The 118,331-nt window shown below is 41.9% G+C and overlaps 1 protein-coding gene across 5 annotated transcripts; it reads right to left on the bottom strand.

Annotated features, from left to right (window-relative positions):
* Nucleotides 1-12,187: 12,187 nt before the first annotated feature.
* RSBN1L (round spermatid basic protein 1 like) lies at nucleotides 12,188-115,105 on the bottom strand. Of its 5 annotated transcripts, XM_037889221.2 has the most exons (9): nucleotides 114,458-115,102; nucleotides 90,565-90,681; nucleotides 65,868-66,128; nucleotides 65,485-65,549; nucleotides 38,780-38,917; nucleotides 37,265-37,407; nucleotides 35,924-36,091; nucleotides 13,388-13,496; nucleotides 12,188-13,300 (listed from the first exon to the last, which is right to left on the bottom strand). In XM_037889221.2, the coding sequence occupies exons 1-9, from the start codon at nucleotides 115,017-115,019 to the stop codon at nucleotides 12,647-12,649; spliced, it is 2,217 nt and encodes a 738-aa protein (XP_037745149.1). In that variant the 5' UTR covers nucleotides 115,020-115,102; the 3' UTR covers nucleotides 12,188-12,646. The 5 variants fall into 5 exon arrangements, with proteins under 5 accessions (XP_037745149.1, XP_037745146.1, XP_037745150.1 ...); XM_037889218.2 differs by having other exon boundaries at nucleotides 65,485-66,128; nucleotides 114,458-115,105; XM_037889222.2 differs by lacking the exon at nucleotides 38,780-38,917.
* Nucleotides 115,106-118,331: the final 3,226 nt, after the last annotated feature.

Below are 118,331 nucleotides of genomic sequence, written 5' to 3'. Positions count from 1 at the left end.
TCATAAAACTGAAAGAAAGCTAATGTTGTGCCAAATTTTAAAAAGCGGTAAATGGAATGACCTGAGTAATTATAGGCCTGTCAGACTGACATCAATCCTGTGCAAGATAATGGAGCAGCTGATATAGGCCTCGATTAATAAACTAAAAGAGGATAATGTAATTAATGCAAATCAACATGTGTTTATGGAAAATAGATCCTGTCAATCTAACTTGATTTTTTTTTAAAATGAGCTTACAAGTTTGGTCAATAAAGGTAATAGTGTTGACGTAATATATTTAGACTTCTTTAAGTGTTTGACTTGGTACTGCATGGCATTTTGATTAAAAAACTAGAATGATATAAAATTAACGTGGCACACATTAAATAAAAACTGGCTGATAGGTCTCAAAATGTATCTGCAAATGGTGAATTGTCATTGAATGGGTCTGTTTCCAGTGGGGTCCCGCAGGGATTGGTTCTTGGCCCTACCATATTTAACATTTTTATCAATGACTGAGAAGAAAACAAAATCATCACTGAAAATTTGCAGATGACACAAAAATTGGGGGAGTGGTAAATAATGAAGAGGAAAGGTCACTGATTCAGAGCAATTTAGATTGCTTGCTAAATTGGACACATACATTTTAATATGACAAACTGTAAATGTATACCTCTGGGAACAAAGAATGTAGGCCATAGAATCATAGAACTATGATGTTAGAAGGGACTGGAAGGGTCATCTAGTCTAACTCCCTGCCAAGATGCAGGATTTGTTGCGTCTACTCTAAACCATCCAAGACAGATGGCTATCCACCATCTTTTTGGAAACCTCCAGTGAAGGAGATTCCATGACTTTCTAAGGCAGTTTGTTCCATTGTCTTACTGTTCTTACAGGAATTTTTTTTTTCAGGAAGTTTTTCCTGAGATTTAATCTAAATCTGCTATAGGTCTATAAATCTAAATATGCTGTAATTAGAACCCACTGCCTCTTGTGCTATTCTCTGAGGCAAGAGAGACCAAGTTTTCTCCATCTTTCTGATGGAAGCATTTCAAGTATCCAAAGACCACTATCATGTCCCCCCTTAATCTCCTCTTTTCCAAACTAAACATAACCTGTTCCTTCAGCGTTTGCTCATATGGCTTGCATTCTACGCCTTTGATCATTTGTGTCACTCACCTCTGGATCTTTTCCAGTTTCTCTACATCCTTTCTATATAGTGGTGACCAAAACTGGACACAGTGCTCCATCTGAGGCCTAACCAGCGCTGAGTAGAGTGGTACTACCACCTCCCATGACTTACATCCTATATACCTCTGTTAATGCAACCCTAAATTGCATTTGCTTTTTTTTTTTCTCAACAGCATCGTATTGTTGACTCATGTTGAGGTTGTGATCCACTACAACTCCCAGATCCTGCTCAGAAGTGCTGATGTCAAGCCCGTTATCCCCCATTCTGTATTTGTTCATTTGGTTTTTCTTCCCTAAATGTAGCACCTTACATTTGTTTTGTTGTTGTTTTTGTGTAGCCCAATTCTCCAATTTATCAAGATCCCTTTGAATTTTAGTTCTATCCTCCAAAGCGTGCAATCCCCCATCTCCTCCACTGTGGGTCATCTACAAATTTGATCAATATGCTCTCTATTCCTACACCCAGGTAATTAATAAAGATGTTAAATAACACTGGACCCAGAACAGATTCCTGTGGAATCCCACCTGAGACCACCCTCTAATCTGACATCATTCCATTAATAGTTATCCTTTGTTTGTGGTTGTTTATCCAAATATGTATCCATTTAGTGGTAGTTGTGTTGAGCCCACATCTCTCCAGCTTACTTATGAGAATGTCATGTGGGACTGTCAAAAGCCTTGCTAAAGTCCAAGTAACTTATGGCCACCGCATTCTCCATATCCACCAAACCAGTTACCTTGATTTGGCATGATTTGTTCTTGGTAAATCAATCCTGGCTGCTAGTGATCATCCCTTCATCCTCTAGGTATTTGCAAATGGAATATTTTATATATTGCTCTAGTAACTTCCCTGGTATCGAGGTAAGGCTGACTGGTAGATCCCCAGTTCCTCTTTTTTCCGCTTTTTAAAGATGGGCACTACATTAGCCATTCTCCTGTCATCCATGAGTTTGCAAATATTTTTGGCAGTAGCTCCAAGATTTCTTCAGCTGATTCCTTCAGCACTTTGGGGAGAATAGCATCAGGCCCCGCTGACTTGAATTCATTCAAATTAGCCAGAAGATCTTGACATGTTCTTTAAGTGATCTGAATCCCTTCCCCTTTATTGTCTATGATTACTTTGCTAGTCATCCAGTTACATATTTTGAGAAGACTGAATCAAAATAGGCATTGAGCTGCTCCACTGTCTTATCTTCCATTACCTGCTCACCTCTTCCATTGAGCAGCGGGCTCACACCATCCCTGATCTTTTCTGTCTGACATATTTGTAGAACCCCTTCTCCTTGTTGTCACTAGTATTTGCTGCAAGTTCTAACACATTCCTTGCCTCAGCTTTCCTCATTTTGTCCCTACACACTTGTGCTATTCTCGTATATACATCCCTAGTGACATGTCCCTCCTTCCATTTCTTGTATGTATCCCTTTTGGTGTTTAGATATCTAAAAAACTCCTTGTGCAGCCATATTGGTCTCCTGTGACTCTTCTTGTCTTTCCTCTACATAGGAATAGCTTGATGTTGAGCCTCTAATATTACATCTTTTAGGAACTGTCAGCCCCCTTCAACTCCTTTTCTTCCTAACTGGCCTCTCCATGGGACCTTGCCCACTATTTCAGAGAGTTGGTTTAAATCTGCCTTTTTGAAGTCCAGTGTTCTTGTTTTGTTGTTTTCATGTCCTCCTTTTCATAGGATCGTGAATTCTATCAGATCATGACTTCCTCCCAAGTTCCTGACCACCTTTACATTTACAACTAATTCATCCCTGTTGGTCAAAATTCAATCCAAAATGAATGACCCCTTAAGTTGTTTCCTCAACTTTCTGAATCGGAAACTTGTCCCTTCCACATACTAAGAACTTGCAGGACATATTATGTTTTGCTGTGATTGTTTTCCAACAATTATCAGAGAAATTAAAATCCCCCATTAATACTAGCTCATGTGTGTTAGCTACTCTTGCTACCTGCTTGAAGAATGCCTCATCCACTTCGCTGTCTTGATTTGGTGGTCTATAACAGACCACCACCATAATATCGCTACTGTTCTTTTCCCTTTTTATCCTCACCCAGATATTCTCAGTCGTTCTGCTGCTCACTGCCTCTTGGACTTTGGAGCAAGTGTATACATTCTCAACCTACAGCACAATGCTTCCTCCTTTTCCCCCATACCTATCCATCCAGAACCAGCTATATCCCTCAATGCTGGCACTCCAATTCTGGGAGTAGTCCTGCCAAGTCTCAGTAATGCCAGTTAAATCAATTTTCTTCATATACCATGACTTCCAGTGCACCCTGCTTGTTCCCCATGTTCCTTGTATTGGGATACAGGCATCAAAGATATTTTTCAGACTGCCCTATTGTTTTTCTTCTTTACTTTTTAATACAGTTGTGGCTTCTAGTCCCTTTTCTAGAATGTAGCCCCTTCTCCTTGTCTTCATTACTTGAGCCTAGATGCACAGCATCCGGATTTTTGTCATCATCCATCCCATAAGACTAGTTTCAAGCTCTCCTTATCAGGTTAGCCAGACAATGACCAAACAAGCTTTTCCCAATATTTGATAGATGGAGCCCATCCCAGCACAGTAATCTTCTTTCCTGGAACATCACCTCATTCTCAGATGACTCCTCCAAGGCATTCTCAGAAGTAGTATCTGTGCTGAGAGCCTGAAAGCAGTTGTTTACCTCTATCTGTATTGGGGGATACTGGTTCTCCTCCTCCTCTTGGAGGTCACACACTGCCAATTTTCTTCCCTGTTCTTCAGTCCCTCCTGCACTGCCCTTTCAGATTCTTCAGCATGCTGTGCCCACAGTACCAAATCCTGACTTCTTTCTAGAAAGTCTTCATTTTCTCTGATACAATGCAGTGTTGATACTTTGGGCTCCACTCCTTTAAACTTTTCTTCCAGTATGGAGACCAGCTTGCTCTTCATACAGACGAAGTCATTTCTGTCCTCTGGGAGAAAGATAAACGTGGCACCTCCTGTGCAGGTCACAACAGCTGATCCCTCACAATCCATATTTTCTTCCATTCTTACAAGTTGGGGGACTCTATCCTGGGAAGCACTGACTTTGAAAAAGATTTAGGGATGGTGGTGGATAATCAGCTGAACTTGAGCGCCCAGTATGACAGTGGCCAAAAAAGCTAATGCAATCATGGGATGCATAAACATGGGAGTCTCAAGTAGAAGTAGAGAGGTTATTTTACTTTTGTATTTGGCAGTGGTGTGTCCACTGCTGGAACAGTGTGCAGTTCTGGTGTGCACACAATTGAAGAAGGATGTTGATCAACTGGAGAGGGTTCAGAGAAGAGTCATGAGAATGATTAAAGGATTCGAAAACATGTCTTACAGGGATAGTCTCAAGGAGTGGAATCTATGTAACTTAAAGAGAAAGTTAAGGGGTGACTTGGTAACAGTCTCCAAGTACCTACACTGGTAACAAATATTGAACAATGGGCTTTTCAATGTAGCAAAGAAAGGTATAACATAATCCAATGGCTGGATGCTGAAGCTAGACAAATGCAGACTGGAAATAAGGTGAACATTTGTAATGGTGAGAGTAATTAACCATTGGAACAATTTACCGAGGGTCATAGATGGATTCTCCATCACTGACAATTTTTAAATCAATACTGGATGTTTTTTCTAAAAAGGTATTTTCTAGGAATTATTTTTGGGGAAGTTCTGTGGCTTGTGCTATATAGAAGATCAAACTGGATGATCACAATGGTCCCTTCTGGCCTCAGAATCAATGAATATCCTGGTGATAGGCACAATATAAATACCTAAACAGTTGTAGTTTACTGCTGGCTAGAATGAAAGTCAACCTTCACTTCTGTATTGGCAGATGACACTAAACTGGGAGGAGAGGTAGATACGCTGGAGGGTAGGGGTAGGATACAGAGGGCCCTAGACAAATTAGAGGATTGGGCCAAAAGAAATCTCATGAGGTTCAACAAGGACAAGTGCAGAGTCCTGCACTTAGGACGGAAGAACCCCATGCACCGCTACAGACTAGGGACCGAATGGCTCGGCAGCAGTTCTGCAGAAAAGGGGTTAGGGGTTACAGTGGATGAGAAGCTGGATATGAGTCAACAGTGTGCCCTTGTTGCCAAGAAGGCCAATGGCATTTTGGGATGTATAAGTAGGGGCATTGCCAGCAGATCGAGGGACGTGATCATTCCCCTCTATTCAACATTGGTGAGGCCTCATCTGGAGTTTTGGGCCCCACACTACAAAAAGGATGTGGAAAAATTGGAAAGAGTCCAGCAGAGGGCAACAAAAATGATTAGGGGACTGGAACACATGACTTATGAGGAGAGGCTGAGGGAACTGGGATTGTTTAGTCTGCGGAAGATAAGAATGAGGGGGGATTTGATAGCTGCTTTCAGCTACCTGAAAGGGGGTTCCAAAGAGGATGGATCTCGACTGTTCTCAGTGGTAGCTGATGACAGAACAAGGAGTAATGGTCTCAAGTTGCAGTGGGGGAGGTTTAGGTTGGATATTAGGAAAAACTTTTTCACTAGGAGGGTGGTGAAACACTGGAATGCGTTACCTAGGGAGGTGGTGGAATCTCCTTCCTTAGATATTTTTAAGGTCAGGCTTGACAAAGCCCTGGCTGGGATGATTTAGTTGGGGATTGGCCCTGCTTTGAGCAGGGGGTTGGACTAGATGACCTCCTGAGGTCCCTTCCAACCCTGATATTCTATGATTCTATGTGAGTGCACAGAATAAATTAATTCAATAATTCCTGAAGTAAAGAAAATGTATGGCCAGCAGGAATCAGCATAATGAAGGATTTTACAAAGCTTTCCTTCCTTTCCTGTAAAGCCTGTTGTATACCCAGTGGAATCTGCACAAAGTGCCAGCTGCACCTGTTGTGGCTCTCAAGATGCATTTCCTCCAATTTTTTTGAAAATATAAACTTACAAAATACCTGCATTTACCTACAGTAATCTGCACTGGCAATGGAGACTCATTTCCAAGAAAAAAACCCCAAAACATTCTACAGTGGGGTCCACAGAAGAATCTAGATAGATAATCCAAGTTTGTCCTTTCAATTGCCAACTTGTTTTTCCAACAAAAATTCAGAGAACTTGACGTATGAATACATGCATACTCTTACCCAGGGCAAGGGCACAGATCTGCCTATATACAAGTCTTCTGTAAATAGTATGACTACTTGCAAATTAGTAAAAGTGTGGGAATTTAGAAGACTGCAAAGTTTGTAGATGCTCTCCCACCATGTAATTGGAGCAAATAAGTATAGCTCTCTTCCTAAGTCACAGTATATGTTAAATTTATTTACAGGACTAATTATAGGCCCATTTTTTCAGTTGCTCATTCCAATTTCAGACAGATTCAACATCCACATTTGCATGAGTACTAAGAAATAGAGGGACAAGGTAGGCAAGGTAATATCATTTACCGGACCAACTTCTGTAGGTGAGAGACACACACTTTCGAGCTTACACACTGCTTTTCTTCATGTCTGGGAAATGTACTCAGTGTCATAGCTAAATACAAGATGGAACAGATGGTTTACCATAAGCAGTTAACACATATCAAGGGACCACTCAAGGTGAAATGGCCAGTCACTAGGGGGAGCGGAGGGGGAGATGAGGAGGGAGGCAGCTGGAGGGGTTTACTGGGTTATAGATTGTTGTAATAAGCTATAAATCCAGTGTCTATTCAGTCCATGATAGCAGCTGTGCCACTGTAAGGTCTCCCGTGTAGCCACACCATGCTGGCAGGAGAGAGCGCTCCTGCCAGCATAATTAAATCACCCCTAACGAGCAGCAGTAGCTATGTTGGCAGGAGAGCATCTCCCACCGACATAGCGCTGTCCATACCGGCGCTTTTGTCAGTGACACTTTTGTCGGTCAAGGGTTTGTTGTTTTTTTTTTCACACCCCGACCGACAAAATCTTTACCAACAAAAGTGCTAGTGCAGACATAACTTTAGTGCCTCGCAAAATAAGAAAAGATATTACCTTACCCACTTGTCTCGACACATCTACAACACTGCCTACCAGAAAAAAGTCACTTTAAATTTTTGAGATACTTGTCTTACATTTCTTGTAAGATTCATTCATTCAAGCATCTTTTGAAATTGTAATGGACTGCTGACCTTTGTCTAGTGGTACACTCTGTCCATTTATTGTCTCTGTGTGTGTATCAGTTTCCTATTTTTAGAACATCAACTATCTGTATTGAAGTTTACTCGTGTGTGTAGAAATATATGAAATGTAGATCAAATTGATTGTGTCCTACTCAGCTGAATAATCAGTACTTTTTGAAGTTACACTTTACTTTTAGTACTAGATGGAACTAATATCTTCCAGGGAAAATGTATTCAAACATTAAAATAATGTGAACTATGGAAACGGGGAGCTAAGTCAGAAGATAAATGTAATGGGAATACTTCAGGAATCAACTTGCAGCAAGCATGATAACTCATGAAGCCACTACCTGAAGTGTTAGTAGAAGAGATGTTTCAATTGCATTTGAGGGTTCCAAAGAAGAGGAAGGTACTACTGAAATAAGGACGTTATAGACCTTAGTTTGAAAATGAAAAGCCCCTGGCTGTGACAGTAACAATAGCAAGGCAATTTTTTGCTAGCCAGAAACATGATGTGAGAGCCTGGGAAAGCAAATTTCTAAAACTTTGCAAGCCAAGCAATTGACTGGGACATCAATTTAAAGGCACGTGTGTAAATGGAACAGTAATATATTTAACGGGTTTATATATGCAGATTTATCCCAGCTTTCAAGAGAGCACATGGGGCCAAAAGAGAAAAACAAAGGCAATACTCAAGTTTCCAACAAGAACAAAAGTTAACAGAAAAAGTAGCTTTATACAAAATTGAAGAGCCAAGAAGAGGCACATGGGAAGAAAAAGCAAGAAAGCAAAGACTAGTTTCAGTAAGTTGGAAGGCAAGAAAAGATTTATTAAAGTCTAAATATGAAACAGAGAGGCAGGAGTAAAAGGTTACTAGTGTGGGATTACTGAAAACCAATGTCAGCAGATGCTTGTCAGAGGACAGACAAACAGCTGGAGACCTAAATAAAATTCTCAGAAAAGGTACTATCAAAGAACTACCATTGTGTCTAAATAAATATACCATAGGCAGGAGACAAGCTATCAGTTTGCTTGCAAAACTCAAAAGTGTATATATTAATAAGTCACTCAAGTCAGATTGTTTACGCTTTAGAATATGAAGGAAGCTCTGATAGTGGTTGGTAATCTCACTATCGTTCATATTCAATCTGTGAGGGATTGTGTCAGCTGTTTGGACGGTGGCTGGCTACAATAATCTTTTAAACAAAGGATATATTAAAAAGCAGGAACCAGAAGACTTCTAACTTTAAAAAAGTCTGAAAATGTTAAAATGGAAAGATTGGGTTGAAGATTCAAGAGTTTAAATGAGAACCCCAAAATTATTTAACAAAAATATACCAACCAACAGACTGAAGTCTTATGAGTCAATCATGACCAGTGAACGTTTTTTAATGGTGTTAAACTGTGTCTACACTAGTTGCAAAGTCATGGTTTAGTGAATAAGATTTTAAACATTTTCAAAGAGGACCTATTCTCCTAGTCTAGACAGGGACTAAAATCAGGCAGGTTCTTTATTGTCAAGGGGAATGGATTTCATTTTAGTAAAACTTTTGACAACAAACCAAAAACACCTAACTGATCCACATATGGATCATGGGCATAGAAAGGAGCTAGAAATATGGTTAAATAGCATCAGCAAAAAGGCAGAGAAAATCAAGTCGGGTTTAAGTAAACCTAGAGCCTCCTGCTAAGCCATTTGGAAAGAGTTTTATTGGTTCTTTGTCCTAAAATACCATTCTTCATCCTTGGCCTAAAATACCATTCATCGTTCTTCAAATAACTTTCTTCATCCTGCCCCAAATTCATATTCCCTTCCAGCAGGTGTATAGTAAGGGACTATAATGGAACATGTTAATGAAATTAAAAGAATTGTGTGTGGAGGTTTCCTGGTAAATGCGAAAAACAGGGAGGTAAGCTTGGATTGTATTGCAGTCAAGAATTCCTAGGTCTTCAATTATCACATGAGCCAGATGATAGTCCAGCACAATGTAGTTTGGAGTATGAATTGTTAATATCACACGGCCGCTTGAATCTCTCTTCTGGTATGGTGGATGCCGAGGCTGCATGTTTGGTAGCACCATCTGAACCAGCTTTAATGGAAATAGCAATAGATCCTACAGAAATCACTAATGACTCCACATGAGAGATTCATATGGTGGCTGGGGTTTTTTTTGGTTTTTTTTTTTAAGGTCATGTTTAATGACTTAATACAGAATTACAACTATCTAAGGGTAAAGTTTATGATAACTCCAAGCATTTGAATTAATCCTTTGACAGACCTATTTCAGAAAGATTAAACCACTTAGCACACTGCTCTATGAAATGGCTAATGGATTTTAGTGTATGCAAGTGTCAAGTAATATATTTTGGATAAGTAATAAAAGCAAACTATAAGTTTGAGTAAAGAAATGGAAATTTAACGACAATAAAAGGGCCTTAAGTAGGATTAGCAGAATTGGGGGGTAGGGGGTGGGAAGGAACACATTGTTCTATTGCAACAAATGTGGCCAGCGTGCTCATAAGATATTTCAAAGAAGCCTGTCAGACATAGTCAACAGTCAAGGCCTTGGTGAGGCTACCTGTTGTATTACATCCAGTTTTGGGTATCTGTAGGGATGTACAAATTTTGCAAAGTCCAGGGGAAAAGACACAAACTTAATCAAAAGGTATGGAGGAGTCTTAGAAATCGTGACAGGATTGGGATCCTTTATGCATTTGGTAGGATGGGAAGCTGAGAAATTTACTGCTTTATACAAGTAGCTGAAAGGGGAGGGCAGAGTTTGGATCTGTTGGGACTAAACAGTAACACATGCCCACACAATTTTTTAAAAATTAGTTTAAATTACAGAGTTTACCATTACCCCATCAAATAGTAATCCGTGTTTCGAATTCTCTTCTCTCAGAGGTATTGACACAATACACCTTACAACTATTCAGCAACGCAGTATTGGAAGGAAAAGAAGTGGATAGTTAACCTGGACACCGATACTACCCTGTAAACAATGATTCTTGTTCATATCCAAATTGGGGTTGGCAAGGAATTCTCTTCAGGACAGACTGGCAGGTACCTTTTTCCTACTTTACCCTAGAGCATGGAGTATCTGTTTCTATCAATTTACAAAACACTTCAAGTCCAAATTTGTGCATCAATCAATTATTTTGTATCAGTGCCAAAGATTCCCAGGTCTTAATACCCCAATTAATAATGGTCTTAAATCAGTGGTTCTCAAACTATGGGTCGGGACCCCAAAGTGGGCTCGCTTAGACTTGCTGGGGTCTGGGGCTGAAGCCTGAGCCCCACCATCCAGGGCTGAAACTGAAGCTTGAGGGCTTCAGCCCTGGGTGGCAGGGCTCAGGTTACAGGCCCCCTGCCTAGGGCTGAAGCCCTTGGGTTTCAGCTTTGGCCCCTCTACCTGGAGTGGTACAGCTTGGGCTTTAGCCCCCCCACCTAAGCTCCCTGTAAGCTGTGCGGCCGCACAGCAACCTATTTAGCACTGTGCAGGTGCTCAGGGAACCCGCCTGGGCACTTGCTGCGGCTGGGGGAAGGGCACCCTTCCCCTGGCCCCAATCTAGCCTGATTCCAACCTTACATGGCAGAGAACTCCTGGCCCCAACTATGCTGCAGCCCGGACCTGCCATGGCTGGGGTGGCCCCCTGGCCCCAACTATGCTGTGGCCTGGAACTGCTGGTGCGATGTGGTGCTTTGCGGTCCAGACCCAGCCGTGGCTCAGCCCCAGCCCAGGACCTGTCACAGTCGGGGTGCCCCTCCCTGAACCCAGCCCCGGCTGGACCTCTGCAGGGGCTGGGGGAGAGGTGCCTATCCTGCGGCCCCAGCCCCGGAGCTGCCGTAGTGGGGAGAGGCACCCCATGGCTCCAGCCCAGGTGCTGCTGTGGGGGGAGTCCTCTCTCCCCGCTGTAGCCCTGGAGCACCCTCCTGCACTCCAAATTCCCCCCAAAGCCTGCATCCCCTGCACCCTCTGCCCCAGCCCTGATCCCCTCATCCCCAACCCCACCCCAGAGCCTGCACCCCCAGCCGGAGTCCTCACCCCCCAACTCTCTGCCCCAGCCCTAAGACCCCTCCCACATTCCGAACCTCTCACCCCACCCCACCACATAAATTTTGTTAGGTGCACTGATATGAAGGTGATGTGTCACACATAACCTCCATATTGGTGCACATAACAAAATTCATTCCGCACATGGGTGGGAAAAATTAGAGGGAACGCTGCCCCCCCCCCGAGGGCAGTGGTGCTTAGGGGGGCTCAGGCTTCGGTCCCCTCTCCTGGGGTTGTGTAGTAATGTTTGTTGTCAGAAGGGGGTCACGGTGCAATAAAGTTTGAGAAAGTCAGTCTTAAATGATGTAAAAATAAAACTTAATCTTTGTAAAATACTGCTCTAATTTAGTCAGAAACTAGATGTAGGAAAAGTTCCAGTCTACATGTTAAGATAAAGGGCTAAGTTCTGGCTAATCATGTGAGATGCATGGGGAAAGAAAATGAGGGCAAAAGGAAGCCTTAAAACTCCCTATTCCCAGCACACCTGCAGAGATAAAGAATGTTGCAGACAGTACTCCTGGAGCACACAGGAGACCCAGTTGAATTCCAGACACTAAAGGACTGTGTATAAGGCTGGGCCTCTCCTGTTCATCTGCCAGCAGGCACGAAGGAGTGATGGTTCACTTTTAACAAGCAGCTGCAAGTAGTCCTGTAGAGGGCATTCAGACTGATCCTTCTTTACAAATACAGAATGCCCCAGGCTCTCTGTTTGTCTGCTGCAGCTCCTCACTCCAGAAGCAAGCAAGGGTACAACTGGGTCTTCCAACAAGCACAGCACAAGTAGAAACATAACAGTTTAAAGAGGCAGTTTAAATGAGTTCTTTTCTGCAGACACAAAAATAAAACCAATTTGTTATTCTGAACCTTTATTAAGCGGCTCACATTTCAGTATAAATCACACTAAAAAGATTTTTAAAAAAAGCTATTTACACTACAGTGCTGACACATTTAAAATGAAAAAAATTGGTATAAATAAGCTCTATGGAAAAGCCTGGAATTGTCAAAAAGAATTCTGGCTCATCTTACAAAAAATATATATGTTAAATGTCAGCTCTACTCTAAAACCTACAACTCAAATTATTTAAAGACTTCTTTATGTTAAACCTGCAGTGTTTACAGTGCATCTGGCCCTAAGTGCTTTGATACTTCACAGTTATGGACAGGCACTGAGGAATGTTACAAAGCTACATAAACTATTTTCTGTAACAGATGCGAGGGCAAGTCACAAGCTTGCCTCACAGAATTTATGAATCTTTACATTATTACGTCATTCAGTTTAAAAAGGAATTTAAAACGATATGTACAAATTTAGCACAAAAAGTCATCTTCTCTTTGTCCATGCAGATTTGGATATGTTGAACCCTGTTGTCTTGTATCATATAGACTTATGTGACTTCCAGAGCACAACTTATCCTGTAAGTCATTGCCAGGTTCAAATTTAGAGTCTACTTTACACTTAAATCCTGTCAATTCAACATTATCCAATTTTCCTTTGACATTCTGACATTCCATATCATTAGGTGCCATTGTCTTCTCAGAGAGATTAACATTCATGGATTCCTCTTTAATTCGGTGAGATGCAATAAGTTCATGTTTTATCTGTGTGAACTCCTGCTGTACATATTTAGTTTGCAGAGTATCTGAAAATTTGGTGTCTTCGGAGGTATTTTTGCTTATTGTACAGATTACATTGTCAGTCTGAAGTCCAATAACCGAAGACATGGGGTCTGCAGATGTGCCTGCTTCATAGGTGCTTGCATTTTGAGAAACTTCTCCCTCTGAGTGATACAGCTTGAGCCGAATGTGCCAAGCCAAACTGCATACAGCTGAAACTGTCTTGAACTGGTGCACAACATTCCTTGGAATAAAATAAATGTCATTATCATATAATTGAATCCTAGCATATCGAATGCCTTCCCTTCGCAGTTGGTTAAGTTTTGCATCATCAACCCACTGGACACACTGGAGGAGGAAAAATGAGATTAAAGATGAAAAATCTATTCTAAAACATGAGAAATATTCATGATTAATAATTCACAATAAGCTTACCTGTGAGAGTGGAGGCTCATGCAAATCTAATTGCATTCGCTGAACTACCTCTAAGAAATCTTCAGCATGAAAACAAATTACATCTTTGGTTATACGAGGTTGCTCAGGCCTACCAAAAAAAAAAATAAGCAGAGTCAGGGCCACAATTTAAATTGCTACAGACTTTGTTAGTCTCTGTAGCAAGAACAAAGCAAACATAATCTAAAAATGAATTTTACAACTCAAGTTTGAAAAGAAATTTGAAAAAGCCTGTTAGTGACTAGCTCTTCAGCTACAACACACTAACCACTCTCAGGAATATAATTCAGTTAACCAGTTTCTACCAGTGCCACCAACAGTGACAGTCTTTCATCATGAAGAAAGGCAGAGGTTAGATGTTCTAGCATGTTCTACTAATAGACTGTCAGGCTAGAGAATGGTACAGACAGAGCACTTGTTGCTCTGATAAATAACTTCCTTCTGTACAATGACGAAGGAAGATCGCCAAATACTTGTGTCCTACCTTTAAAGTTGCCCTAGGGATGGAGAGAAATATTCTAACATGCTTCTAGCCAAACAGAGACACTTATTTATGGGCAACTATTCATCTCAAAAGCTGTCCCCTATGGAATCCTACAAGGTTCCATCATCTTCCCTATATTGTTTAGCCTCTGGGAGAACTGGAGAGATAACATGGGCTGAGATACTAAAAGTTGATGGTCAACATCTAGCTCCACATTTCCTTTATGCCAAATGTGACCAGCATCATCTCCCAGCTTTCTCAAAGCCTAGCTGAAATCATCACCTGGATGAAAGTAGAAGGACAAAACTGAATCTATGCAAGACTGAGGTAATGCTCGAAAGAGGGAAGAACTTATCTTCTTTATAACATTCCCACCTAGTGGGGGGAGATAACCTCAGATTAATTCGATCTGCAGGTGTAAATTTCAGAGTGGTAGCCCTGTTAGTCTGTATCAGCAAAAACAACAAGGAATACTTGTGGCAATTTATAGACTAACAAATTTATTTGGGCATTTCCACTCCATGCATCTGATGAAGTGGGTTTTAGCCCACAAAAGCGTATGCCCAAATAAATTTGTTAGTCTGTAAGGTGCCACAAGGACTCCTCATTGTTTCTGCAGCTGCAGAGTCCTTTGGTCACACAGTAGCAGAGTCCAAAGAGCCAAGCCTGCAAAAATCCACTCATTTCTATTGGCAACTGGCCAGAAGACTGTACATCAAGCACAGACCTGGCCACAGTGATCCATGCATTTGTGACCTCTAGGATTTGATTACTGTAACTCATAAACAGAATGAAGCTACACAATGAATACAGCAGCCTGTCTGATTAGCAACTCAAGTTGCTGTGAGTGCCTTGCTCTGCTCTTTTCTTCTGCTCCCTGTTGAATTCAGAGTCCAGTTCCTCATTTCTCTCCCAATATTCAAAACCCTCTATGAAAGTTCACCTCTCATCCCACAACCACGACTTCCCACAATCGCTGCATCATTCAATTGGAACCATGAAACTGTCAACCATAAGGAAGAGGCTCAAGAACACAGGAGAGAATTTTCACAGATGCCGGACCCCAGATAATGGAACCCACGCTCACAAAAAGCAAGACTTACCATGTTCCTTATTACTTTCACATCTGAATCCAAAACTCAGCTCTCCTTCAACAGCATACATACGCACACACACATACCCACAAGCTACTCATGCTATTTCTCCTATAGGGTAGAAAGGATGAGAGGAATTGGATGATATTCAATTATTACACTGATGGGAAGGGGGATTTAATAGAGGTTTTTAGGCATATATTGAAGACAAAAGTAATCGTTAAAGTGTCTGCTCTATTCTGTAATAATATGAAGTGACTGGTTGCGGAAATATGTATAGGAACAATGCCTACCGGAAAATCATTTCTGGTGTAAAATGTTGTGCATACTGGAGTTGCAATTAATAGGATAACTGTAAGTTATTGAAAACATCTTCCCTGTGCGATGGGAAAAGCTGCATTAAGTATTGTCAAATACACAAAGTGCATCTCCCTTGCAGGGTTGCAAGGCACTTGCTGTGGAAGTGGGAAGATGAAGATATGGAAAAGTGTCAGTTCAAGTTTCCCCCTAAGGCCCTGCTAACATGGCATAGTTGAAGAGGGGCATAACCGATTTCTGAAGGAGGGCTCAACTTTCAAAATTCTAAGAAACACCAACCTAACAGTTATTTTAATTGTTTCTCTCTTCTGTAAAGACTACTGAAGAATAGGGGAGGCGAAAACACCTTATATAAAAAAAGTTTTTGTTTTTTATTCAAGATATATTTAATAGGTGCTGAAACACCTGGGACTTCAAAAAAGTCAATTATTTAAAAAACAAAACAAAACAAAACACAAGCTGATTGTGTCCCTTTAATTCATCTTTGTTTCTAATTACTTGGTGACTAACACATGGGGCTACTCTAAGTTCTAAAGAGTTGGCAGACTAAAAATTACAGTTAATTTAAAACTGAGATAAATGTTTAGGCCATGTGCTGTTTTTCTTCAATAACTTACAATCTCAGCGATGAAACTAAAGAATCTGAACATCAGGTTGGTTTTGTTTGTTTGTTTTAACAGAATAGTGAGTTAGTCAGGTATGTAACCTCCATCATTACATTAAGACACCAAATTATAAGTTCTGTGCTAAACTAGGATGTTCCCTTATGAAATTTAGACACTGACAGTACTCTAATGAGAATTTCCAAAGCTTACAACACAAATTGGATGACAGGAGAGATCCCAGATGACTGGAGAGGAGCTAATGTAGTGTCCATCTTTGAAAAGGAGGAGCCAGGGAACTAAAGACCAGTCAGCCTGACATTGATACCTGGGAAGCTACTTCTATAAAATATTCCATTTGCAAATACCTGGAGGATGAAGGGGTGATCTCTAGCAGCCAGGATGGATTTACCAAGAACAAATCATGCCAAACCAAACTGATTTCCATCTTTGACAAGATTATTGGTTTGGTGGACAGGTGGAATGCGGTGGCCGTAAGATGCCTGGATTTTAGCAAGGCTTCTGACACAGTCCCACATCACATTCTCATAAGTAAGCTAGAGAAACATGGGCTTTGTAGAATTACCATTAAGGGGATACATAATTGGTTAAACAACAAAGAGTAGCTATTAATGGAATGATGTCAGATTAGAAAGAGGTCTGAAGTGGGGTCCTATGGGGATCTGTTCTGCGTCCGGTGTTATTTAACACCTTTATTAATGATCTGGATGTAGGAAAAGAGAGCATACTAATCAAATTTGTAGATGGCGGGGGAGGAGGTTGGGGGGATGCAAACACTTTGGAGAACCGAACTAAAATTCAAAGGGATCCTGATAAATTGGAGAATTGGTCTATAGACACCAGAATGAACTTCAACAAAAGCAAATGTAAAGTGCTATGCTTAGGGAAGAAAAACCAAATGCACAAATACAGAATGGGGGATAACGGGCTTGGCATCAGCACAGCTGAGCAGGATCTGGGAGTTGTGGTGGATCACAACCTCAACATGAATCAACAATACGATGCTGTTGCAAAAAAAGCAAATGCAATTTTGGGTTGCAGTAACAGAGTATAGCATGCAAGTCACAGGAGGCGATAGTACCACTCAGCGTTAGTTAGGCCTCAGCTGGAGTAGTGTGTCCAATTTTGGTCACCAATGTATAAGAAAGGATGTAGAGAAACTGGGAAGTACTCAGAGGTGAGTGACAAAAATCATCAAAGGGATGGAATGCAAGCCATATGAGCAAAGGCTGAAAGAAATGGATATGTTTAGTTTGGAAAAGAGGAGATTGAGGGGGAACATGATAGCGGTCTTCAGATAACCTGAAAGGCTTCCATAAGAAAGATGGAGAAAAACTGTCCTCCCTTGCCACAGAGGGCAGGACTAAAGGGGCAATAGGTTCAAACTACAGCATAGCAAATTTAGAGTAAATCTCAGGAAAAACGTCCTATGGAATAAACTGCCTAGGGAAGTCATGGAATCTCCGTTACTGGAGGTTTTCAAAAAGAGGCTGGATAGCCATCTGTCTTCGATGGTTTAGACACAACAAATCCTGAATCTTGGTAGGGGATTAGACTAGATGACCACTGTGGCCCCTTCTAATCCTATGGTTCTATGATTTGAATTTGAAAGATATGTGATCGTATACATGCATTGAAAATAAAAAGAGCAACTGCCTGTGGCTCTGACACTTTAGCCAACTTTTTAAATATACAAGACGTGAAAAGCATCTACAAGCATCCTTCAATCAAAAAAGCCCAACTACAATAATTAATCCATTAATATTTAGAACTGAGTTACGTTCTGACTCTTTGGATACCTCTAATTGTTACAAGTTAGTCAGTCAAAATGAAGACGTGTCATCTCCATTTTCAGATACAAATGAAGTCACATTTTTATACCTCACTCCTGAGCATCATAAACTTGAGAGTGAAATGAAAAAAGAGACAATATTTTTGCACAATTTAAAAATTCAGACAACTCAATGCTAAGGTTCCCATAGTGGCCTTAACTTTATCTTGTTACTTTATGCATTTACATGATCTCATTATACAACTACTCAAAATAGACAATCTGCAATTCAAAGCATCAACTGTTTCTCTTTCTAAAGCCTTTCAAAATGTTCAGTAGATTTATGTATTACTAAAAAAGCTTTGTGTTCATGTAATGAGACATCTGTCACAATGTGGATGTGTACACACACCCCTACACATGCAACAGGACAGAATTAATTTTAATTCATTTTTCTGACTTGTGGTTTAGCTCAACTTTCATGTTTCATCAAAAAGATTGATGTTTTCTTTTACAAAGTATAAAAATTATAAAAACAAATACCTAAGTAATTTCATTAGAGAAAAGTACAAAAAGATTTAAAAGAAGAGAATGCTTTATTGGAAGCTCATTTCAGTCTTTAATCATTTTTCTAACAATCCTGTAATTTCTATAGGCTATGACACCTGTAGTTAAGGTTGCCCAACGTTTCCCATTTTAAGACCCTGTTTTCAACCTGGGGTCTGCAGACACTATGTCTAAGTGTCCACGAAAGGTGACTATGATTTCAAATCCCAGAAAAGGCATTCCATTTTTCTGATAAAAAGTATGTGAACACCTTGACCTACAGGTCAAAACCCAGAAGTGTTGTCGTTACCATAAAATCCCACAGTTTAGCCCCCTTTCTCACACTGTGTCAAATGCCGTGCTGAGCATGTGCAACATTTATAGTTGAATTCTGTTCAGTTAGTTTTTCTTCTATGGGAGAGGTCTGCAGACACGAGTTGAATTTCCAAAGGAGATCCATACCTCCATTTGAAATCTTTTTGGGGTCCGAAAATGATAAAAGGTTGAAAATCACTGTTCTAGAGTCAGAGAGGTATTTTCTGGTGTATATCTACACTGCAACGTAAACCAATGCTTCAGCTCAGGCTCAAGCCTAACCAACTTGCGTCTACACTGCATTTGCGCTAACCCAGGACTCGGACTCTGCAGAGCTGGAAGTTCTGAGCTCGAGTTAAGCCAGGACCCGGGGTCCGAGTCCTGTTGCTTTGCAGTGTAGATGCAGCCCCGCTTGATTTAGATCCCAGGAATCAGTCGGAAGAATCCCACAATTCCATGGGACAACTTCCTTAGTCCTTTCTATCCAAACAAACTACTGACAATGGAAGTCCCTCCCCCGATTTCCAAAAGTCAGCAGTGCAGGTCAGTGTTAATCCATTCTCTTCTGATCACTGACCTGCAAGCACACTATCAGAGAGCCTCCTGGGTTTGCAATGGAGCACAAACTGATCAAGTTTTTGCAAAGCAAGTTGCTTCCTGATAACATGCAGGGTGTGGAGTAAAGTTTTCCCAAAATGTACCACAGTCCTAGGGCTAGAGCAGCCACATTGGGGGGTGGGGTGGGAGGGAAATACTAGGGATTCAGATGTGATTACTTTGACTGAGGTCTGTGCACTGCAGCATGGATGCTAGAGCCCTAGGTTTAAGCAAGGGTTAGAAAACTCTTAACATGAGTGTCTATATTGTATTTTAACCCAAAGTCCAGGGTTTCCTAACACAGGTCAGTTGACTTGAGTTCCACTAATCCTGGGCTTACATTGCAGTGTAGACATACCCTTACTGTCCCCGTGAAATATCCACCCAAGGCCACCAAGTTATAAACTTTGAAAATCCCACAGGCAACCTCAGTTCTGGCATTTCCTGATCTTTGAGTGCTTGACTTTGCAATATTAACATTCTTTAATGCAGTTTTTTGTGTATGTAATTATTTTGTTGTTGCTGGGTTAATATATCTGGGAGAAATGACAAGTCTGTTTATTTATTTGTGTGTTTTAAAAAGTTTGTCAAGGTTGCCTAGAGAATTTGATGGGTGCTTTTTCGTAAATTTGTGTATAGCCAAGTAAATAAACCAAACAATGGAATAAATCTAAAAACGTTACAGATAGCTTGCAAAAGAAAAAAAATAGGATTTTTGTACTTTTTTTTCTCTTAATGATGTATAATGAAGCTATGGAAGTTTAATGTTCTGTTTCTTCCTCCCAAAAAGATTATTTTTTTACTGACTCTTCAGAAATTCAGGTCTTGTCTACCCTGAAAGACACTATGGTGACTGAATAACTAGTGAAATCTCAAGACTGAAAGCTGAGTAACTTAAAAGGAAAGAAATTTGTTCGGCTGTTTTAAGTTGTTTTTATTAACGTTTACAATTCTAATGCTAATGAGCACGTGGGAGAAAGGATATCTTTGTTAAAGATTCAAATACTCCCACTATTTCAGTTAAATATGAAGAGTTCATAAATTCCAAGAAATCCTTTCACAAAACCAGGGAATACATGGCACAACATAATATTCCTGATCTTTCTAAAAGGAAGAAAGACAAGCTGATTTTTTTAAAATGAAGTGTTACACAAAAGGTAAACACCCAATTCTCAAACTCTTCTGCAGGTCAACTTTGAATTTTGTGCATATTGTATCATACAAAACAAGAAGTCAAACTAGACAACCATAATAATCACTTCTGGCCTTAAAAATCCATGAATGAATATTCTTCTATTATCTTATCAAGCTGTCAACTCCATTGCCATATTGCCACCTGAACATTACCAACTGCTGCATAAGGATAATCTAGAAATAAGACAATACAGCTAATGCCTAAGTTCCCTCTGGCAAAAAATGCATAGCTTGAGATGTACTGGACAGGATGCAGAAAGGTATCGAAGACAACAGTGGATGAAGGATTATTCTTTTTGATCATTCTATTTCGGAAAAGAATTACACTGAGGACATTGGAATACCAACACAGTATACTACCTAGGATATTTAGGCACTCTGGGTAAAGGTACGTTTCTTCCCCTCCCACAAAGCTGCATACATACTTGCCTTCTTTCCCTGATAGAAGCTTAAAGATGACCTGCAAAAGGATTTTAAATAAATTGGAGTCGTCAGTTTGTTCTTTTGTTTCATGACACATTAAGGTGACCTGAAAGGTATTTTTATGCATTTTTTTTGTTTAAACGTTAGAAACAACAGGAACATAAAATTTGGACTTCTGATGAACAATCATTGGGCAGCATACACGTCAACTTGGAACAGAAGCAATTGACGTGCAACACAAATGACCAAACTGAAATGCCTGTCACACCATAACTGACAGATAATGCTTTTTAGCTATAAAACCAGTTATTAAGTATGTTTATTCACTGGGAATATACCATTTAAAAAGAAAACTGGAAGAACAAATTCCATCACTGTGTGCAATGTACAGATGACCAGGATTCCTGGCTGCGCAGCAGCCTCTCTGGCTTCCAAGTTCCAGAGGCAGCAGGGTAGATAAAGTCTGATGATAAATAAACAAACCTATTTAAAATTAAATTTGAAATCATGACAACCTATGTCAGGGCCTAAACTTACTATAATTATTAACATCATTTTAAGTAAATAAAAAATATGCTGCATCAATGACCCCTACTCAAAGTTTAAGAAGTTAAAGGGTGCTGCTTTTTAAACTATACACAGAGCTTGGGGAAAACATCTTCTGAGGCCAACTCAAGCTTTATAAATGTATTACAATGTCAAGTATTACAGTAAGTAACTAAATCTTATTCAGTGTTCATAATGAAGGAACAGGTGGTATTTACATTTTTTCCAAGTGTCTGTATTTTCAGTTTCTGTTGTGGAGAAAAGCTTTAGCCTTAATTATTTTTGGTTTCAGCTTATCTAGCAGGTGTAGAGAGAATATTTTCTTTATTTGGACTAGTTATTCAAAACCGAGAAACCAATGGGAGTTGAAAAAGCAAGAAAGCTAGTTTTACTCTTTCATCTATGAATAAAAACAGGTGTAGGGTACCTGTTGTTCTCTGAGATGTGGGTGCAGACACGTATTGCATTCTGGTATGTGCATGCCCAGCACACTGAAGCTTTAGAGAACTTTGCTTAACCGTACCACTGGGAACTGCACTCACACCCACTGGTCCTCATAGCCCCTCGCATGGCTATTTAAGGGTGGCACCACCCTGACTCCCCTAAGTTTCTTCGCACCAGAATCTTAAGATGGGAGACTCCAAGCAGAGAGGATAGGTCCTGGAATAAACCTCTGCACCTATATCTTGAACAATTGTTACAGCACAGATAAACCATTTTTTCCTTTTTCAAGCAGTTGCAGATGTGTATTCCACTCAGGTGACTCAAGTAATGAATGGAAGTGTAGCTCAGAGTCTTCTTAAATACTTGCTAGAACTGCCTGTCCAAATTCTGTGTCTGATCTAGATGCTGTCGTAATAGCATAATGCTTCGTAAAAATGTGTGTGGAAGACCAGGTAGTGGCCCTGCAAAAGTCCAATATAGAAAAGTCACTAAGAAGCACAACAGAAGGCGCTTGATCCCTTGTCAAATGAGCCACCAGTCTCTGTGGCCATGGAGGTCTGGCCTGAGTTACCCCATATGGTGTGGTAATTCATCTGGAAACAGCGTGTGCAGAAATCACCAAGGAATGAAGTCACTGCTCATCTGCATTTGAGATAGGCTTAGGAAAAAATACAGGTAACTATATGGTTTGGGTAAGGTGAAAGTGTGACACCACTTCAGACAAAAGCTTAGGATACCTGGTCTTCGAAAAACTGATCAGATACAGAGGCTGTGCCATGAAGGCCTGCAAATCAGTAGCCCTCCTTGTAGAAGTTATGGCAACAAGAAAAGCTGTCTTTTGGCACAGTAGAGACACAGCAAGTGGCTAGGGGCTCAAACAGAGGACCCACGAGGGCAGCCAGTACAGTATCGAGGTGCCGCAAAGGAATCTATTCTTTTACAAGTGGAAAGAGGTGGACCTTTCAGAAATCTAACTACAATGCAATTGAAAAATACCAACTTCCCTTGGATCAGAGGATAAAATGTTAAGATCATTGCTAAGTGGACCCTCAACAAGCTGAGCGACAGACTTGAGAACTTAAGATGCAACAGGTAATCCAAAATGTCTTGAATACATACTAGCGTTGGCTGAATTCTGACCAAACTAAAACACACTTCCCACTTAGCCAAATAGGTAGCCCTAGTAGAAAGTTTTCTACTATTAAGCAGGACTTGCCGCACTGCTTGCAAATATTGTTCTTCCTGCTCATCTAACCATGCGGCATACATGCCATCAGGTACAGACTGCTCAGCACTGGATACCATATCTGATGGTGGCATCGTGTCAGCAGGTCAGGAATGAGGAAAACAGATCTGTGAAGGTTGGAAAACTAGCACTGTCTCGGTCAAGCTGGTGCAATGAGTATCATCTTGGCATGATCCAGCTTCAGCATGAGAATCATCTAGGGAATGAGTGGGGAAGAAGGCATACATCAGTGCAAATCTGCAATTCAAATGGAAGGGGTCAGTTAATAAGGCTGGACTGAAACCTGCTCAGGAGCAAAAACTGACTGCACTTCTTGTCTTTCATTGCAAATAGGTTGATCATTGGAATGCCCCATTCCTTCAAAATAGACAGCACGCCACTCTTCAGAGATTCTGGGAAAAGTTCCTGCTGAGGTGATCAGCCAAGTGACACTGAGCACCTGGCAAGTGAGCAGCTGCGAGAATGTCGTCTTCCCTGATACACAATTGCCAAAACTTCATTGCTTCCTGACAAAGTTGGCTGTTGTGGGCTTCTCCATGCTTGTTCACATAATACATTGCGGTGGTATTGTCGGTGAGGATATGAACCACTGTGCCCTTGATCTGTGTCCAAAAGACATGGCACGCATTGCAAACGGCTTGAAGCTTCAGGATGTTTATATGAAGAGATGCTTCCTGTTCTGTCCACAAACCTCAAACTTCCAATGTTTCCAGATGTTCTCGCCAACCTATTGTGTAGGATGGTCAAAGGGAACACCTTCACAAACACTGATCTGATTTGTCCACCACTGCAGGGTCTCCAGAGTTGCTGGTGGCACTCACACAAGGCTGTCCAAAGACTAACAATTCAGGTGATAGGCAACTTCAACCACAACTAAAGAGGATGAAGGCACAATCTTGCATGCTGGAGTACGTAAGTGCATGGACCACATGGCATAGTAATAGAATTGCCAACCTCCATGATTGTTCTGGAGTCTCCCGGAATTAAAGATTAAGCTTTAATTAAAGATTATGTCATATGATGAAATCTCCAGGAATTCATCCAACCAAAGTTGGCAACCCTACCTAGTAACCTCAGGCACACATGGACTGTAGCTGAAGCATGAGACTGAAGGTACAAATAGTTGATTAATTATTCTGAATCGCTCTTGAGGGAGAAAGGCCCTCACACTTGTAGAGTCTAGTAGGGTCCAATGAACTTGATTTTTTTTGTTGGAATTAAATGTTGACTTTTCTTTGATCAAAATCAGCCCCAGATCTAACGTGAGCTGGACACGATGGAGGACTTGATCTTCTGATTTGCCCCCCATTAGCCAATCGTCTAGGTAGAGGAAGACATGGGCTTGGGCATCAAAAGTAGCAGTGCTCCCCTTTCCTCAGTGCTGACGGGGAACTTCCTCTACGGCTTCCAAAGCACAGAGAGTCTGGATCTGCTGAACGAACAGTGACTCACAAGAGTTGTCCCTGAAAAGAAAGGAGATAGGTGGGTGGGAAAGAAATATGGACAGGAATTGGACGGCATAACCTGAACTCACAGTGCTTAGGACCAACTTGTGATTTGCTATTGCTTCCCAATCACTGAAAAAACAGGAGAGGCTGTCCCAAACAGAGGAGATACAATCAAGAAGATCTCACGTAGAATGCTGTCTTCAATAGGAGAGTCAAATTAACTGCTTGCCCAAAGCTGATGGAGGATGATCTGGTTGGTTGACATTAGAATGACAAGGCCTTCTCCTTTGCGACTGATGTCTTTTCCTGGAGAAGTCCTGCTCTCTATCTCGATAAGCCGAGTGCTGGAAATACCATTGGAAATGTAGTCAGTAATGTTGCTACTATTGTTGCTGACTCCCTGAGTGACATCTCTATCGCTGAGGTATACACTCCCAATGAACCTAAAGTAGTTTGAGTCTTTTTTTTTTTTTTTTTTTTTTTTTAAAAGAGTGTAATGTCTCTCCAGTTTTCTCTGAAAACAAAAACTAAACCATCAATTGGTAAATCCTCCATGCTTTGTTGGGCCTCAGGGGCTATGCCAGAGTTCCATAACCACAAAGCTCTTCTCATTATTTCAGCTGAGGCCATAATACTGGAGGCATCTGCCATATCCAGTGCTGACTGTAGAGATGTCTTAGTGATTAGACAGCCTTCCTCGATGCAAACATTAAGCTCTTCTCTAGAGGATTCTGGTAATTTATCTGTACATTTGTACATAGTCTCCCAATTTACAAATCATACTTTGATAGTGCCTGCCAATTATTGCTGAATGTTCATAAAGTTAGGTTGAATAAATTTTTCTTCCCATTAAACCAAACCTTTTAGACCAGAGGTGGGCAAACTATGGCCCACGGGCCACATCTGGCCCGCAGGACCAGCCTGCCCGGCCCCTGAGCTCCTGGTCCCGGAGGCTTGCCCCGGCCCCTCCCCGGCTGTTCCCCCTCCCATGCAGCCACGCCGCCTTGCGGGCAGCAGGGCTGCGAGCTCCTGCTGCTCTGAGCGGCATGGTAAGGGGGCGGCAGCGGTGCAGTGGTTGGGTTGCGGGTCCCGGAGGGCAGTCAGTGGACAGGGGGCAGTTAGGGACGGGGGGCAGTCAGGGAGCAGTTGGATGGGGCGGAGGTTTTGGGGCGGTTAGGGGTCAGGGAACAGGAGGGATTGGATAGGGCATGGGAGTCCTTGGGGGCCTGTCAGGGGGCGGGGGTGTGGATAGGTTGGGGCAGTCAGGATACAGGGAGCGGGGGGGGGGGGGGGGAGATTGGATCGGGGGTGGGATCCTGGGGGACAGTTTGGGGAGGGGGGTCCCAGGAGGGGGCAGTCAGGGGATGGGAAGTGGGAGGGGGCGAATAGGGAGTAGGGGCGGGGGCCAGGCTGTTTGGGGGGCACAGCCTTCCCTACCCAGTCCTCCATACAGTTTCGCACCCAATGTGGCCCTCGTGCCAAAAAGTTTGCCCATCCCTGTTTTAGACTATGTCTTTCAGCACTGACTTAAATCTCCCTTCACTATCTGTCATTTACGGCCATTACAACCAGAGAGTTAAGGGCTGGATGTGAGAAGAAGCACTCAAAACCCTGCATAGGGACATAATACTATTTGTCAGCGCACTTCGCTGTGGGCAGTAAGAAAACTGGGGTATGCCAACGTGCTTCATTTACAGGAAGACCTACTCTCTGGAACTGAACACTGGAGAATATCTACTCATGTATGGGTATTGTCCTGAAAAAACTGTGCCTGAATGCCCAAAGTTGTATTCATTCACCTTAGAAGATCTTGATATGATTTAAAATCCTCAGGCACAGGAGGGGAGGAACCTGGTAGAGTGGAACTGTCCTATGAACAAGATGAAAAGGACAGTGGGGCCAGTGGGCTCTGTTGTGATCCTGCTTACTCCTGCTCAGATGAATCAGCTCAGAGAGCGCAATCTCAGTATGCATCTCCAGCCTAGCTGGGTCAGGAGGTGAGACAGGAAGAGGGTTTGATGATCATGCCCTGGAATGACTGCATGAATGCCATGGAGAAAAGAGACATGGCATTGGGGGCCAGTAGGAACTAGGCTATGAACCCCTAACTCTATTGCAAAAATGGTACCGATCCTGGTACTAATCATGATCCCCCAAAGATCCTGAAGACTTTCGAGCTTGGTATATGGATGAAGAAAAAGTGGAAGCTGACTCTGAACTTGAACGCAAGGAACCTTCCAAACAAGCCAAAGGGGATGGAAGAGCCATACCTGGTGGAGCCATCACATGCCCTGACTGACTCATCGGCACAGTATATGGGCACAGAAGAAGGCAGAGCAGTCAGTGCCTTGAATATTGGCAGTGTCATTAAGGCAGCACTAACACTCAATACTGGAATAGACATTGGTATCAAAGTAGACGCACGTGCTGCATTCGTAGCTCCAGCCCGTATCAGACCTGTAGAAGCCAACATTGTCCCTGAGGGCTGAAGATGGAATCAGTATACAAGAGTTCCCTCAGTGCCAACAAGGAGAGTGGTCTTGTCTCTGCAGCCTGATTCTTAAATGGTGCCAGAGACAACACTTGCAACAGCCTGTATTCTGAGGCAACCAACCCAGACAGTCCAAAGATCACAGCCACAGCTGAAGACTCCTGTATCACAGATGAGTCCAGCACAGAAAGGCAGAGTAAATCTGCAGGTGCTTGAAAAGCCTGTGGAGTCAGTATGGTCAGTGTTGCGACCCATGTTGTTGGTACCAGATTCAACAGCCGCTCTACTAATGGTACCAAGTTGACAATGCTGTAAACGATCTTACCATGACACTGGAGAGTGGGTAAAGTGCCCTGCTCTATCCTGTGTACTCAAGGAAACCTGGTTGCAGCCAGCACCCCACTTAGAAAAGGATGAAGAATCTCCCTGAACCTTAGAGTGACTATGGTCAGTTTTATAAGTCTTCTTTCTCAGGGGATGAGAGGAAGGGTAACAGTCTCTTCTCCTCCTTGGAGAAGAGTCTCAGCAGCACCAAAGGCCTCTAAGAGGCCAGATGATCTGGTCCTGGAACCATAATGGGCCTCATGGCTTGCTCTATCAGGAGCTGCTTTAGGCGCAAGTCTCTAGTTACAGTGTCCTCTTTGTGAACGACTTGCATATGGAGTATTTAAATATGCCCCTTCCTCAGGCACAAAAAGCAATGAGTATGGGGATCGTTATTGGTTACGGCTACCCCACATGAGACATGCTTCTTGCAACTTGGAGAAGTCACTGCACCAGGCAAAAACAAAACTATTAATCTAACTAATTGAACACTAAGGGTATTACTACTAACTATATACAAACCCCCCCAGAAAACTCTTGAGTTAACACCACAAGTGAGAGGTAAATATCACACAGAATGCTCCAACTCAAGCCAGGAAGGAACTGAGTGGGGTCGATATGGCATTGGACTTAAATAGCCTTGGGAAGGGCTACAAGGGCCAAAGGGTGCAGGCACCACCCCAAAGGGTACTGCTAAGCAAAGTTCTCTGGCTTTGGTTTGCTGGGCATGTGCACACCTGAGTGGAATAGATGTCTGTAGATACATGAAGAAGAAGAGGATACCTACTAATTCTTAAAACATGAAAGATCTGGGGTCAGACTTTAAGAGGTATATAGGTACCTATAGATATAAATAGGTGCTTAGAGTGATTTTCAAACTCCCACTGGGAGTTAGGTTCCTAACCTGCTTAGGCTCTTTTGAAAATTGCATCTCTTTGCAACTTCAGGCATCTATATACCTTTGAAAATTTGGCACATGCTATCCAAAAAAAAAAAAAAAAAAAAAGTCAATTCACTGGCTAGAATGAAATTTCCTTTATTTAATTAATCAGTTTTAAATGCAAAATGTTTTGATGAATGTAGTGAGGCGGTGTGGTTCCCTGCCGCCCCAGAGAGAGAAGTCCTGCTGGACACCAGAGTTGGCGGAGCCAGGGAGCTCTGAGCCCGCCTTCCAGATGGTCAGGCGTTGCCCCGGAAGTATAAAGGCCCGTCCTCAGAGCTCACAGGGAGAGCAGCTGCTGGGGAGGCCAGACGCCTCCGGCCTAGCTCGCGATTGGGAAACCCCACCGGCCTGCGGTAAATCCAAGGACTGGCCCGACCTTCCCTGCGCCAGCTACCAGGAGGAAGTGCCGAGTCTGCCCCTCGCCAGCTATCCCAAGGAACCCATGGTGCTGGTCCTCCAAGGACACCCCCCGACCCATGTACTCAAGAGGGGGAATCTGGAAGTAGCCCGGAGGCAGCCGACCCTAATCTGGCCCCAGCACTGCCAGAACCCATGTCAGTGTGTTGCGGACAGACGCAGCAGAGTGGGTCTCCTGCCGCTGCTAGGGCCCCAGGCTGGGACGCAGTGGAGTGGGAGAGCCTGACTCACCATTGCCCCGCCCTGACCTAGGCTTGCTACTACATACTGTTGTTGCTCAGCCCCTGCCTGAGGGCCTGAGCACCTAACTCACCATTGCCTCGCCCTGACCTAGGGCCTGGGTTTGTCATTATATGCTGTTAATGCTCAGCCCCTGCCTGAGCGCCTGACTCACCATTGCCACGCCCTGACCAAGGGCCTGGGCTTGCCATTATAAACTGTTATTGCTCAGCCCCTGCCTGAGGGCCTGAGCACCTGACTCACCAGTGCCCCGCCCTGACCTAGGGCTTGGGCTCACAGTGTTTATTTCTACCTTCACTGAGGCGTAGAGGAAGACTCCCACGGCTGGACTAATTCCCTGCAAGAACTATTCCCAAAGGTAGTCAGGCGGTGTGGTTCCCTGCCACCTCAGAGAGAGACGAGCCCTGGCTAACCTCTCTAAAATGAACTTAATTTTTTTCTTATGTATCCAATTCATTTAAGGCAATTTTACTTAACCAATAAAAACTATTTTAAAATGCTGTGCATTTAACTGAATTACAATTTCCATCCAAATGCAACTTGACACAAATCATGAGTAAAAAATTATCACCTAGTAAACAAGAAATGTGTCATTCACCATTTTATAAAAAAATGTAAAATTAAGAATCTTAATAAATGTTGAGATACATAATTGCTTAAATAAATGTAAATAGACACAGTGTATCCTCTCTTTAGCAAAAAGTAATATTGTAAAGGCTGCAAATCATCACGTTTAATGATTATACCAAAGAAAATGAACTTGTCTTTAAACTACAAATGCAAAACAAGATTAAAATAAATAACTTAAATTAAGGTTTAATGATTTAAATTATCACGAAAAAACGGTAATTTAAATCAGTCCACTCTGTCTTGTAGCTCAGCACACTGAACTCCTCCAGCACGGCATGACTCTCCAGCAACTCTGGATAGTGGGCTTGCTTGGGCAGCCCAGAAGAGCCAGTAGCCCAGTGAGCCAACAAAAAGTTTCCGTTTTGGTTCTCCCAAAATTCACGTTTTTTTTCCCTCCTGGAAAAAAAAATCTAAAATTTTTGATTTCTTTCCTTCCAATTAATGACAATTTTTTTTTACTTTAAATTTTTCAAGAGGAAAAGGCTGTTTTCCAGCCAGCTTTGATAAGGACCCCCCACCACATGGGTCAGCATAAGAGTTCAAATTCTTGTCCTTCAGATTCAGAGTACAGACTAACAATTGAGCTAGAGAAATAAGTGTTATCCTCTACATCGGGGTGGCCAACATTTTTGGCCTGAGGGCCACACTGGGGTTCCAAAACTCTATGGAGAGCCAGGTAGGGAAGGCTGTGCCTCCCCAAACAGCCTGCCCCCTCCCACTTCCCGTCCCCTGACTGTCCCCCTCAGAACCTCTAGCCCATCCAACCTGCCCTATTCCTTGTCCTCTGACCGCCCCCTCCTGGGACCCCTCGCCCCTAACCACCCCTCCGGGACCCCACCCCCATCCAACCCCCCCTGCTCCCTGTCCCCCCTGCTCCTTATCCAACCCCCCCCCACCCCCTTACCATGCCGCTCAGAGCGCCAGGACTGGTAGCCGTGCTGCCCAGCCGGAGCCAGCCACGCCACCGGCAGTCTACAGCACTGGGGCAGGCCGGCGGCTCTTGCAGCCACGCAGCCCGGCAGGAGCTCGCAGCCCAGTCGCCCCAGAGCACTGGCAGCATAGCGAGCTGAGGCTGCAGGGGAGGGGGAACAGCAGGGGAGGGGCCAGGGCCCATTGCTCCAGCAGGCCCATTGCTCCTCAGCTGTGGTGGGAGGGGTCACTGTACGGGGGGCTGCTCCTCCAACCCCTGTGCATCTGGACCGCCCATATCCGAACAACCCTGCCAAGCCTCACCCGGTACATCCAGAACCCCCCTAGCCCTCCATACCTGAACCCCACCCCACTGAACCTCAGCCCCTTCATCTGAAGCTGCCTTGCACTCAGATCCCCTACCTCTGGACCCCCACCCCTGCACCCCCACTGAGCTCCCTGCACTCAAATCACGACCCTGATGCCCCACCCCCTGCACCACCCTGAGCCCCCAGATCCAGACCCCCATGCCTCTGACCCTCAACTAGCTGCACCCAGAGCCCCCCTCAAGCCCCACTCCCCGCAGCATCCAGACCCCCCCTCGGACTCCCCGCTGAGCCCCAAACACCTTCACCTGGAAGCCCCTGCAGAGTCCCATTGCCCCTGTACCTGGAACACCCTCCCCCCTCAACGGGCCTCTGTGCATGCAGATCCCTCCACACCTAGACCCCCCACTGAGCTGCCTGCGCCCAGATTGCCCCACACAGAATCCTCTCACCCCACACCTGGATCTCACCACACTGAGCACCTCCACACTTTGATCCTGCCTGGTTGAGTCTGCCTGTCCCACATCTGGTGCAGGGGGAAGAGCCCAAGGGTGTTTCCTTGTGCTGTGTCAGGGTCGGGTGCAGCTTCACCGCTGAGTCCGTGTCCTGGGGGTGCAGGAGCTTCAGGGTGATCTCCTACCTTCGTGTAGCCAGTGGCCTGTGTTCCCCACTGCCATGCTGGAGCCTCTGCATTTATTTATTGACAAATAAAACTTGCAGAATTTTAAAATATAGTGCAAAGAATTTTTAATTTTTTGGTGCAGAATGCCCTTAGAAGTACTATAGCAGTCAGTGAGGATAGGGTGACTTTAGATCCCATGGTCTCTTAGCTTCCTGCCCTGGGTACCTTCCCTTGAGTTGAAAGGTATTCTGCAGGGCAGGAGCTCTTCCTCTCTCCAATCACATTCCAGCTTGGCTGTACTACAGAATAGAGGACAAGCATGTACACCTAAAAACTTAGATTATTTCTACTAAAAATGGCTGTATATAGCATTATAACGCATCCAAGCGGTAGAGGCAAGCTGCAATATGTTTAAATAAAAAAAAGAAAAATTCATGCAATTTACATATCATTTTGTACTTTGGAATAGCATAACTATGTATTTTACTGTTCATATTCCCCTGTCCTTGCCAGATAGATGCAAGTTGAGATTTCTGTGCACATAGATTTTTGCCTTTTGGGACACAATTTTTTAAACGCACAATAAAGAGATGGCAGAAGCTGTCATCACGACATTCCAAATCTCATGATCCCATGACCTCAGAGTGGTTTTCCTGGACCATATGAAGTAGATTTGTTGAATTTCACCAAATGCGTATTTTTGAGAGTTTGAATAAAGGGTGGCAAAAGGTCATTGTAAGAACAAACATTAGTCCTATGCCTTTAAAACCTTCTTTGCTTCCACAATCACTAACTACCCATGATTTGTATAAATCAAGATAAATATGTTCTAACTATAACAAAAAAAGAGCACCCATCTTTTGCTCTAGGTGTTCTTGACAGTTTTTTAAAAATACACTAAAATACACATTCTAAATTCCCAAATCAACTCAAAGACATAGTGACAACAAATATAACTAAAATTAATCACTCACCACACACAATCCCCATCACCACTGCCTAGCTCTACCGCACACTCAATTCTTCACAGGCAAAGGAGAAAACGTGGGCCTTTCAGCACACCCTGAAGGCTAACAAACTCAGACTTCCTTCAGGAAGGAAGCAAATTCCAAAATGCTCTGCCAGCAACCCCTCTCCCTACTATCTAAGAGTACCGTCTGCACATACTGTTGGAGCAAGCCTCCAGCCCAGACAGATTTGGATTAGCGGGACTGACACTAGTGCTCTAAAAATTGCTGTATAGATAGTGCTTTGAAGTTGCAATTCGGGCTCTGAAGTGTAGGGAGGAGGAGGGCTTCAGAGCCCAAGTTCCAGACCGAGCTGCAACTCAAAGCACTGTCTATCCCAAGTTTATTGACCTGGTCTGAGAGACTCACTCCAAAATGACAGGTTTCAGAGTAACAGCCGTGTTAGTCTGTATTCGCAAAAAAGAAAAGGATGCATCCGATGAAGTGAGCTGTAGCTCACGAAAGCTTATGCTCAAATAAAATGGTTAGTCTCTAAGGTGCCACAAGTACTCCTTTTCTTTTCACTCCAAAATGCTATGTAGATCAACCCAAAGGGCTCCAAGCTCAGGTACCTCCACTAATCCTGCCACTGAAGCATCATGTTATAGGGAAAGAGGCAAGGTCTTACACAGGTAGATCCTAGGCCTTTTAGGGCTTATAGATAAAAAATCAACATCTTAAAATTAATTCAGAAACCACATGCACAGTGCAGAGCACAGGCTTAATAGGCTCAAGGAAGGAAATATTGCTTAATAAAGGCACTGCTGAATTCTGCATCAGTTGCAATTTTTGAATAGATTGAAGCTGGCCAACAACTCTTATTAAAACAAAAAGTACTGTCATTTTAAAGTGTTCCTAAGACTTCACAGCCCACAAGATACCATGCTTTAAAAATCACTTATTTCTAGGCATTTCACTTCAGCTGTGATATCTGATCATCAGCAAGCACATCAAAGTTGGCTACCGCATATAACAGGAAGCTAATGTTGTTGTTAAAAATGTTCAGACAGTATAAAAAGTCAGTCATCTGCCAGAGCTAGAAACAATCTACCACTAAAATGTTTAAACTGAACAAAATAAATAAAAATAATAGAATGACATTTTATGGTCCAATCTCTTGTCTTTCTAGAGCAGAGGTGGGCAAACTACAGCCTGCGGGCCACATCCAGCCCACAGGACCCTCCTGCCCAGCCCCTGAGCTCCTGGCCCTGGAGGCTACTCCCCAGCACCTCCCCTGCTATTCCCCGTCCCCCACAGCCTCACCTCGCTGCGCCGCTGGAACAATGCTTAGGGCAGTGAGCTCCTGGGGCAGCGCAGCTGCAGAGCCCGGCCTGACCTGGTGCTCTGAGCTGAGCTGTGTGTGGCTGGCTCCAGCCAGGTCCTCCAGGCAGCGCGGTAAGGGGGCAGTGAACGGGGGGGTTGGATAGATGGCAGGGGAGTTGGGGGGGGGGAGGGTGATCAGAGGGCAGGGAACAGGGGTGTTGAATGGGGGCAGGGGTCCCGGGGGGGGCAGTCAGGAAGGAGGGGGGGTTGGATGGGGTAGCGGGGGGCAGTCAGGGACAGGGAGAAGGAGTGGTTGAATGGGGAAGGGGTCCGGGGGAAAGGGGGGCAATCAGGAATGAGAGGAGGGGTTGGATGGGGTGGCGGGGGGCAGTCGGGGTGGGGATTCCAGGGGCAGTCAGGGGACAGGGAGCAGGGTGTGTGTGTGGGGCAGAGGTCCTGGGAGGGCCATCGGGGAATGGGGGGGTTGGATGGGGCAGGAGTCCAGGGGGAGGGTCAGGAGGCAAGAAGTGTGTGTGTGTGTGTGAGTGTGTGAGTGTGAGTGTGTGTGAGAGAGAGAGAGAGAGAGAGAGAGAGAGAGAGAGCAGGGACCGGGTCACGCCCGGCTGTTTGGGGAGGCACAGTCTCCCCTAACAGGCCCTCCATACAATTTCCGAAACCCGATGCAGCCCTCAGGCCAGAAAGTTTGCCCGCCCCTGTTCTAGGGTTATAAATCCATGCTTTATTCCAATGGAATGTGGAGATGCCAATCTTTTGAACAGTATATTCATGGTCAGTCCTCATTGTGCAGATGCTATTTCATCTAACAATCATCACTGGTCCCTGAACCAAGCAGTGCTTTTTTGGAACTGGTCCAGGACTAACCATAGAATAAATTATGGATCAATGTAATTTTCGATCTGTTTGCCTTTGACAATACGTATAGAACAATACTCAGAGTTTATAGAGTGATCAACGACTAAAAAATGAAAGATTGAAAAAAAATTTCATTCAACTTTGAATATGAAAGTACACATATTCTGCCTGATATAAAAGTTTGCCATAAGTGAAATCCAACCTTTTGACAACAGAAATCCAGCTTCACTAAATGCCAACTTGTAAGTGACCAATAAAGGAGACTACCACAACTATGAATGAGTTAATGGAACGGTACCAATATTTCCAAGTCAAACGTGGAACGGTCATGAATTTGCAGGAACTAGACTACAGGCCTTGAAGCTTAAAAAAAGGTTCACATTTGAATGACCCAGTTCCCTCCCGTGGGGAATTTCTTTATTACAGACCTACAGACAAGTTCTGGTTCATGCACTGTTACACGTATTTGCACCATTTCACGCAAAGAAGGATTAAGTCTGGGTTCTGATTCAATATCAGAATTCTTGTCTCAGTAACCATGCCAATCAAACTATAAAAAGCAAGGGTGTTCTCAATAACTGAGCAGGGGTGCTGGAACAATTTTTATAGTGGGGGTGCTGAGAGCCATTGAACCAAACTGTAAACCCAGTATATAACAGAAATCACTTCAAGCCCGGCAGTATGGCAGCACCCCCAGAACCCCTAGTTCCAGCACCTATGTAACTGAGTGGGAATTACAGAAGGTAATGTACTACAGCACCACATGCCAGTCTCAGAGGCAGAAGTTAAGAGGACCAAAAAATCCCTCTAATTATCACTTTTCCGGCTCAATGAGAGAACCCAGCTAAAATGCACTTTCTTTTCTTTCTGATAAAGCAAGCAAAAATGGTTCTGCTGAACTGGGCTGATCCCCTGGATCACATATAAGAGTTTCAGACTGTTTGGGACACTAAAGAAATGCCATGCAACTTCCAGCAGGCTTAAAACAACCACCATTCTCTCGAACCAGAATTGTGATGTTTGTTTTTATCCAAACAGACAGAGAAAAATGTTCCCAGAAGATTCTATGTGCAGTTCAGATAAAAATGTAGGCAAACCACTACTATACTGGTTCACAAACATCAAGACAAGTCTGAGTGCTACAATTTACACAACTGTATTTTTGAAGCTGTTACTGAGACAGGGGAGGCCTCTTTCTAGTTTCCACCAGACTGCAAAGTTGTATCTACATTAGAATGTACCCAGCATACCTAGCTCCTCAAGACAAAAGAAAAATATAGTTTATTCAATAGTTATGGCTTATTTCCAAAACATACTAGTAACTGGATTAACATATTAGGTGATGATCCTTCTAGCAACTATAAATGGAAATTCATGCAAGTATTTTTCAAAGGTCTAACAAGACTAAACCAGTTGACACCTACCACTCTCCACAGTGCACAGCCTTTAACACTCCTACAGCAGCTGTAGTCTGTCGTTCAAAACCTTGTCCTATGTGATCTGCATGGGCTCGTGTCCTGTCTTCAAAGAGCATTTCACGGGGCTCACTAGTTCGAGGTAGGTATTGCAGGTTTTTTATTTCATTGGTAGTTCTGTTTAAAAAAAATTAAAAAAAAAACAACTAAAAACCTAACACTCCCCCACGCACAAGTTTATAGTTTTCTACATTCAACAGGATCCATGTCTTCCTCCAGCATGCACATATATTAGAATAAGAACATCTTGGCCAGATTACAGGATGATTAACAGTACAAAAGTAATTTAGGGAACATTCATGAAATGCTAAAAGTAATAATATTGCCTTCAAATTCATTTGTTTACATTTCTACTGAACAATTTGAGAGTTGTGTATTACAGCTCTGTTCCACATTTCACCACTGGGTAGGAAAAGGCTTGCAAGACTACTTGTTAGAGATGTTAGAGTAAAAGGAGAAAACACCAATGAGGTGGAACAGATCTTCTGTGATCATTCTATGGCTAGTCTAAGGCTGATAGTGAGAGACCATATCACATTAGGCGGACATCTGAGATTCTACAAACTAGGGGAACCACCTGGAAAATATTTGCATGGGAAATCCACAAGGAAAATCTACATGCTAAAAGAAGTTATGTTTGATTCTGTAGGTAGCACTCTTCATTTTGAGTCATTATCTAAATCAGTACCCCAATATGATGTTATGGTGACTTTCTACTGTTAGAGGTCCCATCTTTCAGATGAGACAGAAGTCTTTGTCACTTGTAGTTTTTAAAGGTCCGATGGCACTTAAAGGTCCATAAGCACTTAAGAATAGGGGAGTTAATACCAGTATCCTGGCCAAATTTAAATTTGAGTAACCGTGTGGTGCCTACTTAAAATTTGCCCTGCAGCATTCATATGGATATAGCATTCTTCACTTTTTCCCCAAAACATGTTTAATTTTGCTTTATGCTGTTACCTCAAGGTAGCTGCATTTTAGGGAGAGTGAAGAAAAGATGGTCTGGTTTGTAAAATTACTATTTTAGTATTCATTACAAAAGCCCAGAGGCTCCAATCAGGATTGGCACATCATTATGCTAAGTGGTGTACAAATGCTTACAAAAAACACATTTCCTTCCTAGAATAACTTAAAAACTAAGAAGTGATTTTGTTTCTTCTTTGGGGGTAAAAAGCTACATAAACATAAAATTTATGCTATAATAGAGCAACAGCCATTGCGATAAGTGGAATAAGGGATAGGTTAAAACAACTAACCAGATAACTCACCAAGCTAAGAATCTCAACATACCTTTTCCTTTTGAAAGGTGACTTTGGCATGTCAGCCACAGGGATCATCTGTTCTCCTGGACGTACCCACATGATGGGACCATCATCGCTATCTTTACGACTTTCTAATTTTAGACTAGAGAGCGTCCCCCACGGCAATGTACACTAATGGGAAATATAACAATCCACATTTTGATGAGAGTTATTTTCAAATACATTTTAAAAAAAGAGTTATTTGGTAAAATCAAAAAAAAAGTTAACAGATCTGGTAAATAAGTGAATGTAGGCAAGTGTGATGACTTGGGGAAACAGTCTGTACAATTTATGAATTCTAAACAATTCAGGAGATTACAAACTCTCTGTATCTATCTTTACCAAGATGAAAACTCCATCCTGAATACAGGGACTAAGCAGTCTTCTCTGTTGCCCCTCTACCTCCATGCTGGACTGAAGTTCCAACGGGTAGTGGCACAGGACTGACAACAGAGGGTCATTAACTCAAAATGGTCCTCTAGTCTAATACAAAAATCCTAGGTAACAGATTGGCTTCCACTTAGAAGAATGGGTTTCTCAGCAAACAGACTACCTGGCAATGAAGTCACTTGGCAAAGAGGTTCATGATCACCTGTTGAGGTCGATCCAGAAGTCACCTGATTAAGGGACTGAAAGGTGATAAAAGGATTCACAAGGGGAAGACTGAGGGAGACCCACAGGAAGTTTGGTTGGGAAAGGGGACAGTCTGGCCAAGGTCACAGGAAGCAAGCTGGGAGGGGCGGGGACGCAAGAGAGCTCCATGGTTCAGAACCCAAGCCATGCACTGCAAACAGAAGGACTCTGGATGGCCCCAGACAACCCTGACCCTAGCCCAAAGAATGCTCTGGAAGGGGCAGGTAACCTAGGCAAGGAATGCATGTAGGGTTTGTTATTTTTTGTGTAGATATGTATATTTCTTGTGTTATTAAAGAAAGAGCAGTGGTAGTTCAGAATCTTGTGCAATCTTGTCTGTGTGTATTAAGCACATGCCCCCCTGAAGAGATAAACCAGAAGGCCAAACCTTCAGGTGGAGTTCAGGTAAAGGGTGTTATTAAGTTCTGAGGAAGCCTGAGGAGCCAGCACTAGTTCCAGGGACAGGACAGTGGTCCACATGGTCAAAGTTCTCAGGAGTGGGTGCCAGGGAGAAGATCTGCATCCTGAGTATGTGTCAAGGATAGCAACTGGACTCTGTTCAGATCTCGAGGCTTAAAAACCCTGGAAACTCAATGGCTGGATGCCTTCACAGGAGCCTGGTGAATGGCCAACATGGGTGTTCAACCAGACCTGTGAGACAATAAGTATTGCAGTTCTTTCACTTTAATATAGAGCAGTGGTTTTCAACCTTTTTTTAATTTGTGGATCCCTAAAAAATTTCAAATGGAGGTACAGACCCCTTTGAAACTTTTAGACATAGTCTGCAGATCCCCAGGGGTGGACCACAGGTTGAAAACCACTGATATACAGTATTTGGAAGAATATCTCCCCTTTCCCGTCTTCCCCTTACTTTTAAGAAAGGTGAATCTTCCAACATATCAAGGAACTCTGGAAAGTAATCCCCCACTTCCTCATCCACTGCTCCAACCAAGCTGATCTGTCTCATTGGGCCAGCTCTATATGTACCATGGGAGTATGTTCTTTTTACCTAAAAGAAGAATATGAAAGTCAATTACGAGTTACATTGAGTTCATTAGGACTCAACAAAAGTTTACAAATCAATGCCATGTGCACATCCTGTCTTTCTGTCTTCTCTAAAACATTAATACTGTATACAGTCCTTATTAAACAGTATTAACAACTGTATTATATACTATCAATTATTAAAAAAGAAACCATTATTTTGAAAAAAACCAGCTGGCTGAAGTAGCAGGTAGCTCGAATGTAAAACTCATCTACTATATTTGAAAACATGTATTTAAAACACAAAAGAATAAAGAGAGAAGATATTTCTGGCAAGCTGCAAGATTCACAGTTATGTAAAGTTAAGGCGGAATTTAACAGGATGTTAAATTTTCATTACTATGCACATCCAAACAAGCAGCAATATGTTTTGAGTGATGCTCCTTTTACAGAAAGAGGATGGAAAGTTGAAGTTATGATTTCATGACAGCTGGCTAGAAAGAGGCCTGCAAAAAAGTAGAACAGGCGGACAGAAACAGGTAATAGAGGTAAAATCAATATGAAGCAGGGGAAAGCTAGAGAGAGTGTAACAGTATAAAGCAGGTGAACCTATTGAAAGTAAGAAGATGAAACAAACCATGTTAAAACCTGAAAAAGGGCAAAGAAGTGAGACCAAGGCCATGTCTACATGGATACTGTCAAGAAAGTTAAGGCAAATCAACCAAATGTGTGGAAGTTAAAGCACATTAAACCCCCACATGGATTTTCTCATTCAGGAGTAAAGTGGCCTAAGGCATGTCTACACTTGAAACTTACCATGGGTTTTGTGTATCTGCGTTATGTGATCTGCAAAAAGTGTTTCACAAGCAGTGCACACACATCACATTGTTATCCTGTGATTAAGGTACTTTTGCCTCATATCATTGCACCCATACGGCACTGTGATGTTTTGAAATCAGCAACCAGCATTCTGGGCAGACATGCCAGGGTGCACTGCTCTGCCACTGTGTTCTGTGCATTCTGGGATTTTTCATGCTGAGCACTCAGATACTTATTGGAAGGCAACAGAATTCTGGAGTTTACTGTCAAATTAAATTCCCATGATTCCTCATTTCATCCTATCATGCATTAGGGTTTTTGGAGCCATCCAGTGCCATTTTCAAACCACTGTCACGCAACATGCAGCACACATTGTGATCACTACAATCCACACTGTGATGAACATAAACAAGCTGTTTTAACATCTAAAGTTGGGCAGTGACTTCAGAACTGGGATGATAAGGCCACCAGAGGAGGAGAAGGCTGAAATCAAGCAGACACTTCCATAACTTTTCCTGGAGCAGCTTCCCTTGGTGGAGCACCACTTTGGAGAGTGGCCAACAAGTACTGACTGGTGGGAAAGTATAGCACTGCAGACTGGGTATGAGCATGAATGGCAGCAGAATTTCAGGATGTCAAAAGCCACTTTCTTAGAAAGCTGTGTAGAGTTCACACAGGGGCTACAGCAGAAGAATACCTATGTAAGAACTGCCCTCAGCATAGAGAGGAGTGTGGCCATCACCATCTGAAAGCTTGCCAACCCTACTACCTACAACCGGTCAGTAGCTAGCCAGTTCATTGTTGGTAGATCAGCTATCTGGGCTGTTGAAATAGAGGTGTGCAATATTATCAAGAAGGTTCTATCCCACCGTACCTTAAGACTGGACAATGCACAGGAAATTAATTGGTTTGTATTGTTGGAGTTCCCAACTTATACTGGAGCCACTGATGGGTCCCACGTGCCAATTCTTAACCCTCCGTATCAGGCCTTAGAGGCTATCAACAGAAAAGTCTCCCCCCCCCCGCCCCCACGGTGCTGCAAGGCCTGTTTCATCGCCATGGAAAGTTCACCAGTATTGATGTGGGGTGGTCTACAAAGGTCCATGATACCAGGATCTTCAGAAAGTCTAGAATGTTTTCTCCATTGACCAATGGAACTTTTGCATCAACAGTATCAACGGACCTTGTTGGCAATGCCATTCCACCACTCATTCTGGGAGACTTGGCTTACCCTTTGCTTGCCTACCTGAGCAACAGGTGGCCAGACTTGGCAAATGTTTTGAACAGCCAGATTGGAGGCCTCTGCAAAAAGATGTAACTACTCTAGGGCACAGAGCAAGAGATGCAGTGTGTTCATACTTCGAGTTTAGATGCCATTTGTAAAAAATGCACATACTTTTGCATAAGGCACTGATCAGCATTACTGAATATGTCTTCTTGAATATGTCTACTGGTGCAAGGACTTAATCATACTTTGTGTGTATATTATCACATTTCTTGTTGAGTTTTTAAGATATTGTGAGAACTGTTGCATTATAATGCTTGAAATGTAGATGGGGGTTTATGTATTTATCGTGCATGCGTGGATATTGTGACCATGATGCTGCACATTTGAATGAATCCATTCATGATGATTGAGTCTTGCATCAAACACATTTTCAATATTTCAACAGGAATGAATACACCAAATTGAACATTGTGAGCAGTAAAAATAATATATTCAAATTCATAAAGCTGTGCAAATTCAGGTTTGAAGACCATGTGATCCAGGTGGTTTCTTTACCTCTCCATCACCTGTGTCGGATGTGCTACCCATTTCTCTGACCTTCCCACCCTCTCACTCCCCTTCCCCGTGGGTGCTATGGGGAAAGAGAGGACAATGGACAAATTATTGTCCAAACTGTAGTCTCCATGTCAACACAGATAAAATGTTGCTTTTTCATTGATTTTGAAATTCCATTCCCATAGGCTCTTCCCAATCCTCAGTGAGGTTGGAGATGCTAAGCCATTTGCAGTCTTCCCCCTTTGTATAAGGTCCCTTGAGCCTGTGGTGTGAGGGGATAGCGAGAAGAGGTGTCTGTTCTGCCAGTTTGGGATTCAGGATAGTATATTCCAGGTGGATTATGAGTAATGGGGAAGTGGCTAGCTAAAGGGGGTACTTGCTAATAACTGAATGTGTTCCTCTGCAGCTTGCTGATAGAATAGCAGTAGGTCTGGGAGTGAGGGGAGCAGTGACAGACTAGTAATTGCACATGTACTTCTGCAGGCTGTTCTTACTTTGGAGGAAGTTACCCTGATGCACATCCCCAAAAGACAGAAAAGGATTTGTTGAGAAGATATTGAACAAATTTGAAAGATATGCTGTGCTGGTGTTTGCTAGGATAATTCCCCTAGAGTTGGTGCAGAAGTGGAAGGGAAACAAGCTCTATGGGCAGTGCTGAGATAGCTGCATTGCTCTGCAATCTCCCTGCCAAATCAGAGCACTGTTCGTGCCTTAAATTGATATTTAACATCCACGATCAGCATAAAGTGCACTGCAAAATTAACAGAATTCTGAAACAAAATAATTCATGTCCCTTTTAGTTAAATGTTTTAAAATCTTTCTGTGAAAATGTCTGTACCATGATTTGGGCAAGGTAACATAACTCGCATTCACTCAAAAATGAGGGCATTCACGAAACTGCGGACCATGATTTTGTTTCTTCTTTGTATTTGATGCCTTTCTTCAAATAGTCTCGTGGGTTAACCAGGCAGTGTTGCCATTATGTAAGAGAAAAGGGATTGGGGAGGCAGCAGAGAAACCAATAAGCACCATCATAAGGAGGTGTGGGACAGTATATGGCAAGCTTAAGTGGCACTTGTGTTTTTGCTTATAGAAAAAAGGCATGGAGAGTTTGTACAATCTCTGGTACGGCCATCATTGAGTAGCAGGTGTGGGGCAGGCAGAGAGAAGTTAGACCAACATTGTGGTACTCTTTACAGTACCTGGAAATAAATTGTTCAAACCCCTCACACTCCTGCCTTAAAGTGTTATTGAAACACGTCATTCCACACTCACTAGAATTGGTCCCCTCCACAATTTGGATCTGTGCCTGTGGTTTAGACTGATCCTCCAGCTGTGATTTGGGATGCTCCTGAATCTCTGCAGCTGTGTCTGCCCTAGAGTTCACTGGATAGATTAGATACTGGTTTGGAGGATCAGTCAGAAAGTCCATGCTATGGCTGAGTAGTGCAATCTCTAGCAACATATGGTCCAGCTCCTCATAGTACCAGTACACTGTGCTAGCTTTCCCTGAGGTCCCATAGTACTTAGCAGTTCTATACTCCAGCTGGAGCTCCTTTGCCTTGATGATGATGGATTCTCACATCAGTGATAACATATGAAAAATCACCAAACATTATAGGTGAACTTGTGCCTTACTGCAACACTGGAGAGTGTCACAGTTGTGCCCCCATCTTGCATTTGTCAGGATAGCCGCTTTTACACCTGTGCTGAACAACTGCTGTTCAGATGTGCCTGATCACACACCTCTCCCTAGAAGGCAATGAAGTCCGCAATCTCAGCACAGGACCACAGTAAAGAATGAGGATGACTGATCAATAATCAGGAGCATGACAGAGGTTTGTGAACTCCACAGCAGCTGGAATTACGGAAGACAGAACCTGGTTGTGTGCCAGCATTTAAAACAGGGAAGTGATATTTGGTCAGGATGTCCCCTGAGCAGCGGCGGGCACACAAGTAAACAGAAAGGATGAACAGATAGCCAGCAAAGTGTGGTATACCAGCAGCATGACTTAGCAGTTGTACAACCATTGTTTTGGGATGAAGATGCACTCATACCTACTTTACTGAAAGTAAACTCCGCCTGCATCTCAGTGAACCCATCTTCAAAGTGGGTTTAACAATACACATGAAAATGCCAGATAATTTGCAACAACAGCAAGAAACGCTTGTGGATACAAGGCATTTAACAAAAAAATAAATTAATCCACAACAAATTTCAAGCACAGACAAGCCCTCAGTTCACTGTAGCTTAATCCTCCACCAAGGAGGTTTAAGCTACAGCAAACTAAGGCCACTTTACTCTTGAATGACAGCATAAAAAGGGGATTTAACACACTTTGAACAATGTGCATTAATGTCACACCTTTAGTTGATTTGTATTAACTTCCTGAGTGTCCCCATATAGACAAACCCCACTACTGGGGGCAGATAGAGACCAGCACATGAGATTCCACCCCGGGTAGAGAGAAGCTTTCAGATCCAGAACTTTTGGGTGACTGATTGGTGGGAGTTTATTTGTTACAAGTTTTTTTTTTCCTCCTCATACATTTCCTATCAATCAAAAACACTCAATCAGAAGCGATGACTGGAGTAAATGATCTTCCCAAAGAGATTTATACTTTTATATTTTAAAGATTTACATTTCAGTCAATGGTTTTCAATAATTCTCTTTTCCCCTTTTCTCTCTGCTCCCTATCATAAAAGCATAAAATTATTCAAATTCCAACTAACATTCAGAAGGTATTAATGAGGTTTCTAGTTTTTACTTTATAGACAAGCGTTGACAGACTATACTTTTATAGAAGTTATGCAATAGGAAAGGAAATAGCAAGTATTGGACTTTGAAGGGGAGATAAATTAAAGAATCAACACTTAGAGAAAAAAGTCTTCATTAGCAGACACGCTGCTCAACAATTAAACAATAAATAAGAAAGAAACTCACAATGAAAGCAGACTACCCAGTAAGAACAGTATTCAAAGGGGCATAAAGGGTTAGCATGACTTACAAGGAACCAGAAAAAAAACACAGCATTCATTGCTTCATGAACGCTTAATTTTACTGCATACATGCGCAAACTCACACACAATGTTGCTGCATGTTATATGAACAAACAATACTTAAGCATAGAACAAGACAAAGACTGAGGAGCACTGTTAAGTAGGGAACCAGAACCACAAACTTTAAGAGGAACCAAATCCTGGAGTGAAAGACCTATTGGTATTAAACAAAACCTGATCACATCAAAACAAATGAGAAAGCAGATGGATTAGAACACAGAGTAGCCAAAGAGGGACATCTCATGGCGTATCATCTACCATGATCCTACATTCAGAGTAAAAGGAAAAAAGGAAAAACAGAGTAGAAAATAGTTAATTATACACAACTCACTTGCATCTAAACACACTATTAGATTTATAAGAACAAGGACATAAGAGAACCAGTAGAAGCAATCCCACAAAATATAACTAAATAAGCCATACTGCAGAGTTGAATATCTTGCCCTTCCTAGAAATTAGACTTGCCTAACAAGTGTGTTCCAGACCGGTAGAAGGAACCTAGTCTTAAGAACATCTGCTGATCACTGAGTGACAAATGAGTGGAGGCTTAAATGAGACCTTCGAATCACCAAATGGTTATATAAACCAAAAATGTATGCTAGTAAAGTTAGAAGGAGATGGATTCAAATTTTTTTATGATGTACCCAAAGTAATCCACAGCTTTAACTAAATGGTACAGTCTCACACATCAGGGAGAGTAGATTATGCAAGCACTAGGTTGAAAGAGGGGTAAATGGACACAGTGGACAGCACAGAGGATGTGAGAGAGTTTGTCAAGGTTTTAAAAAAAAAATCTGGCAAACATTCCTTTATCGTGAATTTATGCCATTAAATAGCTACAGAAACATAACGTTTGAAAGTTTAATACCTGATACATTCAACTTTTTAATTCAAGTATTAAAATGAAAGATTTAATCTACAAAGGGAAAACAATCAGAAAGTCTTAGGAAACAATAAGGAAGTTGTTACTGTTAGAAGCCTGGATGATAGGGAGAATAGATGGAGAGGTTAACTGGTTTTTGGAGAAAGGGGTGGCTGGAGGACAGAATCAACTGTCCCTGGATACTGAAGGGAACAGGTGAAGTTGTGAAGTGTAAATGGATTTAGTTGCCAGAAACTAGAAATTTCTGGAAGGTGGGTAGGGATCCAATGATAGTTCTATATAAAGATGGCTAACTCATCATATTCTTCAGTCTTCACCCAGTGTTGTATTAACTGAGTGATTACGCCTCATTCTAACTGTAATAAACGTGAAAGCTGCTGACTGTAGGTCTGGCTTGACATGACTAACTGGACATACTAAATAAAACAAATTCCTAAAAGGTCAAAAAAGCCAATGTCTGTTACCTATTAGTACAAATCCAAAGCAAAAATATGCCACCCTTCAAGGACTATATTTAGTAAACACAGCGTTGCAGGCAAAATGTACTACATTAAAAAATAAATGCAAAAAACCCCCAACTTAAAGCCACCAAAAAATTAGCTAAAAATATGCCAATTCAAAAAAGTTTTTGCACAAATAAACACTGCAAAGTTCAGAGGGAATTAAACAGTAGAGGAATGTGAAGATGTTAAAGTAAAAGCACTAAAGAGGACATTAAATTGTTAAAGAGGAGAATTCTTGGTTTAATAATGAAACCCAGTTATAGTACACCTCTACCCCAAGATAACACTGTCCTCGGGAGCCAAAAAATCTTACTGTGTTATAAGTGAAACCGCGTTATATCGAACTTGCTTTGATCCACCGGAGCGCGCAGCGCCCCGCCCCCGAGTGCTGCTTTACCGTGTTACATCAGGTCGCGTTATATCGGAGTAGAGGTGTAGTATAACTCAGTGCAATCACTTCCGTGGAAACCCTTAGTAATAAAACAAATTGTGCAAAGGAGAGGTCAGGTGATGACAATTAGCACCACTATGTTTTTTCCCCATTAGAAGTGTTCATAGCCATTCTGGAGGAAATGGGCCCTTCCTGATGAATGTGTCTATAAATAATCAATTGTAAATGACACTGCAAGCACACAGTGACTATTTGATTTGAATTACTAGACTATGGACGTTTTTGTCAAAGTCACTAGAAAGGAAATAGAAATTTCTATATGGTTTGACTGCTTCTACTTCTTAAATAAAGAAATGAAGCCCAACCAGTGCCATCCAAATTCTGTTTTCCTTTAACAGGTTATTAATTATGAATAATAAAACTACTTTAAATGGTGCAGTGGCCATTCAAAACAGAAAACCTCCAACCATTAAAATTTCTATCCAGAAGATTTAATTAACTGTGGCATAAAATAAATATTATTAAGGGAGTAAAAAAAACTGTATGGTGGAGTTTTGTAAATAAGAGAGACTAAAATGCCTGAATTTGGAAACAGGTCCAAATAGTTTAGAGTTAAGACCTACTAAAAATACTGAACAAAAATGTTCTGTTTATTTGTGTCATTGTTACTAAATTTCACCAATGTGAGGTTACCTAAAAAACTGTGCCCGCTAAGATTTGGTAACATAGCTAAAAATCATTAAAAACTTTCTACACAAAAATGTACAGAATGTGTAAGACTGCCAAAATAGGGAGCAACTACACCAAAATAAACTTAATAAAACAGGCACGGAACTGGACTGTTTGAAATTAGTATCAGAGTAGCAGCCGCGTTAGTCTGTATCTGCAAAAAGAAAAGGAAGACTTGTGGCACCTTAGAGACTAACAAATTTATTTGAGCATAAGCTTTCGTGAGCTACAGTTCACTTCATCGGATGCATTCAGTGGAAAATACAGTGGGGAGATCAGTGATCAGGTAAGATGAGCTATTACCAGCAGGCAAGCGGGGGGGTGGGGGGGGGGAACCTTTTGTAGTGATAATCAAGGTGGGCCATTTCCAGCAGTTGACAAGAACGTCTGAGGAACAGCTGGGGGGTGGGGGGGGAATAAAGATGGGGAAATAGTTTTACTTTGTGTAATGACCCATCCACTTCCAGTCTTTATTCAAGCCTAAGTTAATTGTATCCAGTTTGCAAATTAATTCCAATTCAGCAGTCTCTCCTGCTGGTAATAGCTCATCTTACCTGATCACTCTCGTTAGAGTGTGTATGGTAACACCCATTGTTTCATGTTCTCTGTGAATATAAATCACCCCACTGTATTTTCCACTGAATGCATCAGCTGAAGTGAGCTGTAGCTCACGAAAGCTTCTGCTCAAATAAATTTGTTAGTCTCTAAGGTGCCACAAGTCCTCCTTTTCTTTTTGTGAAATTAGTATATTATCCTGAAACCAAGCTAACAAATATGCTGTGAAAACATAATCAAGCATTACAACAAAAAAAATAGCACCAAAAGTACTGCATCCATAAACAAAACCAAGAGCTCATTAATAAAGCTTTGTTATTCTTATAAAATACATGCTATAACTGCTTTTCAGGAAGTATGGAATTAAGACAATGTGTCCTAATAACGTGTAGAATACACACTACACAAAGTAAAAGCTGCCTTAATAGCGAGCAAAAAAACCTTGACCTCTTATCACCACAAAAAAAGTTAAAAATGTAATACAAAAAAAAAAAAAAAAAAAAAAACCACCAGTGGGTATAGAATAATTTTTTTTTTAAGTCCAATACCATAAAGTTAAACATAAAACCACTGCAGCCCATACAGCGTAAAAAAAAACAACAACTTTGTTTTCTCTCCTCAAATACTGTTCCAAGACAATACAAGGTCTGGAAAGCCTCAGACTTGTCCTGATGTTCACCCGTGGAGCTGTTCACCCGTGCAGGTGTAATGTCCCTCAGACAGGAGCAGCCAGCATGTAGGTTTACTCTGGGGGAACAGTCTCTAAACTACACAGTACAGTTGAGACACTGGGATGCTGGTAAAGTAAAAACTGCCTATGCTATTAACAAGTATTGTGTGGTGGCTAAAAGACCATTTCTGGCATGATCCCAGGGAGTGTTATTTTATTTAGCCTATGTTCCGTTTCACACCTACATTTCCTATGGTAATGCATATTTAAAAATAGTTATACCAATTTTATAATGTAATAAAAGCAAAATTAAAATAAAAAAATGCTTTGAATACAAAGCAAGCTTGTAATGTAAAATTATACCCAAGTAGGCTATATCAGAGGAGATTAGTTTACACTCCCGGATAGTACTTTAAGACTACTATTAATAGTAATTCAAATAATTACAACTACTATAATCTTCAAAATGTGTTGCTAAATAGTATACTTTAAAAAAGAACAAAAAACAAAAATACAAATAAAACAAATGCTAATATTAAAAAGAAAAACAAAAGCAGTGGAATGTAACCCTGGCTTGACACGAGCTACTGGACACGGGTGAGGCCTCATTTCTTGGGAGATAGGATTAGGGAAGTAAATGGATCAGCAGGCTGGAAACAGAATGTCTTTACTAGCTGAGGTCTGGTCTACACCAGATAATTAGGTCAGCGTAACTATGTGGCTCAGTGATGTGAAAAATCCACACCCCTGAACAGCATAGTTAAGCCAACCCAATTTTCTAGTATAGACAGCGCCAAATTGACGGAAGAACTCTTCTGTCAACCTAGCTATCGCCTCCTGGCGAAGTGGATTACCTGTGCCAACAGGAGAACCCCCTCTACTCCCCATCCCCCAGTCGGTAAAGCTAGCATCTACCCTGACATGCTACAGCAGCGTATTTGCCAGCAGTGAAGCCGTGCTGTTGGGGTCTTTTAAGTATAGGCATACCCCAAGTAAGAGCGAACACCCAGGGAACCATTTATAATGGACAAAATAAGCCTGAAATGTAAGATGAGGTAAAGCATAAGTTGTGCATGCACAGTATGTGAACGCTGCATGCTCTACAGAGCGACCAAGCCAACCCCAAAATGTGTGATGCAATGTGCAGTACATGCAATGTCATGTGCAAAATGTATATGAAGGAAGAGGTTTGCTGTGTAACTTTAGGGGGTGGCACAGGTCTACCACACATCCACATTTGAGTCTGATCACTTCAGATTTGCTTTGCTGTATGCCAAATACAAGAACCTGAGTGACGAGACCAGAGCCTAACTGAATTCTTGAGTGGAAGAGTTCTCTGAGGCTGCCCCAACACCGATCAATATTGCAAATGAGTGATTACCGAATACCAGCATGAATTTCTATCTCAATATACCCAAAAGTTGAAAAAACAAGTGACTAGACTTAAGGAATGAAAACCAATAGCCATTCCAAGGTAAAATATAAAATATTGTCAGGAGTTGTTAAGCAGCAAGAAAAAGGATTCATGTTCACCGAGAAATGAAGAAAATCAGTTTATCTGGATTCTTTTTTAAGATCACATGTGCAACTGAGTAAAGTGTTGTCTAGTGAAATGGAAGAGAACATGAGTGAGACATTTTCTGTAACAGTATGGCATCAAAATGAAACTGATAATTGAAGGCCCTATTCCACATCTTCCAGAAAAGCTCTTCAACCAGCTCTCTTCATAAGTTTGTGCAAAGATCAACTGGCAATTATGCCATAAAAACCAAGAAAATCATGATTTTTTACACTTTCAGTGTAGTATAAGAGGAGAAATTTAAAGGAATGACTGCACCACTCAAACCTGGATATACTCCTCCAGACAGATTTAAAAATGTGTAGGTCCACTATTAGTCATTGCAAGTGAAGTAGTGGAGAAAAACTTAAAATAAACAAAACTAAAAAGAATCAACAACATTAATACAAGACAGTTGGTCAAACAAGATAAATGACTGGATAATAGCTATAAGCATCCATATAAGGGAAGAATAAATTCCTCCCTAATTTTATTTATTCTAGTCGGAAAGGAAAACAGCAACATATTTTGTCCTGATCAAAGTAGCTGAAGATGTCATTCAAGAATGCAGATAAAAGTATGACAAGATCTTTGTTATTTGCTCAGACAACAAAATAAAGTGAAACCTTATTGAGAAGGTAGTGATAGCAAACAGTCTTCATACACACTGTGCAACTTTGAAAAATTATTTTCACTATCTCCCTCATTTAACATTATGGTTGGTATTGAAAAAGAAGGATTAATGCCTAAATTTATGACGATATTGTGAACTCCCAGGTACCATAATAATGAATGAAATCTCAAGAACCTAAACAGACTTATCTCTCTACATTTGCTATAAATTACCCGATATTTCAAATCTGCACGGAGTATAAGTATGGTAACTGATCAAAATATAGCATGCTGTTTAAGGGACTATACACAAAGTTAATAAGCTTACAAAAACAATGAAAGGAGGTTTCTGAGAGACTTGACAGATCACAGGCTGATAGCTCCATTGTCACAGTGCCAGGGAAAATCTTGCTTGTTACAGTTAAACAGAGAACTGGAACCATACAAGCACAAAAATCAAGAAAATATTCAAAGCAGCTATGGAATCTTTCCATTATGTAGTCTGCATGACTGAATCCAAATTCACAAGACTTAGGGCATGGCTACACTTGCAGATGCAGAGCGCTTTGAGTTAAACCAGCCTTCGTAGAGCGCAGTAGGGAAAGCGCTGCAGTCTGTCCACACTGACAGCTTCAAGCGCACTGGCGGGGCCACATTTGCGGCACTTGCAGCGGCATTGGGAGAGGTGCATTATGGACAGCTATCCCAGAATGCAAGTGGCTGCAATGTGCTTTTCAAATGGGGGGGGTGGAGTGGAGTGTGACAGGGAGTATGTTGTGTAGATGTGGGGGGAGAGAGAGTGGGTTTTTCGAGGGCTGAGAGCATGTCAGCATGCTGTCTTGTAAATTCAGACAGCAGCAGACCCCCCTTCCCCCCACCTCTTTCTCTCACACGCAGCATTCCACACTAATGGTTGCTTTGTCTCGGAGAAGATAAGCAGCTGGCTGTCAGAAACGGAGCTTTCAACAGGCATTTCCGCATTCCTATAGCCGATTCCAAAAAATGACAAGAGTGGCCACTTGACTTAAGGGGATTATGGGACATTTCTGGAGGCTGATCAGAGCGCAGTAAAGCAACACCTCATTCACATTGGCGCCGCAGTGCTCTAGCATGGGCGCAGCAAACATTATTCCACTTGCCAAGGAGGAGTACCAAAAGCGCTGTAGCCGCGGAATCAGAGCGCTCTACGTGCCTTGCCAATGTGGACGGGTAGTGAGCTAGTGTGCACCGGGCTCCTTTATTGCGCTGTAACTCACAAGTGTAGCCAAGCCCATAGGCAGAGTCCAGCAGAAGAAGAGGTGACAGACAGAACATAATGTCTACTATTTAAAATTGAAGATACAAATGTCTACCCCAAATCTGTCTGTAAAGGAAGTTGTGCCAGAGTTTACTGCATGGAAGTGGTGTAAAATTGCGGAAGTAAAATCATCAGACAGGATAGTTAAAATCAAAATTGTCAGTTTTTTAGTAACATCCATTTCTATAGTCAGCATAGCACCAATCGAAGTGTGTATTTGGCACAGTCTGACTAGTTTAATAAAGACTTCAGAACAGTCCAAGGCTTTAAAAAGCAAATTAATTTGGTAAAACTGTATTGGTATCTAAAAGGCAAACACTAAACAGTTATTCTGGGGGCTCAATACAGAATTACAAAGTTCATTTTGGACAATGTGTGGACTTTATTTGTAAGCATTTTTAAAGTAAATCACATAGTGTATATTTTAATAAACTAAATACTTTTGTGCTTTTCTTTTCCAAATTGGGGGTGGATGGGTGATAGAAGCTAATTTTGGATTAGGGCAAGTCACAGCCACACTTTGGGTTTAGTTTAGCAGGTTCAGTCCTCTGGCATTCATTTGATACATTTTTCAAGCCCTAAACTACAGTGGGCTTGCCTCCATGATGCCAGCAGAGCACTAGAAGGGTGTGATTTGTAAAGCACCCGGGACTGCCACACTGGAAATCCTGCTGGTGCGCTTTAAAAGGGTATCACTTTGCATTAACAGTCTGTGTGAAACAAGACTACATTAATGCAAACTAGGTACCTTTTAGAGCATGCCAGTTGGGTCTACACAGGGCAGTCAGCAAACAGCATGTTAGTGCACTTTACAAATCTCGCCCAACCCCTTTATATTTTATATTTTAAAATCCTTGATTTTTCCGTTTTAAGATTTCAACTTTAACACCAGGAAGTCAAAATACAAAAGGAGGAGGAAAGTGGTGCAGTCAGACTACTTTAGGCTGCAAACACAATTTAATGCAAAAGCTGAACTGGAATTAAGTACTTCTGAAAAATCCGGACCACTGTTTGTACTCCAGTTGCACTGGTGTAAAATGTGTTAGGAGACCAAAGAGTTGCAGGAATAGTAGCTTTGAACTTCAGTGCAAAACGGCATAAGCCAGGCAGTGACAAGTGTAAGTGCATATCTTCTGGAATTCCTGCCTCCTCACTTAAAACTTACAACTGGCTGGTGTAATGGCCCTATTCAGGAAGTGGTGGGGTAAGGAGTGCAGCAGGCATCAGGTCTTCACTGCCACCTCTTCTAAGCTCTGCAGAGCTGACTCAGTAACAACTCATCTCCCTTAGTCTTCACCGAGATCTTGGTTCTTACCCTTACCTAGCTCGTATACTTTACAGGGTAGCCCTCCTACTGCACCCTTTCATTTCATTTGACAGCTGGTCAATATGCAACACAGTTAATGGTTTCCCCAACCCACAAGATTTTAAGATTTTGAAAAATTTTCACATCCTGTACCAGGATGGGGGAAAAAAAAAAAAAAAAAAAAAGCTGAGAGTTTTGCAAATCAAAAAAAAAAAAAAAAAAATTCAGATTAAACAATCAAAACATTTTGTTTTATAATTTTAAAATGTTTACTTTTATTTCAGGTTTTTAAATGTTGTTTTACTTTTTTACTATAAATTAACTTACATTTCAAGTGGAAAAGTAATTGCAAACCAAAAAAAATTTTTTTTTAATTTCAAAAATATGTCCAAATGGAATTTTTGACAATTGGAAAACGTTTCAGAAACAGAAAATTGATTGAAACCAACTCTTTCCTGTGAAAAGTTTTGGTTTCGACAATTTTGCATTTTCTGATAAACATTATTTTGTCAAAAAATATCCGACCAGCTCTACTATATAGCACAGCTCCCTCTGTCTCCCTCTACCATTGCTGCTTACCTCTGTGATAAGAGTGCTGCCTGGCTAGCCGCTGCTGGGGAAGACAGAGCATGAATGCATCAGACTTTCTAGAGCCTGCTATCCTGAAACTCTACATGTGAATTGGGAATGGCAGGAAGAGAAGGGGAAAGAAAGCCAGTGGATGAACAAGATGATCCAGGTAATTATATGCCTGTTATCTTACCTGGGATGGATTTTAAAAAAATAATGTAACTACTACTAAGGGACTCAGCAATAGAAAACAATATTTCCAATCTTTAATACCAACCAACATGCTTGCATGGAAAATATATCTTGTCAAATCAACTTCACAAGTTTATGGAGTCTGGTTGAGAAATGTAGCCAGCTGTGTTAACATAATATATTTAGACTTCTAAAAGGCATTTGAATTGATATTACTAAAAATTAGCATTATACAAAAATCAACATGGCATATATTAAATGGATTAAAACTAGCTCAAGAGATCTCAAAATATAATTGTCACTGAGGAAATCAACAGGAGTCTGCACATGGTTGCTTCTAGTACAGTTTCATGTAGACTGATTCTCTGCCCAATGCTATTCAATATTTGTATCAATAATCTGGAAAACAAAACTACTGCTTTGAGTTAAACTCTGCAGATGACAGATTGGTGGGATAGTAAATAAAGAGATTGTCATACAGTATCATCTAGATTGCTTGGTAAGATAGGATGCAAACGAGCGAAGTTCATTTTGGTATAGCTAAGTGCAATCATAAATCAAGGAACAAAAGTATAGTCCACACTTACAGGATGGGGAATTTGTACAACAGAAAGCAAAAACTCCTAAAAGGATTTCAGGGTTATCGTCTACAACCAAGTTAACATGAGCCTCCAATGTAACACTGGCTAAAACAGCTAACATGACCCTTCGATGTATAAACTAGGGAATATCAAGTAGGAGTAGGAAGGCAATTAATACCTGTGTATATGGCATTAGTAAGACCACTACTAGAAAAAAGGATGTTGAAAAACTGGAGAGGGTGTTCAAAAAAGCTGATTCACAGTACAGAAAATATGCCTGACCATGAGAAATTTAAGGAACTATTAGCTTAGCAAAGAGAGGGTTAAGAGGCAATTTGATCATGGTCTATGAGACCATTAAATTTTAGAAGGCTCTTCAATATAGTAAACAAATGCATAACAAGAACCAATGGTTGCAGGTAGAAACTCAAAACATTCTTTAGAAATAAGACAAATCTTTCATGAGATTAATTATTGGAAAAGCCTACCAAAGGATGCAGTTAGAATTTCCATCACATGGAATCTTTCCATCAAGATTGGATGTTGCTCTCTCTATATATTTTAGTTCAATCACAAGTAGGTTTGCCAAGTTTCCAGGATCGTACTGGAGTCTCCAGGAATTAAAGATTATGTCACCTCTAGGAATATGTCCAACCATAATTGGCAATCCTAACCACAAGTCATTGTGTTTGATCTAGGAATTACCGAGTAAAAATTCTACGGCTAGTGTTATGTAGGCAGGCAACCTAAAACGGCCATGATCAGGGCCCTGAGGTACCCCACAGCACAATGAGAACAGAGCCCTTAAATTCCATGGCAGTGCTAATTTATTCTGCTGCCATGAAGGTAATCCTCTAATTTTTAAAATAAAAGGTCAAATTCTAGAGTAAGACTCTGTAGCATGAGCTGAATTCTGCAGAATTTTGCTACATCACAGAATACCCGAGGCCCTGATAATAAGGTCCCTTATGGCCTTAAAATCTATGAAATGAGCAAATGAAAAGAACTATGTATTTGTGTAAAGGCCAAGAGATGAGGAAACAAGGTAGGTAGGAGATAAGTATTCATTCCCAAGTATGCTGCAATATTCCTCTTCACACATCAAAAGAAACAGAACGTTGTCATGGCAGCTGAATTTGACAATTTAGAGAAGGTGTAGACTGAAGAGTAAGCAGTTCCTGTACAAATGGGACTAGTACAAACCCACCAAGAAGGGTAGCATTAATTGGAGGCAGGGGACAATGAAGAGAGAACAGCATAAACTAGTTAAAAATTAGTTGAGAAAGAGAAAATGGCTGGAGAAACAAAAAGCCACATCCAAATGTGTCAGAAAGAATGACCTGAAAAGTGATACAGGGAGAACCAGGGGCATGAGTATGTGAAAAACCAGAATCACTGCCTGGCCAGATTTGCTTAAAAAACAGAACTACGCTTATCACGAATTTATGTCTCTAGGACAGGAATAAAGCATGGCAAATTGATTCAGGAAGTAAAATTATTAGTAGTGAAGGATTTGTTGTGCGCTGTGAGGATCCGGGGCCACAACAAGGGATTACCTGTCATCCAATGCTAGGGGCAACTGGCTGTAATCAACAGGAAGGGGATGTTTGAGGCACTTACCTTAAGTTAATGAATAGCTCAGACAAAAATGGGATGGCTGCAAGGCACAGGTTACTCCTGAGGGAATTCTGCGCCTCTGTCCGCAGATTTCTTTGCTTCCCCGCAGAACAATGGGAGGGTGGGGGAGGGAGGCTGGGCGTGTGTGCATACGTAGAGAGACGTTAAGGGGGCAGAGCTGGGTGGGTGCCTGCCTGTCTGCGAATGAGCAAGAAAGACTCACTCTGTCTCTCTCTCTCACTGTTGCAGTGCCCCCAGCTTGGAGGGGTAGGGCTTTGTAAAGCAGGTTCTGTTCCTGAAGCAGAACAGAAATGTAACAACTAAACAGGCAGGCTGCTAATGTTCCTATTGTCAGTTAACTGTTCTCATTCTTAGTTAATTCCCCCAGGAGCCTAAAAGGTGTAAAAATTTTAAGACTCCTTCACATTGCTAGAGTGGTGTAAAAGAGTCTTATTGTAAATGACAGTAAGGGAATCCTCAGCTAGGAAGATCTATGTGTTTTCTTGCTTTTTTCCTGTGGCACAATGGGATTCGATTACAGTTCAGGATCTATTTTACTTACCATTTAAAAAAAATGCAGCATGATGATTAACAAAACTGTATGACTTTCATGTGTGAAAGTTTGAGCAATTTAAAGTGACATTCTACTTTACTTTTATTTTGGTGTTTGGTATTCTGCAATGTAATTTAAATGAAAATCCAGGATTATAACTGGAATGCAGGGTATTGGTTACCAAGTATTTGTAACTTAACTTTCATGTGTTTAGGAAATGCTGAACAGTTATTGTGATATTTTTTTCTGGATAGTAGTTTAAATAAATTACCAAAATAAGTGAAACTGATGTGATTATATTGCATTATTTGACAAATACAATATGTAGAATTTTGCAGAATTGTTAATGTTTTGGTGCAGAATTCCCCCATGAGTAATAGGTGGTGCTCTGATGTTTCAGTGATGGGGCTATACAAGGAAAGAGTGTACAAGAAAGAAAAGGTTCTGTTTTGGAATTGGCTTCCTTGGGAATGACCAATTTAGAGACACAAACTGCAGAGAACAAACATATATGGCTGTAGAAGAGTGTGTGAGCATGGAGCACTGGGCCTCGTGTTAAGACCTGAGGTCTGAATCATAGTCAGCGAAGTCCGACCATGCCATGAATCAAAGTCAGGCCATGTATTAAAGCAGATGCTTACAAGTTCAGTGTCCGCTACATGAACTTGGCAAGGGCACTGCTAGCGTTGCTAAAACACAAGCTTGCCTAAGAAGCAACAGATGCTGGGTTGTTGTATGTATGCTTGTATGTGAATACATTCCAAATGATTAACGCAGCTGCATCCTGACCTAACACAAGAAAAGAGGGTTTAACAGAAGTGATGAATAGGGATGTTTTGCTCGAGACATCTGGAGCAAGGTACAAGGGGAGATAACAAGTAGATGTCATGAAACACATAAGGTGGTACGCAAGTTGTTTGTCTCAGTCTATAAATGTCAGGGTGCCTCACCTTAACCTTTTGCGTGGCCAAGGGGGACAGCAGAAATTCCTGCTGCTGACTGAATCATTCCCGGGCACTCATGTTAGTGTACCTGTAGCTACTACGGGATGCTAGTACTGAGCCTTGAGGGCAATAAACTTGGCTGAATGCCTTTTGTCAGCAAACCATTCCTGTGGTCTTTCTTTATGAGTAACGTCAAGGTCTGCTGAATTAGCAGGCTGCATTCTCTTCTACAGTGTTCCCTCTAAGCTGCGTACCTGCACAGCCACACAACAGTCCATCAAATGCCACGCACTTGATTATTACAGCCATGCACATCCTCAGTGACTTGTGTTCAGTGCCCCACCCCTACTGCTCTGCTGCCACGCTGCTCCTACCCTCTGCCTTGGAGCCACCCCTGGCCAGCTGCACCCGGGAGCCTCCTGCTTGTGTGTATGTGCAGAGTGGGAAGGAGGGGGGCGCTGATGTCAGGATGTCCCCCTCCCTCCCACCCATGTACCCTGTTAGGATATAGATATTCAGGCCTACCTGTAAAGGCCTATACTTTAAGAATGTAGGTATAAGTTTATCATTTAGCTAGTAATAGAGGTATACAAGAAAGAATCTGTGTAAGGGCCTTCTCTCACCGTGACAGTCTGAGGCCCTGTTCTTAGGCCAATGCCTTTGGCTAAGCAGCAGAGGCAGCCATAAGCTGGGAAGCATACGGTCACATCCTCACATTCCAAACTAGTTGTCAAGGTTCCTTCCCCACTCTGAACTCTAAGGTACAGATGTGGGGACCTGCATGAAAACCCCCCAGGCTTACTTTTACCAGCTTAGGTTAAAACTTCCCCAAGGTACAAACTATTTTACCCTTTGTCCTTGGACTTCCCCTGCCACCACCAAACGTTTATCTGGGTTACTGGGAAAACGTGGTTTGGAAACGTCTTTCCCCCCAAAATCCTCCCAACCCTTGCCCCCCACTTCCTGGGGAGGGTTTGAAAAAAAAACAAACACCTCACCAATTTGCATAGGTGACCACAGACCCAAACCCTTGGATCTTAAGGACAATGAAAAAGCATTCAATTTTCTTACAAGACTTTTAACAGAAGTAAAAAAGAATCACCTCTGTAAAATCAGGATGGTAAATACCTTACAGGGTAATCAGATTCAAAACATAGAGAATCCCTCTAGGCAAAACCTTAGGTTACAAAAAGACACACAGACAGGAATATTCATTCTATTCAGCACAGCTATTTTCTCAGCCATTTAAAGAAATCATAATCTAACACATATCTAGCTAGATTACTTACTAAGTTCTAAGACTCCATTCCTGTTCTGTCCCCGGCAAAAGCATCACACAGACAGACTCTTTGTTTCTTCCTCCCCCCAGCTTTTGAAAATATCTTGTCTCCTCATTGGTCATTTTGGTCAGGTGCCAGCGAGGTTATTCTAGCTTCTTAACCCTTTACAGGTGAGAGGATTTTTCCTCTGGCCAGGAGGGATTTTAAAGGGGTTTACACCTCCCTTTATATTTATGACACTAGTCAATATGGGGTTGTCAGGAAGGTGATCCGATCTATCACCTCCAGAGAAAGGGAAGAGCCTAGAAGACGTAAAAGGAAATTTAGGTTGATAGTTTTCTGTCTGGTAAGAACTCACTTATCAATAGACACAGCAGGGAAACCCTTATGTCTTTATAGATGTAGTTGTGAAATCCTCACTTCTGTATTGTTTTGTCCTCATAGTTCCCACTTTGCTATTGTTTATTTGCACGGTCTCTGTCTGGTTCTGTGATTGTTTCTGCCTGCTGTATAATTAATTTTGCTGGGTGTAAACTAATTGAGGTGGTGGGATATAATTGGTTAGCTAATCATGTTACAATATGTTAGGACTAGTTAGGTAAATTTCAGTAGAATGATTGGTTAAGATATAGCTAAGAATATTACTATATAAATTAGGGGCAAACAGGAAGTAAGTTGGGATTCGAAAATAAAGAAAAAGCAACTTGGATTTAAACTTGTTGGAAGTTCACTCCAATAAACATTGAATTGTTTGCACCTTTGGACTTCGGGTATTGTTGCTCTCTGTTCATGCAAGAAGGACCAGGGAAGTGGGAGAGTGAAGGAATAAGCTCTCTAACATACCCCATCCCCGCAGAGCAATGGGAGGAGAAGAGGGTCATGGCCTGGGAGTGAGACAGAGCTGCTGGTGGCTGTTGCTGTGTCTGAACAAGTCTTCAGACTGGTCAGTGCTGCTCTGCTTAAAGTGACAGCACACGGTCTCTCATACACTTCCCCAGCACACAGTCACACACACACATACAGTCTCCGTCTCTCAGAGTCTCCGTCTCTCAAACACACATACAGTCTCCGTCTCTCTCTCTCTTACACACACTGTCTCTCACACAGTCTCACACTGTCGGTCTCACACACAGTCTCTCTCTCACACTCTCTTACACACACACACACACACACACACACACACACACACACACAGAGTATCTTTCACACTAACCTCCCAACACCATACTTTTATTGTTGGTGTTGTTACTTCTTGGTACTTCCTGCAATACACATATATTCTCTGTAATTTTATTCTTTCAAAATGCTGTTATTTTAGTTTTTTGACTGATCTATCATTTCAAAATTTTATTTCTCTCATGCTTAAATTTAATTTTTGAGTAGTGAGTTCTAAAATGCCTGACCTGGCTTGGCTGGAGAAATTATCATTATTACTTTTATTACAGTATTGTGCTTTGTCATTCATTATTTAAAGTGGTACAATCAAATAATAGTACCCTTCTAGAATGTAACTTTAGCAGTGCCAGTTTAAAAAACATTAACTAAACACATAACTTTAGACACTGTGCAGATGAAGGCTGTTTATTTTCACATTGTATTTTTAGTTATATCTGTAAAATAACTTAAAATTCGCATGAAAATAAATGTAGTAAATCTAGGTTTTTTGTTTCACTGGTGGTGCACATCCACACATTACCTCAATATTGGTACACATAAAACTGATTCCACACATGAATGGCAAAAATTAGAGGGAACAAAGTTCTTCGCGTGCCGATAACACTGGAGCTCCGAGAACAGAAGCACTGAGCATCCGTAACAACCTGGCAACAGTAACAACATTCTTAAGCAACATACTTAACAACAATGGACACCTACAACACTAAGGCAGATGGTCTTCTAAGGAAGAACACCATAGATTTTACCTACGTCACCTGCCAACAGAATTACACTGCCACATGAACTCGCATATCTTAAATTCTGTTATGGGTGTCTTCCAATGAGAATTAAAGAAGAATATCTGGATCCTGACCCAGCACCCTGAGGAAGCACAAAGCAGTAAAAAGTAAGTGAGAAACAAATGTCTAGAAGTCATTTTAAGGAGAAAATGAGCATTTGGGAACACATATATAGCTCAACTATATTTCCAAGACTGAATTATAGACCCCATAGATCTGAGGGTATATACTACTATTTATGAAGGATTCATCTGCCAAATGCAGAAGGGCAGGCCTTATTACCAGGTACTGAAAAAACTTACCTGAGAAATACAGAAGTTCTGACACAGAAACAGCCAATATGACAAGGAAAGGGGTAACTCAACAAAAAAACATAGTGAAATCTTCTCTCAGATTTTGCTGGAGACTGAATCCAGGTGCTAAGATGAGGCCTTGAGAATGAAAAAACACATACTGAAGGGAACCTCAAGTCTGCATTTCAGCTCACCAAAATTAACAGGATGACAGCTGAGGCTCTGAAGCAAGCCTCTGCAAGACTGTGAAGGACATCCAAAACCAACTGTTGTCTGTCTTTAAGAAGACTTAAATTACAACTACACTGCATACAACAGCAAGGTGAAATAATCTATTTAAGGTTGAATTGGAAGAGCTAGTAAGAAGGCTGCAAGTTTGTCGAGATCAGGAAGAGGATACAACTGCTTCCCTCCCACAGCATGAGTCTGATTCACCAAAAGAGTAAGATGCAGGGATGATGATAATTATAATAATAATACATCATACTTTATATACAGTGGTCAGAGGATCTTAAAGTAGTTTATAAAATAGGAATTTTTGCTCTCCTTGATAGATGGGAGAAACAGTACAATTAAGTAGTTTTTCATGACTACACAATGAGTCACTAGCAGAGCTAGAAACAGTATCTAAGTCTCCCAACCCATACTATTGCATCCTATCCACTGGACTATATGCAAGCAGAGCGCTCACAGATGGGAGCTATGCTGGAGGCAGAAACCTAGGACTTCTATAATGCAGAGCTAAAGGCAGATTTGAAAAATGAAAGTTCTTCAAGATGTACTGCAACAGAAGCGGAAGGTGTAAGAATCCCTTAAGTAACCAGGGAACATTCAGAAAAATGTTGCAGCCTGGATGAAGCAGCTATGAGACCCATATCCAACGGCTGCTGGAATCTTAGTTTAACTTTGTAGTCCTAAAATTTGCTTAAGTGACAAAATGAGAAACATGAGAAGATGGATATGAATTACAAGCAAGCAGACAGATTGGGGTGGCTTAGCAGCATTAGCCCTTTATGACCAGCCATCGAAGATCTTGACTCCACTGTTTTCTGGAGACATTAAACAGAAGATGGTAATGAGACCAGAATTTTTCCAATATGTATAGTATGCCTATAAAGTTATTAAATACACAAGAAGCAAAGCACTAGCCGTCACACAGTCAAACTCTGACAAGCCAGAATATGTAGAGAGGCCAGTGATCAGAAACAGAGAATGCACACCAAATCTACTGAAAACCCGACAGAAAGCACAGAGACGAAAAAACACAGGATACAAAGCCTTGATTCCAAATAAAATGCAGATAATGAAAAAGAAAGAAGAGAGAATCTTGGATGCATTAATGCATAGATCTTTTGTCTCCTCAACCCCTATCATTCTTAGTCTTTTTGCATGTCTCCAACTATAGCATAGAAAATTTTAAAAGGGGAGTTCTTACAACCAACAGTAACAGAACTGGTGTAATTATGAACGAGGAATGGAGACTGTTATAATGTGGTATTAATTAGTAGCTTTAATAGGATATTCAATTTACCATTTATATGAACACATGTAGGTACAGTTACAAAGCAGAACAAAAAGTAACAGGTCTTCTCTGTAACTTGAGATAGAACAACAAAAAGCAAATCCTGGGGAATGTAAAAAGGTACACAGAATAATATTCTTTCCCTCCCTACTGCTAGTCAAACAGCCATCAACGCCATGGCTCTTTAAGAGAAAAGACGGAATACTGAATTAAACATTCCATAGCTGTTGGCTACCAAAAATAAATAAATAAATAAATAAAGTCAGTGCAAATATAGGGACAGCAACAAATTCCCTTTGAGAAAGAAAGGCTGAAAAGTTAATAGGAAGCAGTTTAAAGCGAGAGAAATAGCGTAAGGGAAGTGAGTGAGTTGAAAATAAGGAGACTGGAGTGAGAAGAGCCAACATAACCAGACACAGAGAGAACACAGATAAATGAGATGTGCGCCTAACTGTACTAAGAGAATGCAAAGGGTTTATTATTGCTTGAACTGCATCAATATAAGAGACAAGCTACCCAACATAACTTATCAGAGAAAAAAAAAGTCTGAGACCACTAGATGTTCTGGTGAATGGTAATTTTGTTCAGAGGGCAATTCTACAAGTACTGATGCAGGTAATGGAACATGGTACTGTGATTCAGATTCAAAGAGTTATCAAACTAAGTGACTCTGGCTCATTCAACTCTAGTTATACTGCACTGGAAGGAAGAATTATAGCATGTGTTCTCCCTAACAATTTCAGACCTAATGACAGTCCACAGAGGAGCTATATTAATCTTTCTTTATCCAAAAAGAGTCTGCTGAAATGCAAGGCTTTTGTGAGGGCTTAAGAGTAGCTCACAGATGACACCTATTGAAGAGACAATAGCCAAAGTGAAAAAACAGAAGGACAGAATGGCAGAAAAATGGTATGGGAAGGAGGAAACGATTAGATTGAAATATTTTGGCCACAAGTTCAGTATATGATAGAATTAGATTAAAGAAACTGGAACAATCTCTCCACTTGTGAGAATCTGTGAAGGTCTTCACTTGAAACTGTTGCTGAATCTCTACGAACGTAACTAAACATAATTAGTTTTCCTAATATCTAACCTAACTATAAGGATAGTTAAGCTCAGGAATAGGCTTCCAGAGGCGGCTCTGGCATCCCCATTATTGGAGTTTTTAAAGAACAGACTGGACAAACACCTGTCAGCATGGTCTAAGTTTACTTCGTCCTGGTACAGTGCACGGGGCTGGACTTGATGATTTCTCATGGTCCCTTCCACTCCTACATTTCTATGATTCTACAATAAATACAAGAAAATCAGTTGTATTTAAAGCTCTCTTATTATGATTTCTTATTTAAACATATGATTCTATTGTAAAATGCAACTAACATAGCACGGAGGTGGTCTATGTGTCTCAAATTTCCAGATCCAATTTGCTCAATTTACAAGATATTTTATTTAACTGAGAATACTACAAACTGAGCTTGGACCTAAAATCAAGTTGTGGTCTGACTTATGATACAACAGCAGCTACTGCAACTGAAATTTTGCTATATTGATTCACAAGACAGAAAAGAAATCTAGTTCACTCTCCCAGAGCTGTGTATGTCTCAGTGGTGCTAAAAAAAGCAGAAGCTTTTACGTGTCCCTTGAAACAGGCAGATAAGATCCAGAATATACACAGGGAAAAGTTCGGTTAGAAGCACCGTATTTTTCTTGCCATAACCACATACTTTTCTTGCCATAACCATACAGATAAATCAACTCATAGTTTCATGTAGCTTATCTATCTAAAAACTCACTTCTAATGCATACATCACCACAGTATCTAGGTACCACATATAGAATTAAAGACCACAGCTGGATCCATCTTGACTACTTGAAGTTGTCTCATGAAGTAAGAACAGTTTTGGTAGTTATTCCATAATTCTAGAAGTCTTATTTAAGAAGGGGAATAAGGCTTTGGTACAGATATTTGTGGCAGTACTGAATATAGGTGTTCTGTAGCAAAAGAGGATGCTTAGTCTGTTAATCACCAGAGGTTTCACAGCAACATGTCTTAATTTTGGGTACTCCTTGTGCGCAGTTCTTTTCTGTATACTAGGCACGTTTTAGCAAAAGTTTTTTTGGAAAGCTTTACACACGAAGTAAGATGTATGGTACACTATCCACATTTGAACAGAAATTTTTATGATTACATTTATATAGGAGAAAGTTATATGTGATGTTTTTTAAATGGTATATGAAAATTCTTTAAAAACTACATAGTAACTTGTTTCTTCTGATAAACAGCGTTAAATGTAAATATTATCCAAATTTGATGTGGTCAAAAATAGATTCTTCAGCTTTTTCATTAGTTCTTTCATGAACATCTATATAAGTGTTTACACTGCATTTATCATGGTAATCTAATGAAACTGAAAATAATTAATCTCCTGAAGGTATACAAACTGAAATGATTTTTGTTCCTTAAGAAATAATAATCCCTTTATAGCTCTTAAAGAGAGTTAAGAAATATCTAGCCAACAGCAGCTATTGTTAGAGATTATATAATAATTTTCCTCAGATAAAACCTAATTCAGGAAGTTATGAATGGTTCATGTCCAAATATCTAAATGAAGCCAGCACCAGGCAGAAAATTCATTCTCATGCTATTTTTCAGTCAAGGAAAACAAATCTCCAGAAGTGCATACATGTGCACACAATTCAACTGATCATAAAAAATGCAATGTAATGTTTGAATGCAAACAAAGCTTCATCATTGTCTACATTTTAAGAATGAATAGTTGATTACTCAAATATTCTTCTGTCTCTAATCTTCTGTTTTATCTATACACTCTAGCTGATAGCAACTGCATTTAAAAAATCATTTACAGTTTATCTGAAACCATTAGATGTTTTTAGAAAATAAAATGTGTAACCTCTTACCTGAGCATGGAAATTTGACATAGTAGTTGTCTCTATATCCTTCTTTCCCAAAATCTCCATTTTCACTGGTGAATTGGGAAAATTAAATGAAAAGTAGTCTAAAAAGTCAGGTAAATAAGTAGCTGCCCCATGAACAATACCCATTACATAGTAAGCTGCACAGTTTTCATTTTCACTAAAAACCAGACCCACAAACTCTTCTGCAAACCTCTCCATCTCCACAGGAGACAAGTGAGAGAGTTCATTACTGTAGGCATGGATAACTGATGCACCTCCATTAGGCTGGTGCTCAATATGAATGAGCTGTTTGAACTCCAATGTGTCCAACCTTTTGAGTTTATTCTGAACCCGTGGCTCCTTTAACGAGACAAATGGAAACTCACTGTTCTTGGGTATCTTGGACCCACAGTCCTTCTTGGGATCCATATTCATCTCACTGCAATCCTTAAGATGATCATCTATGATGCCTTTGGCTTCTTGATCCTCAACATCAGAAACCAATCCTGAGCAGATGGTCTGAATAGATTTGCTGTACATTTTTGGACGCTTCCTTTTCTCACATTCTTTGTGTTTCTTTTTCTTTTTCTTCTTCACCTTTTTAATTAGTAATTCTTCTGCATTGGTTTTTGGTTTCTCCTTCCCACCTGTAAAGAGGAAAGAGATTTCTGAAACATCTTTATTTCCCCATTTAAATAATAGCATTAAAAGTTACCCACACGTACCCCCATAAGAGGCATGCTGAGAGAGACTTAACACTACAATTAAAGTATCAAACAACTTTAAAGGTATTTTACTGAAGCCAAATAGAAACTAGAGCAATGTTATACAGTCACGTTATGTCTGACCACTTATTCTAGCAGGATATTGACCATACCACCAGTCTTCTCCAGAACCCCAAAATTTACCATTAGCTATAATTCTATCAAATGTATTTTATCTTCATATTATGCATTATGAAATAAGTACTCTTAAATACTGTAGATACAATTGCTATTTATGATTAGAAACTTGGCCCAATTGTTAAAAAGCAAGATTTTTCAGCCTTTTTTTTTTTTAAAAAAATTTAAGTAGAATCATGCACTCTGAAAAAGTTAATAGACCCTACTCTGAATATTGTTCTTTTGCTTATATTACTGAATTAGATAAGATGTGTGTGGATGCAGGAGACGGCAAAGAAAGGCACATCAAAAAAACCCACACTGACCAAGAAAGGAAAGTTTTGTAACAATCACAATCTTATCTGTGCTGTTTAAACAGTGGTGCAACCTCATCAGCAATTATGCCAGTACGTTAAATGATTTAAATGCAGACTGCAGTGTTGTAGCCATGTTCGTCCCAGGATATTAGAGGAACAAGATGGGTGAGGTAATATATTTTATTTACTCCTGGAGGAATTCTGTGTCACTGCGCAATGCAGAATTTGCACACAATTAATGTTCTGTGCAGAATTTCCTTTTTCCCCATAGAATGGGCACTGCACAGCTGCTGGTCACCCCTAGTAGCTGCTGGACCCAGCACCCCAGCTCGCAAATAGAAGACTGCTAGGGGGAGGGGAGAGAAGGAGCTGGAGAGTTCCTGGCAGCTGCAGTTCCCGGCACACCCGGAAGGAAGGAGGCAGTGCGCAGGAAACTCCATACAAGCCTGGGGCCCAGCATCAGGCTGTTTCTCTCTCTAGATCCCTGGGCTCTGAAGGGCACCCTGAAGCTAGGCTCTGTAGGGAAGAGGTTGCGGGTATCTGGGCTGCGGGGTCCCATGCCTGGCTCTATGGGGGCTGGGCTCTGAGGGTGAAGGGAGTGTTGGTGTCTGCACTAGGAAGGGGCAGCTTGCAGCTAGGCCCCGGGGAAAGAATGTGTGGGTGTTTAGGGTATTTGGTGGCGTTTCTTTAACTCTCTATTCCTGCAGGAATTTTTTTTGTCAGCTGTATTGTTACAGACAGAGTTGCTGACAGATATTTTGAAATAAAATTACCAAAATAATTGTATCTGGTGTGATTATATAGTGTTATTTTGACAAACAAAATATGCAGAATTTTAAAATACTGTGCACAGAATTTTTAATTTTTTGGTAGAGAATTCCCCCAGGAATATTGGACCAACTTCTATTGGTGAAAGAGATAAGCATTTGAGCTACACTGAGCTCTTCTTGAGGTCTAGGAAAGGTACTAAGAAGTGTCACAGCTAAATACAAGGTGGAACAGAACAGATTGTTTAGAACAGGGGTCTCAAATTCCCAGCCTGCGGGCCATCTGCAGCCCAAGAAGCTCCCCACTGCAGCCCACGGAGGAGAGACGCAGGCAGATGCTGCCGGCAGTGTCTGCTAGAGGCTCCACCCCCGTAACTCCCATTGACTGGGGGAGAGGGACAGAGATATCATCATTACTTGCCAGACAGAGGCAGCCATGGAGGCAGCATCATTAGTTGTTGGGCAGAGTCAGCCATGGAGGCAGCATCACCTTTTTCCACAATGAATGTAAACAAGTCAAAATACTGAACACAACTATCTGATGCACACCTTGCTGCAATCCTGAAGGTTTCAACTGATCAGTCACGGAGGCCAAACATCAACAAACTGACAGAACTGAAGCGTTTCAAGTGTTGGGCAAACACTAAAAACTCTCGGGCAGGTGAAAAATTGTATAAACTTGTATAACAACTTTATTATTTCTAAGAAATTCAAAATAAAAAATACAATATAAATGTTTTCTTTTCTGAACACCATCTTCAGTGTTGGCCCACTAGGAGGATCTGAGGACTGGCACTGGCCCTAAGGCAAATTGAGTTTGAGACCCCTGGTTTAGAATAAGTAGTTAACACATATTCTAGGAGATTATTCAAGATGAAATGGCCCATTAACACCTCTCCAGTCATAGAATAAAAAAGGAGGGTAGTGCATTACAGATTGTTGTAATAAGCATTAAATCCAATGTCTTTATTAAGACCATGATTTTTCATGTCCAGCAACATTATGAATTTAAGCTTGTCTTTTGAAGGTGTTGCACAGGTTTCCTCTGACAATAAGGACTGATAGGGAGTTATCATATTGTCAAAAATGTTCACCACAGTTTATATGAATGTTTTTGTCCTTTATCAGGTTTCTGTGACAGTTCATTCAAGAGAGTTGTGATTGTCTGGTTTCATTCACATAGTAGTTTTTGGGGCATTTAATGCAGTAGATGAGATACAGCACATTGTGATAGACATATATAGCTGGGTTACAATACGTCCAGGTTTTCCCAGACACTGCCTCTTTTTTGAGATTCCATCCTCTGTCTGGGTGGTTTTTCCAAACAGGAAATGTCCTGGATTTCTGCATAGCAGACACTGCAGCTTAGAAAGAGTCCCCATTGGTCTGACTAGTCCGTTCCCCAGCAGCCAGATCCCACCCACCCGGGCCCCGGATCCCAGCCTTGGGGAGGAGGTCCTGCAGGGAGGCACTGACTAATGGCTGTTGCTGTGCTCTAGGCTTGCACCAGCCATGCTGCCAGCCTGACAGGGAGCAACACTACTCCCCCATCTCTAGTGAGTGCCCCTGCCACAGGTACCCCCTCTAGCTCCTCCAACTCCCCACCTCCAGCAGTGTCCTCTTTTTGGGAACTTGAAATATAGTAACCCTACGTGTAGGACCAACGGATCTTGAAAGGTGCATTATGTGAGGGGTGGCGGGGGGAAGTGAGATATGTCTGCAGATTTTTAATCTGTGGTTATAGCTGGTTCTGGTGCTGCTTTCCGTTGATGTGTCCTGGTCTGTGGGGAGCTTGCTTCCGATTATGAGCTTGGCAAGACTGGGAGATTGTTTGAAGGCCAGAAAAGGGGGTTCAGGAAAGATTTCTTTCAGGATGTGGTCCCCACTGAGTATGGATTGTAATTGTTTAATGATACTCCATACCCGTTCCAGTTAAGTGGAATGTGTGTTTACTGTAGTTAATCCACCTGCTTGAGAAGCAGTAACCAAATAGCACTGTCTGCAGTTAGGTCAGTATAGCTATAGGCAGAGTTAGGTCAACATGGAGGCAGCTTATGTCTACCTAACTCTAAAGTGTCTACACTACAACGCTGCATGCTGCTCCTGTCACTGTAAGTGTCCCACTACGCTGACCTAATAACTCCACCTCCACAAGAAGTATCGTGCTTAGGTTGATGTAGTTAGGTTGATATGGTATCTGTGTAGACACTGCACTACTTACATCGGCCCAGCAGGGAGCCCTGCACCCAACTCCCAGCTGGGAGCTTGGTGCAAAGCCAGCAGCCTGAGCTCTCAGCCTGCCCCACTGAAGTCAGTTCAAGCTCTCCTGCTGAGGACACACACCACCAGCAGAATTAGGGTAGTGTGGACATGAAAATCTGCAGTAAATTACTGTGGTAGTTATGACTTAAATTGTGTAGCGTAGACAGGACTATGTCTTGCAGGGATGGATTTTTCACACCCAAAAAAACATAGCTATGTAAGTTTTTGGTGCAGACCAGCCATAGCTCAACAGCTCATTTCTTTCACCAACAGAAGTTTCTGCAATAAAAGATATTACCTCGCCCACCTTGCCTCTTTAAATGCTGACTGTGAGCCGGATTCCCATCTTTTGTTTAGCAAAACTGCCATTGAGCATCCATCCACCTAACTGCCTGAGCTCATGCTACTGCCAGAGTCCTGTCCTCTCTTGTCATGTAAATTATGGAGTGGTCCTGCCAGCACCGCATAAAGTTGAGCAGGACTTTTCATATAGAGCTAGTTTTTCTAAAGTACCTTAAAATCTACATGCATACTGAAGTTGGCCTGAAAACTGCTAAACGACTAAATGGACCAGAGTGGTGAAGGGGTTCCCAAGCATAACTCTCTCCAGATGATCTCATTTTAAAATTTTCTATTTCTTACAGCACTTTTCTTCCAACTTTTTTTTTTGGGGGGGGGGGGGGGGGGGGGAGGTGGCAGGGAGGGTGGTACGGGCACATATGGGCAAAAACATATCCCCAAAAAACTATCACAGGACTGCCCTGAGCTTTATTTAGAGTCTGGCTCCACAATCCAGCTTGAGAATTTAATAAAGTTATTAGGCTCTCTTACTGGGTACAGAAGGGTGCACGTGACTGATTCAAGCTAAAAATTAGCCACATGCCACAGGATCCCACCATTACTGTGCCACGTATAACCTTTAAGAGCTCTAAAAATCCTCAAATTCCAAAAACTGGTATGCCACACACCAGGGGTTGGGTGTAGGCATTGCAGTACAAATTTGGGGCCCTTGAGCCAAGACGTTCCAAGGATTCAGTTTCCCAAAAGTGACTTTTTAAAAATGCTGGCTTAGTGCATAGCACTGTCCACATCAAGCTGAGAACTAGGAGGTTTGAGGTATGACAAACATATAGTGCTGAGATTAGCAGGGAGGAAAGAACCACAAGTTGATGAATGAGGTAGGTCACACCTCTGCCAGGATACTGAGGTGTGAAGCTGCCACTGCAAAGCTCCTGGTATTTCTAAAAGGGGGAAAAAATAACATTCCCCTGCTTTTGTGTGGGGAAGAAGAACTCCTTTCCCACTCAAACAAGGAAATGGGCTTTGGGATTCCCCATCACCCACCCTTAAAGGACACCCCCCCTCCGCAGTCACCAGTTTCTTAAAAGATAGGGCTGTCAAGCAATTAGACAGGTTTAACAGCATGATTAATCACACTGTTAAACAACAGAATATCATTTATTTTAAATGATTTTGGATGTTTACTACATTTTAAAATATATTAAATTAGGACTACAAAGTGTACAGTGCTCACTTTATATTTAATTACAAATATTTGCACTGTAAAAAACAAGTGTATTTTTCAATTCTCCTCAGACAAGAACCATAGTGCAATCTCTATCATGAAAACTGAATTTACAAACGTAGAATTATGTACAAAATAACTGCATTCAAAAATACAACAATGTAAAACTTTAGAGCCTACAAGTCCACTCAGTCCTACTTCTTGGTCAGCCAATCACTCAGACAAACAAGGTTGGTTACTATTTGCAGGAGATAATGCTGCCTGCTTCTTGTTTACAATGTCACCTGAAAGTGAGAACAGGCATTTGCATGGCACCGTTGTAGCTGGCATTGCAAGGTATTTACGTGCCAGATGCGCTAAAGATTCGTATGTCCCTTCATGCTTCAACCACCATTCCAGAGGACATGCTTCCATGCTGATGGGTTCTGCCTGAGAACGATCCAAAGCAGAGGGGACTGACGCATGTTCATTTTCATCATCTGAGCCAGATGCCACCAGCAGAAGCTTGATTTTTTTTTTGGTGGTTCGGGTTCTGTAGTTTCCACATCAGAGTGTTGCTTTTTTAAGACTTCTAAAAGCATGCTCCACCCCTCGTCCCTCTGAGATTTTGGAAGGCACTTCAGAGTCTTAAACCTGGGGTTGAGTGCTGTAGCTATTTTCAGAAATCTCAACAGTACCTTCTTTGTGTCTTGTTAAATCTGCTGTGAAAGTGTTCTTAAATGAACATGTATTGGGTCATTGTCTGAGACTGCTATAATGTGAAATATATGCAGAATGTGGGTAAAACAGAGCAGGAGACATACAGTTCTCCCCTCAAGGAGTACAGTCACAAATTTAATTGACACTTTTTTTAACGCGCATCAGCAGCATGGAAGCATGTCCTCTGGAATGGTGGCCAAAACATGAAGGGGCATATGAATGTTTAGAATATCTGGCATGTAAATACCTTGCAACACCAGCTACAAAAGTGCCATGCAAACATCTATTCTAACTTTCAGGTGGCATTGTAAATAAGAAGCAGGCAGCAGTATCTCCGGTCAATGTAAAAAAAACTTGTTTGTCTTAGCGATTCACAGAATAAGAAGTAGGACTGAGTGGACTTGTAGGCGCCAAAGTTTTACACTGTTTCGTTTTTGAGTGTAGTTATGTAACCAAAAAAAATCTGCATTTGTAAGTTCCTTTCACAATGAAGAGATTGCACTTCAGTACTTGTATAAGGTGAACTGAAAAATACTATTTCTTTTATCTATCATTTTTACAGTGCATATATTTGTAATCAAAATATAAAGTGAGCACTGAGCACTTTGTATTGTGTTGCGTTGCAACTGAAATCAATATTGAAAATGTAGAAAAACATGCAAAAATATTTAATAAATTTCAATTGGCATTCTATTGTTATAAGTGCGATTAATCACAGTTAACTCACACAATTAACTCAAAAAAAATTAATTGACAGCCTTATTAAAAACAAGATAAATTCACTAATAAAAAGCTTTGTTAAAGGAGCGTTAAGGCTGCTTAGCAGTGCCTCATACATTCCAGAATGTGGAAGTTGGAAGCCCAAGAGAAAGGCTCTAAGAATCAGGAACAGCATGCAACCAGACAAAATACAAGTTAAAAAACCAGCTACTGACATGCTTCCTATACCACAATGGACCCAAACTTCAGACAGAGGAAGTAAAAAACCCACAAATATGGTACAGGGAAGTAGGTATATGTCTTTAAACACCCACATGTGGATCGTAGCAACAGAAGAGAGAATGGGTTTAGTTTTTGTTTTATTTAACTAAGAAAGTACAAATTACAGATTAGCAGGGAGCTTGAAAGCAGGTGTAATACCTGAAATCACTTAGCTCCTTAGATTGTCTAGATTTAATGTTGGTGTCCCTGCAGGTACAATTTTAAACATTTCCAGATTGCCCTATGCTGAAAGCTACTTTGGCAACTATGATGGCGATTAAGGCATTCATTTATCTGTCAGGGTAGGGACAACCTTCCCTCCACTTTCAAGGTGGCAAAGAAGGGGATGGAGGTTGGTTTTTTTTTTTTTTTTTTTTTTTTGGGGGGGGGGGGGTACTATCAGTAGTATTGAGAATGGCAGCTAAACCCATTAACAGGTATGAAATTGCATCTGATTTTTGATAGTTTAAACATACCATCAAGTACTAGTAGGTTCCTACACTTTATTTTTAAACAGATACTTGTTTATCTTCTCCCGCTGACATAGCTTATGCCACTCACAGGGGTGGTTTTTTATGCAGACATGAGAGCTCTCTCCTGTTGGCATAGAGCGTCTTCCCCACACACGCTGTAAGCAGAGACATGCCTTAAGGCAGGGGTACTCAGTAAGTGGACAGAAGGCCAAATCCAGACTGCCACATGATTTTGAATAGACCATGAAATCTTTTTTATTTACTTATCATTACTATTATTGCAGTGTGAAAAATGTCCCTCTGGAGTCTGGACCTTGACTATACCTTGACCAAGAAATTTGGATCTTGACAAAAAATAATTGACTACCCCTGATCTAAGGTCTTGTCTACACAAGAAACTTGCATACGTTTAAACTGATTTTGAAATAGATTTTAGTTAAACCAGTGCAAACCCATGTGTGAACATACTTAAATCAGTTTAATCACACTTAAGTTTAAATCACCAAATTAAGCTAAATCAACCTAAGTGTGTCCTCACTTGTTTAACTAAATTTTAAACAGGAGATTTTAATTAAACTGGTGAAACTTTAGTGTACATAGGCCAGCCTTGGTAGGGCACTATTATATTAAAGACCTCTAAAAAGTCAAGGACATGTCTCAATGTTTACCAGTCCCGTTGTCCCCCTGAAGTCCATGACCTTATCTTCACTAGAAAAAAAATGGTGTATTTAACACATTGGCTAACGAATGTTAAAATATACCTTGCCCCCCCCAGTACAGAACTGTCTCATCTCAAACTTTTTTACTGGTGACCCCTTTCACACAGCAAGTCTCTGAGTGCGACCTCCCTTATCAATTAAAAACACTGTTTATTTAACATCATTATAAATGCTGGAGGCAAAGCGGTGGAGGGTGACAGCTTGCGAACCCCCATGTGACAACCTCATGACCCCAAGGGGTCCCAACCCCCAGTTTGAGAACCCCCGGGTTAGTTAATCCTTCACCAATCACTAGAAAACTGTCTGTTCAGTGTTGGAGGCAGCAATTATACCAATATATATATTTAACCCCCAAGATTACTAAAACTGAAATATTAGCAACAATCCCTATTTCTTTCCATACTAATATAAGCATGACAGGAAGTGAAAGTGACTGTATACAAAGTTTTAATCACGTGCTGGAGTGATTACACCATTTATGCACAGTTCGGAGATAACTGCAACTATATATTTCCCCTCAGGCCTTACAAGAAGGCTTAGGGCTACTGTTGCTATGTGAGGTTTGGGGTCAAGGAAGCACTTGCTGGCAGCATGACCCTTAACAGGACCAGAGAGGTCCTCTCACCTTAAAGAGACTCAAAGTATTGGAACAACCAAGCAGGATAGGAATTAGTCTACTTTCTCTTACCTCCACACCTGGGGGCAGGAGAGGGACAGACAAAAGAGAAGCAAAGTGCTGGATGAAATCCCTCACCAGATCTTGAATGGAAAGCAGTGGAGATCCCCACACACGATCTCCCATCTACAGAACATAGCAAAGAGAAGTAGCGGGCCTGAGACCAGAGGCATCCCTTGACCTCTCCTTGGGAACAAGGAGAAGCACTGGGGCAAGGAGGGTGGGAACACCTCCCCACACAGAGAATATGAGCTGAGCAAAGAGGAAGTAGCACAGACAGGAAGGGAGACAGAAAACAGCTCCTATTCCCCTGCATGAAAGACCCTTAAAATACACCAACTAGAGTGCAGAAGTAGTTTTGTTATTTTTTTAAAAGGAATTAAAGCTGCTGGGCATGCTACTAAGAGGCTGCACTATTAGAAAACTGGGTACTTTAGTCTTCTTTAATCTTTCAAATTGACAGCCTCCCTTTAAGAAAGGAAAAAAATTTTAAAGCTCCCTGCATTCTACACTGGTCTTATTCTTCACTAAAGTTACCATTAGAAACAGCTTAACAATGCAGAACAAGTTTTTTGTTTTGTTTTTAACACTACATACACAGGACTGATGTTAGTTTTAATCAAGCATTGCGCTTCACTTACCCTGAAAGAAAGCCTTGTACTTTACTTAGCAGCCCAAGTTCCTGTATGGAAGATCATTCAACCCCACTATAATCATATGGGTCACTATCTTACTACATATAAAAAAAAAGCAACATTAAAAAGAAAGTTACTTAGGTTGCAAAATCAAATTGTTGAAATTTAGAAATGCCAAATTTAAGATTGTGTTCAGGATTAATCCTGGCCCTCGTGTTCCCTTACAATGCACTGAATGAGACAGGGATCCTGTGGTAAAAAATAGCGTATGATCATGTAACTAAACACTGCATCATAATGCACATTATGCACAATGGGGGCAAATCAATGTTGCACAGACAATCTTAAATCAAACATTTCTTAACTTTTCAAGTTAAATGTTCTTTAAGTTGATTTTTTACTTCCAAGAGAGCAAGTAAGAGTGCCACTAGGGCATAGTTCATGAGCAGCTTGATGAAAAGATTACACAGCAACCTAAAGCCAATTACATTCCCATATCAATTCTGTTTTACTATTCTGAATCAAAGCAAGATAAAACGGTGAAACTATAAAAGGCTTAAATTCCAAGTTAAACTTGATTTTTACTTAAAAAATTCAAATTTCAAACATGGAGAAAGTAGGGTCCACTCAAGGATGCGCCACTGGCACTCGCTGCCTTGAACACACATCAAAAAGCTAAAGGTATGTGCTCACTGAAGAGTCAACTTGGATGACCAGCACCCAGGTTAGTTTAGCTCAGGTATAAGCAGACACACTGCAAACCATTGCCAAGTTAGTGTCCTCACTGGTGCTGCATTCACCGATGTGTGTTGCTAGGACACCTGAGGGCATCTCTCATTGTTCTTTACGCTGTAGAAAAAACTCAGCCACTCTATGCTTCCTTTCCAGTGAGTTGTGGTAAAATCTGTATGTCCTTCCTGGCACACGGTGAGGAGAGGGGAGAATTGTTGAAAGGTTTTGGAGGATTATCAGGACACAAGTGGTGCCCCTTCTGTTGTGAGGACATAGGCTACAAGTTACCAGAGTGAAAGCAGCACTGAGCTATAGCTTACACCTCCAGCTGGGCCAGCTATCCTGGGCTGAAAGCACCACTAAAGTTGGGTGAGGTTTGAGTGGGAGGACAGAATGGGGGTTAGGAAAAACACCTGACTTACTGAGTTAACTGTTTCAGAGTAGCAGCTGTGTTAGTCTGTATTTGCAAAAAGAAAAGGAGTACTTGTGGCACCTTATAGACTAACAAATTTATTTGAGCATAAGCTTTCGTGAACTACAGAGTTAACTGTGTAGTTGGGACATATCCTATCAGACCATTTGTGTTAAAGCTGTTTTTGTAAAAAGATGGGATGGGGGAGTGTAGTGGTATGGTCACCCGCTCCCGGCCCAAAGGGGTTAAAAGCCAGCCCTTGGAGAGGGCCAGGGCTGGGAGCCTTAGGCTGAGTTGATTGGGAGGCAGCCTCAGCTGTGGCCAAGCCCCAAACAGAGTCAGATGACCCTATAAAGGGGCTGCTGGGCTGAAGCTCAAGAGACTCTCTCTAGCTTCTGAGAGGGAGGGACCTGGCTGCAGGGACCTAGACTGGAGCAGGGCTCGGGAAGGCCCTGAGGAGCTGGGGAGCTCCAGCCAGGAAAGCCGCAGGCCGTGGCCTAGTATTAGGTCCAACAGGTACTGGGGTTGCAGGGGACAGCCCAAGGTTAGACAGAGGCAACAGGTCCAAACCCAACATTGCCTGTGATGAGTGGCTTATACCGCAGTCTGCCCCAGGGCGCGGGGCTAGCAGCACACTGGTAGTAGCTACGACTGAGGCGAGGTAGGGATGGGGGCCCCTGCCCCTGCCACCTCTCCCACAACAGATCTGAATAATGAAAGCATCTTACTGCCAGGGGGCAGCACCCCAGCATACAAGGGGTACCGGCTCCGGGAGGGACATGGGGGCCCGGCATAAGCAGAGGGTGCTCCAAGGCCGGAAGTGGAACTAATTCCCAGGACACCAGCAGGAGGCACTGCAGGGTGAGTCCCGCATGCTTACAGGGAGAAACAGGCCTAAAGCAACCCAAGAGGATGTGTGTGGTCTGGAAGGGCTGAAAGAAGGGAGGAGGAGAAAATTACTGTCAATCTTCTCCTGTCTAGAAGGACAGGCCTTCTGCCTAAAAATAATTTTATGCTTTAATCATGTAAACCACTGTACAAATAAGTTTCTACAGGCTTCTCTACACATGGATTTTAAACTGGATCCAAATAGAGTTAGTCCAGTTTGAAAATGCTTGCATACACACGACAACCCATCACTCTACACTTACTCTTTGTTTATCAGGAACTCTGGAGTCCCTTGGCAAAGTGGACTAGGTTTGCTTAGAACTGAATTAGTTCAGTCTTTTGTTCATATGCATGAATTGCTGTGCACCACTTTTTTGCATGCTTCCATTGGCTATCCCACTGTGCTTTGCAGGTCAACCATTACTGATCTGTCCATTTACTTGTGTGTCCTCCCTGCTCTGGTGTCAAGTTTCCAGGATGACCCTTCCCTCCCTTTAAAAGATTGTGTAAAGACAGATTTTGCCCATTTGCTCCTTGATCCTAGTATATCGTTATTCTGGTGATACAACTGCAATAGTCCCACAACATGCTTTGCACAGTTGCTTGGACCTCTGCCAAGTCTCTGGATCTCACTGACATTTGGGAAGAAGCGTCAGTTCATGAAACTCTTGTGGCCAACCACAAGACTAAGGATCTTCTCAGCGACACTGCAAAGCATGTCTGTGAGGGGTCAAGACTGGGACACCAACCAGTGCCAGATAAAGAGCAAGCAGCTGAGGAGAAAGTATATTAAATGAGGGATAAAAGGAGACATTCTCCCTTCAACACGAAGGATGACCAGCTAGACCTATCAGAGGATGAACAGGATGATGCTGGAGAAGAGCTGCCCCCTGACAGCCAGGATCTTTTGAGACTCAGGACCATCTGGAAAGACAGTCCCCATCCTGCACTGCAACAATTCCTGTCCTACACTGGATGATCCTGAGTTCCAACCAGAAACCTAGGCAGGGGACAAGGAATCACATCCTCTAGAGGGAACTTCAGCATGTAAGTACCTTTCTTTACAATTCATTATTATTGTTGGTGGATGTGAGCTAAGAACCTCTCCCTTCCCCTACCCCCTTTTACATGCTTCAAAATAGCACCCACCAGCTTGGCATAGTCGCAGTCTGCCCGACCCCTCTCCCACAACAGATTTGAATAACGAAAGCATTTTGTGCAAAATTCAACAGTTTGAGACAGTGCTCACAGGAAAAGAAATCTGTTTAGTTTTCTTAGTTTACCTGATGACCAGGGATGCAGCGTGCACTTGTGCAAGGCAAAAACAATACTGCTCCACACTGAAGTTCAATGCCCTGTAATACACACTGTAGCGGACAGTCATTGTAGGACCCTATCTATTCTTCTCTACACACTCTCAGTCTTAAGTTCTGCTAGATCTCCTCTGCAGACATGGAGAAATAGCTCGGTTTTGTTTCACACATTAAGAATAGCCACATGCCCATGCCGCCCAGTGTAGCTTGCAAGCCCCTTCCACTCCTACAGTGCATCTGTGGGGTTGGGGATAAATCATCCTGGTAAATAACTTCACAGCCTATCTTGCTGGTCTGCCCTTTGCCTTTTTGAATAAGACCATTTTCTACCTCCTAGTCATCCACCTCAGCATGATGTCATTGAAAATGAGGACATCCTAGATGTAGAGGGAATTACAATCCAGCTCACCTCCCAAGAACCCCATAACCCCACTCTTTACACCTATGACACCATAACAGCACTTCCAGCATGAAAACAAAACTGCAAACAAACCTGGAGCCACCCTCATCCCTAACAGCATAGAAGCAGACAATACACTGAAATCCAAATACACTCTGACCACTTAGATCTCTGAATTTCTTCCAAGAATGGGAAGAGTCAAGGCAAGATCACAGACATGCTTAAATCATGATTCTTATTGTTCATAGCCCAAACAAAATAAGCTAAGGTTCCCCCCACCCCCACTGCCACAGGACCTGCAACAGCCAGACAATCAAGGACAAAGTTTCTATATCTACTACTCACAGGCTGGCCAATCTGGAGGGGGAGAAAGACGACGACTAGGGACAACATGTTTTCAGAATTCATTCCAGAGTCAGAGGAAAGCCAGGCTGGCTGAGAGATGGAGGCTTTACATGAATAATCAAAAGGACAAAGAAATGCACTTATTTCAGGAGATCATGGCAGAGGCCAAGGACAGAATCACCATGCTCAAAGAGAGCATGGAACAAGCAGATGCAGAAGCAACTCATGGACACTCTCCTGAGCCAGAATGCCCTCCTGCAAAACATGCTCCTGATAGGCCAACAGGCCCTGCATTCCCATAATTTGGGACCCAGCCATGTCCTTCAGCCCTTGCACACTGCTGTCCATTGGGACCAGCAGCAACTCCTAACCTCTTCATCCCCACAGCAGTGCTCCCAGCAGCTGTGATCATTCACTACAGATCCAACTTCTGGGCACAAAGAACACTAGCACTTGGGAGTCCAGCTCTTTTAAGCCTTGCAACAACTCTGATAAGTTTGAGCAGAGGCACTCAACCCCAAAATCCAAGCCAACAAGAGCCAAGGCTTATAGTCACTTATCTCCCTCACCAAATTGTGGTAGCTGAAATGTTCTTACTGTTGCACTTTGAGTTCTGTTTGCACTGTTGCAGTAATTAAACATGGTGTACAGTTGGTTAGTATTGTATTTAGAAACGTTTAACTAACCAAAGATATTTTTGCTTTGGTTTCATGTAAATGGTTATTATGAAATAATAAAATTTTAAATACAGCCCGAATCATCACTGCATTTAAAACAAAATCCTTGAAATAAAGTTGAAATAATTCACAGCGTTTTACAAAACCACATAAGGAAAGTTAAACTTCAAAACATGCACATAATGTTCCCCAGTACTCACATCTGCATCTCACCACCCACCCCATCCGTCCAGGCTAACATGTTCAGGCATGTGACTCAAAATACAGAACAGTAGACATCCCTGACAGCATTCCTATGGGTGTTTATGTTCTCTGTGGAATCCCTGCTATCTGCTCAGACCTCAGAGCAAGTCTCCACACCCCAGTCTCCCATCCATCAGTAAGGCTTTCCTCTGTCTCTCTCAACTATTGTCCAAAAACAAAACATGCAATTATAACGGTTGGAACATCTTTTTCGGCTGCTTCCAACCTATTCCACAAACAGCAACATCTTCCTTTCAAATGGCCAAATGCACACTTGACCACCAACCAGCAACTACTCAGGTGATAATTAAAACGTTCCTTCCTTCTGTCCAGGCAGCTTACATATGGCTTCAATAGCCAAGGCATCCGGGGATAAGCCAGATCTCCCAGAATAACCAGACCAACCTCCATACCATTAATGTCCACATTACTCTTGGGGGGGCAAACAGTTCTTCCTCCATTAATTTAAATAGGACTGAGTTCTGAAAGATCCAAGCATCATGGATCCTTTTAGACCACCCTGCATTTATGTCTGTAAATCTGCCACGGTGGTCTACCATTTCCTGCAGCGCCACGAAGAAATAATCTTCTCTCTCTGTTTATAAATGCTGCATCACAGCAGGTGGGAGGGAAGGGATTTGGGGGAAATGATGGGGCAATTGATGGAATCCATGTGCCCAATTCAGTTCAGGAACTTCATGCAGGCAAAGCATCAATCACCTCTGAGCATTACTAAGCTTCCTGAACTGGTTAGACAGCACCTTAATGGCATACCAGACCTGCATGAGAATGGTCCCAGGAGTTGGATTTCCCCACACGGAATTGGCTGGCTACAGATTGGTAATGTTCTGGAGTGCCCAACTTCCAGATGGCAATGCCAACCTGTTTCTCCACAGATATGTGGCAGTGCACATTGGTATGCTGTCCCTGAAGCTCCTGGGTCAGTTTTATACTGGTCTCAAAAAAGGTAATCCTTGCTGCTCTGAAGTCTTCTTGCCACTGCTGGTCATTTGCTCTGCAGAACCATCTTCTCCCACTAAGCCACGCTAGTTTTCCTGGCCCAAAAATGACACAAAATGCTATGTAGATTATCCAAGGAACTGGTCCTCCTATTCAAACATCATGGCGTTCTCCAGTTCTTCTACCTTGTCCTGCTGCCACCACTGCAGAATATCTTCCTGCTGCTAGAGGAGTGGTTATTGCTACCATAGAATATTTTCCTGCTCCCACATCAGCTTGGTAGTGTGACACACAAAGTCCAATATAGAATTCATCTAGCTCCATGTGCTGTAATACAACTGAAGCAGCCTGTGCATATTCACAGTTGTCACCATAGTGGTACAGAGCAAGCTGGGTCCAGGCTGACAACAAACACAAAAATGGCATTAGCCAGCCCAGAAAGGAAATATGGGGCTGAGTCAGTGGAAACATGGATTTTGGGTTTTTTTAAATTTGTACCCACCCGACTTTCCACAATTCACAGCAAAAACAATCTTAGGATGCATACTGCTCAGCAGCAAAGCAACAGACCATGGGATATCCTTAGAGAACACTACATACACTATGTGCATATTATGTGTAACATCTTAGTTGAAACATTTTCTAATGACGTTATTCCAGTGTAGACATGTGTCACGGCTGAATCCCCACCCTGGCACCTCGAGTGCAGGAAGTGGGGCCTGCAAGGATTTAAAAAAAAAAAAAAAAAAAAAAAAAAAAACTTGTTACTCCAGGCTTGTATTAAACTCTCAAGGTTACAGCTTCTCTCTGACCTTGGCTTGGTAAATGTTGCCACCACCCAAAAGCAAAAAACCCGCTCTGAACCCAGGAACGAGCACTTGGGAATTCCTCCCTATGGGGTACCCTCAAGCCCTTTCACCCCTGCTCTGGGGAAGAGCTGAGAAAGAAAAGGAAGTTACCTGTAGCTATCAGCTAATCAAACATGCACAAGCCTCTTAGGACACCAAAAATCCAATCCTGTTCTTAAAAAAGGTAAATTTTATTAAAAACAAAAAGGAAAAAATGACATGTGGAACTTAGGCTTTTTGCCAGATCTTAAAAGAAACAATTACAAAAATTAGGCACCCATAATAGCTTTCTTGGGGGGTTCAACTTAAAGGTTACAAGCAAACAAAAGCATCTGATGTTAGAACAGAGGAGATCCACGAGCCAAAATAAGAAATAAACCTGACAGCGTCTAACTAAACATTCCCTATCCAATTATTTTTTCTAGGTATGGAAAATACTTTCATACCTGGTTCAAACCTTACACAGCATTTCTGCTTATAGCATTGCTGTTCCGTGTCCCTGCAGCCCAGAGAACAGACAAAGGGAAAGTTTCTTTCCCATTTTTAAAATTTCTAGCCTTCCCATTGGCTTTTTTGGTCAGGTGCCCACTCCTTTTCTTTTACCTGTGCGCTTGTTAACCCTTTACAGGTAAAGCAAGCAGAGAACAGCTACCAAGAGGGATTTTACAGCTAACTAGCTGTCCGGCTGTCCATCAAAGGGAGCTACCCCACCACTTTACTTTGTATGGGCTTACATGTTGTGATAAATAAATAGCTTGCAACCTCAGACATTAGAGGAGAATGCTGGTCAACACACTGGGAAAAATCTCAAATTTTAAAAAAAGGTATTAAGATTAAGAGTAATCTAATTTCCATCCAGACAAATAGCAGAAAGAAAGAGACTACCCTCTAAAATAGATCATTTCCATCTCCGGCTGCTCCAATCCATATTTATACGATCGCAGTTAGAGTATATACACAAAGCCCTCCCACGTTGTATGACCCAGAAATATGAACAGAGATGTGAAAATTCACCTATGTATTTAAATAGCTCTCTATGGAGTTGTGTGGGCCAAAGGACTCATTCAGAATTCCTAGAATAATCAATGAGCAAGACTGTCCTATATTATATATAATATGGTCTGGGAGGGTCCACAATGCCTAGATCTTTCATAACTCAATCCTGTTTAAATAAATGGAAAAAACAGTTTGCCCTCAGAAGTACTGTGGACACTAATAGTGTCGAGGTTGGTCCAGTTATTCTGGGAGACCTGGCTTATCCCTTTTTTCACCCAAAAGGGTAGTAGCAATTGGATGTCTAATATAGTGAACACCAGTGAAAACGAGATAGTATTTGAGGCTAAAACAGGGAAAGAAAACATTAAAAATTATGTAGACAAGTAAGATGTCTTCAAGTCACCAGGGCCTGATGAAATACATCCCAGAATACTCAAGGAGCTGACTGAGGAGATAGCTGAGAGGCAGGAGCAATTATCTTCAAGAAGTCATGACAGACGGGACAGATTCCAGTCCCCCTGCTCTAAAAGGGACCGCTCCCATTAACCACAATACAAAACACTAAAAATGCAACAAATATTTATACAGCATCTAAGTTTATGTCTAAATATGATGGCTTTACCTTTCAAAATCATTGCAAAAAAGTTCAATTAATTTCAAGGTCATCAAAACAATTCAGAAAGAAGTAAAATTATTTAAACACCCCCCCATGGGTCATAAGCAGGCTTTGAAACCACAGTCTTCAGATCACCATTAGAAATCTCTTCTACTTCATCAGAAATAAAAGGCTGTTTTCATCCAGTTACCTCTATATGGAGCCCGCAGAGGGAGACAAATGTAATCCAATGGCAAGTGAGAGTCAATTATTTGTGAGACTGCATGAGACGTTGCAAAACAAGATTTGAGAGTCCTGCTCTTGGCACTGGGAACAAAGTGGGCTCTAGTGGTTACAGACAGCATAGCCAAACTTAATTTAGCACATTCCTTCTGAAAAAGGCAACATGGCTGAGTATCATATTAGAAACTGGAATTCTATTACTAGCTCTACTAGTGATCTCATCTAACTTCTCATTTCCTTTAGAGATAAAATGGATGTACAATAAGTGAGGGTATTGAGACACAAGAGTTGCGAAATGCACATAAATATTAACAGCTATCATTGGAAGAGCCAGGATTAGGTTTCATGGCCTGAAGCCCACTGTACTTTTCCCTAGGCTACAGAGTATTCAATGCAAGTCTCTCTCAGGGAAAACGTTAAGACACACAGGCAAAACAGACCTGACAAATGCTAAATGCTAAGGTCTCAACTATACCATTCCAAAATGGCTTCCAGTGCATTCTATACAAAACTCTGTTTAAAGAAAAAAAGTTTTATAGGCATGTACAATTACATTTTAAGTATTTAAATTATATAACTAAAAGAATGTTTTAAATTTTGGTGGACAGATTGTTTTGCATACAGCCTTCCTCATTTCTCAGGTTTTAAAAGTATACTTCAAAATAAATGTTTTACCTCTCTCATTCATTGTGCAACGTCCAACTTACATACTTCACGAAGAAGAAAAACTAAAAATAATAGTACACGATAATGGAATTAAAAGTCTATTGTATATGCATAATGAGGCTGAGTTAAGGAAGCACATCACCCCTAATTTTGGCATTCAGTAACCCTAGAAAGTTTAACTTTGCAACCCAAATATTCTCATACAAGTGTTTGTACAGAATTGGTCACTTTTAAAGAAAAAACAAAAAAACAAAAAAGTAGAAGGCTAGACACTACCAGAAAACCAAAATTAAATCAGTTGGTGCACGCTCAGAGCTACTGAATTAAGACAATGTTTCTCCAACAGCATACAGATTCCCACTTCATGTAGAACATTACTTGAAGAAAAGGGGACTGTATAATCCTTTTCTTCAGACTGTACACATTTAAATGCAAAGAAAAGACAGGGCCTCCAGTCCCGAACAATGGAGAGTAGGAACTATGCTCTCCAAAACAACTATATTTGACTTCCTTTTCTTTGAGTAGCATGATTCTGAAGAACTCACAAAATATCCCTTTCACATCTAGTTCTTTTGGGAGAACAACATTGTCCTCCCAGGTTTCTCCATCGCTTTTTCAGTTAGGTGTACCACCACCTAAATAAGAAGGCGAACAGAAATAGCAACAAAAATTCCATGGGCTAAATCAGGGATCGGCAACCTTTGGCACGCGGCCCACCAGGGTAAGCCCCCTGACATGCCGGGCCGGTTTATTTACCTGGCACGTCCGCAGGTTCAGCCGATCACAGCTCCCACTGGCCATGGTTTGCCACTCCAGGCCAATGGGGGCTGCAGGAAGTGGCGGCCAGCACATCCCTCAGCCCGCGCTGCCTCCCACAGCCCCCACTGAGCAGTGAACCGCAGCCAGGGGGAGCTGCAACCGGCTGAACCTATGGACACAGCAGGTAAACAAACCAGTCCGGCCCGCCAGGGTAAGCCCCCAGTGGGCCACGTGCCAAAGGTTGCCGATCCCTGGGCTAAACACAAAGAGGATAGATAGACCAAATAGAAAGCCAAGGGCACCCAGATCTAGGCGTTTCTATGACAGAAGGTTTCATGGATGTCTTTTCCCCAGTGCACACCAGAAGGGCTTGGAACTAATCTGACATTTGTTCCAGAGGGGAAAAAAAGCACACTCAGGAAAGATATCCCTAATCAGGGAATAAATCCAACAGGTGGTTTACAAAGTTTGAAAGGGCCCCTGCAGACTGACATGGACTACAGGCTGGATCTTAAAGCACCTTTGACATTGAAAAATCCAAGTAAGCTACCTCAAAATAAGATGACCTGCTCAAGAACAAGCCACAAATTTGATATTGTTACACAGTAGTATTTGTAACTTTCCACAGTTTAAAAAAGTAGCTAGGTTTTTCCTCCCTCATAGCATTAAAATGAAGACTCAAAAGTTAAGACACTGTGGTTTTAAACACAAAAGTCTATCCTATAAATACCTAGGAAAAGATTAATTACAGGCAGAGCCAGTAGCACCATTTGTTAAGGTTGTCCAACAATTCCCATATGACAATTTTCACTAGCTTTTAAACTTGGCCAAACGTTACTGACTGGGCTGAAATTTTCCATGCCAGGTGTCTGCCTCAGACTTTTTTTTTTTTTTAAATATTTCAGCCAAACAGTTCAACTATTTCTGAGAATGAGGCTAGGGAAAACACAGTTTTCCCCCCATGTTAAAAAAAAGTAGAGTTTTTCTTTGAAAAGGTCACTGCTCTGGAGCAGGGACTTAAAATTTGCTAGGGGGTGGCCTTTAAGTTAAGGATACGCTTTTTGCTAAACCCATGAAAATCTGCCAAAAATTGCAGTTCACACAAGTCTCAGTAGAGACTTAAATGTTAAGAGCAAAAATCTCAGAAGGTTCCATCCTCACTGTGCATGTTCCAGTCTCTCTCAGCTACTAGTTGTGGCACTCTCTACCTCAAAGCAGCACCTTTGAACCCCCATATTCACCACTCATGTAATTATGATAAGTTTCATACAAAGTATGCCATTTAAGATGTTCTATGAAAAGTCACGATCTGCTGAAACCCACTGTTCTGTCCAAAGATGTATATCATTCGTGTGAATGAAGTTATGAGATTTTGCTGTACGGTTATTACTGAAATGTTGTAAATTTGCAAGCGACAAACAAAGAAAGCAAACCACTCCCAGGAGAGTGTTAAATGACCATCAATCAGCAGGGGAGTTGGAATCAAGGGATTTACATTTGAATGACAGTTGCACAAGACCACATCAAGGGAATTGCTCAACTCTCTAACTCAAAGCCCACCAGGACAAGTCTGAGCTAGCATTTTCCAGGTACATGGACTGAGGATAGAACATAGGGGGACAGTGGCATCATGCTTTTGCCTTTCTCCTCCCGCACCTACGCTGGAAGCAACAAGAACGCTGGAAAGACAAAAAGACTTCAACTGAAGAGACTGGTTCCAGGCTTGAGAGAAAAGCTGCAACATCCAGTGGGGTGAGAAAACTGCTTGATCTAAATACTGCCTAGTCCAATAAGGTTTCAGATTTAGACTCTGCTTACTTTTATTTTCTTTGGTAACTATCTCTGACCTTTTATGCCTACCACTTCTAATCAGTTAAAAATCTATCCTTTTATAATTAATAAATGTTTTATATTTTCTGTAAAAATATATTCTGGTTGAAGTGCTTGGGAAATCTCAGCTCAGTTTACAAAGGCTTGTGTATGTTCTCGCCACAATGAGGGAGGGACGGACTAGGTAATAAACTTACACTGGTCAGGCTTTGGACAAGGGCAAGACAGTACAGCTCTGGGGTGCAAGGCGGTGGAGAACTGGCTGGTGCCTCTGTGTGATCTGTGAGTGACTTTGGAAGCATTCATGAAATCTAGCTGGGTGTGAGGCTCCACATGCTGTTGTGCTGAGTGATAACAGTGCCTGGAGAAGTTTGCTGCTTGTCAGTAGCAAAGCATTATGACAGACAGCCCAGACTGGAGAGTTAAGGGGGCACAGGGGTAACCCAGTTCCAGGTTGGTACCCCGGGGACTTAAATTCCCTGTAAGCTGCGCGGATGTGCAGCAGCCTATTTAGCACTATACATGTGCTCAGGGAACCCGCCAGGTGCTGCTGCGGGGAGAGCGAGCTAATGGGGCGGGGGGGGGGGGGGCGCACACAGGGGAGTCCTCTCTCCACACCATAGCCCTTGAGCACAATCCTGCACCTCAAATCCCTCATCCCTGGCCCCGCCCCAGAACCTGCACCCACAGCCGGAGCCCTCACACCCCAACCTTCTGCCCCAGCTCTGAGCCCCCTCCCACTCTCTGAACCCCTCGGCCCCACCCCATCACATGAATTCTGTTATGCACACCAATATGGAGGTGATGTCACCTCCACATGTTAGTATGATATCACCTCCATATTGGTGCGCATAACAGAATTCACTCTGTACATGGCTGGGAACAATTAGAGGCAACACTGCTAGAAACCCCGTCACACTAGTGCTGATCCAACTGTGCATGTGCCATCCCCAAAGAGTAACTGAGCATGCTCCAGCCGCTGTGGGGGCTCAGAAGCAGTTTCCCTTGACTTGCTGCTCTGGGCTGCAGCTGGGCACTGGGATTTCCTCAGGAAGCCTGTCTCACCTGTCATCTCAAAAACCACGCTGCTGGAACCCAGTGCAGAAGAGGAAAGCCAGCTGATTAAAATGCAGAAGGGAGGACAAAAGCTGGACAAGATCAGTACGGCAGGAAAGGAATCTGGGGAGACTTGGGGAGGAGAGAAACTGGAAGTCAGTGGGAATGGGGAGGAACACAGAGACTAGATGACGAGTTGGGGGAGAACAGGATAGGCTAGAAAAGGTGACAACCTGGGGGCAGAACTGGGACTAGCTGTGCAAGAAGCCTGATGAGTGGAAACTAGGACTGGATAGGCCAGGAGAATGTTACTGGGGCAAGTAGCCAGGAAAAGAGAAAGGACTGACACAGTGAGGGGGAATGGGACAAAAGAATCTGTGCCCACTCAAGAACACTCCCCCTTACAGAGCCTTGAATGGAACCCATGGTTCCTGAGTCTCACCACTCTTCTACTGTCAGAAAGTATCTGTGAAACCCAGTCACAGTGTCTCATTCCCCTTTGGTGCTGGTTCACAGAAGAGGAGAACCTGCAATAACTATCTGTTACTCAGTTAGCTGAAGTAGCAGATGTCCATGCAGTGAATTTAAAGATTCCAACTCTACCGCTAAACATGTGTCAATATGGTTTTCAGTTTGCATTTTTTAATTCACACACAAAAAAAGACTAGGGCACTAAGGTTACAAAGTCAAAATTAAATGCTCAAAATTTGAGAAATGCTAGAATTAAGGTAGCCAGTGCAACTCTAGATCCCTTGTGTGTATTTATCATGATACATCCTTTAATGACCTGCTCACATATTTCCACGGGGCCCCACCTTAATTTGGTACACAGGATGGACCTGCTCTGGGGATGAATCAGGACTATGGAGTAAAGGACACTGTTGTCTGTAGAACCCCTGCCTCATCTGTTGTAGAAGTTGGAAGGTGTGTAGTGAATGAAGCAGGAGAGAACATTCAGACCATGCTTTCTCTTCATGTAACCTTGGAGAACTGGATTCTATCCCTGCCTGTGCCATAGAGTTCCTATGTGATGCTAGATGAGTCACTACACTAAACTTTTCAAAGGTGGTCACCAGTTGTAGGTTCCTTAATTTTTGGGTCCTTGACTCAAGACCCTTGGGTCTGATCTGCAGTACTGCTAAGCACCCAGCTGAATTCAGTGGGAGTTGTGCTTTGAACATACGAATTTCTGTATAACGCTAATAACCTGGGGAAAAAAAACCCATAACATTCTAGGTGTCTCAGATTAGGCACATAAAATTAGTGGATACTTTTGATCTGAATATATCTGTCTCAACACCCCATCTACAAAACATGGATAATGCCCCTCACCTCTCAGGGATTCTGTGCAGATAAATTAATGCTCGTAAGGAGTAGATACTGTTATGATGAGTGCCATAGAAAAGCCGATGAGGAAATTAATAATTCTGCCTTCAGAGCAGGTTTGAATAGTGTGCAGTAAAAAAGGCCTGGGGTGCCACATTGAACAATGAAGAAAAAACAAAATATTGAATAGCTGCTCATTAAATGAACACTGTCCATCCTATGCACTGACTGACGCAGGGGTCCAGTAGGAAAACAAATGGAATCACATAATTATAACACTATTATAATGCACAGACACATTGCATTATGTCTAAAGGTCAAACAAACTTGGATTATTTCAGAGTGAAGTGAATTCCCAATAACTTGAGAATGGGCTTCTCTCTCCTCTTTACAGGAGAACTAATAATCCTATAGCAATGACCCCAAAAACTATATCATAATGCATAGGTACAAGGTGGCCAAATTAAGATTGCAGAGACAATCTTAATTCTGGCATTTCCTAACTTGAGTTCTTGACCTTGCAGCCTAATAATGTTAGTTTCAGTAATGTTTAGATACAAAAACCATAACAAAAGACGCCACTATCTTAAATTATGTAGTTTATAGCACTAGTATGATGTATAGAACATTTAAACTTTGGTAACAGGGAGAACATACCTTTTTCCTATTAATAGCACATATGACAAAAGCGGATTTTCAGTTTTCAATTTGTAAAATTTACACTGCCTCATTACAACCATCTGGAAAATGGGCTTTTAATTAAAAAATGAAAAGTGTCACTAAAATTCAGCATTCACTGGAAATATATTATTTTAGACATTAACACATTACAGATGAATACTGTTTCGTTTGAACATACCTTTCTGCAATAATGTGACCTCTCCATTCTCTTTCTTGATCTCATTCATTATTTTATGTTTCTTCTTTTCTTTCTGCTTCTCCCTGTCCCTCTCTTTAATTTTGTCTTTGATTTGATCTGAAAGGAAAACATTTTAAGACTGAGCAGGAACAGAAGAGTTTCACATGAAGTTGTCACATGTATGTTTCATACTACATAAACAAAGGCTCTAATCAGTTTGGGGAGGGAGTGGGAAAGGAAGAGATATTTAAATCCACAGGACTTGGACAAACATTTACAAGTATCTTATATCTGTTGTACAATACTGAAAGTTTGTCTAACTATGCTGAACTTCTGTTTTCTGGTTCTGCTGAACCAACTGTACACAACCTTTTATATAATCTGGTACTGTATCAGTGATTAAAACAATTTATGCATATTCATCACAAGTCAGTACTTCTGGCCATGTTTATATTTCATCGGCAAGTAGATTTGATTTCTTGAAGTTCACAGTTTCATTAAATATTCTGTCTATTTCTTATCCTCCAAAGAAATCCAAAAGAAAAAGAATTGGAATTTGCATTTTCCTACAGGCATGTCCACAACAGCAACTCTGCACCAAAACATCCTCTTAATATCCTAAACACTCCATATTGCAAATGAAACTTTAAAAGGATAATTGAAAGGTTTGAGTTGTTTTTACATTCGTCACTACTGCTGACCCGTTTGAAACAAACACTCCAGCTAAATCTGGAGATGCAAGGTCTTTTAAATGGAATGCCCTGGTTGCAGTGTAGCATAAACTGCAATTAGACGTTAGACTCAGATGGAAATGGAAGAGAAATATCAGGCCTCTCCTTTTGCAATATTGTATTGGCACAAGAAGTCTCTTTAAATGTTAAGCATCCCAAGCATTAGGGCTTCCACCACTTTGCAATCTTCACTTCTGGAGGAATTTTGAAGGAGAAGGTAGTTAAGGACATTGAAGTCCATGGTAAATGGGACAAAATACAACATGGTTTTACAAAAGGTAGATCGTGCCAAACCAACCTGATCTCCTTCTTTGAGAAAGTAACAGATTTTTTAGACAAAGGAAACGCAGTGGATCTAATTTACTTGGATTTTAGTAAGGCGTTTGATACTGTGCCACATGGGGAATTAGTTAAATTGGATAAGATGGGCATCAATAGGAAAATTGAAAGGTGGATAGGGAATTGGTTAAAGGGGAGACTACAACGGGTCCTATTGAAAGGTGAACTGTCAAGCTGGAGGGAGGTTACCAGTGGAGTTCCTCAAGGATCAGTTTTGGGACCAATCTTATTTAATCTTTTTATTACTGACCTGGGCACAAAAAGTGGGAGTGTGCTAATAAAGTTCGCGGATGATACAAAGCTGGGAGGTATTGCTAATTTAGAGAAGGACAGGGATACCCTACAGGAGGATCTGGATGACCTTGTAAACTGGAGTAATAGGAATAGAATGAAATTTAATAGTGAGAAGTGTAAGGTCATGCATTTAGGGATTAATAACAAGAATTTTAGTTATAAGCTAGGGACGCATCAACTAGAAGTAACGGAGGAGGAAAAGGACCTTGGAGTATTGGTTGATCATAGGATGACTATGAGCTGCCAATGTGATATGGCTGTGAAAAAAGCTAATGTGGTCTTGGGATGCATCAGGAGAGGTATTTCCAGTAGGGATAAGGAGGTTTTAGTACCGTTATACAAGGCACTGGTGAGACCTCACCTGGAATACTGTGTGCAGTTCTGGTCTCCCATGTTTAAGAAGGATGAATTCAAACTGGAACAGGTACAGAGAAGGGCTACTAGGATGATCCGAGGAATGGAAAACTTGTCTTATGAAAGGAAACTCAGGGAGCTTGGCTTGTTTAGCCTAACTAAAAGAAGGTTGAGGGGAGATATGATTGCTCTCTATAAATATATCAGAGGGATAAATACCAGAGAGGGAGAGGAATTATTTAAACTCAGTACCAATGTGGACACAAGAACAAATGGATATAAACTGGCCACTAGGAAATTTAGATTAGAAATTAGACGAAGGTTTCTAACCATCAGAGGAGTCAAGTTTTGGAATAGCCTTCCAAGGGAAGTAGTGGGGGCAAAAGATCTATCTGGCTTTAAGATTAAACTCGATAAGTTTATGGAGGAGATGGTATGATGGGATAACATGGTTTTGGTAATTAAATATTCATGGTAAATAGGCCCAATGGCCTGTGATGGGTTATTAGATGGGGTAAGATCCAAAGTTACCTGGGAAAGAATTTTCTGTAGTATCTGGCTGATGAATCTTGCCCATATGCTGAGGGTTTAGCTGATCGCCATATTTGGGGTCGGGAAGGAATTTTCCTCCAGGGCAGATTGGAAGGCCCTGGAGGTTTTTCGCCTTCCTCTGTAGCATGGGGCACGGGTCACTTGCTGGAGGATTCTCTGCTCCTTGAAGTCTTTAAACTACGATTTGAGGACTTCAGTAGCATAGATATAGGTGTGAGGTTTTTTTGTAGGAGTGGTGGGTGAAATTCTGTGGCCTGCGTTGTGCAGGAGGTCAGACTAGATGATCATAATGGTCCCTTCTGACCTAAATATCTATGAATCTATGTGCAGAATTCATGTTTGGTGCAGAATTCTACCTCCCTCCCCGCCCCCAGCAGAAAATATATTCTGCCCAAGTGCGGCAGTTCCAACTTTTCCCACCAGAGTCTGCTGTGGCACCAGAACAGCCAGCAGCATGAACACAGCTGGCAGTTCTGGTACCACAGCAGAATCTAATGGGTAAAAGGCGGAACAGCAGCACCTCTGGGGCAGAATATATTTTCTGTGGGGGGAAAAAAAAAATTCTGTGCAATTCCCTCAGGAGGAGAAGTTCATCACAGCACCCTGCCTACAGAGCTAGGTTAAGACAGAGTGGGGCACACAGAGCTGTTGGTATGGGGCACAGCCTGGGGTTCAGAATGGCTGGGGGGGGGAACAGAGTGGGGCATGGGCTCAGGAACTAGTGGGGTGACAGCCTTGAGCCAGGGGTTGAATGGGAGTGGGGATGTAAGGCCACATGGGGATGGGGGGGCCGCAGAGACCTCTGGGGATGAGGGCTTCGGGGACAGGGACAGATGTGTCTGAATGGGAGAGGCTTGGGGTCAGCCAGGTTCTGCATGGGGGAGGCTCCCCAACAATACCACCCGTACCCCTCAAAAAACCCCATTCCATACTTCTCAAACCCACATGCAACAACCCTCCAAGTTCACCCCAGGCTCCTTTCCTCTCTCTCAGCTCCTCTGCTACCCCTGACTCCCCCAAGCCTTTGCAGTGTTTCTGATGAGTGCAGGAAATACACAGTTCAATATTGTAATTTAAATGAATACAAAGTTCTGTATTAATATGCCTAGTAAGGAATCTATTTGTCCAAAAAAAAAAAAAAAATAATATTTTTTTTTTTAAACCAGAATCTTTGTTTTGGTTTGTATTCTTACAGACATACTTGCTGACAGGTATTTTGAAATAAATTAACAAAATAATTGAAACTGGCATAATTCTATCGTGTTACTTTGACAAATAAAATATGCAAAATCTTAAAATATTGTGCGCAGAATTTTTTGGTGCAGAATTTCCCCAGGAGTAAATCTTTGTGGGTTCATAATTATTGACACCATACCAGGCTTTTTAACCCCCTCAGAGGTCAGAGCTGAACCTGGTGTCACCGCACTTAAGGAACCATGCATTTCAAAGCCAGAAGGTTTAGCCACTAACGCTGCCTCAACAACATAGCAAGGAGGCAATTCTAATAGTCCTTTCTGGTGCTGAGGGTGATGCACACAGAGCAAGGAAAAAAGTTAATTATTTTCCATTAATATTAATATTCTTTATTAATAATTTAATAAAAAATTAAAATATTTTTGCTGCAGAATTTTTAAAGTTCTGCAGATTTTATTTGTGAAATAAATGTGGAGGCTCCAGCATAGCATTGGGGAGCATAGGCCACTGGTTGCACAAAGGTGGGAGATCACTGTGCAGCTCCCCCCAGGACACGGACTCAGCAGTGAGGCTGAACCAAACCCTGACACAACAACAAGTGCAAGAACTTGGCCTGCCCCAGAAACACCCCAGGGCCCTGCCCCTCTGTGCCAGGTGCATCAGGTGCAGGCGGGCAGGCTCAGCAAGACAGGACCGAAGTGGGAAGGGGATTAGTGTGGGGGGATCCAGGTGCGGGTTGAGAGGGTTCTGTGTGGGGCAATCTGGGTGCAGGCAGCCCCGTGGGGGATCCAGGTGCGGGGGGATCTGGATGCACAGGGGCTTGCTGGGGAGGGGTTCTGGGTGCAATGGAAATGGGACTCTGAGGGGGTCCAGGCGATGGTTGGGGTTCAGCAGGGGTGCGTGGAAGATGCAGGGGAGGGTCCAGATGCAGCTTGTTGGGGCTCAGTGGGGTGGGAATCCGGGTGGCTTGTTGGAGTGGTCCAGGTGCAGGGGGAGTGGAGCTCATCAGAGGAGGGATTCTGAGTGTGGGGCCCGGCGGCAGGGTCTGGATGCACAGGGGTTGGGCAGATGGGGGAGCAGCTCCCTGTACAGGGATCCCTCCCTTGCAGCTGAGGAATGCAGGAAACAGGGTGTTTGCAGAGCTTCCTTCAGCCAGGGGAGAAATCTGGGGATGGGTCTGACCTGGCCCTGGATGCCATGAAAGGGAAGAGGAAGTCCTGTCCTCCCCAGCCCAGCCGGGACTAGCAGCTGAGCCCGGTGCAGGATAGAAGCCACCAGCTAGGTCTTCCCCAGTCCTGCCTCCTACCCAACAGTGATTTACCTCTCTGCTGGCTGCCCTGGGCCCCTGAAATATACTGCTGGGGAGGGTTGCATGACTACTCTTGTGGCTTCCCTTTGCTTCCCCGTCAGCAAGTCATTTTTCTCCAGGAAAGCAAAGATCTGCGGTGAACATAAATTCTGTGCATGCGCACTGCTGCAGAATTCCCCCAGAAGTACATTAAGCAGAGGAAACAATGCTGGGCAAGAGGTGCATCTCTGGAACCCTGGTTTCTTTATCTTTGGTTCCAACATACCAGAACAAAGGAACTGCATCAGATCCTGAGCCAAGAAAAGAAAAAACACCTAATGCCTGATTAAATAAGTCAGCAGCACTGGAAATGATCTAGTTCAATAAATCCAATTCCAAGGACCTGGCAAGGTTCCTGACCCACCTATCACAGTTGTAAGGAAATGATGTAGTCTGTGTGCCATATCCCTTTTACAGATGCACCCTTCAAACACTCAGGGGCAGGAGATATGAAAACGCCAGTCCAAGCCTTCTGGCACATCAAGCATGGGTATGTGAAGAGGCCCCTTGAAGAAGTACCACATTTTAAAGTGGACTCACATGGAAACTAGTTTTGGAGATATTTTAGGCTGCATTCCATATTCAGCATATTGAATTCACATGAAATTCAAAGGAATTTTGAGGAAGATGCCAAAATTGAGATATGGCACACAGTTCACAATATAGTTAATTTAAGCTGATTTAAAACTTTTAGAGAAACCAACTCAAGCACTACAGTACTTATGTAGAACATTTATCAAAACATGAATAACTCCTTTACCAAGATAGATAAGAGCCAATACACATCAAATTATGTTTAAAAAAAATAAAAGTAGTGCAATTAAATCTAAGATTAGTTTTAGCTCCTTTATTATTTTTTTTAACCCTTTTGAAAAACAGACCACTAGAGAACTGCTGAAATTATGTGGTTCCACTTAGAAAAAGAAAAATAGTAAATGTTTTAGCTTGTATTTATAATTTGGAAGAATAAGCAAATTATAAGAATCTTCTACGATATATTTCAACCAGATGTTCATAGGGTAATCTAAAAATATACCGGCATAAGTGGACCAAATTCTGGCTGAAAAATCCAAGGCCAACAGCAGGAACCCAAGACAGATATTAGACCTTACTCTGCTTCACCTAGAAACCTCTGAAGAGACTGTTCTAGAAATCTTAAAGTAGCCACAGATGGGCATTCAACCCTGAAGCTCAGAGGCTTGACCTTTATGTTACACAGAAACTGCGTTCCATAACACATATGATTCATACTTTGCAAATGTATATGAAGTGAGGGTGGATGGGGCTAACAGCAGTCTGTATATAGATGGGTTTTATAGAGGCAGACAGCCATGTTAGGAGCCTTTTGGTATAGCTACATAACTTGACCTCTAATGTCAAAATAAACTGCTTTCAAATCATCATTTATTAAGTACCACAGAAGTACACTTTATACAGCATAGTTTAGCAGCAGAGAGATGACAGTCTGAAAGGATTTAAAATGCAAAAATAGGACACAAATAAAAAACTATACCTAATCTTGTTTTAAGCGGTTTCTTGAAGGTGGAGACTGAGGGGGGTTGGTATGTTAGTGAAGTAATATTAAGCAAGATATTTATGGGTGGAGGGAAGGTGTGTTTTTTTTTTTTTTTTTTTTTTTTTTTAAAGACATGCACCATACATTAAGGCTCAGAGTACATATATCAAGTCTAACACAACATAATTACATCTTGCAAAGGACAAAGACCATTGTCCACAAAACAACCAAATCACCAAATTTTCTCCCTACTTGAGAAAAATAGCACTTGGACCATCCTGAATGTCAGTAAGCTTGTGATTCATTAAATCTGAAGAGGGAGCAATCTCCAGAGCCAAAAACCCAACACCAGAAGTGTCCTGCCCCCACAACTCCCTCATGGCATTAAACACCTGAAGTTTTAGTTCAAGCACCTGGGCTGACCTCAGCTGATCACAAGGAGAAAGTTTCAGACAGCCAATAACCTAACCAGGGTGGATAAAAATCAGGTTTTTTTTTTTTTGATAAAATACTTTTTGCGGGGGGGTGGGGGGGGGAGGGAGAATCCTATCTAAAGATAGTTTTAATTAAGATCATCATAGCTCAAAGATATCTCATCATGGAATAGGGATTATAAATTCTAATTCCACAGTATGAAACAATATATTCATGTAATGTTTAAAAAAAGTTTTGTAAATGAGTTCCAATAGTTCATGGATTAGGGGACCCAATCTTATGGGGTTCCAGGGACTTGTGGATAGATTTAGTTTAATCTTTCTATCTACCCAATGGGACTCGGTATCTTCTAGACTGAACACTATTAGAGATGCTTAGTTTTGCAGTTCTCAAACTGTGGATTAGTGTCTCCAGAGATAACATATTTGTTAACAGCAAAAATAATAATAATAAATGATAATATTATACAGAGGTGAGAAATAACAGACTTCAACCCTATTATTCCTCTGCAAATTTGTGTACACAGAGTCAATCCCTTACCTCTCTCAAAAAGTGCAAAAAGTTTCAAAAAGTTCAATGAATTAGAAGATTGTTGGGGGTGGAATAGATCTGGACAAAGAAGAAGTCTGGAGATAAATGTGAGAAGGGAGTGACAGGCAGTAGAAACAAAAGTGAAACGGTTAAGAGCAGCATATTCCAGAAGTCTTGAGGTCTTCCTGAGTGTAGCCTTCATTGATTTGAGATCTACCATACTATTCTCACTAGAAGGAAAAACCTATAATGGCAGCAGGCTGTAAAAGAGACCCAGTTTGGAAATATTTTAATGAAGTTCCTCTACCTGTGGGTAAGATAGGCATGCGTGCAAAACGCAAACAGTGAACAAAAGAAATGCAAGGCCTGGTTGCCCAAAATAACGACATCATGAGAAGTCGTCTTTCTCAGGAAGAAGCTGCGTTGAAGATGATGAAAGGAACATGTCTGAACATGCAGGATCTTTGGGTTGGTAAACTTTTTTATTTCATACTTCTTTCTTAAGGACTGCTTGTCTTCCTTCTGGACTATTCTTGAATTCTCATGTTTGAGCAAAAAATGTAGTTGCTACTGTATGGTACTAGCATTTTAGATGCAGTTGTGATAAAAAATAAATAGTTGAAATAGGCAGATCTTCCTTTTACAGTTTCACCTTTAAAGTAGTACCCAGTGTCAGTGAAGGCAATGGAGTAATACTAAATGAGCAGTATGGCAATAATAATTAAATAACTGCATTGACTTATTTTGTTTAGGAGAATCCATCCTCAACATACAGGATTCTGAAGACTATCCACCTTCAAGATCACCATCATTTTCTATAGTTTCAGAGTTCTGCCAATGATAGCGTTTCAGTCACATCATGTATGTCACATAGCCACAGTATATCACCCGTAGCAAAGAGAAAAAAAAAAATCTCTATCATCCAGAAACAACCATAGGTAAGTTTTTGATAAGAACCAGCAGATTACAAAAAAAGAGGTAATTGATGAAAAAATTGCCCAGTTTGTTTATGCAACAAACTCTCCTTTCCGTATAATTAAGAACCCACACTTTATTAACATGGTTCAGTCATTAAGACCAGGATACAGTCCACCCAACAGTGCAGGTGTCACAGGCAAACTGCTGGATAAAGTGTATGAAAGAGAAATTGAGCAGTGTGTAGAAGCTCTAGAGGGTGAAATTATTAACCTGAGTCTTGATGGGTGGAGCAATGTCCACAATGATCCTGCTGTATTTGCTTGTGTGGCAACAGAAGAAGGAAATGTCTTCCTTCCAGAAACAATTGATACATCAGGAAATGCACACAGAGCAGAATACTTACAAGTAGCAGCAGTAAAAGCTATAACAAAGTGTGGAAAAAAAATTTAAAATGTCTAGTACGCAGGTTGGTCACAGACAATGCTGCAAATGTATCCAAGATGAGAAGAAATTTAGAAGAGAGTCCCAAGCTAATAACATATAGTTGTAGAGCTCATTTGATGCACCTCCTAGCCAAAGACTTCAGTGTTCCAGAAATAAAAGTTAAATGTTGTTGAAATCGCAAAATACTTCCGTAACAACCACTTTGCAGCAGCTGCTCTGAAAAAAAGTGGGAGGAACCAAGCTAACTCTCCCACAAGACATACGATGGAACTCAGTCGTGGACTGTTTTGAGCACTGTATCAAGAACTGGCCTAATCTGATGACAGTTTGTGAACAAAATCGTGAAAAAACAGATGGCACTGTCACAGCCCAAGTTCTCAACATTGGGCTTAAGAGAAATGTTGAACACATGCCGAGTATCCTGAAGCCTATTTCCGTAGCCTTGAACAAAATGCAGAGAAATAGCTGTTTATTTGCTGACACAGTTGAAATCTGGAAGGAACTGGGTGAGATCTTAAAAAGAAAAATATGCAATGACAGAGTTGAATTACAAGCATTAAAAAAACAAATGGGACAAGCACGGTCTCCAGCTCATTTTCTTGCAAATATTCTCAATACTCTGTACCAGGGTCAAACCTTAACTGCTGAAGCAGGGGAGTTGACTGTGATATGGGCATCCAGCAATCATCCCTCCATAATGCCAACTATAATAAACTTCAGAACTAAAGGGCGAACCATTCAAGAAATAAGTTTGCTGAGGATGTTTTAAAGAAAGTCACACAGTGAACTGGAGGAAGTCACTTAAGCACTTGAATTCAGAGACTGTTCAAGGGATAATCTCACTTAACAGCAGTAGCTTCTTCTGCCGGTGTAGAAAGAATATTTTCTTCCTTTGGACTAATTCATTCTAAATTGAGAAATCGTTTGGGACCTGAAAAAGCAGGAAAGCTTTTTTTCTCTTCCAGATTAAGAACCCACACTTTACAGGAACAAACAGGAAAATGGTGAAGATGACTGAGTTAGCTGCAGAAGCCAGTATTTTAAGTTTCTCATGTTGACCTGACTGACATAGTCAAATTTAATTTTTGTTTTTTTAAAAAATATATTTCATTTAACTATTTTAGTTAACAATTTTAACAAAAACAAACCTGATTTTAAAAAACTTGAATGTTCAACTAAATTCAAAAATGCATATGCTTGTTTTGTTAAAATATTGTATGTTTGCTGTTGAAGAAAAAAAATCCAGAATACATAAGGTTGTTATAGTTAAATAAAACAATTTAAATGTCTGTCTGGTGATGTTCTCCTCCTAATACAACATGGCAAGAAAAGCCTCCAAATATTAATGATTATCCTGTTGAACTGGAGACTGTTCACATCCTAGTGACTTCATAAATATCTGCTTCAGTTACCTTTGGTAAATGAAATACCCAAACAATTATTCATTTTCTGATATAGCTGTAAAAGCTAATCTGAAAAGTTTTCAAAATAAATCACTTTAAAAATCTATAGTGTGCATCTTCTAAAAATGAAACCTACTTCTGAGTTGCAAAGAATATGTATTAAGGTTATAACAGCCAACAAGAACGCACTTTTATGTAGCAATCCATGATTAAATAGAGTCTTCTTGACTAGTGATTTAAATCAATTTGATTTAAATCAAATCCACCCTGAACCTAACCATACTTAAAAGACCATCACAGTGAATTACACCTGAAAGACAGCACGGTTGCTGAAAACCTAGTATGTTTATTGACTACCATCACCTAGCAAGCAGGAAATACCATCTGCTGCTTTCAAGTAGTCTTTAACTATAGCCCCATGTAGAGCATATTGTCAAACCAAGGTGACAGACTGATTGCTGTGGCATGGTCTAGATTTCTAAGGAATACGTTGTAGATGCCTAACCAGGCAGATAGAAAAAACCGAGCACCCTCACAGTAAGGACTGGTGAAGAAAAGATAGAGGTCATCCCCCTATTGGTAGCCCCATCAACCAAAATAGTCTTGCAGTCTTCCACAGTGGCCTTGCATACATGAGGATCAGGAAAGATGAAGCCTCATGGAACTGTACAACAGGCACTTGAGAGCCCGTAAGCAACAGGCCCAAGCCTCTGAGAACAATGAAAATCATATGACCCACACTGGATGGGTCCACAAGCAAATCAACAGAATCTGAAGTCAACAGTATCAAAGGCAGCTGACAAATATTAATAAAATTAAACATGGCTACCTGACCAGCATCCTTTGCTAGAATGAAGTCAACCACAGAGACCAGAGCAATCTCAATGCTATGCCCAGTCCAAAACACAAAATGAAAAGAATCAAGGATATCCAAGGATTCCAAATGGCATGGAGGTACAATTTTCTCAAGTCTCTCCTTCTCAACAACAACAAAAAAAAGTGGATTAGAAGCAGGGCAATAGTTGGTGACATTGTCAAGCAATATATTGAATAAGGGCTGATCACAATGTAAAGTACATTTCTACACTGAAAAGAGACCTCCAAAAAAAAAAAAAAAAGAAAGAAAGAAAAAGAGAGAACAGGCTGTCTGGGTGGAAGCCGGTACTGCTTCGTAAGATTGTCTCGAGTAGCCAGTCACTGAGATACAGGAAGACTAAAATCTCCTCTCGATGAAGGTAAGCAGCTACTATCACTAGAACCTTTGAGAATACTCAGTATTGAAAATGATCCCGGCCCATGGTAAATCTAACTTGTTTCCTGGGGGGTGGAGAGGGGAAGAGCACGCGGATAATTGGAGCCCTGTAAGTTAAGGGTGAAAACCAATCTCTTCTAGAGAAGGAATTATAGCTTCCAGAGTCACCGCCTTGAACTTCTGAGACTTTACAAATTTATTCATTTGTCTTAGATCTAAGATGAGTCATCTACCATCCTTCTTTGCAGGAAGAAAATACTTTAATAAAACCCCCACCCTCTCTGAAGAGATGCGACTGGCTCTACTGCTCCTAAGCAAAGGTCAGTGTGCCCTTCTTGATCATGAGAGGAACCCCGCAGAAGGAAGAAAGAGAGGGACATAAAGTGGATGGTGTAGCCCGATGTTATCCGCCTCTATGACTTGTCTGTTGTTGTAATTTGTCACTAAGCCTGTTGGAAATGGGAAAGGCACTCTCCAAAGGCGAGGAGATGGGTGAATGGTTGCAGCATGTCAGTTAGAGGTGCATAAAGAATCAAACCCCCACAAACCATCAAACTTGTTTCAATGATGACTGGCCGAGTTGCGCTCTCTCTCTAGAATGTGTGTTTTTTCCCAGCGGGTTCAGTGGCTATGAAATACAGACAACTAGGCAGGGCATGTCCTCTGGGCAATTTGAGACCTACTAAATCTCTTTTTGTTCGTAGGAAAGTATATACCCAGAGATCTTAACATTGCCCGGAAGTCAGTGTATGCAGGTTATCCATGGTTCATGAGTAAGGCTGTGAGTCTGTCACAGAGGTCACTGATTCCGTGACTTTTTTTGACTTTTGCAGCAGTTGGTGCTGGCTCAGGGCCTGCCTGAGTCGGGCAGCCACTGGGCCAGCAGTAGCAGTTTGGGCGTGTGGGAGGGGGCTCATAGCTAGGGGCAGGGGGTTGGAGGGTGCCTATTTTTAAGAAGGGCGGGGAAGTGATCTGGGAAACAACAAGTCTGTTAGTTTAAAATCAGTTGTATGCAAGGTCTTAGAACAAAATTTTGAAAGGAAGTAGTTAAGGACAGAGGTAAAAGGTAATTGGGATAAAATACAACATGGTCTTACAAAAAGTAATCTTGCCAGACCAACCTGATCTTTCTTTGAGAAGATATCATTTAAAAAAAAAACAAAAAAAAACCAGCTAACGGAAATGCAGTGGATCTAATCTACCTGGATTTCAGTAAGGCATCTGATACACTTCCACATGGGAAATTAGATAAATTGGAGAAGATGGGGAAATTATTCTTAGATAGAGATTACTACTCCCTACCCCAATTTACTCCTTTTAAAGATGTTTGATTTGACTTCCACCTTCGATGTAGTAATCTCTACTTCCATATCCTCATTTCCATCAGCCACCCTGGCACTACTCCTAAACTCATTACCCTTATTAAAAACTGAGGCTAAGTATTTGTTTAGGTGTTGGCCATGCCTAGATTATCTTTAATCTCCACCCCATCCTCAGTGCTTAGCAGTCAGACTTCTTTTCTTGTTTTCTTTTTATTTATATGGCTATAGAACCTTTTACTATGGGTTATAAATTTCTTTCAAGGTCCAACTTCTGAAGTTAAAAAAAGAAAAGAAATTGCACAAGGAGAACACGTGAATCTACCCATCTATTATGGGTACCTATATGGCCCCAATCCCCTCAATCTTCTTAGTGCCATATAATCCTTAAAGCATTTATCCTCTCAATACCCCTGTGGGGTAGAGGTGGGAAACTGAGGCAGAGACTAAGTCATTTGTCCAGTTTCAGACAGGAAGTCTGAGGCAGAGCAAGGAATTGAACCTGGGTGTCACAGTGCAGACTAGCACTTTAATTACTGGACCAATCGTTCCTCAGGGGGCTGGAGGGGGCACTAAAAGGGACTATTTTTGCATATTTCAAAAAAAGTTATGTAAAATGTGGCATATTCAAGATGCACAAACACCATGGCTATAGACGTTTGGGAGCAGCTGCATAATACACTTGCACGTTCACCACTTTTGAAGAATGCAGGAGTTTCAAATTCATGTTGATACAGGCTTTACTATATTTAACATTCTCTTTTATATAATATCTAAACACTACACCTACCACTGAAATGCAATCAACTCAAACAAGAAATGACTGTTTAACAGCATACTCTGCTGTTAGATCAACACAAAGAATCCCATTACAAGGGAATCTTCCTTCCCATCCCCACCCCAAGATACAAACCAAGCAATATCTACTGAATTAACTCAGAATGAAATAAGAAATGCATAGTCCCTCTCCAAGTCATTTTATTTCAAGGGGTGGGGGAGAGGGAAGGGAAGAGATGGGTGTGGGCTTTGTTTGGTTTGTTTGGTTTTTTTAAGATAGGGAATGGGTAATTCTCATTTATACCACAAACAGCCTTTAGAATTTATTAATACTGGAAAATGTGGTAATTATCTACTAACCAGATATCTTGCTGGCATCAACAATTTTCTAATTTTGTCTCTCAGCAACGTAAAATCTGAGGGAACGACAATCCTGTTCAGAATTACGTAATTGAGCACAAGGTCTATTGGGGGCTTTCTATACATATAGTGTTTTAAAAGGAATGATCATAAAACAAGCCAGTCAGATTGGCAGATTATTCCCAGTCTTGGAAGCATAATACATGCAAAACAAATGGTAGCAGCAACATTTTGAATATAGTATCCCATAGCCTATGAAGACGCAAGAGAGGTTTAACCGGTCTGGAAGCAACAAGCTTTAGGACCTTGTAGCACGTCAGAAGGCTGTATCTGCTTTGCATTAATTTTCCAGATGGTAACCCACATCAGTAGTCAATCACAGATTACATTTTAAGTGTTTTTCCTCTGCCTCCTCCCTTTGATTTAAGGAGAATTGTCATAAGGCAAAATATTTACAAATTACTGTTAAAGGACAGTCAATCTTGTTAACACCAAGTGTGTTACACTCAGGAAAAAATTAAGAAGAGTGAATGTAGAATATTGGTCTTAATCTGCCCCTCCTCATTTTACTACTAATATTTTTTAAAAGTGAAATCTCAAGTATCCATTTGAGATCCATTTATTTGGTTATGTAGATACAGAGGAATGTTTAACAGTTTAAGAACACTACTTCATAGGCTGTGACACACCTACATATGTGAAGTGCAGGCAAATACACAAGAGCAGGCCTCTTAGACTTGTGTGCAAACAAAACAGCATTTTTGGAATACAGAAAGTTATTTTCTTCTTATTCAAAGAGATTTGGCTAGTGTCCCTTTAAGCAGGGAAGAAAAGAACCTGGAATTGGAAACATTATTCCAGAAATCTCCTTGCCAGTGGAGAGAAGGAAGTTTTCCCTTGTGAATGATAAAGAAGAAAGACTCCCTTAAATTCTTCAGAAATGTAAGTTTTCATCTAAAAAGATATAAGGGTCTACTCTTCATGGTTCCAAAGAAGGCCTTCTAAACATATACAAATGCAGTTTTTGTTTTCTAAATATGCAGGAAACAGCCTGAAGAGAGATATGAATTTACAAATTTAAGGCCCCAAACCCAGCCTGAGCACTAGGGAGTTCTGCCAGGGATTGGAAGAGGAGGAAAACAGGACATTGCATCAGTACAGCAAACAAGGCCACCAACTCCAGTTTTAGGGCTAAGGACTATGCCACTTGTGTCTTAACTATGTGCAGAAGAATGGTCAATTATTCTGTACAGCAGCAATCAACCTCAGCCAAAGTTTCTGCAGCACAACAACATGCAGAGCTGGATTCTAGTGTGCATCTCTATATATGCTCACCATGTCCTGTCCCCTCACATCTTGCTCCACAAAACAAAACCTGTAAGAACATTCTGTGGGAACAAAATAGGAACAGGATTTGCCCTCAAGAGAAGTATATACTCTCTCAATTCTTCTCAGCAAATGAAGCTTCTCTCAGTTTTAGTTTTATATTTCAAAACTAAATTTCTGTATGTCTGGAACTTCCAAGATAATTCCACCATCTCCCAGACTGCCCTCACACTTCATGTGCACTTAATTGTTCACTAATGCTCAATCTAATGAGATACTGGATAACTTATAAGAAAGCTGATCAGAAGCTTCCGGAAAGTTAATGATAGCTGAGAAAGTTCCTCCTATGTTCTGAAAGTGAAATAAGACTACCAATTTCTACTTCACTGAAGAAAGAAAAGGGGATTGAGGAAGTGTTTAATGAAGCATCATATAGAATATGAAGGAAATGAAAGCAAACCAAATAAAGAGAAAGGGTTAAATTAAAAAAAAAAAAGAGGCAAGCTCTCAATTCCACTACATGTGAAAAAGATAAAAATATATTTTCCTGAAGTCAGTGGGGAAGTCTGAACGCTAAGCGGGATCTACAGCAGATGTAAAGTGAAGTAATGCAACTCTGGCAATTTCCATTTTTCTATTTCTGTTGGGGAAACCCACTAAAAAAGGTTAAGCCTACCAAAAATTCTGAGAGAGCTGGAACAGCAGAAGTAAGGAATGAACTACTGCCGCATGACCCAGGAAGTGCTGAGGAAGGACTCCACCTACCCTGCCAGGACAGCAGAAGCAGACAGACAGTCTCTTTCCACTACAAAAACAGAGTTGGTTCTTGAATTAGGATCCATTAGAAGACAGCAGGTAAATAGTTTCCTTATAACGCTTTGCCAATTTGTAGCAAAAAAGAAAAATTACCTCACTGGACTCCCTTAACAATGATTTAGTTACTGTTCAGAATTATAGTGAAGGTACCTTACCTATCAAAAGTTTACCTAAATTTCTAATAAGAGAAATTTTAATATGTCAGCCCTGTCATGCTTAATTAAGGCAACAGAGGGCTGGTAGAACCCTAAACTTTAATTTAAAACATTATTTTCTAGCCCTTTTCCTCAAAGGCTGACAGAATGTAACCCAGTCATTAAGAGGGGCACTACTGGAATTTTTTTCTTCATAAAGAGACTTCAGAACTTTGTAAATGAGAGCTTCACATGTTGAGAACCAAGAGGCCACCTAAAACTTGTTGGAGGTTCTTCCCTCCTGTGGGCTTAAAGAAAACTTTAAAAAAAAAAATCCAACCCCTCATAGCATGTACACATAGTGCACATACTGCCAGAGGCCTGGTCATCCTGTGTATTTTATAGTTCTGTTGCTGCTCCTTGGCTTTGCTCTGGCATGGAGATTTGTCCTAGGAGTGACCCATTTCCTTCATTTAGTAAACCTTAGCATTCCAGTGACCATTGGAGAGATGAGACTGAATGTGCTCTCTCTCCCCATGGCAAAATTAAGTCCAAGGACTTCTTTATGGGACCATGTGGAAGCATGGGGAACTACAACTGCCTCACACCTTGCAATGAGTCTGAGTCACAAAGAGACAACATGGGCATACGCCAGAAGAACAGACTTGAGGGTGGGGACAGGAGGCAAAGACACAGGATATCTTACCTAGGGGATCCTGACTCTAGAGCTGTGGAGTGTGCATAATTAACCAGACAGGTGAGTTCAGCAGTGACCAACTGCAGCATGGATAGCCATAGAAAAACTAACTGAATTGAAGTATTTATATCAGAATGTCAACTCATCCACATGGAGCTTGCACCAATGAATTCCAACAAAACTGAGTTAAGTCAATTCTGAAGTAGCTTAATAATTTAGTTAGCAAGATAAGCAGACAGAAGCTCAGCTGTGTGCGGACACAAGGCAGATTGTGCTGGAAAAAGAAAAGTGCAACTTCCTTGTGTGCACAAGTCTCAAAAAAAGGAACAGTGTCGATCCACCTCCTTGTTCTCACTTGTCTCCCCCTCAAGGCCTACAGACACAGGGATCCCCTTCCTATGACATTAGGAGATCTGTAGAAGGAAAGGGAGCCTCTTGGAGGGTAAAGAAATCATTTTCTTTTCTGTGGATTTAAGAACCACCCCCCACACACTAGGTTCATCAGCCAACACACACCCCCAGCCAGAAGCTGCTCCCTCAACGTACGCCTACACTGCAATGAAAAACCTGCAGCTGGCCCCTATCAGCTGACTCAGTCTGCAACGCTGTTCCATTGTGGTGTAGACTTCTGGCCTCAGGCTAGAGCCCAGGCGCTAGGATCCTGCAAGGCAGGAGGGTCGAGAGCTCAGGCTGAAGTCGGAATATGTAAACACTAGAAGATGTAAACCAATCTGTGTATTAAAGTGCCTTTCAGATGCTTCCTTTTATGGTGGGTAAAAATTAGCTTTCAGTCTAAAGTGTCATCTTAATGTTAATGATTTAAAACCACCATTCATAAACTCTCTCACATGTCAGAGAAGATACCAGTGGGCCTCTAATGTTAACTTGCCCAAAAAACAAACTGTGCATTTCACATTTTCAAAATGAGTATTTGTATTATGCCAGCTTAAACCTGAAATGCTTAGGTCTTTAAGCTATGGTGTTAATCGTCATCAGGCAATTTGCAAAGGTAGTTAGGGTCAACAGTTTGAACTACCTGGTGCATTTGACAGCATACTAACAAGACACGAGTACCCGCACACAACAAAAGTTTTTGGTCATTGCTTTGCTTTTGCAGGGCAATCAGGTATCAGAAGGAAAAAAGTGTTTTATGCATTTCACCTGCTGTTTTTGAAGAGTTCAGATACCATTTTCTATTCTAAGGTTAAAAGAATTAATAAAGAACAAAACAAATATACTCCCACTTTTATTCACCCTATTAACCCACCAAATAGGTTAGTGTAACATAATATGGTCAATGCTAGTAGAACAGAAGACCAGGACTCATTTTACATTCTCATTTTATAGTCCCTTACTCTGCTGCCTCAAATATCTCCAATTTTATGCGACAGTCTTGAACAAACTAATATGCAATTTAACAGTTCTTTCAATACGAGGATCTCAAAGAGGTTCACCAAAAAAATAATAAACAAACAACATCAATGAATTAAGCCTCATACCTCAAGGTGCTAAGGAAATATTACTCCCATTTCAAGAATGAGGAAAGAGATTAAAAGATTTGCCCAAGATAACAAAGTCTCTTGTATATCGGGATATAGAATCTAAATCTCCCAATTCCCAGACCTGTGATTTAGCCACATCACAATCCATCTCCTTAAAATACACTCTTTTGCTGCATATTCACATTGTCAGTCTTGTTATTACTGACCAAGACTTGTTAATAATGACCTTTGTGTTTGGAAATTGATATGCTTATATAGTGACACACAACTTTATATATATATAAATAAATAATGCAGGGCCAGTATATCTTAAATATGTAAATCGTTTAAAATGTTTAACAGCTATAATCAGTATCACTAAGGGTATGGTACAGGCCCCAGCTGCCTTAAAAAACAAAGAAATATCCAAAGCGTAAAACCATATCACATCACTTACTGTCACCTTGTGATCTGCTCTTCCTACCTCCTAAGGATGAAATGGAGGGAGTGTGAAGGGAAATTCAATTGAGAACTAATGTATGTCACTTGCACAGTAAGCAAACATTTCATATAATAGGTTACCAAAACAAATAAAATTTTAAAAAATGCACTAATAGCAGCCAGGGTCACAGGGAAACAGAAAGCAGTAGAAAGTTGTCTCTTCTCTAATACACAACATTCAGAAGAAAAGGTAGGCTGCTTTTCTTAACTGTAGAAGGAAGTCTACCGTAAATCTGAATAAAGCTACAGAAAAACGCATATGCCTTCTGAAGGTAACCTTTTCTGCTACAGGTCTCAATTTTTTTAAATGAAAGGCAGTTGCATCATTTTGACATCTTGTTTATGTTTGATAGCATGGCATTCTGCTGAAGAATCCTGTGCTCTTTAGCTACTACAAGATTTTCTGAATGAGAATCGAGTCATGCTTGGTCATGGAATTTGATCTAAATTTTATCTCTATACCTGTTATATTGCTTTAGGATGATGGTAAGTTTTCAGTTTTGTTCAGAAGAACCTGAGGATGGTCATTGTATGCTTTTACACAGCAACGGATTACTTAGCACAGGGTACATGACATAACTCTCATCCTGGGATTCTGCACCAAAAAAAAAAAAAAATCTGTGCACAGTATTCTAAAATTCTGCAAAATTATGCATACTTTATTTATCAAAGTAACACTATATAATCATACCAGTTTCACTTATTTTGGTAGTTTATTTCAAAATACCTGTCACCAACTATATCTGTAACAAAAACAAAAAACAATATTTCCCCAGAGTAGAGAGTTAAATAAACTCCTATGACAACCCAGTTTCTGTTCCTCTACCCCATCTCCCACCAGAGCCCAGCCGCTGGCCCTGCTGACCCAGACACCTGTGACCCCCTCCCCCACAAAGCCCAGCTCGGGGGGGGCCATCTTCCTGAGCCCAGGAATCCAGAGGGAGAAAACCTGGGTCCCAGGCTTGTGCAGAGTTTCCTGCAAGCCACCTTCTTCCTTCAGAGTCTGCTGGGAACTGCAGCTCCTCAGAACCTTCAGCTCCTCCTGCCCCTCCCCCCCAGCAGTATCATTTATTTGGGGGTTGGGAAAACTGGACTCTCCAGTGGCAGCCAGCAGCTCTGCAGCACCAACTCTGTGGTGGGGGGAAAGGAAATTCTGCATTGCGCAGTGGCACAGATTTCCCCCAGAAGTACATACTCAGATTGTGTGGAATCTAAGCTCTTCTTTAAAAAAGGTTCTCACTCTCATGGCTGCAGAGAACCTCCCAAAGGATAAACAGAGTTTAAATCAAAGTTATGATGTTCAAGTGTCAACATTAAAGACCATCATGGTGATGGCACTGCCAAGTCAACATAAACCAATCATTCTGGTGGACGGAACAGGTTAGGACGGAGAAAAGCCCTCAAGGAGCAGGAACTGGGAGCTGCTGCAGAAAAGAAAATACAGAAATAAGAGTTTAGATATTACATAAATACTCTATTGTCCCCTTGATCTCTGTGGGAATTGCCTACTATCATTAGTGTCATTGTGGAAGGAGGGAAGTATGCCATTTTGAATTTATACCTGGTCTCTCAGACCATAATAAAACATGGGATTTGTCCCTCTCACCCAAATTAGCTTCACATCCTTAGTCTACAAGATTTAATTTCCTTTGCATTACTCAGGAAGAGAAGGTTCCTCAGTAATGAGCCCACTTACCAAAAGGAAGATACCCAGTAAGTGAACAAAAATCATCAGCCCTGACCGATTAAAGATCTAAGTACAATCATTTGAAACACAAGGAGAACCCCCCCCACACACACTTCCTTTCTCCCCTCCAAATCATTATTTATTCTCTAACCATCATACAACAAAACATTAGGACTATGGAGATGCCACTGTCAGACAGGGGAGAATGATTTACAAAGACAACTTTTCTTGACAATTGCAACAAGGCGAAGAGTTTCTGAACATTCCCCTAAACTCATGCCAATTATAAATACATTTCAGAAGCAAGTCTTCCAATCTTTAAGACATTTAGATCTTTAGTATTACACTAAATTACATTAATAATATTTTTATAAAAACAAAGCCCCAATACTCTATTTGTCGGTTTCTCAGCCAGCTGCTATTTCTCATTTCAGCAACACAATGGCTGAAAGCAGAGTTCAGTAACATTAACAAAAAGACTGGATGATACACAGACCTGTTTAAAAAATGCTATTTCCCTGCCAGTTCAGGATTATTCCCTAAGGTACATTTACTAGTCAGTGCCTTTTCCAACCTAATTTTAAGCATCTAAAAACAGGACCATCACAGTGTGTCTCGGAAGACTGTTTCCGCAGCCTACTATGTATGTCAGGAATTTATTATATACAGCAGTGGTTCTCAACTAGAAGTACGCATACCCTTGAGGGTACATAGAGGTCTTCCAGGGCGTACGTCAACTCATCTAGCTATTTGCTAGTTTTATAATAGGCTACATAAAAAGCGTTAGCCAAGTCAATACAAACTAAAATTTCATACAATGGCTTGTTTATACTGTTCTATATACACTATACACTGAAATGTAAGTACAATATTTATATTCCAATTGATTTTATAATTATATGCTAAAAATGTAACCTATTTTTTAGTAGTAGAGTGCTGTGATACTTTTGTATTTTTATGTCTGATTTTATAAGCAAGTAGTTTTTAAGTGAGATGAAACCTGGGGTACACAAGACAAATCAGACTCCTGAAAGGGTAGAGTAGTCTGGAAATGTTGGGAACCACTAGTATACAGGTCACATTTTCCCTTTTTAAAATTTAGTTTCATGATTCCTAGTTAGACTAGCAATTTGCTATGACACACAGAAAACACAATACTTGTAAAGCATGGTAGACATCCCACCAGGCGGTGTTTATCCCCATCCTTAAAACACCAAAATCAGGGCTTGAAGAATATACCTCTGCCACTATATCATTCCCCCTCAGTCTCTTCTGGGATCTCCTCTCCCTTGAATAATTCCAATACGTACCTCTGTTAATACTCAGAGCTTTCCTCAAGCAAAATGTGAAATTTATTGTTTCAATTCTGCCCACCATGTTCTGAATACTAACAATGAAAAAGTGACCAACCTTGTAAATTTCATGATGCTGCTCATCATTTTCCCAGCAGTAAAAGCAGGGGAAATGTCTGGCTGCAGATTCAGGATGATGACGCTGCTTCAGCTTATATTAATTGACATTTAGAAAGTTATAATTACAGCCAATAGAGCAAGATTGGAGGGGGGGGGGGAAAAACCACACAGTGCTATGGAAAATTTATGTATTGTGGCCCTCATTTGCTTTGAAAAGTTTTATCGATTAGGGTGCATGGATTTTTCAAGCAATAATGAAAGGTTAGGACAAATGTTCACAAGGCTTTACAGCTAAAATCTCAAGTACTTTTGCCTGTCCATATACCATCTCTATTTGTCATTTCCCAGAAAAAAGCTTGTTGTTGTGGCACCTCTAATAAAGAGCCAACCACTATTTTCAAGGGGGCCCAGCTTCACCTGACAATAATTTTTATCAGACAGTATCTTTTAAAGACTTAGAGACATTTTATCTTGCTATTGTAACATTGTTTCAATAAATGCATTTATATGTTTGTGACACACTGAGACCATATAATACCACTCTGAACAAACAGAGATTTTTTCCAAAACTGCATAGCTCTTAGTACCCATTTTCCTAGCAGGCAGGAGGATTTCATCCCTATTAGACAGATATATGGAGAATTACCTTTAAAAAAAAAAAAAAAAAAAAGTATTTTTGGTGAGACTATGAAGGTATTTTCTTCCCCAAATTAGTCTTAAGTATTTTACTTGTTCAACTATTGTGTCTCTGGCTTGTCAATTTAAATACTAGAAATGTCTAGTGTTTAAGACCCCAATTCCAAAGACCTACGCACATGCTTAACTTTAAGCTTGTGAATAATATATAGAACTATTCACAACGCTAAGCATGTCCTTAAAGTCTTTACAGAATCATGGTCTAATATCAATGACTAAAGATATTAATAGAAAGAGCCTAATTTTTAAAACAACAGCTATACGTTTTAACTAAAATGGCCACTAGCCTAAGATAGTTCTAAGCATCAGGAATTTTTCTTCTCATCGCACATGGGAAGTGAAGCTTGTAGACACAAAAGATGTGTGATGATTTTGGTCAAATATAAAAAGCCAACACATTATCTACATCTGCTCCAGAAGAAAGTTCAAGCTCTCTGTAGTTATGTTCACCCACTTAATTCAGCCCAAAACACCCTCTCCCAAGTACTTCTCAGAAGTTTTACCCTGATGATCCTCTGGAAAGGATTTTGAAGAGGCATTCAGATGGGGTGTTCAATGGCCACCTTTCTAGAGTCTAGAAGCATGTTGTTCTCTGCCACTGCATGACACAACCCATAAAAAATTAATGGGGTGGGGGGGAAGAGAGAGAGAGAGAACCACACCAGGGTCTCATGTCTATTACAGGAAAGCATTTGCAGCTTACACCTTCTCAGAATATTCATTATTTCCACACCAATGGCAAGAAGAGTTTCATTTGATGAACTGAATCAGACCACTAGCCATCCTTATTTCCCTAATAGGTATGAAAACCCAAGGCCTCTGGCAGCTTCCAGCTGACGCCATCGCTAATTCCACACCCCCTTTTTTGACAGGATCCGCCAGACTGAGCTGTTGCTGCCGCCTTCTCTACGAAGCCTACACCAGAGCTCCAAGCCCAAGGTATCCCCGGCCCCTTCCGCTGTCGGGGGTGGCCGCGGGCATACTCCCTCAGAGACACCGTTAACAAGCCAACGTATTGACTGGGGGAGGGGAGGGGGGGAGAGGCAGCCATTCCGATCAAAGAGTAACTCAACATTACAACCATTTCCTGCTCCCCGCGCAGCAGCTTCAGGGAGACCCAAAGCCCGAGAAACCCCCACCTGCCAGCCACGCCCTCCCTCCCCGCCGCGGTGCAGTCCCCTCCCTGTCCCCCTCCAGGCCCTGCCACATCCTCCCTTGGATTGCTCCCCCACCCCTCCCATCACCGCCTCCTCAGTCACCCTCCCTCCACGGCCTCCACTGAAACCGGCGGCTTCTCAGGTGTCCCGGCCGGGCGGCGGGGGAGGATTGAGGGGTCCCGTCACGCTGCGCCACGGAGCGCAGCCCCGGACACCCACCTTTCTGCAACAGCAGCTTCACCTCGCCGTTCTCCTCCCGGCCGGCCGCGCTCAGGCCGCCTCCCGCCGCCAGGGCCCCGTGCTTCCTCTTCTCCTTGTCCCGCTTCTCCTTGGGCCTCTTGGGTTTGCTGGTGCTGCCGCTGCCACCCCCATCGGCGGCCGGGTCCAGGCGATGCCTGTGGTGGCGGTGCTGGTGCTGCGGGTGGGAGGGGGCCGGCAGCAACACGGCGGGCGGCAACAGCTTGCCGTGCAGTTGAGAGGGGAAAGCGAAGCCTCCCCCGCCCCCAGGTGGGCCGGCAGGGAGCGCCGCGAAGCCCCAGGCGGTGGGGCCGCCGTAGCCCGACGCTGGCGGTGGTGGCGGCTGCCTATTACTCCCGCCGCCACCGCCCCCTTCGCCGTTGACGCGCTTGGGGCCCTTCAGGCCCTTCTCGTCAGCTCCCTTCACCCTCTTGGCGGCCGGCTGGGGCCCCCGTGAAGCCTTGGCGGCCGGAGGCGGCCTAGCGCCGAACGACTCCTGGTCCGGCGGCGCCGCGCCGCGAACGGGACTGGAAGACTCCGCCATTTTGGGCTCCTGCTTCTATTTACTCTCCGCTCGGATCAACCGATCGCACCGGGAGGGGCGGGGAGCAGGGCCGCGGCGCCATGGCCTCGCCCAATGGGAGGGGGAGGCGCCGGAGAGACAAGGCGCCCAGCCAATCGCAGGGGAGAGGAGCGAGCTCCGAGGCGGAGAGGGAAGGCGGGCTCGGGTGAGTGCGCAGTTGGTGGGTGAGGGGTGGCAGGGCTGCTGTCACGGACAGCTCAGCTGCTCGCGGGGCGGAGACACTTGAAGCGGGAGTCGGCAGGAAGGGGAGGCTGAGGGGAGCGAGCGACCGCGCGGCAGCCTGAGGGGCAGGCCGGGCGCGGGAGGTGGCTGGGGCATGGAGCACAGCGGCTCCTCTCTGAGGCAAGGCTGGGGCCCCTAGCGCACCACCGACGCCTGCCTTGGGTGCATCCAGCATGCACGCAAGTGGTGGGAGGCTGGCGGCAGCGTCCCAGGGCAGACCCTGCGCAGCAGCATGGGAGGAATATCTCATGGGGGTCAGCACGGGGCGGGGATGAAGAGACTGTTTCAAGCGGGGCAGATTATGCCACGTGAGAGGGGTGCGTAGTAACCTGGATCTTCACATGGCCCAGCTCCAGCCGGGGTGCAGCATCGGGGGCCACTCCACGGAGCTCCCAGAAGCAGCTGCATGGACCCGCTCTGGCTCCTATGCGCTCTAATGCGCCCCTCCAGCACTCCAGTGGGCGCTGCAGGGGTGGTGACTGCGGACAGGGTAGCATGCAGAGCCGCCTGGCTGCGCCTCTGTATAGGAGCTGGAGAAGGGACATGCCGCTGCTTCCGGGAGCCACTTGAGGTAAGCGCTGAGGCCAGGTGCCTCTCCCCATGCTCCGGCCCCAGCCCTAATCCCCCGCCCAACCTCCGAACCCCTCAATCCCAGCGCAGAGTATCCGCCTGCATCCCAAACCCCTTAACCCCAGCCCCACCACAGAGCCCGTGCCTCCAGCTGGAGCCCACACCCCTTCCTGCACCCCAACCCCCTGCCCCAGCCCTGATCCCCCTCCTGCCCTCTGAACCCCTCGGTCCCAGCCCGGAGCATTCTCCTGCACCCTAAGCCCCTCATCCCCAGCCCCACCCCAGAGCCCGCACCCCCAGCCAGAGCTCTCCCCCCCACACCCACGCCCCAGCCCGGAGCCCCCTCCAGTACCATGAACTCCTCATTTCTGGCCCCACCCCAGAGCCTACACCCCCAATCAGAGCCCTCACCCCCTCCCACACCCCAACCCCAATTTTGTGAGCATTCATGGCCCACCATATAATTTCTATTCCAAGATGTGGCCCTTGGGCCAAAAAGTTTGCCCACCCTTGGCTTAAGAGGTACCCAAATTCAGTGGAGAGTCTCACCCTAAATAATCAAATGAGATTAACTTGGCTCCTAATATTAGGATCCTTCGAGCCACATGAGGGAGCTTAGTACTTCAGAGAGTGACTGAATCTGCAATAGCTGTAATTGTATCTTGTTTAATTTTACCATTTTAAATGGCTAAACCTTTCCTAATGTGACAATCGCTATTACATCTTCATATGATTTTTTTTTTCTAACTTGGCTTTTTTGTTCACGTGAAATGTTTTCGATCAGATTTTTTCTTCTGTTGAGAAGTTGTAAGAATAGATCTATAATCACAGGGATGGAGAAAACTTGAGAAATATTTATACACACAATTTGAACTCATAATTTATCTTATATTTCAAAGGTAATCTTCTTGGCTATAGTCTTTTTTTAACATCCAGGGGAATTTAGAGACAAGTTGAGAGGTCGTCAGTATTTTTCCATGAATATAATAGAAAATGTTGAATGGCTAAATTGCTAATATAAATTTGAATACAGGATAAGCACAATGAATTTCTCACTTCATACAAAGATCTCTTTACATACCTGGATTGTGAGCTCCTTGGAGCAGGCACCATCTGTGAGGGGCCGAGGTTTAGCCTCCCCAGTCGGGAGCTCAAGGGCCGGGCAGGACAGTCCCTCAGGCCATATGTGGCCCACGGGCCGTAGTTTGCCCACCTCTGGTTTAGCACAATGGGGTTCTGGTTCATAATGGAGGCTCCTAAGCACTATGGTAATACAAAAGAAAATAAAAGAATCAGACAATTTACTGTGTCTTTTGCATCAATAGAGAAAATCCCACTAGATTTAGAGTTTAGTGTTCAGTAAATACTACTCCTGTTACAATTATTTTTTATTTATTATGTTGGAACTGTTTTGGGAAGCTTAATACAAATCTCATTCTAAAATTTTGTACTGTCAGGATGGTACCCTAGATTTCTCTTTTAGTCAGTCCTGTAGAGACATACATGCATACATAGTAACTGCAGTCCTCGTTTTCTAAATTGCCTTAGAATCAAAACCATGACACTCAGTTCCACCTAAAATTCCTTCAAGATCTCACCCTTTTAGATTTATTCATTTCTATGGGTTTTATATGTGACAGATTCAAACAATTTTACACTATTCATAGTTAACCTGGTAGAATCTGAGAAGATTAGGATTGGAAGAGACCTTAGAAGTCACAGACTCAGAGCTTAAGGCCCCAAATCCTAGTCTGCACTCTGGCTATTTGCATACCTAAACCCAGCAGATCCAGCCCCAGAGAATCTCCCCTATGCAGGGGGAAAACTCAGACAGCATAGGATCACTATAGCCTAATAGCATCCAGCTACCAGCATAAGGGGGATATCTGTGGGCAAGGGGAATACACAAGGTTCGCCTATGTCCTGGCAATTTCTGGATATCATAGCGTACTAGCCGGTGTATGTTAAAGCAGCCTTTGGGGACAGTGGGCTCAGGATCAGGTGAGTCAGTGAAAGGGCATTTTTTGCATTCCCACTTCTAAAATGCACTAACTGTGTCTCAGCCACATCAGAGGAGCCAGTCCAAAGATTAAACTGAACTTTGAGCCTTGAGAGAGAGGAAAATAATGGAGTGAGAGAGGGTGAACACCAGTGGAAAGAATTGAGGAAATTGAGAAGGCATTAAGGGGCAAACTGAAGGTTCGATTAGCAAGGAAGGAAGAAATCACAGTTGAAGAATCAAGGAGAAAGATGAAGTGGAGGAGGAGAGTGATCAGCAGTGTTATGGAAGGCGGACAGATCAAGTACTCCCCATATACTCAAATAAATTTGTTAGTCTCTAAGGTGCCACAAGTACTCCTTTTTGTGGATACAGACTAACACAGCTGCTACTCTAAAACCTCCCCATTTAGAGTTAGCTAGCAGTAAGTAACTAGTGAGTTGCAGTAAGTGAGGACAATTCTGGGGAAGCAGAGAGGGTTG

The sequence above is a fragment of the Chelonia mydas genome, chromosome 1, assembly GCF_015237465.2.
Source record: "Chelonia mydas isolate rCheMyd1 chromosome 1, rCheMyd1.pri.v2, whole genome shotgun sequence".
In the NCBI taxonomy this organism is placed as follows: domain Eukaryota; kingdom Metazoa; phylum Chordata; order Testudines; family Cheloniidae; genus Chelonia; species Chelonia mydas.
The sequence above is the reverse complement of the archived record's forward strand: the minus strand, read 5'-3'. Positions and strand labels throughout refer to the sequence as shown.

What these genes read in the sequence shown, in the direction of transcription:
- RSBN1L (XM_037889218.2), bottom strand. Translation starts at nt 115,019, where the DNA reads ATGGCGGAGTCTTCCAGTCCCGTTCGCGGCGCGGCGCCGCCGGACCAG. An exon ending in TGTCAAATTTCCATGCTCAG is followed by an intron (nt 38,918 to 65,484) that starts GTAAGAGGTTAC and finishes TTCTTCTTTTAG; the next exon opens with GTAAAAAGAACATACTCCCA. An exon ending in ATGAGCCTCCACTCTCACAG is followed by an intron (nt 13,301 to 13,387) that starts GTAAGCTTATTG and finishes TTCCTCCTCCAG; the next exon opens with TGTGTCCAGTGGGTTGATGA.